This window comes from Carcharhinus amblyrhynchos, chromosome 26 (assembly GCF_965287045.1).
Source record: "Carcharhinus amblyrhynchos chromosome 26, sCarAmb.v2.hapA, whole genome shotgun sequence".
Taxonomy (NCBI): domain Eukaryota; kingdom Metazoa; phylum Chordata; class Chondrichthyes; order Carcharhiniformes; family Carcharhinidae; genus Carcharhinus; species Carcharhinus amblyrhynchos.
Genome location: NC_137349.1, coordinates 24,137,627 through 24,281,805, shown reverse-complemented (window position 1 = coordinate 24,281,805; position 144,179 = coordinate 24,137,627). Strand labels below are relative to the sequence as shown.

General features: G+C 42.2%; 3 protein-coding genes across 3 annotated transcripts; all 3 read right to left on the bottom strand.

The window, feature by feature from the left end:
• Positions 1–26,312: 26,312 nt before the first annotated feature.
• Positions 26,313–27,548, bottom strand: LOC145358854 (uncharacterized). Its single transcript, XM_080213191.1, has one exon. The coding sequence runs from the start codon at positions 27,546–27,548 to the stop codon at positions 26,313–26,315; it is 1,236 nt and encodes a 411-aa protein (XP_080069317.1).
• An 8,257-nt stretch (positions 27,549–35,805) lies between these two features.
• LOC145358480 (uncharacterized) lies at positions 35,806–36,620 on the bottom strand. Its single transcript, XM_080212570.1, has one exon. It carries the CDS (start codon positions 36,534–36,536, stop codon positions 35,826–35,828), a length of 711 nt encoding a protein of 236 aa, XP_080068696.1. The 5' UTR covers positions 36,537–36,620; the 3' UTR covers positions 35,806–35,825.
• A 34,836-nt stretch (positions 36,621–71,456) lies between these two features.
• Positions 71,457–134,110, bottom strand: LOC145358911 (mucin-16-like). The gene is made up of 52 exons (XM_080213288.1): positions 134,086–134,110; positions 133,779–133,939; positions 133,624–133,691; positions 131,245–131,411; positions 129,832–129,858; positions 127,956–128,120; positions 127,519–127,686; positions 126,507–126,667; positions 126,352–126,419; positions 123,660–123,826; positions 121,724–121,750; positions 119,836–120,000; positions 119,399–119,566; positions 116,628–116,788; positions 116,472–116,539; positions 116,044–116,213; positions 114,746–114,772; positions 113,132–113,292; positions 112,926–112,993; positions 111,056–111,225; positions 109,656–109,813; positions 108,607–108,674; positions 106,855–107,015; positions 105,723–105,749; positions 103,167–103,318; positions 103,014–103,081; positions 101,343–101,512; positions 101,146–101,172; positions 100,208–100,359; positions 100,057–100,124; positions 98,049–98,218; positions 97,867–97,893; positions 96,195–96,346; positions 96,038–96,105; positions 91,604–91,773; positions 91,401–91,427; positions 90,030–90,184; positions 89,876–89,943; positions 87,744–87,913; positions 85,211–85,237; positions 82,184–82,326; positions 81,749–81,816; positions 81,477–81,646; positions 81,299–81,325; positions 79,830–79,990; positions 79,663–79,730; positions 78,696–78,865; positions 77,314–77,486; positions 76,848–76,915; positions 74,918–75,078; positions 73,859–73,971; positions 71,457–72,132 (listed from the first exon to the last, which is right to left on the bottom strand). Exons 1-52 carry the CDS (start codon positions 134,108–134,110, stop codon positions 72,040–72,042), a joined length of 5,862 nt encoding a protein of 1,953 aa, XP_080069414.1. The 3' UTR covers positions 71,457–72,039.
• Between the last annotated feature and the right edge of the window lie 10,069 nt (positions 134,111–144,179).

The following is a 144,179-nucleotide window of genomic DNA, read 5'->3' as shown; positions in this document are numbered from 1 at the left end:
TCAGTAAAGTATGGTCATAAATGTGTGGGAATTTAACTTACATTTGGCTGGAAAAATCAGATGGGCAAAGACAGCTAAATGAAGAGTTCAAAGAATATTTTGAGGATACTTTATTAGAACAGCACAATCTGGAGCCAACCAGAAAGCAGGCAATACTTGACCTGGTATTGTGCAATGCAATTAAATTAATTGATAACCTGATAGTGAAGGTACCTCTCAGTAGCAGTGAACCATACAGTCCATTTTGGGAGAGAAAAGGATGGTTCCTAGACTGGAATTTTAAATTTAAATAAGGATGAATGAGATGGCATGAAAACAAAGCTAGGTAAAGTGAACTGGCATATCTATGGTTAACCACAAAAAGATAAAGAAAATATCAAACGTAAAGAAAATGCATATAATTGCACAAAGCTTGGTGATAGGTCAGAAGATTGGGCAGAATATAATGAACGGCAAAATATGACAAAAAGGTAGGCTAAAACAGAATAAAAGAGAAATATAGCTAGAAATATAAAGACATATAGTAAGAGTTTCTATTGATATCTATGTATTTAGATAATTATTTTATAAATATTTATATAAGGAAAGAGTTAACAGGGTGAGCATTGGCCCTATAGGAACAAAGTTATCTCAAAAGTTATTGTAGAAAATGAAAGCTCTTGTAGGGAGTAGCATATTGATGTAGTTAAAAGATTGATAGGCTAACAGGAATCTGATCGACAAAACAAAGTAGGCATTAACTAATCTTTTTTCTGGTTAGCAAGATGTAAGAAGTGGTGTGCTATAGGGATCAGTGTTGGGCATCAACCTTTTACAATTTATATTAATGATTTTGATGAAGGGACCAAAGGTATGATTACTAAATTTGCTAATGACACAAAGGGGTGGCACGGTGGCATTGTGGTTAGCACTGCTGCTTCACGGTGCCAAGGTCCCGGGTTTGATTCCTGGCTTGAGTCACTGTGTGGAGTTTGCACGTTCTCTTCGTGTCTGAGTGGGTTTCCTCTGGGTGCTCCTTTCACAGCCTGAAAGACATACTGGTTATGTGCATTGGCTCGAACAGCCACCGGAGAGTGGCGATTGGGGGAAATTCACAGTAACTTCTTAGCGGTGTTAATGTAAGCCTTTCGTTGATTAATAAACAAATAAGACAGTAGGAAACTAAGTTGTGAAGATGACATAAGGAGGCTAAAAAGATGGCTAAGTGAGTGGCAAAATGTGAAATGGTCCATTTTGGACAGCACGGTAGCACAGTGGTTAACACCGCTGCTTCACAGCTCCAGGGTGCTGTGTTCACTTCTTGGCTTGGGTCACTGTCTGTGTGGAGTTTGCACATTCTCCTCATGCCTGCATGGGTTTCCTCCGGGTACTCCAGTTTCCTCCCACAGTCCAAAGACGTGTGGGTTAGGTTGTTTGGCCATGCTAAGAAATTGCCCCTTGGTATCCAGGGTAGAGGGATTAGTGGGTATAATATGTGGGGATATGGGGGTAGGGCCTAGGTGAGATTGTATTTGATGCAGACTCAATGAGTCGAAGGGCCTCTTTTTGCACTGTAGGGTTCTATGATTCAATGATTTTGAAAGAAAGAATAAAAAAGAAGCATGTTATTTAAATGGTGATGAATGCAGACCTCTGAGATGCAGAGGGATCTGCAAGTGGTTAATATGCAAGCACAGCAAGTAATTAGGATAACTAATAGACTGATATAGCTTATTGCAAGGGGAATTGAATACAGAAGTAGGGAGGTTATGTTTCAATTGTACAGGGCACTGGTGAGACCACATCTGGAGTATTGTGAGCAGTCTTGATCTCCTCATTTAAGGAAGAATGTAAATGTGTTCAAAGCAGTTCAGGTAAGGTTTATGAGATTAATACCAGGAATTGGCAGGTTGCCTTATATGGAAAGATCCACTGGTGTTTGGAAGATTGCAAAGCAACTTGGTTGAAACCTTTCAGACCCGGGGGGGGGCCGTGAGATGGTGGAAGCGAAGAGGATGATTCCTCTTGCAGGAGAACCTAGGACTAGGGGTTACTGTTTAAAAGCAAGTGATCGCTCCGTCTCTCAGGGTTGTCAGTCTTGGAACTCTCTTCCTCAAAAGGTACTAGAAACAAAATTTTTGAATATGGTTAAGGCAGAGTTAGATAAATTATTGGTAAGCAAAGGGGGTTAAAGGTTATTGGGGCTAAGCAGGAATGTGGGATTGAAGTTACAAGCAGATCAACCATGATCTTACTGGATGGCAGAGCAGGCTCAAGGAGCTAAATGGCCTGCTCCTGATCCTAGTGCCTTTGTTTGGCTTTTCGCAGCATGCTTTACCTTGTTTTCATTTCTTTATTATAGCCGGCTACAATTGCTAACATGTGTTTTTTAACTACTGCCTGCATGTTTCTGACTGCACAATCTTCATGGAACGCACTTTCACACATGAAATTGTTGGTAGTTTCCATGCAGGTATTGTCACTGTACTTGTTTTCATACAACAAGGCAGCACACAAGAGAAGCAAATAGTTTGTGTATTGGAATAAGTCACGGCCACAACCACTCGCTATCTGAGTAACCCATTCTCCACCCTTTTCTTTAAATATAAACAGATGACAACGACACCCACATAACTTGAAATTAATCAATGATTGGTGCTCTGAAGTTCATTAATTTACCTGAACATTGGTGATGAAGGGGCAAACCCCAAAAGCTCGTGGGTTTACTATCAAATAAACTGGTTGGACCTTAACCTGGTGTTGTGAGACTTTTTACTGTGTTTACTCGGTCCAATGCCGGCATCTCCATATGCTGAAATTGTAGCCAACGCTGATGAGAAATTCTTTTACAATGACTACTTCCACCAACTACAGCCCCCAAAGCAATATTTTGTTTCTTAAGGTGCTCTCTGCATTAATTGTCATACTTGGTGAAAGATTAATTTTTGTGTCTAGATGGGAGTCAGTGGGTTCTGAGACAGGGGTAGAGTGTAAAATAGCATAGATGGGATTCCCTCCAGGATCCCACCTGTCCAGACCTGAAGACAGTTTTATGGTGGGGAAGACAGGCTCTTGGATGGGAAGCCTGCGCATGCCCCAATTAAGGCCGAAAAGTAGCCTTTCAATAGTGGTTAAAGGCCTTTTCTTGCCCAGGCTCAATATTTAAGCTAGCAGGTACACAACGGCTGATGGTGGGAAACTGAAAAGTTCTTAACCTTGACTTCGGACAGGAAAGGGTGATGCGCCTCAATTGGAAGACCCTTCAGACTGGGAGAGTCTTCCTCTCAGGAATCGCAGAAAACCATCCTCCTTACCAAGCCACCCCAACCACCGGCCCACAACCCCCCCCACCCACAAAACTGAGATCGCCATCCTCACATCTCCCATGGACAGTCCCTTCCCTCCCCGGGACTCTGACATTATTCAGAACAGTAATTCTCAGACTTAGGGTAGAATTATCCATTTATGGGACTAAGTGCGTGGGTGGGCAGCTCCTGCACTTGGAATGTCATTAATTTTACACCCTCCAAATCTCCTGGTGGGCCAGCAGCCAATTTGTCTGCCCAACACCAGCTGGCAGGTTCTAAGGTCCTTGGCACCATATTTAAATACTAGTTTAGCACCACCATATCACTCTCTTCAAACTAACTGCCTTCCCCGTAACGGCCTCGGCTAATCTAATTGGCCAACAGCTCTGAGACCAGACATCCATCCAAACAGGGGTGAAAACCCCACCTGCTGCCAATCAACATGCAGTTAAGTGTGAAATGGCAGCAAGCCTGTCAGAGTTGGCAGGGATACGTTCCCTACTGGCTCTCAGGATGATGGACACTGAATTGCTGCCATCCTGAAAATGCCAGCTCAGGTTTCTGCTGATCTGTTGCTGACATTTCATGGCAATCACTGGGGATCTTGGTGATCAAGTCTGCTAGTCAACTCCGCCCCTTACCTGAAATCTGAAAATAAAGGAAAACCGATTCTAGATCCATAGAATCATAGAATCCCAATGGTGCAGAAGAGGCCATTTGGCCCATTAAGTCTGCAGCAAGTCTCTGACAGTATATCTTATCCAGGCCTTCTCCCCCACTCTATCCCCATAACCCTATGCATTTACATGACTATTCCATCTAACCTACACATCTTGGGATAGTAAGGGGCAATTTAAGCATAGCCAACCCACCTAATCTGCACATCTTTGGAGCATGGGAAGAAACCGCAGCATCTAGAGGACATGGGGAGAATGTGCAAACTCCACACAGTCACCTAAGGCTGGAATTGAACCCGGGTCCCTGGTGCTATGAGGTAGCAGTGCTAACCATTGTGCCATATGCTGCTCTATCCATGATGGCATAATTTTTTTTCTCTTTTTCATAATTGATTTTAATAGGGTCAATAGCCTGTTTCTGACATATTAAATTACATCTTCAGTATAGCTTGTTTGGTAGTCAGTCAACAATTCATTTGCTGTAGACGCACAGTGCAGCAAACTCCATTTTATGAGCTTGAACAATTGGGTCCAGTCACAAATAATCTAGTTTGCTCCTTTAGCTCTGTGTAAGGTCAACACATTATGAAACTGGCTGTAAGGAAGTCATTACAGTAGTTATTCTGGAAACTGGAAAATGCAAGTAATATGCAAAGTGAAGCAAACATTTATTTCCTGTTTTGTTCACAGAACTTTCCTAAAGAATGTAGAGTCATCAGTGATATCTTGAAGTATACATTGCCTTGGTGCTGAATTCGTTTAGTATTGACCTTTTACTACGAAGACCTCAATTTCCACCAAATTGAGTAGGATGGAAATCTTCTCTCAATAGGAAATGAATTCAGGTAGCTACAATGCAGATTTTTTTCCTGGATCATAGGAGGTTGAGGGGTGATCTTATAGAGTTCTATAAAATAATGAGGGGCATCAGCTAGATAGTCAACATCATCTCCCAAAGGTTGGGGAGTCTAAAACTAGAGGGCATAGGTTTAAGGTGAGAGGGGAAAGATACAAAAGGATCCAGAGGGGCAATTTTTTCACACAGGGTGGTGAGTGTCTGGAACAAGCTGCCAGTGGTAGTAGTAGAGGCGGGTACAATTTTGTCTTTTAAAAAACATTTAGACAGTTACATGAGTAAAATTGGTGTAGAGGGATATGGGTCAAATGCAGGCAATTGGGGCTAGCTTAGAGGTTTAATAAAAGGGTGGCATGGACAAGTTGGGCCAAAGGGCCTGTTTGCATGCTGTAAACCTCTATGGCTCTATATTTTTCTCTTCCTCTTCTTGGGATGCCTTGCATTATTCAGCCAAGAGTGAGTCTACTGACTTTTATTAAAAGTTTTCTGCATCGAATCTTAAGCTGCTTTGTGAATAGAGGCTTGGCTCCCCCACCATAATGTATCTGAGACAGGACCTCATTGTCTGAGGCATCATATTCCTAGGCTGTGCAACTTGACGTATTTTTGTCATTACGTTATGAATTTTAAACAATTAGAGAAGTTTTTTTTAAGTTATTTGGAAGTGTTTGGTTAGAGTTGAGAATGCTGACTGCGGAAATGACATGGTTTGTATCTGTGCAATAATCAAAAAAAATACTTGGAGGTGTAGACCGTTGCTGAACTGTCTCTATGCGGTAATGTTGCTACAGTTTTATGACTGCTTTTCATCCGAACCTTGCACTTTAAAAATGCATGTAACACTTCAGATGGGGAATGTAACACTACACACTTTAAGTGTTATTTTCATGTTTAGACAGCGTAGAGAATTCACCCACCACTCTATTTTGATTGGTTTAAATGGCCATTAATCACACCTAGCTGATTTGCTCAAAAATTTGAGCAAATCAGAAGATAATAAGGGTCTGCTAAGGGTCAAGGATCCTGCGAGTAATATTCAAATGATTCCTTTTTTCTTCCAGCTCCAGCAGCCTGCAAACAACACTGCCCCTAAAAGTAACGTTCAAACATGTTCAAGTAGCTATCAGCCATTATTTTCCTTTCTTGCTTGGGTCAATATTTATTAAAATCTGGGAATTCCTGGAGATCTGGGCTGAGACAGAACTTCTGCTGCCCTAATGGATGTGCTCTTGATCCTATCCCATAATCAGAGATCAGAGAATTGATTGTTATGGAAAGATACTTATACATTCATCAACTGAATTGCCACAGTGCAGAAGAGGCCATTCAGTCCACTAAGTCTGTACCGACTCTCCAAAAGAGCATCTCACCCAGGCTGTCCTCTCCACCCTATCCCCGTAACTCCATGCATTTACTGTGACCCAATCCACTTAACTACACATCTTTTGGATTTTAAGGAGCAATTTACCATGGCCAATTCACCTAACCTACACACCTCTGAGCACACTAAAGGGCAATTGAGCATGGCCAATTCACCTAACCTACACACCTCTGAGCACACTCAGGCGAATTGGCCATGCTAAATTGCCCCTAACTGCACAATTTTGGAATGTGGGAGGAAACCCACAACAGGCACAGGGAGAATGTGCAAACTCCACATAGACAGAATTGAACCCGGGTCCCTGACGCAGTGAGACAGCAGTGCTAACCACTGTGCTACTGAGCTGCCCAACTCTGAAGCATTTTTGGGTATTTACCGTTTTAAAGGTGTTTCATAAGTAGAAGGTGTTATCCAATCTCTAAATGGGATCTCCCCTCATTTACATAATAATAAATTGCACATAAATGCAAAAGTTCCTATAGCACTATTTTGAAGAGAAGTAGGGGAGTCATCCTCAATGTCTCAGCCAATGTTCACTCTTCAAATAACATTACAAGAACAGATGATCACATTTGCTGTTTGTGGAACATTACTGGATGCAAATTAGCCATCATGTTTCCTACACTGCAACGGTGATCACACTTCAAAAGTACTTCATTGGCTGTAAAGCGATTTTGGAAATTCTGTGGTTGTGAAAGGTGCTACACAAATTCAAACATACAGGTTCACAGCCTTTGTAATCATTATTTGAGTGTGTTGATCTGTAAATGTGGCTAAGTACTAAAGGAAGCTTCAATGTGACAGTGCAAAGATACTGAATGCTGTATGATGCACAATATTGTTCAAATCTTACCAGGACCCTCAAATGAGTAAGCGCTCCAACAATAGAATCATAGAATCCCCACAGTGCAGAAAGAGGCCATCAGGCCCATCAAGCCTGCACCGACAACAATCTCGCCCAGGCCCTACCCCCTCACATACTTACCCTGCTAATCCCCCTGACACTAAAGGCCTGATTTTACCATTTTCTTTCTAAGTGCTGAATCTGGGCGCAATTTAGATCTGACTTGGAAAACTACACTCAGCCACCCTCCCCCTTCACCCCCCCCTCCCCCACTCCCATACACACTTAGCCTGAAAAATAAATCGCAGGTCTGAATCACGCTGTGGGCAGGGCTTAGCATGCCCAAAATGATTGGCGTTCTGAACTGCACATGCGCAGTCAGAAAAAAAAATTGAAAATTGCGATCCTGTCACATTGCTCCCACAGAGGGGAGATCTCATTGAGACATATAAGATGATGAATGGGATGGATAGGATAGAGATGGAGAGGCTGTTCCCGCTCAGAAAGGATAGCAGGACTAGAGGGCACAGCCTCAAGATAAAGGGGGGGGCAGTTTAGAACGGAGTTGAGGAGGAACTTCTTCACTCAAAGGGTGGCGAATCTCTGGAATTCTCTGCCCGTTGAAGTGGTGGAGGCTGCCTCGCTAAATATATTTAAGACGCGGGTTGATAGGTTTTTGATAGGCAAGGGGATTAAGGGTTATGGGGAGAGGGCGGGAAGGTGGAACCGAGACACGACAGATCAGCCATGATCTTACTGAATGGCGGGGCAGGCTTGAAGGGCTAGTTGGCCTACTCCCTGCTCCTATTTCTTATGTTCTTATAAAAAGCGGATAAAATGGCCCAGGGGTGATGGTCCCCACAGACATCACCCCCACCCCCACAACATTTACATTCCCACTTATCCCCTGCTATCCAGACCAATCATGACTTTCTGCCCCCTTTCCCCCACCCACCACCGATTTGCCCACAAAGCGGCAGTGGACTCCCACTGCCCCTGCCCCACTCTTCCCCACAGTGATCTACTGGCCTCCCTCTGCCTCCCTTTCCCCCCCCCCCCCCCCCGAGATCCATCTGGCCTCCCTCCATCTCCCCTGAGATCCATCCACCTGCCCCCCCCCCCACCCCACTAGAGATCCATCTGGCCTGACCACCATCAGATGACAATCTGGCCTCCCTCTGCCCTCCACCCCTCCCCCAACAGAGATACATCTGACCCACCTCCTCCTCCCCCCCACCACCAGAAAATGATTGGGCCTCCCTTCTCCCGTGCCCCCCTCACCAGAGAATGATCTGACCCACCTCCCCCTCCATCACCGATCTGTGTCAGAGAGCCTTTGGAAGCTCTGGACTTATTTCTCCAGAATCTGGAGCACCCGAAACAGACCTTTGCCGAGCATATCTGTTTCACACCAAAACTGGACCCACGAACGCGATGGTAAAGGGGGAAATGCTGGTAAAGTTTGGTGGGCAGCCCATTAATTCAATTTAAATGCATGAAAATGCATTCCCGGGCCTTGGTAAAGTAGCCATTTGTACAGACACAGGTGCGGATTGCGTTAATGGCCCCACGCCCGACTTCACACGTTTTTGCGCCTGAAAATACGTACGGTGCAATGGTAAAATCGGGCCCTAATGGTCAATTTAGCATGGCCAATTAACCACATTTTTGAACTGAGGAGACCGGAACACCTAGAGGAAACCCACTCAGATATAGGGAAAATGTGCAAACACCACACAGACAGTGACCCGAGGCCAGAATTGGACCTGTGTCTCTGGTGCTTTGAGACAGCAGTGCTAATCTGTGTCACTGTGCTGTCCCTGGATGTTCAGGAAACCTGGTTACAATGAATGATTCATTGCAGCCAGAGAACAGGTGCAGGGAACTTTCCTTGCTCAGAATTTGATCATTATTACTTTTTTTGGATGCATATACAGTCAGAAATGCTGTTTATTTAGATCGAACAGCATTTCAGGTTCCATTTTGCCAGACCACACATATACAATTTGTGTTGCAGTGATTTTGAGTTAGCTAATTTGGATTAAGAGTGGGCTGTACACAGTTCTCATTAAAATACTTAAGTTGAAGAAATGGTGTTCGACGTAAAATCTTATTATGTTTGACTGAGGCATTGCCCACATTTCACCTCACTCATTTAAAATGAGAAGTCGGCAGGTTTAAGTAGCAATGCTGCCTCATCTGAGTGTGCAGTATGACCCTCAGCATCAATTTGGTGCATTCAACATCCTAAGCTTCCTGTGTTCCAGGGATTCCCATTATGCTGCTGTAACACAAGAATGCTCTCCCAATCATTCCAGAATCTTGTAACAATTTTCTCAGGCCAGAATCTTACCATTGTTCACACCGGCGGGATTTTCCCACCCCATCACAGTGAACAAAGATTTGATTGGCCACCAAATTCTCCGACTTTGCTGCACTGGGAGCATGGCATGAATAACAGATAAAATGTTTTGAGCCATTCTATACCAAGTGATGATTCTCCCCTCCAGTTCTCTCAGCTGCTGCAACTTCCAATCTTCCCAAATCTAAGGAGCACCATCATAAGATAGGAGAACAAATAGTTCTGTAGGATCACTTCCCCCAATCAGTGAAGCCAATAATCCTTCTAAATAAATTGAAATGACTCAGTGTATTCACCATGGGTTTGTTAACAAACATGACAGATGATTTGTATTCATCAAGAATCTCACACGGCAATGCCATAAAGGCACAGTAATTAGCACTGCTGCCTCACAGCGCTAGGAACCTGAGTTTGTTTCCCAGCTTGGGTGACTGTCTGAGTGGAGTCTGCACATTCTCCCTGTGTCTGCGTGGGTTTCCTCCCACAGTCCAAAGGCATGCTGATTAGGTGCATTGGCCATGCTAAATTCTCCCTCAGTGTACCCATACAGGTGCCAGTATGTGTCAAGTAGGGGATTTTCAGGGTAACTTCATTGCAGGGTTAATGTAAGCCTACTTGTGACACTAATAAAGAAATAAATAAAACTAAAATTTATTTATTAGTGTCACAAGTAGGCATACATTAACACTGCAATGAAGTTACTAACTGCCACACTCAGGTGCCTGTTCAGGTACACTGAGGGAGAATTTAGCATGGCCAATGCACCGAACCAGCACGTCTTTTGGACTGCGGAAGAAAATCAGGGCAGCTGAAGGAATCGGAATGGGAAGAACATGCAGACTCCACACGGAAAGTCACCCAAGCTGGGAATTGAACCTGGGTCCCTAGCGCCTTGAGGCAGCAGTGCTAACGACTGTGCCACCGTGCTGCCCAAATATGACATGACCGGTGTTAGCACAGCAATAAATATTGGGCAAGACAGCAGGGAATACTATGCTCTTCTTCAAATAGAGCCATTGCAATTTTTATTCGCCGATATACAGGTGGCATGTTGGGAGCAGTGATTCCCAACTTTTAATATGTCAAGTTGCACCTCTGTACTAGAAGAAAAACATCTCTGAATTGTCCTCTAGCAAAAGACTATTTTGGGGTGATTTTCAGCCAGTTTTTGCCATCAGAGAGAATGGTGACGCGGGTGGAAAATTCACAGAGAATCAGGAAACATGGGATTCCATATTTTGCCGCCCATGTGTCGATGCCAAAAACCTGGTTTCCACCATAATAATGCTGAACTTCGGTTCCAGCTTCAATAATAATAGCTTTGGTTCCAGCTATCACAGAACCTGGGCCACTGACTTGGAGAAATGTAAACAATACAACATAAATGTAAACTGTATAACACTGATTTCCTTAAAAACAAAATTCACAAATATTTTGGCCAGTTCATACAAGATTGAATATTATAAAATAGTCAGCAACATGAACGTTGACTGTTTCTCTCCACTGTTGCTGCCTGATTATCTGAGCTTTTCCAGCATTTCTTCTTATGTCAGATTTCCAGTATTTTGCATTTGTATTAATATGTTGAGCGGTGTTACCTGAGCTAAATAAATGAAGTATGAGGGGAAAAAAAAATGGTAACATAATTCAAAAAGAAAGAGGGAAAAACTGAAGTGCCGGACAGGAGTCTCAGTATCATACTAATCTCATATATCTCGGCATTAGCTAAACATATCTATGGATTCATGTTTTTGGCATGGTTTCAATGTTGTGATTTTTCAGAACAGCATATGCCATTTTCTAACTCCTCTATCTGTCTTGGTTTTGCCAGGGTTTTTAGTTTAACTGCATGATTTTTTTAAAAAATCACTTGTAATTCTTTCCATGGCACGCTTGGGAGGTCTGCATGGCACACCAATGTGCCGCAGCACATCGGTCGGGAACCCCTGAAGTGGAGCACAGCCTTTCATCTGAAAGGTGCCACTACCATCAATGTAGCACCCCCTCAGTACTGCGCTCTAGTATTGTTCTAGATCATGGGTGGGATTTTCTGGCCGTTCTCGACCCAAGACCAGAAAACCCTGCCTGAGGTCAATGGACCTTTCCATGTTCTGCCCCGCCAGCTAAATGGCAGGCAAGACTGGAAAATTCCAGTCCATGTCTTGGAAGTAGGTTTAAACTTACAATCTTCTGACTTAGAGATGGGGACACTACCAGGAAGCCAGGTAATAAATGAGTGCCAAATTCAATCCAAAATTCTCACCAGCACTCACACAATCTTGTCAGTTATTATGACCTCAATAATATGTTCCATACTCATTGGGATGCAACACTGAATCCTCCAACTTACAAAGAGCAAAACCATGGGGACCCCATTGATAAATAGAAAATAGAAAGAAGAAGCTTTGTAATAACCTTTAAAAAAATCAGATAGAAATGTTTTCATTGTAAACATTGTTGCAACACCTGTATTAAAAATCAATTAACAATGTAAGCTTACATTAACACTGCAATGAAGTTACCGTGAAGATCCCCTCATCACCACACCCCAGCGCCTGTTCGGATACACTGAGGGAGAATCTAGCATAGCAAACACACCTAACCATTAATTATTTCGGACTATGGGAGGAAAATGGAGAATCCAGAGGAAACCCATACAGAAACAGGGAGAATTTGCAGACTCCGCCAAAACACTGACCCAAGTCAGGAATCGAACCTGGGTCCCTGGTGCTCTGAGGCAGTTGTGCCGCCATGCCGCCAGTTCTTGAGAAAGGAAGCTAAAAGGAGATGGGGCCTGGTTGGATCAAGCATGCAAGTGCTCTTGATAGCGCACTTTGTGATCCAGGAGGGGCAAGATGTGTCTCCCAGAGCCTCAGTCAGCTTTCTATTGATCACTGCCACAGTCTGCTGTGCCTGTCTCCCACCCCTCATCCAGCCCCGTGATCTTTCACAGTTACCAGGGACTGTTCCCAGCTGCAAACGTCTACCGTTCCCTTTCCCAACCGGCATCTGGCCAGTGCTAGCTGGTATGGGATAGGAAAGAGAATTTAAAATTTGTAATGCAGCTCCTGTCATTATTTTTGACAGGGCCTCTGTGCGCTCAGGAATCCCAGGTGCCCCCTGCAACCTCATTCCCTTCCTTGCTAACACACAAGTATCGAGGTCAACGTTGCAGAATTTATTTCCGTGATTATTCACTACAACATTTTTCTCAGAAGTAAACATTTGTTATTTAAAGCTCTTCCTTTTTAGTTAAGATCTGCAGAAGTGAGACTTTACACTTTGTTTTTCAGCAAGCCTTCAGCTGTCACCATACACAATTACGGTCAATTTCTTGTTAACCCTGAGGGTATTCATACATTTGATTCTCATCGGAATTTGCATATATCTTAACAAAACACGCTGTTTGTGGGGTGACACATTTTGCAAAGCTTTGGTTAAAACATTTGGTTGCATCGTAACACACAAGCTTATGAATGTAAAGCACACGATCCGTATTGTTATTGCAGGGACAAGAATTTCTATCCGTATTTGATTCGAGTTTAAAAGGTAGAGAAAGTTTCTTGGGAATAGGAAGTTGTGACTGAATGCACCGGTGCTGTTTCAGATCCCAGTGATTTGACTGGGCATATACCGTGCCTACACTCTACTATTGCAGAATTGCCCAGTCATTGTAGGAAGTTGTAATTCTTCTATTGGCCTGCTGCCTCCACTTGCTGTAGCCCCACTGGATAGATTTGCCCTATGAGTAGTTATCGCCTCATAATACTTCTGTAGGTTTTGTTTTGGCATTTTTAATTTTGTTGGATCCTATTGCCATCATTAATTAGCTAAGCTTTCTGGTGTAGGAAGAAAAAAAATCATGTGACTACCCTAGTCTTGTCCTGTACTTTCCATCAACATTATGTGGAGTGAATCTAAGTAGCTGAAGACATTAACAAAGGAGTGGAGGCTGAGATGGCTCATCCATCTGGCACTTAGTTGAATACGATTGCAAATACTTCAGCCTTATTTTTTGCATTGACATGCTAGGCTCTGCATTAATGATAAGGATTTATCCTCCTCCTTTTAATTGCTTAATTATCCACCATTACTCATGCAAAGAGCCAGAAGGTTTACATCTCATCTCTTGGTCATGTGATTACTTTGCTCTGTCTCGTATGTTGCTCCTGCTACTGTTGGGGAGCTTGTAGTTCTGCCTTGTAGTTTCACCAGGTTGGCATCTCATTTCCATGTATGCCACCATACTCTTCTACACTCTTCACTGAACCATGGTTGAGGCCTTGGTTTGATGGTAATGGGAGAGTGAGAGATATACCAGACCAAGGGGCGGCACAATGACATAGTGGTTAGCTCTGCTGCTTCATAGTGCCACGGACCCGGGTTCAATTCCAGCCGCGGGTGACAGTCTGTGTGGAGTTTGCACATTCTTGCTGTGTCTGCATGGGTTTCATCTGGGCGCTCCAGTTCCCTCCCATACTCCAAAGATGTGTGGGTTATGTTGATTAGCCATGTTAAATTGACACTAGTGTCAGGGGGACTGTCAGGGTAAATATGTGGGTTTACTGGGATAGGGCCAGGATGGGATTGTTGTCATTGTAGTCTTGATGGGTTGAATGACCTTCTGCTACACTGTTCTATGAGGTCACAGATCAAGGCAGAATGCAATCTTTGTGCTGCTGATGGTCACCATGCCTCATGAATACAGTTTTGAGCCATTAAACCTGTTCTAAATCTATTCTGTTTAGCATAGTAGAATAGTGCCCCATAATATGTCTAAGGGAATCCCCACTGTGAGTACAGACTTTGAGTGGGATTTTATAGCCTGGCTCGGGCAAGATGTAAAATCCCACCTGAGGCCAATGGTGGTAGGTTTACGGCCCTTGTCTCTATAAGGCCTCTGCAGTGGTTACTTTACTAATACTGCCATGGACGTATAAATCTATGACAGTTAGTTTGAAGTCAAGCAGGAATTTTCACTCATATTTCTTTCCTTGCCACCTATCACCCAGAATGACAACTATATCCTTCAGGAACGAGCCAGCTTGGTGTAGCCTAACCACCTTGGTGTTGGACGTTGAGGTTTTCCCACACAGACTGCATCCTGCATTGTTGCTTCCCATTGGTTCTTCATCAACTGGCGTTCAACTTGATAGAGTCCAGATTCTACTCTGCTCATGGGACAGGATGTCCCCATGGATAATGATGGAAAGGCTAAAATGCAGGGGTGGAATTTTCCCAAAAATAGACAAAGTGGCACAGTGAGCAGGAAGAGCAGAGAAGAAGCTCCAAAGGTAGCTTTCCCTGTCGTGTCATTTTGCTCATAGCCAAAAAAAATGAAGGGGCAGGTCCCACAATACCCTGCCGCCAACCTCGGTTTCAAAAGACCAAGGCACCCTTTTTTATTTTTTAGTGTGCTCTCATACAAGAAATTAATAATAGGGCCCCCTCCGCCCCCAGATGCACTCCTGAACACCACCCCCATTCAACCACCATCTTCTCAACCCCCAGCGGAACACCCACTCATGCAAACCACTGCCACCCACCCCCCACCCCACCACAGAACTCCATCGGCAGGCAGTGCCAGGGAGCAGTGCCTGGGCATGATTCTCTCCTCACTGAGTCAACAATTTATACTGTGTGAGAAGAGAATGCATGGAGAATGCAACAGTTGATGGTGACTGTCAGATAACTGCCAAGCATTGTATGATATTTAAACTAGGCAGCTTGACCCTGATTGCTCATAGCATTGCCCTGGTGCATGAATCAATGAATGGCTGTCACTTATTTTGTTTGTTGTTTCCCCCTTATATTGGTATCCTGATGAGTGCAAGCTTTGACTCGTCTCCTTTTCCAACAATATACATATTATTTGTAACATTTTACGTTGATCAGTTTACAACTATTTTGAATATAATTTATTTGAATCCTCATCCTCAAAAGAAATGTATGACAAAGTGGTCGGGAATAGTTTTATACATTCATTTGTACAGTAATGGTTCACTTGTATGCTACTTTTCAGTCAACGGTTGACAGATTTAGGTTTGTGGTGATAGAACAATAAATGTACAGTAGAATCAGTATGTGGCTAACTTAAAAATAAATGAGCCAAACAAACTGTCTTGTCCGTCTCTGATGTAGTTTCGTTTGAGCTTAATACCCCAGACAGCAGCAACACATGAGCCCTATGATCGGATGATGATTCTTCAACCTCAGCCCACACAGCAAGGGAGAGGTGACAAGCAGAGACAAATGGAGCACAGGTCAGCTCACAAACATACATGAATATATTTCTATTGCCTGCTCTTACAAAACAAAGCTAACAATATTAAACATAGGAAACTAAGGTTCCATAAAGATCAGGTATTTCATATTTTAGTGTCTGCAAGATATGGTCAGTGGTCTACCACCACAGCAAGAAGAGGAGCCTTCACCTTAGCACCTCATTCAGTGTCATTTTAAGCACCACACCCACACATAGAGATAGTGTCAATGATAATGTGGTGGAGGAATCACTTGGTGTACTACAAAGCGCTGCTAATGAAGGCACAGAAGAGGTCTTGCCTAGCAATGAATAGTAAGGCAAAGGTTTCATGCCCCTCCTTAGCTATTTTTGCCTGCAAGATTAACTGTTTACGGAGCTTCCAGCCGGGGGAATACGTAGAACACCTCAATAGTTTTGAGAGTGTGTTTGGGTATGCATCCATTATTGTTCAGGCAATGTACAGTCATTAATCTGAACTGTAGTTTACAGAGGAATAATAATGATGGCAATTACAAGAAACAGTGCTGTAATGTTGGATGTGGGAAGAGTGAACATAGTAAGACAGGCATCAAGGAGAGATTTCAAAAAATGAGTCAGGTGCACAGATCTGAGTTGTCATCCTGGGTGAGGGATGAATGAAAAGGAAAAGAAATTAAGTGATACTTGTATATCAAAATAACAGTGGGTTCATGCGTCAGGAGTTAGTGCAAGCCCTGAGATTTGCTTTGGAATTATCCTGGCACTGTAACCTTTGACAGTCTCAATCTGACGAGTAACTGATCCTCTGTGAGATGACATGTTGTAATTGCAGTGTCAGATCACACTTCTACGTAGATTCTCAGTAACTATGGTGCAAGTCCCATGTGCTCTGCATTCTTCTTGCTCTGTCGCTCCATTATCACAAACGTAATTTGAGAATCACTGCGCAATTAACTTGTTGGATGTCTTAATTCTGCACAGAGCCAAACAAACAAGTCCTATTCTGCAACACGTGAACTAGGGATTTTTCTGCTTTTGTGGAAATCTATGTAACATTAATGGGTCAGGATTTGGGCCACTCCTCTCATCACACTATTAACTTGAGAAAGGAATTTAAAAGGTTACTCGCACTTGAATCATTTTTGTGGCCTCCCAACCGACTTTGATGAACTTTCCTTGGGGGAAGAAGGAAAACTAGAAACATACAAAATTTATGACAGAGAAGGAAGCTATTCAGCCCATCATGTTTGTGCTATCCTAATTACACTTTTCAGCCTTTCGTCCAAAGCTCTGAAGTGTTCATTGTTATTCCTGGGAGAAGCTGCAATAGAAGGCAAAGAGAGCATTATTACCATATACTTGGTTACATTCTCTTAGAGGTTGATTTAAGTTTAGAGATATTTGCACCTTCTACATGCCGTGCAGGAATAACAGATTAGCTTTCCTGTAACACCACAGTCTGCATTCTCTCCTTTTGTTCTTCCCTATGCACTCTATGAATGGTATGTTTTGTCTGTATAGCGCACAAGAAACAATACTTTTCACTGCATCCCAAAACATGTGACAATAATAAATCAAATTAAATCAAATCATAATTACCATGTTATTTGAACAGATCCATTCATATCTTCAGCAAGAATCCTGGGCAACGGGACAAGTTGTCAGAACTGAATAAAATTCTCCTCTACCTGGTCCTCTCCTATCAGATTTATTACATGAAATCTGTAATCAAATTGAAAATCTTCTTAGTTTTTTGTGTTCAGCAATATTAAGAATGACGTAGGAGCATAATTTTCCCGCTCTGCTAAGTATAATGAGCTCCCTAATCCTTTTATGAAATATATTTTTACAGCATCGTTGCACATACATCTTAGAGGAAATATTCTATATGCCTTCTGTGCAGTGCGATTTGCATTTGTCAAAATGCAGCAAGCAGTTGTGCCCCTCCCTTAACTACCCTTCAACTTTTAGGTTTTCTGTCTGGTAAACTTGTGTTGACTTCAAGAATATCAAAGTTTCCTGGCTACCTTGCTTTGTGTTCATAGTGAGAAATTAAAGAATGTCTACAATGTTTTAAGCATGGAAACCTGTGGTGTCTGAGGAAAAGCAAAGCGCAGAATAAAATTCCAATAACACAAAGTGAGGGATCTTCCTGTCCTGTCCGCCACAGGAATCATAGTGGGTATGGAGGGGTTGGACCACGCATAGGTCCGTTGACCTCGGGTGGGATTTTCTGGTTTTGGGGTGAGCATGGCTGGAAGTTCCTGCCCAAAAACTCCACTAAATGAACACAAGAGCAAAAAAAAATCCAGATCTGCACATTATTTAGTTGTGAGAAATTTGTTTGGGAGCTCTTATTTCAATTTTATCATAAAATTGGATTTCTTTTGAATACATCAGAAAGGAAAAACCTGAATACTCTACTCCATGACATCAGGATGTCTGCCAATGCCCAAGAAGTTCACGTAAAGTAGTGACTTTTTGAATGCCTGCTTACTGTATAGGACAGAAACCTATCCAAATAATTACTTTGAAGAGCAATCGCTGTTATTTTGTGGGTAAAACATGATATTCAATTTGCATGCAGTAAGGTTCCACAAATAGCAATGAGATGACAAGATCAGATAAATTGTTTTTGGTGGTTTTGGTTGAGGCATTAATAATGCTCAGAATATCTTTTCCTCTCGTCTTCGAACAGTAGCATAGGATCTTTACCATCTATCTGAAAGGCCTCAATTTAATATCCCATCCGCAAAACATAGGTTGCGAATTAAAATTTATAATGTTTTTTATGCCAGTTACAAAGTTACAAACCCAATGCTCAGAATAAACCAGATAAACCCAAATTCAGATTCAAAATCTGATTGAATCCAATTCAAGATCCCCGTGAGAGAAACAAACAAGATCCAAGCTGACAAGGTGAGGCATTGCACCCCATCTTGGACGTGTTCTGATGCTTGATCTTAGCCAAAAGTTCCATGATGGTGCTGTACTCCCTCATTCTAAACGAAACATCAGCTTTGATTATATTGTGTGATTTAGGCCAGGATTTTCCACTCCCACTTATGATGAGTATGTTCGGAAAATATTGCAGAAAGACCTAAGACATGTTTCCCAGGGGTGTCAGTGTAAGGTGCGATTGACTATTTGGAGTATTGTGAACAGTTTTGGGACCCATACTTAAGGAAGGATGTGCTGGCATCAGAGGGGATCAGAGGAGGTTCACAAGAATGCTCCCAGGAATGAAAGGTATGAAGAGTTTGGGTCTGTGCTCGATGGAGTTTAGAAGGATGAGGCGGGATCTAACTGAAACTTAGAGTACTGAGAGGTCTAGATAAAGTGGACGTGGAGAGGAAGTTTCCAATAGAACTCGAGGGTACAACCTCAGAATGAAGAGACACTCCTTTAAAACTGAAATGAGGAGAGATTTCTTCAGCCAAAAGTTGGTGAATCTGGAACTCATTGCCACAAAAGGTTGTGGAAGCCAGGTTATTGAGTGCCTTTGAGACAGAGATAGATAGATTCTTGATAAATAAAGGGATCAAGGATTATGGGGAGAAGGCGGGAGAATGGGGTGAGAATCATATCAGCCATGATTGAATGACGGAGTATACTTGTTGGGCCGAATGGCCTAATTCTTCTCCTATATCTAATAGTCTTATGGTCCACTCACAATCAGAACTGTCATGAAACTCAGAATGCTGAGAGAGGTAAATTTGCAGGGCTGCAAAGTGTCTAGAAATTGGCAATGGATGTACATTAATATTTAGCAGATTTTGAGGGCAATTCTCCCAGGAGACATCAGCAGAAATTGGCGTGGAACTGATTACACGATGGAAATCTCCATTTATATTTCATTAGCTGGCCCAGGATTGAAGACTCTTGGGCCCACTAGCTTCACCACCCTCGCCAGGAGTGTTTCACTCCAGCAGGATTTATCTCTGATTCCCTGGGGAACAGGTGGCCTGACCCTGCTGGAGGGAAAGGAAGCAATTGAGACCCCAACCCAGGAGGTTGAGGGTATGGGGAAGGGCCCTTGGACAGTGCTAGCCTGGAATTGCCAGTCTGTACCCCTGGCCCTGTCCAAGGGGCAAACTCACACTGCCTAAAGGGCACCTTGGCACTGCCCACTTGGCATTGGGCAGTGCCAAGGGGACAGAGCCAGTGGGAGCACAGCCTATTAGAGTAGGATATATTAGAGTCAATCAGTTGCAGGGGGTGGAACCTATTGCCACTCCACACTTGCGATGACTGGGAGAGGAAGGGAAGAGGTGATTGGGGCTGGCTGTCTGGGTTCTGGGACAGGGGGGTGGTGAGGGTGGTCAGGGCAGCAGGTAGGTTTGGGGGTTTGGGGTGTTGGGGTGGGAGGGTCGGGACCGGCAGGGAGGGGTCAGGACTGGCCGGGGAGGGGGGGGTGGGGACAGGATCGGGAGATCGGGGCTGGCCATGTGGGGGTTTAGGGAGATGGGAGCTGGCTGGCAGAATGGGGACATGGGAGTTCGTCCAGGGATACCCAGGAGGCCAGTGATGAATGATGGGGGCGTTGGAAGGCCAACAAACGGGGGTTGCAGGGCTGGCTAGCAATTGGAGACCGGCAATGCAGGGCCACAGCACATGCACCAATCTCAGCTCTGATAGATCGGCTCATGCCCAATGGTTTACTCAGCACTATGCTGCCAGCCTCTCCAGCGGGGTTAGGCCAGGCCCTGAGTTTCACAGTAAATCATGCTAGAGCATACTGTGATGCACAATGTCAGAGATTCATTCTGAAAATCACACTGAGAAAACCAGTGTGATTTACTCCCACTCTCCTGTACATTGGGGACTTAGAATTTTTTGGGAGAATCCCGGCCCTTGTCTCTATAAGTTAACAACTATTGACGTGTACCTTAGACCTAACAGTTACGTAACATCATTGAATATGTAATGGTAAACGATCTCCAAGCATTGTACATGACCTCCGGAAAGATATGTTTCAATGGAACTAGTGTAAAAGTCACACTATAAGAAATCGGTAACGGCCCTTTCTGAGAGTTCACGTCTCTTGTTGCAGTTATATTAAAGTCTGCAATAATTCTACATTCAGTCAGGGTCTCATTGTGAGTCCCTGTTTCTGTTCATTTCTAAATTATAGCGCCTAATAGATTTTCCCATAGCAAGCCACCCTCACCTGAGGGTGCCCTAAAAGTGCTGTTCAACATGAAGGAGTATTAATTCATCATCTGAGGGGGAGAGTTAGGTGATAATTAACAGGAGGTTGTTTCCTTGCCCATGTTTGACTTGAGACTTCATGCTGGAGTCAATGTTGAGGAGTCTCAGGGGAACTCCCTTCCAACTATATACCGCTGCCCCACGGCCTCCACTGGATCTGACCTACACCTGTGAAAGGACACACACAGGGATGAGGATGGACGAGCTTAGGACATTAGCTAAGGTATGATTCGGTGCGTATGATTGTGCCAGGGTGTTGCTTAACTATTGTCAAACAAAAACCACTATTGGGCAGAATCTTGTTGGAGGCATTAGTGGTTTCATTTGCTGGCTAGAGAGCTGTGAGAGGCCAGCACTGTCTCCTTTCAGGAAGGCCCACTGGATGACAAGGCAAGCAGCAGCCTTTCCCTGGAATCAAGAGCTCGGAAGTCAGGAAGCCTTGCTTCCGAGAGCTGCCGACCAAACAGAGGCCGGCAGTCTTGTGCACAGCAAAACCACTGGATAGGCCGGAGCTGCTGCTGGAAGAGCAGGTGCTGAGGTCCCAGGATCGAGCAACAACCCAGACCGTGGCTAAGTAACATGCGAATGGAGGAAGGGGCATAAGTTCATAGGATGTGGGTCGCAGGGAGATGGGTGTAGTGGGATGGCAGTAAGATCAAGGGATTGACTGTCAGCTGTCTCCTCTCTCCTGATGTTGAATCCCTCAATCAGGCACTGGGTGCCTTTGATTGAAGATGTCAATCCCCCTGGAGATGACAAGAAACCTGCACATGTCTACCTGTGACGCAAACTGCATGGGGACAGGCCCAGTCACCATCATCAGCAGCTGGTTCTGATCCTTATTGTGGTCAATAATTGCCCAGAACTTAATTCTGTTGAAGGTTTTAAGTTTTGTTTATTAGTGTCACAAGTAGGCTTACATCAACACTGCAATGAAGTTACTGTGAAAATCCCCTATTCACCACACTCTGGTGCCTGTTTGCGTACACTGAGAGAATGTAGCATGGACATGCACCTAATCAGTGCTTCTTTGGACTGTGGGAGGAAACCAGAGCACCTGGAGGAAACCCACGCTGACACAAGGAAAATGTGCAGACTCCGCACAGACAGTGACCCAAGCCGGGAATCAAATCCGAGTCCCTGGTGCTGTGAGGCAGCAGTGTTAGCCACTGTGCCAACGATGGCAGGCTCTAGTATCTAGCTACATGCCCTTCCCGCCTCTAAGCTCGCCCATCAGCGAAAGTAGAAGATTCTCTTGACTTCACACTCACAGCTCAGACACTGACACTGCTTGTATTTCAGAGGATACATTAAAAGATGGGTTCTTCTCACGCTGAGACACCAAGCCCAATGTGCTTTGGCCAGGGCACGGGGCAAGGACAGCACATGCACCAGCTCAAGGGGGCAAGACTTCCCTCAATCAGTTGCAGACATTCCAATATGGACTTTGATGGGGGAAGACTACAAAAGACTGATGGGCATGCACAGCATTGGGAAGCCTGAATTCAATACCAAGTAAGAAGTCTCACAACACCAGGTTAAAGTCCAACAAGTTTATTTGATAGTAAACCCACAAGCTTTTGGGGTTTGCCCCTTCTTCAGGTAGTGGAGACTTCTAGTCTCAAACAAAGCATATAAAGGCACACACAGTTTGCAGAACATTGATTAGAATGCAAGTCTTTACAGCTAATCAATTCTTAAAGGTGCAGACAATGTGAGTGGAGGTAGCATTAAGCATAGGTTAAAGAGATGTGTCCGGACAGGACAGTAAATGAGATGTTACAAGCCCAGGCAAGTCATGGGGATTACAAATAGTGTGACATGAACCCAAGATCCCGGTTGAGGCCATCCTCATGTGTGCGGAACTTGGCTATCAGTTTCTGCTCAGTGACTCTGCGCTGTCGTATGTCGTGAAGGCCGCCTTGGAGAACGTTTACCCGAAGATCAGAGGCTGAATGCCCGTGACCACTGAAGTGCTTGCCAAAAGGAAGAAAACAGTCTTGCCTGGTGATTGTCGAGCAGTGTTCATTCATCCGTTGTCGTAGCGTCTGCATGGCCTCCTCAATGTACCATACCTCGGGACATCCCGAAAGCTTGTGGGTTTACTATCCAATAAACTTTTGGACTTCAACCTGGTGTTGTGAGACTTCTTACATAGTTTGGCACTGGGCTTTTTGTGTACAAATACTTTGGAATTTGATTCAATGTTTAATGGTTACATCCTTGGAAACTATCACTTAAAATAAGCTCGGTGAAATTTTGGAAAATTTGATCATTTCTGCTCCAAGAAAATATTTTCAGGAGTTGCTACAATCCCTTGACATTTTCACAGCCAGTGATTCATTTGCTCGCTGCTCGATGGTACAACTTTGCCATCTACTGCTTAAAATGAGAATATTCTTTGCCAGACCTTTTTCTGGTTCATGATATTTTGCAGGCTAAACCCAGATGAAGGGTGGTAGTACTTGGGACAGGACACTTTTCCATTCTCAGCATGTAGCGTCAGCATCAAGTACTTTCCAGTCAGCTATAGTATGGGTCAGATGATGCTTTTTTTGATCTTTTCATTACCAATTCCTCGAATTATGAGCACCTTTAATGGGGCAAATGTGACAAGTTTAAGACAAGGAGGGAGATTTTCATCCCAACACTCCATGGATTTAAATCTTTACCATTGAGTCAAAGGGCAAATGTGAATGTGAAATTATCCATAAAATTCAATCTATATTTTCTATTTGAAATGTAAATAATTTACCTTACAACTTAAACACTGCTGTCAGTAAACATTTTCCTTCTTAAATGTACCTGATATTTGACTTTTTTGCAGTTAGCCATTACTTGTCCACATTTGCACTCTTACGGTTCCTACATTGTCTGCTCTGGAACATTAAAACCCTGCTACATGCTGTGAGGTCAGGAATTCACCACTTTGTTGTTCCTTTGTTCATTCCTCTCCTCACTCCTTTCTCTGCCTCAGCACTTGCTGAAAACCATTCACATCTCCAACGTTTTCCAGTTAGCACTGCTGACTCACAGTGTCAGGGACCTGGATTCAGTTTCAGCCTTGGGTGAATGTCTGTGTGAAGTCTGCCCGTTGTCTGTATGGGTTTCTTCTGGGTGCTCTGGTTCCTCCCATTACCCAAAGATGTGTAGGTTAGGTGGATTGGCCATGGTAAATGCATGCGATTATGGAGGAATAGGATGGAGGGGAGGGCCTGGGCGGTATGCTCTTTTGGAGAGTCAGTATGGACTCGATGGGTTGAATGGCCTCCTTCTGCACAGTATGGGTTCTATGGTTCTATTCTATGATCAAAGATTGACTTTGTGTCTCACTTCAAAGATCTGTGGCATATTTCCAGCATTGATATTTTAAATTTATTTTACATGACATATGCCTCACTGGTGGGTCAGCATTTATTGCTTATCCCTAACTGCCCTGTTTCATTTGACAATCAAACACATTGCTGTGGGTCTGGAGTCACATGTAGACCAGACCAGGTAAGGCAGCAGACTTCCTTCCCTAAAGGACATTAATGGACCAGGTGGGTTTTTACAAGAATGGTTTCATGGTCATCATTAGACTTTTAATTCTAGATTTTTATTGAATTCAAATTTCACCATCTACTTTGGTGGGATTTGAACCTATGTGCTCAGATCTAGTGCTGGGTCTCTGGGTGACGAGTCCAGTGACAATACCACTGTGCCAGTGCCTCTCTGTGAGGAATACCATTAAATGCATTCCTCTTAACAGCTTGTTAGTTAGGCACCAAACTATGAATTTATGAGCTTATGTCCTTATGCCATGCCAGAATTATTCTCCTAGCCTCAGAGTGTTCTCATCAGCAATTTAGTAGACATTCTGTTATGTATGGTGGAATGACATGCGCAGCAAATTTGAAGAATGCCAACCAAAATCATGCTTTAGACATTAAACTCCATTGAAATGTACATAGCGTCTTCATTAGTCCTTCATGTAGGTCATCAGATATGGATCTGACACAAAGACAAATGTCCAGGATGAGGTTGATGCTGTAATGAGGAAGCTTAGTGACTTGTCAGTGTAGCATGGAACAGTCCTTACATTCATTTCCTATTGCTACAAATTAAACCCTCGAATTTGGTTCTGAAACTTGATCATGTGCAGAAGGGAAAATAATGCAATTCATTTGGGGGAGTTCCTCATCATGGAATAAACACTCATTATAGAAAATGACCTTAACTAGATTTTTTTTTGTTTTGCTCTGTGACGATACAGTGCCTTTAAGAAATGTATTTTAATCATGCTCCTTTGCAAGAATTTGTTGGCACCATAATGTCTGTGACCGGTGTCCTTTATGTTGCTGAGGCAGTATAATTAATATCATGGATCTTTTAATCTGGACTAATGCAGTGTTCTGTGGTTTAATGGTTCTTTGGGGATTGTTGAATGGAGCTTGATTTGGAAATGATTGACAGGTCAGGTGATATGCCTGGGGACAGTTTTTTTGGAGTAAAAAATCCAGTTTTTAGTTTCATTTCTTAGTTGCTGCGAGAAGAAGGCAGTGGCTCTGTCTCTCTCCCTCCCTTCAGAGACTTGCTGAAAGTTCCAGAACTGGAAAGTCTCAGAGGTTTAATCCAACATTCAATGGACCAATTCACAAGTGTAAAAAAGCTGAAAATCCAGCACCATGTGAATACACTTATTTTTGTGCTTAGTAAACAGTGCATATCCGTGGCATGGTGTTTAACTTTGAACAACATAAATAGATAGACTCTCACCATCTTTTATAGATGCACCATAGACAGCATTCTTCCTGATTGTATCACAGCTTGGTTTGGCTCCTGTTCTGTCCAAGGCCTCAAGAAACTATAAAGGGTCGAGAATGAAGCCCAGTCCATCACTCAAACCAGCCTCCCACCCATTGACACTGTCTACACTTCTGCTGCCTCAGCAAAGCAGCCAGCATAATTAAGGGCCCCATGCACCCTGGACGTACTTTCTTCCACTTCTTACATCAGGAAAAAGATAGAAAAGTCTGAGAACACATACAAACTGACTCAAGAACAGTTTCTTTCCTGCTGCCATCAGACTTTTGAATGGACATACTGCGCAATAAGTTGATCTTTCTCTATACCCTAGCTATGACTGTAACACTACATTCTGCACGCCTTTCCTTCTCTATGAACAGCATGCTTTGTCTGTATAGTGCGCAAGAAACAATACTTTTCACTATATACCAATTTATGTGACAATAATAAATCAAATCAAATCTCCCCAATTTAGTTTTCTCCTAAAAAAATTCAGGTCCAAGTTTAGGTAAGCATGTTTTCTTACACAGCACTGATAACAGTTGTAATACTATTTATTGCCTTTATTGACATTTTGTATCTAGCACTGCAGCTTCGTATCATTTCATGAATTAACCACCTCTTTCTCAAATCTCACTGCATACCAACAAAGCACACCAATCTCAGTAGCACCGACGGTGCACAATGTATGGGCCTCGTTCTTTATAATCTTCGTGGCGAACCCATAGAGACTGGAAGGCATGTAGCGAAGCCAGTATGGAGCCACCAATCCAGACAGCAAACTTCCTCTCCGGGACAGCGTGGATATTGGTTTTGGTGTCTTTGGGAACCAAAGCGAAAAGCTCCCTGCAAAACCGAGAATAAAACCCCTCAAACATTGTGGACCCTCCGCTTAGCAGGACATTGTCATACATGAGTTGCTGGACCTGGGGCTGGGCTTTGTTCAAACTGTTCATGGTCATTGTGTGAATGCCTTCTTGGTTGGACCCCATGACTGATGGCTTAAAGAGGGCTTCTGGGCATTTCATCCTTTCCTTCCCAATGGTGATAACATGACCATCAGGGAGCTCATAGTCCACCAGCTGTTCTTGATCAGTCAAGGTAATTTCCTTGTCCTGGTCAACAGCCACATAGCAGCATTTCTGCTTGATGTCTTCCACTATGTACCTTCCCTTCTCATGGAAGGCGTTCCCTGCCTCACTTAGTAATTTTATCAGGTAGGTGGTAAGGTCGTGCCCTCCCAGGTCTGTTCGACTGATGGCATCGGGCATGTTGTAGCCCTCATGAACCGGGACAGCATGGGTCACCCCATCACCAGAATCCACCACCAACCCAGTGGTCTTGCCATAAGAGTAGACAGCCAGCACTGACTGATAGGAAACATGCATGGCTGGGACATTGAATCGCTCAAACAACAGTTCAGTGATCTTCTCCCTGTTGGTGGTGGGGCTGAGAGGGGGGTCTGAGATCAGGATGGCATGTTCCTCCGGGGACACTTTCAGATCCTCGTAGAAGACATGCCGCAGGAGGTCCTCGGCTGCCGTCCAGTCCACAATGATCCCGTGACGGGTCGGTTGAACCAGTTTGAGGTCTGGCTCGGTGGAGACCATTCTGCCCACCGCGATGTTGTGGCGTTTGCTCTTGCCCCGCGGGTAGCCCACCACCGAGCTCACCAGCGACTGGGGAACGGGGTCACCGGCGTAGCCCACTTTACAACTCCCCGAGCCAAAGTCTACCACCAGCGCCCCGGTCTTCATAACCGCGATCCTGGGCTGGGACTCCGTCTCCGGCTTCTCTTTGGGCTTGGTGTCCTTGATGCTTCCGGATAGTGAGGGCGGCCTTGAGATCTTCGCCTTGTCCACATTGCGGGACGGTGGCCGCTGGATTTTCTGCAACATTTTACGTTTCCCAAGTTTTTGGAACAGTTACTCTTGTTTGAAAGGCGGGCTCTCAATTTAGGAAAGCACTAGGTGACAAAGTTGTTAAACCCCCTCACTACCGCCCCCTACATGCTGGTACACATCACAGTCAACACTTTACTTCATCAATTGTGACGAGGCTGAAATGCAACTTGCAGCTCAAAGGCAGGCAAGTACTCGCAAAACTTGCTTTTCAAATCTGGTCATCAAATAATCCACTGGATTGGCTGCCCTTCTTAAATGAATTTAAAGCCTCACTCCCTTTCATGTGTTGAGAAGCAAAGTTTTTAAAAAAAGATGTGCCTACGACCTTGAAAATTATTTGTGCATGCAGATAATACCTTTCGTCTCCTGTTGAAGACTTGTGCACTGTAATTTTAACCCAACGTATTTTTTTTCTCTGCGAGTTACTTTCTGTAATTCTTGCAAAATATCTCATCTCTTGAAATTACAGAAGTGCTGTTCATTTTATAATATTCTTGAATTGCATTGTTTACTGAATCATAGAATCCCCACAATGCAGAAGGTGGCCATTTGGTCCATTGAACCTGCACTTACGTTAATGCTCTTGAATTGTGGTTATTTTTAGAATCATAGAATCCCCACATTGCAGAAGGCTAATCCACCTGAAACTAAGGGGCAAATTAGCATGGCTGATCAACCTAACCTCCACATCTTTGGACTGTGGGAGGAGCACCTGGAGGAAACCCACACAGACACAGTGAAAATGTGTAAATCCACACAGTCATCCTGTACAAAACTCTGGTGTGGTGCAGTGCAGCTGCACTTGGAGTACTGCGTACAATTCTGGTCACCACATTATAGGAAGGATGTGGAAGTATTGGAAAGGGTGCGGAGGAGATTTACCAGGATGTTGCCTGGTATGATGGGAAGGTCTTATGAGGAAAGGCTGAGGGACTTGAGGCTGTTTTCATCGGACAGAAGGAGGTTAAGAGGTGGCTTAACAGAGGCATATAAGATGATCAGAGGATTAGATAGAGTGGAAAATGAGAGCATTTTCCTCGAATGGCTAGTACGAGGGGACATAGCTTTAAATTGAGGGGTAATAGATATAGGATAAATGTCAGAGGTAGATTCTTTACTCAGAGAGTAGTAAGGGTGTGGAATGCCCTGCCTGCAACAGTAGTGGACTCGCCAACATTCATGGCACATAAATGGTCATTGGATGATATTGGAATAGTGTAGCTTAGATGGGCTTTAGATTGGTTTCACAGGTTGGCGCAACATTGAGGGCTGAAGGGCCTGTACTGTGCCATAATGTTCTATGTTCACCCAAGATGGAATTGAACTTGGGTTCCTAGCGCTATGAGGCAGCAGTGCTAACCACTGTGCCACTGCGCTGCTCTTTATTTTTACTCTAGATTGCCAAGGGATCCTCAAAGTGCAATAATAATATAATTGTTTGGCAGTGGGTTAGTGCCCCTGCCTCCAAGCCAAAGCATCGGGTTCGAGTTTTACCCCGTGACTTGATGGCCAAGGAAGGTACATTTATAATGAAGCCAAACAGCCTGCATGTCAACCTGCAAAAATCTTTCCACCGAATGCCAATAGCAGTCAATAAGAGAGAGAGAGAGAGACTCCTGGTCAGCCATGCTTGATGCAACCTGGCGACAGACTTCTGGTGTCAGCGCTTGACTTGTTTCAGGAAAACGTCGGTAAGGGTCAGTTGGCATAGTGGCACAGTGGTTAGCATTGCTGCCTAACAGCGCCAAGGACTCAGGTTCGATTCGGCTTTGGGTAACTGTCTGGAGTTTGCACATTCTCTCCATGTCTGCTCTGATTTCCTCCCACAGTCCAAAGATATGCAGATTAGGTGGATTGGCCATGCTAAATTGCCTTTAAGTGTCCCAAGATGTGTAGGTTAGGGGGATTGTCAGAATAAATGCACAGGATGATGGGGATAGGGCAGCAGAGAGGGTCTGGGTAAGATAGTCTGTCAGAAAGTTGGTGCAGATTTGGTGGGCTGAATGGCTCCCTTCTGCACTGCAGTGTTTCTGTGATTCTATGGGAGCCGTGAAAGTCTACATTGCTTCTATGCCGGGCTAACTGGCCAGAGCAGCTTTCATGGTTTTTCATCACCCCGATCCAGAGCAGGATAAAAAGACCTGAATTGTTTGAAGTATTATATATTTACACAAGAGCCTCAATTATTTCCCAGCATTGGTTACAGTGAATTTGGCATGACTCTCAGCCAACTGCTCAGTGTTCATCCATCATGACCGCAATGACTGTCACCAATTTTTACAGATGCACCATAGAAAGCCTTCTTTCCGGATGTATCACAGCTTGGTATGGCTCCTGTTCTGACTGAGACTACAAAAGGATATGAACGTAGCCCAGTCCATCACGCAAACCAGCCTCCCATCCATTGACATTGTCTACACTTGCCGCTACCTTGGGAAAGTAGCCAGTATACTTAAGGACATCATGCATCCAGGAAATACTCTCTTCCACCTTCTTCCTTCAGGAACAAGATACAAGAGTCTGAAAACATGCACCAACCAACTCAAGAACAGCTTCTTCCCTGCTGCCACCAGACTTTTGAATGGACCTACCATATATTAAGTTGATCTTTCTCAACACCTATCTGTAACTGCAACACTATATCCTGCACCCTATCCTTTCCTTCTCCCCTATATGCTCTATGAACAGTATGTTTTGTCTGTTTTGGACGCAAGAAACAATACTTTTCACTGTATCCCAATACATGGGACAATAATAAATCAAATCAATTTTGCGCTTTCCTGATATCCCCAAGATGTTTATTATAACTCATATCTGTTGCATCCCATAAGGAAAGCTCAAGTTTGTCATGCTGCTAGCAGAATAAATGTGCATTGCTTATGAAGCTACGTAACCACATTTTGAAAAGTTGACTGTCGGGATATCAATGTAAAGGTATGAATGTCTAAGATGATTTAACAAAGTGAAAGAGAAAAGGAAAAGTAAAGAAGAATAATTGACGACAGACCAAAATTTAAAGAATCAGCACTGAATTCAAACATTTTTCTTTACGATCACCTGCTTGGATCAAAAATCTGTGCAACAAACTTGATCACAATGATGAAGCAACGTGATCACTACATTCAGATTGTTCAACATGCAAAGTGTTTTCTGCAGCAATATGAGCAAGTTTCATGTTGGCCAACCCTTAACTGGCCAGCCAGAATTAAATCATATTCTCCCAGTGCACATGGGTGGAAGTGGACATCACGGCCACTTCCACTTCTGGCAATTGGTCGGGTTCGCTGACCAAAAAGTTATGGTCTATAAGATTGGCCTTATCGGAATCCCATAAATAGAGTCCAAGCTATTTGCTCACTATGCAAGCTTGATGCTGTGATAGGGATGCGTCAAAGTTATGCATCCCAACAATTGGGGGATTGTATCAAACAGTACATTCCTTCAGCTGTTCACAGAAGACAAACTGTTGACTGTAACAGAACAGTTCATGCTTGCAAAATTTGAAATATAGGCCAGAATTTTACCGCCATGCCCGCCTGGGAATCGGGGCAGGTGAGGCTCTCAGAACAGAAATTTCCTCAGGCAGGATTTTTTTACGAACCTTGCCCGAGCGAAGTCATAAAAGATCGGCCATGGTGTTCAACATATGTGATTCCGCGATTGGCTATTACCTGCTAAACAACCCTGATTGTGCTGAGAATTACATTGAAAACCAATCGTACATAGTCAGCCTGGCAGTGTGATTTACTTACACATATTTGGTTATGTGAGGTATGTTAAAAAATTAGACCTACTTTCTGACCCTTCTCTCTGACGCCTTGCTGTCACCAACCAACAGTAGAATTGTGAATCATCCGTACCCTAAGGCACTATATAACAGGGGCATTACCTATTTATTTTTGTGTTGCAACTCCCTTGAGATAAAGATCAAGAATCCATTCATTACCTTTGTTCTGATTTAGTTTTGTACCTGCTGCCAACCTTTAGTGATTTGTATACATAGAGAGCTAAATTGCTTTGCTCTTTTGCGGTTCCTGATCTCTCATTCAGAAAAGATTTTGACTTTTCTTCACATTGGCTTTCCCATACTGAACTTCCTCTGCTATAGTTTTATCCCACTCACCTAATCTCTGTCCCTTTGTAACTTCCTGTTCTCATCTACACAACTTAGTATTTAAAAGGGGTAATGGAAAGCTGAAATCCCAATACAAATTCCTAGAAAACATCCTGAATTTTCAGTTGACAAGAGGGGGATATTTGGGTGTGGATGCACGTTGAAAGTCAAAAAGCGTTACTGGATTCTTTGGCTCCTTGAACATGATATCATTTTCAAAGGAAGTAGAGGAAGCCAGAAACCTGCACAGTTCCAGTTAAGGGGTTGTTGAGCTCCTTGCTGAGTTTATCAAAAGATCCTTGAGCAACAGTTTGGAATTTTCATTCTGGTGGGATTAGGCAATTGGAGTGTCTGGGCTACACTGGCACCTGCAATTGCAACCATATGCGAGGGTTGCTGATGCTTCAGTGACACAATTGCTTGCATGATCTGACAGTTAAGAATTATGAGCTGCTCAGCTTGTACACAGGTATGTACAGAGTTAGAGATCTGTCACCAGGGTGCCAATGCCACTCCTGACCTATCACGTCATAGTATATAATTTTACACTGGACCCAAGTCCCTCTGGTCACTCTTCAGTTGCTGGTCTCAATCACCACTTATGTCCAGATCCTCCCTGTGTCTCTGGATGCATTTCTTCCAAAACACACTGGGCTGAAACCATCTCTTCTGTGTGCGACTGCATCGGTTAGAGCCTCAAGGGAAGCATCTGAGATCCTCGATGCCATCTGTGGTCCCTGCCTGTACTAATCTTCAAGATCCTTGCCGCTACATCACAACCATTCACCTTTTCAAAGGGCCCTTGGTATCTATGCTTTGCCTCCAGGTCACTTTTTGTGCCGCCAATCAGATGCTGAACTCTCCTCTGGTCCAATTAGGTCCTTTGCATATGAAAATTGCTAATGCTGAAGAAGTTAGGACCCGGAAATGATCTGGGCATTGATTTCTTGACACCAAATTGTAAATCTACTCCCATATGTGACAAACTGGCAATCCAAAACAGCTTTCTTGCTGTCTAATTCACAGTTCTGATCACCGTTTAATGAAAGGATATTATTAAACTAGAAAGAGTGCAGAAAAAAAATTCATCGGACCAGGATTTGATGGTTTGAGTTGTGAGGAGAGGCTGGATAGACTGGGGTTGTTTTCCCTGGAGCACAGGAGGCTGAGGGATGATCTTACAGAGGTCTATAAAATAATGAGGGGCATAGATCAGCTATACAGTCAATATCTTTTCCCAAAGGTAGGGGAGTCTAAAACCAGAGGGCACAGGTTTAAAGTGAGAAGGGAGAGATAGAAAAGGGTCCGGAGGGACAGTTTTTTCACACAGAGGGTGGTGAGTGTCTGGAACAAGCAGCCAGAGGCAGTAGTAGAGGCGGGTACAATTTTGTCTTTTAGAAAGCATTTAGACAGTTACACAGGTAAGATGGGTGTTGAGGGACGTGGGCCAAATGCGGGCATTTGGAATTAGCTTAGGAGTTTAAAAAAAGGGCAGAATAGACAAGTTGGGCCGAAAGACCTGTTTCTATGCTGTAAACTTCTATAACTCTATTCCCAAACAATTACTAACCTTTGTCACAAGATTATCTCCAATTTCCATACTTTCGTTTTAGCTAAGCATTCTTTATATCAAAAAAATTAATTATGTCTTTAACTGGCGCAAAAGCCTGAATTGATTTTTTTTTTAAATTACTAAAATCACATCACAGTGATTGTGGTGGGGCAATGCATTTCTTATCCCATTAGCAAAGCGTCCGATCAACTGAGTATAAAATTGTGCAGAGACAAACCATTTGAACATAAGCACCAGGAAAATGGGATCTTGGTTGGGTAAGTAATTCCCAGCAATGACCTAATCAAGTTACAATTGGAATGCACCAGCCCAGACCTTATTTGGATCATTCCCACAAGTGAATACAGAGGAAAGTCTGCTTTCAGTCTGCTCGTTCTCAGCCAATTTGTGATACATGTTTACGTGTTCAGGCCACTCTGTCAAAGATGATAGATTACAGTAACTTCTGAATAATTACCTCTGGAATCCCCAAGGATCTTGCATGATCCCATTTCACGTTTACATGCTGCTCCTTGGTGATATAATTCCAAGAACATGTCAAATTCCATATATATGTGGATAATATCAATCTCTGCCTCTCCACCGCGCCTCTTCACACCTCCACTGCACTAGTTTTTTTTACAATGAATGTACCCAGTTTTGGAATTATAGAAATATGCTTCAATTTAATCTTGGGAAGAATGAAACCATTGATTTTGATTCCCCCTTTCACAAACTCAGTTCTTTGGCCACCAATTCTATTCCTTTATCACAAATCGGCTGAGAATGAGCAGACTGTTTGAAAGCAGACTTTTTTTAAATTCATCCTTAGGACATGGGCATCGTTGGCTGGCCAGCATTTATTGCCCATCCCTAATCGCCCTTGGGCTGAGTGGTTTGCTATCAGAGGACAGCTGAAAGTCAATCACATTGCTGTGGCTCTGAAGTCACATGTAGACCAGACAAGATAAGGGCAACAGATTTCCTTCTTTAAAGGACATTAGTGAACCAGATAGGTTTTTCTGACAATCGACAATGGTTTCATGGTCATCAGTGGATTCTTAATTCCAGATATTTTTTATTGAATTTAAATTCCTCCGTCTGTTGTGATAGGATTTGAATCCCAGATCATTAGTTGAGTTTCTGGATTAATAGGCTAGTGATAATGCAACTGGGCCAGTGCTTCCCCAGGACTACTTTGATCCTGAGATTAGTTTCCAGTTCCATAACCTCTCCACTGTCAAAACTGACTATTTTCAGCTCTTTAATCTCACCTCTCTTCATCACTGCCTCAGTTTATCTGCCACTGAAACCCTCATCCTTTATTACCACCAGACTTGATCATACCATTGCTCTACTGCCTAGCCTTGTATCCTTAACCTTCCTTAATCTAAAACTCATCTAAACTGTTGCAGGTGCGTCACATTCATCATCCCAGTGCTTGCTGATGTCCTTTGACTCCAGGTTCAGCGATACTTTTAATTTTAAATTCCCATCTTGGTGTTCAAATCCCTCCAGGTCCTCATCCCTCCTCATTTTATGAAACCTCTTTCAACCCTACAACCTTCTACAAACTCTGTGTTCTTCCAATTCTGACCTCTCATGCATCTCTGATTTACTATGGCACCCCTCCCCCCCATTAGTTAACTAGAAAAAAAACTTTGAATTCTCTTGCTAAAACACTGCAACTCTCCTGCTGCCTCCTCCTTTAAAACACCCCATAAAATCTGTCTTTGATCACATTTTTGGTCACCTGTCCTGCCACAATCTTAAAGTTGCTCAGCGTCAGATTCTGCTTGATAATATTTCTAGAATTATAGAATCTCTACAGTGCAGAAGAAAGCTATTTAGCCTAGCAAGCCTACACGAACAATAATCTCACCCAAGTCCTATGCCCATAACCCCACATATTCATTCATCCTACTGATCTCCTTGGCACTAAAGGGCAATTTATCATGGCAATTCAATCTAACCTGCACATCTTTGGAGTGTGGGAGGAAACTGGAGCCCCCAGAAGAAATCCATGCAGACACAGGGGGAATGTGCAAACTCCATTCAGAAAATCACCGAAGGCTAGAATTGAACCCAGGTCCCTAGCTCAGTGAGGCAGCAGTGCTAACTATTGTGCCACTGTGCCACCCAACTCTGGAGCATTTTGGGATGTTTAACCATTTTAAAGGTGTTGCTCCAATCTCAAAATGGGATCTCCCCTCATTCACATAATAATACACTGTGCAGAATGTACAATGCTAATCACTGTGCCACCATGCCACCCATATAATATTGGAGCATCCCAAATTCAACAATAAAATTTAAAAAAAACGCCCTGCCTTTTTACATATGTGGATTTCCTTGGTGATTTAATTCCTTCAACGTAATTTCTAATATTCTAAATGTTACAGTAATCTGGGAACTGACCATACCTTGTGAAAGATGATATTTGAAACGGTCATTAATTGCCATGAACATTTGATGGGCTAAGTAAAAAGCCAACAATAACTGATAGATATACTAACCCTTTATTATTATCTTAACATAAAATGACGTAACAAAATTAAAATCTTTAATAATGTCTGAAACTACAATAGGACAAAAGAAGGAGACCTCAGTAACACCGATGATGTACAATTAGTGGGCCGTATTCTGTATAATCCTCTTTCCGAATCCACAGAGACTGGAAGGCGCGTAGCGAGGCCAGTATGGAGCCACCAATCCAGACTGCAAACTTCCTCTCCGGGACGGCGTGGATTTTGGTTTTAATGTCATTAGGAGCGAAGGGGAAAATCTCTTTACAAAAGCGAATATTGAAGCCGTCGAACAAAGTGGAGCCCCCACTCAGCAGGATATTTTCGTACATGAGTTGCCTGAACTGCGGCTGGACCCTTTTTAAACTGTTGCTGGCCATGATGTGGATGCCTTCTTGGTTGGACTCCATGACTGATGGGTTGAAGAGGGCCTCTGGGCATTTGAACCTTTCTGTCCCAATGGTGATGATGTGGCCATCAGGCAGCTCGTAATCCACCAGGTGGGTGTCCTCGTTGGCATAGTCAGTGGTCACATAGCAGCATTTCTGCTTGATGTCTTCCACTACGTACATGCCCTTCTCATAGAAGATGTTCCCCGCCTCGCTTAGTAACTTCATCAGGTAGGTGGTGAGGTCGTGCCCTCCCAGGTCTATTCGACTGATGGCATCGGGCATGTTGTAGCCCTCATGAACCGGGACAGAATGGGTCACCCCATCACCAGAATCCACCACCAACCCACTGGTCTTGCCATAAGAGTAGACAGCCAGAACTGACTGGTAGGAAACATGCATGGCTGGGACACTGAATTGCTCAAACAGGAACTCTGCGATCTTCTCCCTGTTGGTGGTGGGGCTGAGAGGGGGGTCTGAAATCAGGATGGCATGTTCCTCCGGGGACACCTTCAGATCCTCGTAGAAGACATGCCGCAGGAGGTCCTCGGCTGCCGTCCAGTCCACAATGATCCCGTGGCGGGTCGGCTGAACCAGTTTAAGGTCTGGCTCGGTGGTGACCATTCTGCCCACCGCGATGCTGCAGCGTCTGCTCTTGCCCCGCGGGTAGCCCAGGATTGAGCCCGTCACCGAGTCCGGCCTCGGCTGCCCGGCGAATCCCGCTTTGCAAAGCCCCGATCCCATGTCGATGACCAGAGCTCCGGTCCTCAGGATAAAGCAATTAGGATTCGCCTCCGATTCCACCTCCGCCGCTGGATTCTCCTCCTTATCCTGCCCTGTGCCTGGGGAAGCATTGGATCCTTTCTCCTTCTCCGCGCTGGGAGGCTTAAACATTTCCCCTTGACCCAATTTATTTTTCGTCCCACCAAGAGAATGAAGCGATTGAATGGTTCGGAGCCTCTATCAGGAAAGTGGCACATCACAAAGTCAAACTCTCTGCATTGTGACGTTGGTGAATGCGCGTCTGTTTGGAAATTTTGAGCAACTTTACCCCCCACAAAAACATATGTGGTGGGTTCTTTTATAGAAATAACCAACACAAGCATCAAATCCTGGTTCCTAGAAAGATACATTGTTGGGGCAGGATGGTGACAAAGTCTGTCCCAATCACCAATGGAACTGACTCTTTGGGTGAAGAAATTTCTTCTCACCTCAGTTCTAAAAGGTTTTCCCCTTATCCTCAAGCTACCACCCCTATTTCTGGACTCCTCCGCCATCGAGAAAATTCTACCCTGCCTAACAACGGTATAAGATTTTTTTTGTGAAGCTTTAGTCCATCTTTAATAATGTATCATTCTCAATGTAACATCTCAGCGGTGTCACTAAAATCAATGAAATAATGCATGCCCAAGGAATAGCTTGGGGATGGCTGCTGCTGTATTCACTAGGTGGCACCACCGACACACACATCACAAGAGTCAGAAACTGAAAATGCTGGAAAATTTCAGCAGGTCTGACAGCATCTGTGGAGAGAGAATAGATGTGGAGATGCTGGCGTTGGACTGGGGTAAACACAATAAGAAGTCTGACAACACCAGGTTTAAGTCCAACCAATTTATTTGATGGTAAACTCACAAGCTTTTGGGCCTGAAAGCTTGTGAGTTTACCATCAAATAAATTGGTTGGACTTAAACCTGGTGTTGTCAGGCTTCTTACTGAGAGAGAATGGAGCCAACCTTTTGAGTCTGGATGACCCTTCGTCAGAGCATCACCACAAGAGTGGTGACATTCTCATACAACCTTATGATGACAAATTGTGAATGCAGTGTTGCATACACCACCACCGATAATAAATGAAACATCACTGTTAAATCTCCATTCCTTAAATTATAACAGATGTCTTTTGTAACTGAAAGGTGTTTTGCTTGTATAAATTACTGAATTCTATGAAACAATGAGCAAACATAAAAAGTGATGGGAGGATTCCTTTAACTTTAGGAACTGAAGATTTGATCACAAATTGAATATATGTTACACATGAGCTTAGCTGCCCCTTAATATCTACTTCTGTGTAACGTTAAATTAACCTAATTGAAACGCTGACAGGGAGGAAGTATTGTTTGTGCTTCTTTTACACTTCTATTTTTTGATATTTCTACTCTTTCCTATCTTTCAAGGTGGTTTGATAAGAGTAATTAAGGAGAAACTGTTTCTATTGCAGTGATTCCTTGGGAACCTGCTCCTGGGCCTGGCTAAATTTGCCATAAACAGGTCCAAGCGGTGGGTGACTGAGGGGTTCATCTGATCCGACTGTCTGTCCCTATACCGTGGGTATCCCTGGAGAGGGAGCATGAGGGAGAGGCTTTCCGTGCCCACCAGACACCACAGGGATTGGGGTGCATCCTCGACCCTGTAATCATGTTTTAGTTTGATGTTTTAAATTTCTTTTCTACTTTGTCTTTTGTTTTGGGTGCTTCCCTCTTTTTGGGGACCGTCCCTTCTGATTTATCCTTCAGTTGATTTGATTTAGTTTAATTATTTTACCAAAAAGATTGACTTCTGGGTCAGTCAATGGGTTTAAATTTAAGATAACTGGCAAAATGAACAGTGAAAGATAAGTTTTTTTAACAATAAGTTATGATATGAAATGCATTACTTGAAAGCCTGGTAGAAACAGATTAAACTGGAACTTTCAGAAGGTATTTGGACATGTGTTCAAAGGCAAAATTTATATGGGAAAATGTGGGGGTGAACTGATTGGATAGTTCTTTCAATGAGTCAATAGGAATTACTAGCCTCTTCTGTGTTGTGTGATTCTACTCCATATGGGGAGTTTGGCATTCTTTTTCTTGTTAAACATTCTGCCTGATTGCTTTTTAAATGGGTTCCCTTTTGCATAGCTTCATGGTTTGTAACCACTGTGCCCCTTAAATCTTTCAGCCTGCGTTGTCAGATGGCGTCATTTATAATTACTAATGAAGGGTAGAGGCAACTTACTTTGTATGAAATGGAATTTCTGGCACTCCTTCGTTCTCTCCTCCTAGCAACAGAAAATATTAGCAATGCCTAGCAAACGAGAACTCGTAAGTTCAGCACAGGTGAAGAAAGACAGAATGATTTAATCAACCACATGCGTAATAATGAGGAAAAACAGCTCTGTTGTGTGTTAGATCATCTTGACTATTCCAGTAAAAAGGCTCCTAAATAACCCAAAGAGGATGGTGGGAGACATTTTCTTGACACCTATTCAGCTTATTTACTTAACTCAAGAGCTGTGCTGTGCTAAAATGCATTTTTTTATATTGGAAATAGAATTTTTAATATAAAAAAATTCTGTATGACTTTTAAATGATTTCTATTGTTTTCTATTGCTAATCAAAATATTTCTCATTTCCAGCAATATGATAGACATGGTGTTATATTACATTTAATCCTTTACCCCAGGGTGAAGAAATCATAAATTCTATCGTCATGATTTTCCTAAACTCTCTCATTTATGAATTTCCCCCTCAGGTGGAATAGTTGCCAATGGCATGCACTATTTAAAACAGATGAACTAGGAATTTAGAAATCTATTAGTCTAACCTTTGCTGTGAGGAAGCTACCAGCATCTATCAAGAGAGAAAGTGACTGAGTACATAGATCAACAGTAAGTGATCGGAAAGAGCTAGCATGCATTTGTGACAGAAACAGAAAATGCAGCAGCTCTGGCAGCATCTGATGAGGGAGAAACAGAAGGCAGGAGTCCTTGCTCCCCCCCCCCCCACCCCCATTCCCCCTTCCAGCCCCCACCACAGAGTGTTTTGTGGCAATGGCCCACCATCAGCCAATAGTGGCATCTTCTGATCCCACCACAGTCGACACGCTTTCCCATCAGAGTCATAGAGTTATAGAGGTTCACAGCATGGAAACAGGCCCTTTGGCCCAACTTGTCCATGCCGCCCTTTTTTTTGAAACCCCTAAGCTAATCCCAATTGCCCACATTTGGCCCATATCCCTCTATACCCATCTTACCCAGTTAACTGTCCAAATGCTTTTTAAAAGACAAAATTTTACCTGCCTCTACTACTGTCTCTGGCAGCTTGTTCCAGATACTCACCACCCTCTGTGTGAAAAAATTGCCCCTCTGGACACTTTTATATCTCTCCCCTCTCACCTTAAACCTATGCCCTCTAGTTATAGACTCCCCTGCCTTTGGAAAAAAAGATATTGACTATCTAGTTGATCTGTGCCCTTCATTATTTTATAGACCACTATAAGATCACCCCTCAGCAACCTAAGCTCCAGAGAAAAGGTTCCAGTCTAACCAGCCTATCCTTATAACCGAAACCATCAAGTCCGGGTGGCATTCTAGTAAATCTTTTCTGCACTCTTTCTAGTTTAATAATATCCTTTCTATAATAAAGTGACCAGAACTGTTCACAGTATTCCAAGTGTGGCCTTACCAGTGTCTTGTACAACTTCAACAAGACACCCTATCTTTCACACCCTCCATTGCTATGGATCCCATGGCGGTTGCTCGCTTTCGACAGGACTGGAGAATTCCACCGGTGGGAGCAGCCAGAAAATCCCACCTGGAGTTAGTGTGTGAAATTTTTCTGTCCCGCCTGTTGCGGGAACCATAACAGGGGTTGAGGCCAAATGCATGACCCAGTTTTCAGTTCATAATGTTTTTTAAAAAAGGGAAGAGCAAAATAGCAAACTGATTTTCAAGAGACCAACTATACCATCAATTACCCAACAGTTACCTCAGCAGAGAATCTCCCACATCCAGCAAACTCGTCCCTAGTGGAAAGATGGCACATATAACCACAACTCATCAAAGACTGAAACGCCCATAAGGAAAGTCGGTGCAGTGCACTTCCAGTGTCTTGTGTCCATTAAATGAAGGAAATCACTTCAGATACGTACAATCTTTGTACCTTCATTTCCACCTATTATAACAACATTAATGCTCACAAAAATTGTAATTTTCCAGAGTACTGAATACAGCTGTCTTGTGCTTTTGCAGCGAAACATTCAGTTACATTTTGGGACCCCCAAAAAAAGTTTTTAAAGAGACTAAAATATACATGAAGAATTAATGACGAATGTGATGCAAACTTGGCTTTTCAAAAAATTAAAAACCTTGTAAATTGTTGGGAAAAAAGTTTGAATGAAAGAGGTGCTGATGTCCACAGTTTGAATTCCCTGAGAAAGAATGAGTAAGAGATGTAGACAGAATGATTAATATTGATTTTTAACAGAACAAAGATGCATGAAAATTGGGCAGCATAGTGGTACAGTGGTTGGCATTGCTGCCTCACAGCGCCCGGGACCTGGCTTGATTCCCGGCTTGGATTACTGTCTGCACGGAGCCTGCACATTCTCACTGTGACTGCTTGGGTTTCCTCCCACAGCTGAAAAAACATGCTGGTTATGTGCATTGGCTGTGCCAAATTTTCCCTCAGTGTACCCAAATGGGCACCAGAGTGTGGTGACTAGGTGATTTTCACAGTAACATCACTGCAGTGTTAATGTAAGCCTACTCATGACACTAATAAATAAACTTTAAACTTTACTGACTTCAAATTGTGCATTTATGGGCATCGATCTTCTATTAAGAGAAACAGCCTTCAAGTTGTAAGGCACCAGATAAAAGATTAAAACTTTGTTACTTGACTTACAGTCAGAACACATGGTTGAAACCCAAAAGAGATCATTTTGGCTGCACCTAATTGGGAAAAAAACAGCAACTCCTTACTTTCAACAAAGTGAAAAATGTGAATGCTAGTGGTAGTCGGTTGTTTGCACTGCTGGTGAGTCTCACTACAAGTACCCAACCCAGAAAGTTCACAAGAAGTTCAACAAAACGATGTGAAACTTAATTGTGACAGAAAATCTCAGTTGTGTGAGGACAGTAAATTGTTTTCATTATGTTAAAACCTATTCAAAATGAGCACACCCATAAACCTTTTGAGCTGAAAGGGTCAGGCACTTGTAAAAGCATTAAGAACAGCATACAGTTTTAATCATTTTGACAGTTAGAGGATTCACCCTATCATAGCAATCCCTACGGTGCAGAAGGAGGCCATTCAGCCCATTGAGTCTGCACCGACAACAATCCCACCCAGGCTCTGTCCCCGTAACACCACATATTTACCCAGCTACTTGCTCTAACCTAAGCATCCCAAGACACTAAGAGGTAATTTAGCATGGCTAATCTACTTAACCCACACATCTTTGGATAGCGGAAGGAAACCAAAGCACCCGAAGGAAACCCACGCAAATGCAGGGAAAATGTGCAAACTCCATTGTAAAAAGTCTGACAACACCAGGTTTTAGTCCAACCTATTTATTTGATAATATACTCACTAGCTTTCGGGGTTACCCCCTTCGTCAGGTGAAAGGAGAGTTCTGGCCTCAGACAGAGCATATAAAGCACAGACAGTTTAGAGATTACTGATTAAAATGCGAATCCTTACACCTAACCTGCTGTTCAAGACCTGAAGTGGCTGATAATGTGAGTGGAAGGAGCACTGATCACAGTTTAAAGAGATGTGTATTGTCTCCAGACAGTACAGTAAGTGAGGTTTTGCAAACCCAGGCAAGTCATGGGGGTTACAGATAGTGCGACATGAACCCAAGATCCCTGTTGAGACCGTCCTCATGTGTGCGGAACTTGGCTATCAGTCTCTGCTCAGCGACTCTGCGCTGTCGTGTGTCGTGAAGGCCGCCTTGGAGAATGCTTACCCGAAGGTCAGAGGCTGAATGCCCGTGACCACTGAAGTGTTCGCCAACAGGAAGGGAACAGTCTTGCCTGGTGACTGTCGAGCGATGTTCATTCATCCGTTGTCGTAGCGTCTGCATGGTCTCCCCAATGTACCATGCTTCGGGACATCCTTTCTTGCAACGTATCAGGTAGACAATGTTGGCCGAGTTGCAAGAGTATTTACCATGTACCTGGTGGATGGTATTCTCACGTGTGATGATGGTATCCATGTCGATGATCCGGCATGTCTTGCAGAGGTTGCTGTGACAGGGTTGTGTGGTATTGTGGTCACTGTTCTCCTGAAGGCTGGGTAGTTTGCTGCGAACAATGGTCTGTTTGAGGTTGTGTGGTTGTCTGAAAGCAAGAAGTGGGGGTGTGGGGATAGCCCTGGCGAGATGTTCGTCTTCATCAATGATATGTTGAAGACTCCGGAGAAGATGTCGTAGCTTCTCCGCTCCGGGGAAGTACTGGACGACGAAGGGTACTCTGTCCACTGTGTCCTGTGTTTGCCTTCTGAGGAGATTGGTGCGGTTTTTCGCTGTGGTGCATCGGAACTGCCGATCTATGAGTCGAGCACCATATCCTGTTCTTATGAGGGCATCTTTCAGGGTCTGGAGGTGTCTGTCACGATCCTCCTCATCTGAGCAAATCCTGTGTATACGGAGGGCTTGTTTTTGAGAAGGTGACCAAAGAGGTGGATGGGGGCAAGGCAGTTGACGTGGTATACATGGATTTTTAGTAAGGCGTTCGATAAGGTTCACCATGGTAGGCTTCTGCAGAAAATGCAGATGTATGGGATTGTGGGTAATCTAGGAAGTTGGATCAGGAATTGGCTATCAGATAGGAGACAGAGGGTGGTGGTGGATGGTAAATATTCATCATGGAGTACAGTTACGAGTGGTGTGCCTCAGGGATCTGTTTTGGGGCCACTGTTGTTTGTAATTTTTATTAATGATCTGGATGAGGGTATAGTTGGGTGGATTAGTAAATTTGCTGATGACACCAAAGTTGGAGGTGTGGTAGATTGTGAGGAAGGGTGTCATAGTCTGCAGGGAGACTTAGATAGGTTGCAGAGCTGGGCCGAGAGGTGGCGGATGGAATTTAATGCGGAGAAGTGTGAGGTAATTCACTTTGGTAGGAGCAACAGATGTGTCGAGTATAGGGCTAACGGGAGGACTTTGAATAGTGTGGATGAACAGAGGGATCTAGGTGTGTGTGTACATAGATCCCTGAAAGTTGGGAATCAAGTAGATAAGGTTGTCAAGAAGGCGTACGGTGTCTTGGCGTTTATTGGTAGGGGGATTGAATTTAGGAGTCGCAGTGTAATGTTGCAACTGTACACTACTCTAGTGCGGCCGCACTTGGAGTACTGTGTGCAGTTCTGGTCCCCGCATTACAAGAGGGATGTGGAGGCGTTGGAGAGGGTGCAGAGGAGGTTTACTAGGATGTTGCCTGGTATGGTGGGGAGGTCCTATGAGGAGAGACTGAGGGATTTAGGGTTGTTTTCGTTGGAAAGAAGGCGGCTAAGAGGGGATCTTATTGAAACATATAAGATGATTAGAGGTTTAGATAGGGTGGATAGTGATAGCCTTTTTCCTCGGATGGAGAAAGCTAGCACGAGGGGGCATGGCTTTAAATTAAGGGGGGGCAGCTACAGGACGGATGTCAGGGGTAGGTTCTTTACCCAGCGGGTGGTGAGGGATTGGAATGCCCTGCCTGCTGCAGTTGTAAATGCGTCTAGTTTGGGGGCGTTTAAGAGATCTCTGGATAGGTTTATGGACGAAAAGGGATTGGTATAGGCTAGTGGGTCATTGTTTTTGTAACTGGTCGGCGCAACATCGTGGGCCGAAGGGCCTGTTCTGCGCTGTAATGTTCTATGTTCTATGTTCTATGTTCTATAGGGAATGGCTTCTTTAACATGTTTAGGGTGGAAACTGGAGAAGTGGAGCATTGTGAGATTGTCTGTGGGCTTGCGGTACAGTGAGGTGCTGAGGTGACCGTCCTTAATGGAGATGCGTGTGTCCAAGAATGCAACTGATTCTGGGGAATAGTCCATGGTGAGTCTGATGGTGGGGTGGAATTTGTTGATATCATCATATAGTTGTTTCAGTGATTGTTCACCATGAGGCCAAAGGAAGAAAATGTCATCGATGTATCTAGTGTATAGCATCGGTTGAAGATTCTGTGCAGTGAGCCACACAACCTCAAACAGACCATTGTTCGCAGCAAACTACCCAGCCTTCAGGAGAACAGTGACCACAATACCACACAACCCTGTCACAGCAACCTCTGCAAGACATGCCGGATCATCGACATGGATACCATCATCACACGTGAGAATACCATCCACCAGGTACATGGTAAATACTCTTGCAACTCGGCCAACATTGTCTACCTGATACGTTGCAAGAAAGGATGTCCCGAAGCATGGTACATTGGGGAGACCATGCAGACGCTACGACAACGGATGAATGAACATCGCTCGACAGTCACCAGGCAAGACTGTTCCCTTCCTGTTGGCGAACACTTCAGTGGTCACGGGCATTCAGCCTCTGACCTTCGGGTAAGCATTCTCCAAGGCGGCCTTCACGACACACGACAGCGCAGAGTCGCTGAGCAGAGACTGATAGCCAAGTTCCGCACACATGAGGACGGTCTCAACAGGGATCTTGGGTTCATGTCGCACTATCTGTAACCCCCATGACTTGCCTGGGTTTGCAAAACCTCACTTACTGTACTGTCTGGAGACAATACACATCTCTTTAAACTGTGATCAGTGCTCCTTCCACTCACATTATCAGCCACTTCAGGTCTTGAACAGCAGGTTAGGTGTAAGGATTCGCATTTTAATCAGTAATCTCTAAACTGTCTGTGCTTTATATGCTCTGTCTGAGGCCAGAACTCTCCTTTCACCTGACGAAGGGGGTAACCCCGAAAGCTAGTGAGTATATTATCAAATAAATAGGTTGGACTAAAACCTGGTGTTGTCAGACTTTTTACTGTGTTTACGCCAGTCCAACGCCGGCATACCCACATCAAAACTCCATTGTGACAGTGATCCGAGCCGGGGATCGAACAGAGATCCTTGGAGCTGTGGGGCAGCAGTGCTAACCACTGTGCCGCCATACCACCCCTATGTATGCATGATAATTGTATTCTGCTCCGTTCTCACCTTTTTATTGGGGATTCAATGGCCATGACCATGTAGGGGAGGGGATAAGGGAACATGTTTTTTGGAAATAGAAGCAATTGAGTTGAGTTCAATGAGGTATATTGTGAATATGAAATTTCGGGATGAGTCACATGAGGCTATTCTCGTGCCATGAGAAGAGATTCCCAAACTGCTCAATAGAATATCTCCTCTTTGTTCGCTGAATAATTTACTGCTGACATTGGTGCAGAGCTGCACAATCTTGAACACTGTCTTCAGAGTGACAGATTTATATTTGGAAAGTAAAAGATGAAAATGTTTGGCTGTAAAACCCTTGGATCTGGTAATTTTTCTCGACCGTTGTGCTGTTTGAAGCTTCCAAGCAGCACAGCCACAATGGGCTGAAGAACCTTGATTTATGATGTAAACCTCTATGACTTTATGGGCGAGATTTTCCAGCCATTCATGCTGCAGTGAACGGAGGTTTGGCTGAACACCAAATTCTCTGTCCTTGCTGGCAGCAGGGTGTGAATGGTAAGATTGTACCCATGACTGAGAATCTAATGGATAGAATGAATAATGATAGACCCCACCTTTCTTTTTATATATTGTTGGGGAAAATAGGATAAGGTTTGAAAACAGGTGCAGGAATTGCAACAGGTGAGTGACTCGTGCCTGCTCTTTCTGAGACAGAAAGGTGATGCGTTGATTTGGTATGGAACATTGAATGGTTTGTTTGATAAAGTTGATTTGAAACGCTGGCTTTGTTTGTGGCAGTTTTTAATTCAGTGTGATGGTGAAGGACATTGAGGGGAAATAAGAGCCACGATTCTCCCAAAAGCACTGAATTGGTGGCAGAACTGTTCCAGGTCCCGACTGTTTTGTTAGTTCAACCTCTCACTTGAATCTCTGCATCCTGTGCACTGCAGATGTCCCAGTCGTGAATCTCATTAAAAACCCTGGGCTGGTGGGGGTGGGGGGGGGGTGGGGGGAGGGGGGGCAGGGCCTATTCACGCTGGAGTCTGACAGTTCCGCAACTCTGCACATGCGCTATAGTCCCGGCCTGTCAGACTCCCCATTTGCTGGCCAGCCCAATCACAGGCCAACCCAGGAGCCCCACAGTGCTGCTCCTCCAGCTCCCCCCACAGCCCGATCGCAGCCCCCACAACAATTCCAGGGCCAGCCTTGACCCTTCCTGCCTCAGAGCACCCCAATGTCCAGCCTACACCATCCCACCCCCACCTCCCCCCCCCCCCCCCCCCCCAGCAGTGGCAATACCCCTAGTTCCTTCACCCCAGCAGAGCACTCCCCCCAACCCTCCCCCCCCTCCCCCCAGGGCAAGACCCTGGCAGGCACACCGCAGACCATCCCTCCAGCTCACCCCAATGGCTGCCCCCCTTCCATCCCAGACTGATTGCCATGCAGAGTGGCAGCGGGACTCCCCACTCCTACTGACTGCCCCTAGGCTCCATCCCTTGGCACTACCCAATGCCTAGTGGGCAGTGCCAATGCGTTGCCTGGGCGTGGACACATTAGAACATAAGAACATAAGAAATAGGAGCAGGAGTAGGCCATCTAGCCCTTCGAGCCTGTCCCGCCATTCAATAAGATCATGGCTGATCTGAAGTGGATCAGTTCCACTTTCCCACTCTCTCCCCATAACCCTTAATTCCCTTGCCTGTCAAAAACCTATCTACCCATGACTTAAATATATTTAGCGAGGTAGCCTCCACCACTTCAACAGGCAAAGAATTCCAGAGATTCACCATCCTTTGAGTGAAGAAGTTCCTCCTCAACTCCGATCTAAATTGCTCCCTCCTTATCTTGAGGCTGTGCCCTCTAGTTCTGCTATCCTTTCTAGGCGGGAAGAATCTCTCTACCTCTACCCTATCCATCCCCTTCATTATCTTATACGTCGCTATAAGATCCCCCTTCATCCTTCTAAACTCCAACGAGTACAGACCCAGTCTATTTAGTGTCTCTTCATAGTCCAACCCCCCTCATCTCCAGTATCAGCCTAGTGACACTTTGCCCCTTACGCAGTGATGGGGGCATGGGCTGGCACTGCCTAGGGTGCCCATGCCCAGGGGGCACCACCACCACCACCACCCGATCTCCTGGGGGGTCCCCAATTGCCCTCCCATTCATTCCGGCAGAGTCTCCCACTAATTCCCCGAATGTGGGGAGCTACTCTAAACCCTGCTGGAATGAAGTACTCCCAGTGGGGTGGGAGATTCAATCGGGACCGGCAAGATCCTGATAATTACATTCAAACTACATTTTAAAAAGATTCAAATTACTTACCTGCCTTCCCGCCAGGTTCCAGTGTGGTCTGACCGGCGACTGTTTGACAGCTCTGGGAGATGCACATGCTTTCCTGGCACATGCGCAAATCCCAGAACAAGGCTGGCAATGCGCGTCTCCCACCCCGACCCGCCAGAAAGGTTGCGGGTCATAATGGGAGAACTGTAGCCAAGGTGTGAGACTTTTTTAGTTGACCACAGGGTAAGATTGATTTTACACAGAGTCAAATGAACCAACATGGTGCAGAATAAAGATGTCATGGGGGATGCCAGGGTATCGGGCATTTACTTGTACATTGTGCTTACCATGGTTGTAGGGAGTGAAACCCTTTGCAATTGTGATACATTTTATTAATGCATTCAAGGGATATTGGTTTCTCTGAATCGGCCAACATTTCTTGCCCATTCCAAATCACCCTTCAGAAAGTGATGGTGAGCAGTCTTCTTGAATCACTGCAGTCCATGTGATGTAGGTACATCTCTGCGTTACCTGCAAAGCAATTTTTTAACTTTTGAAATGCTTTCACTTTATGGTCAAGAGCATTGAGGGGAAATAAGGTGTGGGACTTTTTTTGTTGACCGCAGAATCAGATTGTTTTTACACTAACAGAGTCAATAAACAAACAAAGAACAAAGGAAATTGTATATGCCGTGCTGGGACTCGAACCTGGGACCCCCGAAACATTAGGAACAGGCTCTTCGGCCCTTCAAGCTTGTATCAACCAAGCTGCCTGTTTGAATTAAAAACCCCTACCCTTCCGGGGACCATATCCCTCTATTCCCATCTGACTCATGGATATGTCAAGATGCCCCTTAAAAAGTCACTATCGTATCTACTTCCACTACTTCCCCCTGGCAGCGAGTTGCAGGCACCTACCATCCTTGCCTCACACATCTCCTTTAAACCTTGAGCTTCGCATCTTAAACCCATGCCTCCTAGAAATTGACTCAAATTGAGTGAAGGATTGACAGTTGACCCAGTCTTGTGCAGAATAAAGATAGAACATAGAACATTACTGCGCAGTACAGGCGCTTCGGCCCTTGATATTGTGCTGACCAGTGGAACCAATTTAATGACCCTCTAACCTAAACTATTCCAATGTTATCCATGTGCCTATCCACTGACCATTTGAACGGCCTTGTCATGAGTGTTGCCAGGATATTGGATATTGCACATTGTGCTGATCATGGTCACATTTAAACTTCGTATTTAAGGAGTGGAAGTCTTTGCAATTGCGATACATTTTGTTAATGCATTCAAGAGATGTGGGTTTCTCTAGCTTGGCCAGCATTTCCTGCCCATTCCAAATCACCCTTGAGAAGGTGATGGTGAGCCTACTTCTTGAACCACTGCAGTCCACATTTTTGTGTTACCTGCAAAGACAAGGGAGAGAGGCATTGGCCTAGTGGTATCATCGCTAGACTATTCATCCAGAAACTCAGCTAATGTTCTGGGGACTTGGGTTTGAATCCCACCATGGCATATGGTGGAATTTGAATTCAATTAAAAAATATCTGGAATTAAGTACCCACTGATGACCATTATTGGTTGTCAGGAAAAAACCATCTGGTTCACTAATGTCCTTTTGGGAAGGAAATCTGCCATCCTTACCTGGTCTGGTCTACATGTGACTCCAGAGTAACATGGTTGACTCTCAGCTGTCTCCCATGGGACGGGCAATAAATGCTGGCCAGCCAACGACATCCATGTTCCACAAATGAATTTAAAAAAAGCAACATTTTAACCTCAAACAAGCTGAGATTAAGAGTATCCATGAATAGGCTCATTTAACAATATTTAGCATTACATTCTTATTAAAATAACAATGCAACATTAATCAAATAATGACACATGAAAGCTTTTCAAAATCTTTTGATAGATTGTTACTAAGGTAAAGATTTACAACTGTCAATTAGACTCATTATTATGCTGCTGATTCACAATCATTAAGTTGTCTTTTATACTGATTGATTGCTTGATATTTCGCTGCTGAAAATGGAAAGGTAACATTCCAGTCAAGGGAGCTGTTTGGGAGTAGGTTTGATGCATTGTGTGTAAGTGTATTCTGGAATTTATTTCTTGTAGTTTGGAGATTGAATTTTGCAATTCTGTATTAATTAGTATCATGGTAACTGAGAATATAGAAATAAATGGAGGGAAATATCAGTCAATATCTGTCTTTTTACCAATGAATTTTGTTTTCATTCCTTTCCATTGCTCAAATTGAAAATATAAATAGTATATACCTGTAGTATGCACAGGCTAAAGGCAAATCTGTAAATCTATTCTTTAGCTGCAACGGGGTTGAAAGGGAGGCACTCCCATGCTTTGGGATTTATGGATTTGAGTCCTACACATTGGGGAACATACGCTCTTTTGTAGCAGTGGAAAATGATCAGGGGGATTGAGATAAGGGTCCTAGATTCTGACAGTACTGTTTTAGTTCTTTTTTGAAGTTTATTCATTAGCACCACAAGTAGGTTTACATTAACACTGCAATGGAGTTCCTGTGAAAATCCCTTAGTTGCCACACTCCGGCACCTGTTCAGGTACACTGAGACAGAATTTAGCATGGCCAATGCATCTAACCAGCACATCTTTCAGACTGTAGGAGGAAACCCATGCGGACACAGGGAGAATGTGCAAACACCGCACACACAGTGACGCAAGCTGGGAATCAAATCCAGGTCCCTAGGCACTGTGAAGCAGCAATGCTAACCACGGTACCACCATGCTACCGATTATTGATGTGAGGTTGTTGAACCTCAGCATCATGGAGGGGATGGGAGGAAGAGGGAAGGGGGTGGATGGTCCATTGATATAGCATCAGTGTTGAGGGAAAACCTTGGATTTGACAACAGAGATTGATTGCGAGGATTAGCTCAATGCTGGATCCCTGGTGTGCATCAGCAAGGAGGGGAAGTCTCGAGGAGAGCTTGTGCCTGACAACAGTCAAACTCCCTGGCCGAGATTTTATGCTCCCATTCGTGGTGCGTGGGTTTGGTTGCACGAGCAGAAAAAGTCATGAGCAGGCTTCAGACACATTTCCCAATGACGTAAATGCAGGACGCAATCGTTCCCACATGCTTCTGCCTCGTTCAATATTAGCATATCAGGATCGGGCCCACATATCAAATAAAACTCCCATAGTATCCTTACAGTGCAGAAGGAGGCTGTTCAGTCCAACGTATCTGCACAGACTAGGTCAAAACTTTGCTGAGTGGTTCAACCCCCTGTCTGGGAGCACTGGTTTGTGATGTTGTAAGGATTCTCTGAGATCAATGAAATTAGTGTTCTCTGAGTGGTTCCAGGGCATCTTTACTTTGAATCTACCTCTCACACTCTTTCTCTTTCTCTTGGAATCTCTGGGCCCAAGTCAATAGCCCCAGAATCAATAAAAGTTCTTAGATAGCTACTCCATCCACCTAATTATGTTAGCATGAAGATTGAGCTAATTGCAGGCAAGGGCCTCATTAAACTGGTGAGCTGTGGGCGTCAAATGATTGTACTGTTGCAGTTTGCCAGTTCAGGGAGATATAACTGTTCTTCATGCCAGACTGAGTTCTCTAGCAATTCGGGCTCAGATTGGTGGAGGTTGCAGGGGGCGACATAGGTAGCAGCACTTCAAATGGGCAGGAGTCCTTGGGGTGCCCAAGAAATCATCAGTTGACCTTCTCCAATCTGAAATTCCAGCAAGATTAATGCTTTCAATTGGTGCCCTAATAGGAAACCTCATTTTAGCTTTAGGAATACAAAGACAAGACATAGAAATGTCGAACACTCATTTAAGTAGATTAACTCCTTGGTCTCAGTCTTTAAGGTAAAACATTCCATAGTGCAGAAGGATGCCATTCACCATCGACAACAATGCCACCCAGACCCTATCCCTGTAACCTCCACATATTTACCTCGCTAATCCCTCTGATTCTAAATGGCAATTTAGCATGATCAGTGAACCCAATCCGCACATCTTTGGAGTGTGGGAAGAAACTAGAGCACCCGGAGGAAACCCACACAGACATGGAGAGAATGTGCAATCTCCACATAGTCATCTGAGGCCAGAACTGAAACTAGTCCCTGGTGGTGTGAGGTAGCAGTGCTAACCAATGTGCCACTGTGCTGCCCACCTCTCAGTGAGGGCTATCAAAGTCGGGAGATAAATGTGAGGATTTTTTGCATCTATCCTTCTCTGGAAAATAATATATTTTGTGCAGACTATAACAAGTGTTAAAATTTAGACTTGACCTGAGAATTTATAAGGGCGTTTTACATCAGCATCTGACAGCTGCAGATCAGCAGGGAGTGTGGGCACTTTACATGTTAGGACAGGTACTTGTGATTACACTTGTTTTGGTTCTCACACCTAAGACTGAACTTTTAATTTGAGTTAAAGGGCAGGACTCTGTTGGGAATGAAAAACAAATATGTAGAATGTTACAACATCCTTTTGAAAAAATAACATTTTAATCCCTTATTGAAAATGTTGTCTATGGATGAAATAAATAATTGAGCAAACTTTGCTGAAAGAAAAATAACTTACACAATAGTGAGAGAGCGGCTCTGGATGAATTGTTTATTGCTGTAAGTTGCTAGCTAATTTATACTACTCTGCCATGACTTTCCCAAAAACAGTATCTCACACACGTGGGAGCCAGTGGATAGGTCAGTAGTATGGGTCCTGCTCTGACCATGGCCACAAGAAACTTCAAAGGGTTATGAACATAGTCCAGTCCATTACGCAAGCCAGCCTCCCGCATATTGACTTTGTCTATACTTCCTGCTATCTCGGAAAAGCAGCCATCATAATCTGGCTGTGGACATACCCCTTCCACCTTCTTCGTTTGGGAAAAAGATACACAAGTCTGAGGTCACGTACCAACGACTCAAGAACAGTTTCTTCTCTGCTGCCATCAGACTTTTGAATGGACCTACCATATATTAACTTGATCTTTCTCTACATCCTAGCTATGACTGTGGCACTACATTCTGCACCCTCTCCTTTCCTCTATGTGAATGGTATGCTTTGTCTGTACAGCGTGCAAGAAACGATACTTTTCACTGTATGTCAATACAGGGGACAAAAATAAATCAAATAATAATCAAATAAAATAATAAATCAAATAATATTTGTATTGTCACAGGAATAGTAACCCAGAGACCCAGGATAATTCTCAGGGGGCAGGGGACCTGGTTTGAAACTGACCATGGCAGATGGTGAAACTCGAATTCAATAAAAATTTGGAATTAAAATTTTAATGATGTAATTAATGTAAACTGTCAATTGATGTAAATGCCCATCTGGTCCACTCATGCTATTTAGGGAAGGAAATGTGCCATCCTTACTTGGTCTGATCTGTATGCGACTCCAGATCCACAGCAATGTGGTTGACTCTTAAATACCCTCTGAAACAGCCCAATAGTCCACTCTGTTGGAAGGCAATTAGGGATGGGCAATAAATATGGGCCCAGCCTGCACTGCCCACATCCCATGAGTGAATCATGGAAAAATTAATCATGACTTTGCACATTAATTGTCTACTAAACTCACTACAGAATTTTATATCCAGTAATTACTCACCTAAGTACTCTTTAAATGTGAAAATTGTTAATAACTGCCAATCAACTATCTTCCCGAAAAGTAAACAATTATATTTGGTGCCTTTTTCCGTTGGGTTTTGAACTAATTCAGGAGATTGAAAACAGTCAATTTTTAATTTCCTTTTACTTTATTTTTTCTCTCTCTTAATTCATCTTTTCTCTTTCTGGTTTGCTATTGAATCAACCTACTCTAATTAACTCCTCTCTTGGTCTTTTTTTTTAATTTCTCAATTCTTATTTCATTTAAGGACATACACTATTTGTCCTGATGTGACTGTCTATGTGGTGTTTGGAGATTTTCCCCTTGTCTGCATGGCTTTCCTCAGTGTACTTCAATTTTCTCCCACAGTCCAAAAATATGCAGGTTAGGTGGATTGGCCATGCTAAATTGCACCTTGAATCCCAAGATGTGTAGGTAAGATGGATTAGCCATGGTAAATGTCTGGGGTTAAAGGGATAGGATGGCGGAGAGGGCCTGGATAAGACACTGGGTCAGAGAGTCGGTGCAGACCTGATGGGCCAAATGGCCTCCTGCACTGTAGGGATTCTATGATCTATGATCTTTGATCTCTGCCACAGGACTTTGATGTAGAGATGCCTGTGTTGGACTGGCATAAGCACAGTAAGCAGTCTCACAACACCAGGTTAAAGTCCAACAGGTTTATTTGGCACTAGTTTTTGGAGTCTGAGGACTTGTGTTCACAAACAGGTCATATACTGACACATGTATACGTGTATATGTACATGTATATATCGACATATTCCCCTCAATCTGGTTTCCAATGTGGGTGCCATAAGCATAGACATGGGTCAAGGGTGGAAGAGGAAAAACGCAATGTTAATATGGCGGCGCGGGCTCGTTGGGCCAAAGGGCCTGTTTCCCGTGCTGTGTTGTTCTTTGTTCTTTGATGTGGGATTCACTGGCAAGGCCAGAATTTGTTGCTCATACCTGATAGCCTTTGAGAAGATGGTAATGAGCTGCCTCCTTGAAATACTGCAGTCCATGTGCTTAAGTACACCCACAGTAATGTTAGGAAGGAATTTCTAGATTTTTGACTCAGCAACTGTGATGGATTAAAGCAATTTAGTTCCAATTGAGGATGGTGTGTAGCTTGGAGGGGAACTCACAGGGGTGGTGTTACTCCCATGTATCTGATGCCTTTGCCCTTGTTGATTGTAAAGGTTTGAAAAGTGGCTCTAACAGGATCTTTCATGAATTGCTGCAGTGCATCCTGTAGATGGCACACACTGTTGCCATTGTGCACCAGTGTTGGATTGGGTGAAACTTCAGGTTAATGAATGGGATCAACCGGACCACTTTGATCTGGATAATCTAAAGCTTCTTGAATAATGTTGGAGCTGTACTTATCTGGGCAAGTGGAGGATATTCCACCACACCCCTGACTTGTGTCTTGGAGATGGACTACAGATTTGGGGAATCACAAAATGGGTTTCCGCTATAGAATTCCCAGCCTACATCCTGGTCTTGTAGCCATAGTACGCACATAACTTGTCCAGTTCAGTTTTGGTAATGTGAAGGAAAATTGGGTGAGATAGGAGCTTTGGAATTTCAACAAGGGGAAGTATCTTTGGGGTGGCTTTCCACCACTCTGAGGAAGTTACGAGCCTTTTGTATTTTTGTTTTAACTAAATTGGTGACCAGAACAAAGCACACTACAGCACAGGAACAGATCCTTTGGCCCACCAAGTCTGTGCTGACACACAAATGCCTCTCTAATCTAATATTTTCTTGCCTCTACATGGTCCATATCCCTCTTTTACCTGCTGATTCATACATCATGCAGACGCCTCTTGGCCATTGTTATGGAATCTGCTTCCACCATCTCCTCTGGCAGTGCATTCCAGGCATTCACCTTCTGCTGTATGAAAAACCTGCCCCTTGCATCTCATTTAAACTTTCCGCCTCCCACTCTCAACCTGTCCCCCCAAGTAATTGATCCTTTGGCCCTGGGAAAAAGACGCTGTCTATCTGTTCTATCCAAGCCTGTCATAATCTTGTAAACCTCTATCAGACTTCCCCCACCCGTCATCCTCCGATGCTCCAGTGAAAACAATCCAAGTTTAATCAACCTTTCTTCATAGTCCATATCCTCCAAACCAGGTAACATCCTGGCAAATCTCTTCAGCATCTTTTCCACTGCATCAACCTCCTTTCAGTAGGGTGGCAACCAGAATTGTGCACAATTCTCCAAGTGCGGCCTAACCAAAGTCTTACACAGCTACAGCATGATTTTCCAGTTCCTATACTCAACACTCTGACCAATGAAGGCCATATACCTTCTTGACCATCTTGCCCACCTAAGTTGCCCCATCAGACAACTGAGGATCTAGACACCTAGATCCCTCTGTGTGTTAATATTGCTAAGGGCTCTACCATTTACTGTATCCTTTCCTTCTGCAGTACGCTTTCCAAATCGCTTCACCTTACATTGTCGGGGTTAAATTCCATTTGCCATCTTTTGGCCCAGGTCTCCAGCCAATTTTTATCCTGCTGATCTTCTGACAATCCTCTTCATTGTTTGTACTCCCCCAATTTTTGTATCATCTGCAAATTTACTAACCAGACCACCTACATTTTCCTCCAAATCATTTATATATTGACAAAATTGTTAAGATGTTGAATCAATTGGTTACAGTAACAATATCAGGATGACTTGAGATGGGTGATATGTAACAACACATTGGTATCCAGAATTAATCAGTCCTTCAGTCTAGTTTATTCAGACTTATATGTCAAACAATACTCAGGTGACCAATGTATATTCCGTACCATACAAAAGCAGGACATTCAACCGAACTGGTCCTTATTGATGTTTAAATCTACTTGAATCTCCTTCCATCTTTCATAAACTCGATCTACCATCATAATCAAGTATCCCCTTTTCCCTTAAATGCTTCTCTCGCTTCCTTTTAAATTTGTCTATACTGTTTGTTTAACCACTCCTTATGGTATCGAGTTCCACATTCTTACTACTGTTTGGCTAAAAAGGTTTCTTCTAAATTCTCTATTGGATTTCTTTTGTGACTGTCTTATGTTGATGGTCTCTCGCATGCTTCTTCCAGGAGAGGAAATATTCTCCCTGTTTCTGCTGTAGAAAATCTTTCAGAAGTTTAAATATCTCTATTATGTAATCCCACAACCTTCTCTTTTCAGGAGCACAGAGACCCAACTCGTCAATCCGTCCCTGATATGTTAACCAAGCATTTCTGGTATCATCCTGGAAAATCTCTACACTTTCTTTAGTGCCTTTATATCCATTCTTCTGTATGGCAACCCGAATTGCACACAGTTTTTCAAGTGTGACCTAACAATCATTCAATACAGACTTGGCAAAACTTCCTTACTTTTCAGTTCTATCTCGCAAGGAATAAAGCCTGGTTCTTGGTTTGCTTTTTCCATTGCCTTGATAAGCAATGGCACAACTTTTACTGATTAGTATATTTGCATTCCAAGATTTCTTTGGTTCTGTATCCCACCTGGACTTGCACGTTCCAAATTATAAGCGATCTCCCTATTCTCACCAAAATGTCCTGTCTCACATTTATTTGTTGAACTTTTGGTTTGATTTGATTCAATTTATTATTCTCACATGTATTGGGATACAATGAAAAGTATTGTTTCTTGTGAGCTACACAGACAAAATAGACCATTCATAGTGGACATAGGGGAGAAGGAAAGGTGAGGGTGCAGAATGTAGTGTTGAAGTTACCAATAGGGTGAGGAGAAAGATCAGTTTAATATGTAATTCAAAAGCCTTGAGTCAGCTGTATTGTGTTTTCAGACTATTGTATATTTTTCCCAAAGGAGGAAGTTGGAGGAGAGTATGCCTAGGGTGCGTGAGATCCTTGATTATGTTGGCTGCCTTCCCAAGGTAGCAGGAGATGTTGATGGATTCAATGGATGGTAGTCTGGTTTGTGTGATGGACTAAGCTATGTTCACAACTCTTTGTAATTTCTTCCGGTCTTGATCAGAGCAGGAGCCATACCAATCTGTGATGTATCCGTAAAGGATGCGTTCTATGGTGCATCTGTAAAAATTGGTAAGAGTTATAGTGGACATGTCGAATTTCATTACGAACTTGCCAATTATTTGTCCATATGGCTGCCTTCAGAGGACTATTGCTAATGAGCAAGACTCAATATGGACAAATTGAGCATTGAATGGAATAGTCTGACTATTAATGCAGAAAAAATGCTTTTGTTACATAACTGAAATGGGACGTTATAGTGTGACGATATTACAAATGATCTATGTAAAATGCTTTGCTTATGCAAGAAATGAAGAATGTTTGCAAGTCTATGTGATGTTTTATACAGACGACAATACTAAGTTCAGCACTCACCAATCTTAGCGATGTGTTTGTTTTTAGCAACTGTCAGGAACATTGTAAGTGTTGAAGAGTTGAACTGTGAAGGGTGTTTACACCTCCTCTTCTAAACTGGCTCTATTATTTTTATGATATGCAAATTGCCCTTAGACATGCCTGCCTTTGTTGGATGATTGTAAAATATTTTACTGGAAAAACCTGTTCGCAATTTTCACAACTATTGAGAGAGTAGCAGAAATTGCCTTTCTCTTTAAAGTGAAGTAAAGAAATGTAAAGATTTGCTCAAGCTTTCTTATGCACCTTGAGGATATTTCACAATAGGCTGCATGTGGTACAGTGGCTTGCACTGCTGCCTCACAGCGCCAAGGACCTGGGTTCAATTTCCAGCTTGGGTCACTGTCAGTGTGGAGTTCTCATGTTCTCCACATATCTGCATGGGTTTTCTCCGGGTGCTCCAGTTTCCACCCACAATCCAAAGATATGCAGGCTAAGTGGATTGGCCTTACTAAATTGGCCCTTAGTGTCAGGGGAGACTAGCTAGGGTAAATGCATGCAGTTATGGGAATAGGGCTTAGGTGGGATTATGGTCAGTGCAGACTGAATGGGCCGAATTGCCTCCTTCTGCACTGTAGGATTCTATGATTTTGCGCATAGACTACTGAGTGCCATTAATTAAACATTTTGCAGTTGGGCCAAGAAGGTTGATTATCTTGATTTGAATGCTATTCTTCAATGGGAGTAATATTGTTCAATATCAACTTGTCAGATTTTATACACTGCAATAATAATTTAAGTGCTGTAACTCCAGATAGCTTAGTGTATTGTGGGCCAGACAAGCAGTACAGACTGGGCTGGAGGCACAAAGCAAGGAATAAAGCGTGCCGGCATCCTACTGGTTAGTAAGATTCCATGTTCAATCCTCAGCATGTGCTGATCGCTCTCTATTCAAAATGTATATTGCCCTCACTATCCTAGCTGTGGAAGTCATCTAGGATTCCTCCGGTGCTCCAGTTTCCTCACACATTCCAAAGATGTGCGGGTTAGGTTGATGGACCACGGTAAGTTGCTCCTTAGTGTCAGAGGCACTGGCAGGGTAATTGCATGAGGCTAAGGGGACTGGGCCTGTGTGGGATTGTTGTTGATGCAGACTTGATTGGTTGAATGGTCTCCTTCTTCACTACAGGGATTCTCTGGGTGGGATTTCAGGTAGAAAATCCCACCTGAGGTCAACGGACCTGCTCTGATTTCTGTGGCGGGTGGAATGGGAAAATTTGCCCCTTTGATTCCTGCAGCCCATGCAGAAAGTGCTTTGGGAGGACAGGATTGGGATTAGTTTTGGCAATTTTTTATTTATCAATCAACCAGCTGACATTCACAGACAGAAGGGATGGAATGCCTATGGTCTTCCAGAAATCAGTCAGTAAAATGTTATAATGTTCCAGAAATTACTGGGAAGAGATTTCTAGCAGCACAATTTGAAAATTGAGTGATCGAAATGGAATAATGACATAGGGTTAATGAGTCTAGTGTTGATTAGAAATAAGGGTTAGAAAGGATGCATGTTGCAGATTTGTTTTGTTTTTCTGTATATTCATAGTATTTTTAGTGATTCCTTGCCAGCAACCTTGCAGCTGAAGTGGGACATTTTAAGAGTATGCTTGCATGACATAATCAGAGATGAAACTATCAGCCATTTGCAGGGGAAACTAGGCAGTGTAACATAAAATCCCTACAATGCAAAAGGACCATTTGGCTCATTGACTGCACACCCACTCTCTGAAAGAGCATCTCCTCCAGGCCCATCCCATCCTATTTTTATGTCATTTATCCCCCTTACCTACTCATCTTGGAATGTTAAGGGGCAATTTAGCATGGCCAATCCATCTGACCTGCACATCTTTGGACTATGGGGGGAAACTCACGCAGACACAGAGAAAGCATGCAAACTCCACACAGACAGTCACCGAAGGCTAGAATTGAGCACAGGTCCCTGGCACTGTGAGGCAGCAGTGCTAACCGCTGTGCCAGCATGCTGCCCCAACTGTGTCACTGTGTTGCCCCAAACAACTCAGCCGGTAACTCTAAAGTCAATCCTGTGAACAACACACAAAGTAAAACTGGCGATGAGGAAGCTGGACAACGCTTGCAGCCACTTGAAGAAAACAGAGTAGAATAAATAATAAATATCATCACCACACAAAAACTGGCGATGAGGGTGTTGAACAATGGTTGCAGTGACCCAGAGGAACAAAAAAAAGTGAAAATTTGAAGACAATAACTTTGCAGAAAATAACTCAGGAGTCATGAATAGCAGTTACTCTACAACAACTAATGCAGAGCAGAGAGTGTTGTAAAATATCAAGAAAATAGGCTGAGCTCAGGTTTGTGCCTTGTTTTGCGAGAAAGGAAGCAAGGTAGTGCTAAAAATTAATGACAATATCCTGCACATGCAAGCCCTTCCATGAAGAAAAATGATAGGATATTTTGTGCTATGGAACTATTTGGCAAAAATACAGAGTGAAGGTGCTCGAATGTAGATTATTTTGACTATTTTGTTCGAGTTAACAGGATTACAGCAGATATAAAATATTCCTTGAGCATAATGGGTGGCGGGGGTTGCGAGGGGAGGGGAACATTTAACCTCCTAGGAATCTGGTCCAGTTGCAACAGGCAGGCATAAAAATATACAAAGAAATGGTGGAGCTTTTGTAGGGCCACCATTCAATGAGAGCTCTAGTCATTGCAGAAATATTAGGTTTCATAAGGACAACCAAGAAGAAGGGGAATCAATTACACAGTTTGTGTCAACACTGAAAAGATTGGCTGAACACTGCAAATTTGGAATGAGGGTTATCATTCCATCATAATTAGGAAAACATACATTGAATCAATTACACAAAGGCCATCGTGGCATGTGAGAATGGGTGACCTTCCAATCCCCTGCATTTCTATCCATTTACCATTTTTTATCTTTGACCTAATCTACCAATACCTCTTGATAATGTTATGCTTCCATCTACGTTGCCTTCAATGCCACCTGTCTTTGTGTTATTAGCATGTTTGGATATGCGGTTTTCTGTTTCGTCATCTGTGTTATAAAAATAAATTCGGTAAATAGCTGAGGTGCCATTTCAGATGCTTGTGGGACAGTACTAGCCACATCCTGCCAAATAGCATACCTGCCTATTATCCCTATTCTTGAACTTTTACGTGTGACTTGTAAATGTTGATGTTGAGAGAGACTTGGGTATACACTAAACATTACCCCAGCTACACCAGCTGCGTGGTGACTTTGAGCTGAGTAAGTTGACGCAGCTTTTCACCTGATTGCCAAGCGACCTAGAATCTCTGCAGCCAGTTATTTAGAGGTAGGTGTGGCCCTGTTTGTCAATGTGAGTGTAGGACATCGACAGTTGGGACCAGTTAGCATTTGATAAAATCTGACTTCCTTGGCATCCATCCATTAGTTATCTTTTGCCTTTGAAAACATAAAGGAAGGAAGATTCCAATATAGAAACGTCATATCAAGAACATAACAAAAAAAAAGATGGTGCTGGGGAAATGGCATTGGGTCACCCAATCAACTAATTAGAGACAGAAAAGATATAAGAAAAGAGTCAAAATTAGCTTAAAAACTGTTTATTTCTATAAACTGTAGATTGACAAACATGGATGCCAATTTGATTTGGACAAGGTGATACCAGAGCCATTCTAAATGCTAAGAATTTGGTTCGGTCTTTGTCGCTTAATGTGAACATTCTTCACTGCAAGATATTGGGCATTTCTGGTGACTTTACACAACACAAGTAATACATTGAACATGGAACTGAATGGCCAATTATCAAGAGTAATAGAGTGCTGTCCTTTTCCCCATTCATCACATCAACTTTATGCCCATTAATCAGACACAACCAAGGCAATAAATCTGCCTTCCGGTATCACTGGTTTGTAGGAGGAAATCTACAGAAAGCAAATGCCTCGTGACATGGAAGCTTATAGCTGCTGCCAATTACATATCTATGGGAAAGGTGATGTGATTCAATTGTTACATCACCAGAAAAACTGAACCTTCAGAGATGATGCAAAATATATCCATAAGATGTTAAAGTCCATCCAATATAACGCTTTCAGGTTGTCATCTTTAACAGTATATGAATACACAATTATAATCAAAATATATGATTTGTGTTCTTTTCAGCATGGTTTCTGTTCAGCCTGTGTATGGTTTGATTCATTTATACAAAGACTTCATTTTAAGCTAGTTCTGCCTATGCAATTACATTTAAATGCTAAGCTTAAAAAGAACTTGACTACATTTTAAAACTCAGAAGGCATGCTGGGTTATCTGGAACATTAACTGCATTTTTTGAAAGTACAATGCAAGCAAAAACAACCTTTTTATAAGCCAAACGGTTTTTCACCAACAACATTTGCGAGGCCACGTGATAAAGATTGGTATATTATGTGTGAACTATGTGTTCAGCGAGCAGTCTGTTTTTGAGTTCTGTTTTGATCAGTACAAAACTGGAAGAAGAAGCCAGTCTTTCTTTCTCTCTCTTGCTAGTTATTTTTTCCTCTTTCTGTTCACTCTTATAATGACTTAATTTTAAGTTCTGTTCAATAAAAGAAATTCATTGTACTAGTGCCATCCATGTCTATTCAAAGGAATGAATAGACCCTACAGCTTCCATTTATTGCTTGTCACATTATGCAGCTGTAGAGTCTGACTCTAGTCAGTGTTCAAAAACTAATGCTTCAGAAAGTTTCAATTGACACAGTTGGAATTTACAACATTGTTAGTTCCTCTCAGGCCAATATAAGAAGTTTCAGGAATCATACTCCATCATGCCTGCCACAAAGTTCAATTATGATAGTCATCATCCATGTAAAAGCTCAATCTGAGAGTGGGTGTGGATATTTATTTTTACATATCAGCTATTAATTGTTCTTGTGATGAATGTGACAAATTTTCACAGGTTTATTGAGCAGAATTCCATACATGTTCACCCATCCCACCACCCAGGGGGAATCACACCAACATTCCTGTCCACTACCGCACTCAGTCTCCAGTAGGGAAGATTCCACATTCTTTCTCTCTATTTATTTCATTGATTCTCCTTTATATCTTGAAACTTCATTCATGTATCTCCTTAGCATTTTAAATTCCAGAGAACATGATCACAGTTTTGTGATCTCTCCAGTAATTTTAAGCTTGGAGTACAGGTGTCACCCTGCTTAATGTATTCTGTACTCTCTCCGAAGCCAGTATTTCCTTCCTAAGGTGTGGTGCCTAGAACTGCTTAACGTAGACTAGGTGTAGTCTAACCAGGCATTGTATAGGTATAGCATGATTCTACCCACTGGTATTTTCGTATAGATATGATGGTCCGTGTTTCATTTGCTTTTTTGAGTATTTCCTGGGCTTGCTCATGACCTTTAACTGATCTATGTACCTGGGGACCCAAAGCCTCTTTGAAGGCCCATTGATTCTGCCTCCTCACCATTCAGAAGTACACTGGCTGGGAGTTTCTGACCCTGGAACAGTGGAGGTAGTGAGCCAGACAAACGTCCAATAAATTTTGTGCAACAGAATATTCCGAATGCGTGTGGAGCTGGAAAATCCTATGCACAGTTTCTCTCCATGTTAAATCCAAAGTTGGGAGTGACCTTCTATTCCCCTAACTTTCTATCCATTTTTATCTTTGACCTTATCTATCATTACCTCTTGGTAATATTATGCTTCCATTTACACTGTTTTCAAAGCCACCTGTCTTTGTGCTGTTAACATGATTGAATATGTGGCTTTTTTTTGCCATCTGGGTTATTAATAAATTAACTAAATAGCTGAGGGTCCATTTCAGATGCTTGTGGGACAGCACTAGCCACATCTTGCCAAATAGTGTACCTGCCTTATATCCCCATTCTTGGCCTTTTACGTGTAATTTGTAAATGTTGATGTTGAGAGAGACTTGGGTGTGCACCAAACATTACCCCAGCTACACCAGCTGCATGGTGACTTTCAGCTGTATAAGCCACTGGGAGCAGCTGACACAACTTTTCATCTGATTGCCAAGTAACCGAGAATTTCTCATTCAGTTATTTAGAAGTAGGTGTGGCCTTGTTTGTCAACGTGAGTGTAGGACATTGACAGCTGTGAACAGTTAGGGTTTGATGAAACCCAATTTAGAGCAAAAGAACTAGGAGCAGGAGTAGGTCAAGATTGGTGGCATAGTGGACAGTGAAGAAAGTTATTTCCGATTGCAATGGGATCTTGATCAATTGGGCCAGAGGGCTAATGAATGGCAGATGGAGTTTAATTTAGGCAAATGCAAGGCGATGCATTTTGGTAGACTGAACCTTGGCAGGACTTACTCAGTTAATGGTAGGGCATTGGGGTGAGTTACAGAACAAAGAGATCTAGGGGTACATGTTCATAGCTCCTTGAAAGTGGAGTCACAGGTGGACAGAATAGTGAAGAAGGCATTCGGCATGCTTGGTTTCATCGGTCAGAAATTGAATACAGGAGTTGGGACATCTTGCTGAAGTTGCACAAGTCATTGTTAAGGCCACACTTGGAATACTGTGTGCAGTTCTGTTCACCGTATTATAGAAAGGATATTATTAAACTAGAAAGAGCGCAGAAAAGATTTACTAGGATGCTACTGGGACTTGATGGGTTGAGTTATAAGGAGAGGCTGGATAGACTGAGTCTTTTTTCTCTGGCGCATAGGAGGCTGAGGGGTGACTTCATAGAGGTCTTTAAAATAATGAGTGACATAGATAAGGTAGATAATCAATATCTTTTCTCAAAGGTAGGGGAGTCTAAAACTAGAGGGCATAAGTTTAAGGTGACAGGGGAAAGATAAAAAGCATCCAGAGGGTCAATTTTTTCATGATGTGGGTATGCCGGCGTTGGACTGGCGTAAACACAGTAAAAAGTCTGACAACACCAGGTTTTAGTCCAACCTATTTATTTGATAATATACTCACTAGCTTTCGGGTTAGTCCCTTCGTCAGGTGAATGGAGAGTTCTGGCCTCAGACAGAGCATATAAACTGTCCGTGCTTTATATGCTCTGTCTGAGGCCAGAACTCTCCATTCACCTGACGAAGGGACTAACCCGAAAGCTAGTGAGTATATTATCAAATAAATAGGTTGGACTAAAACCTGGTGTTGTCAGACTTTTTACTCAATTTTTTCACACAGAGGATGGTGAGTGTCTGGAACAAGCTGCCAGAAGCAGTAGTAGAGGCGGGTACAATTTTGTCTTTTAAAAAACATTTAGATAGTTACATGGATAAGATGGGTATAGAGGGATATGGGCCAAATGCATGCAAAATTGGGATTAGTTTAGGAGTTTAAAAAAATGGCAGCACGGACAAGTTGGGCCGAAGGGCCTGTTTCCATGCTGTAAACCTCTATGACTTTATGACCCTATCTGGCCCCTTGAGCCTGCTCTACCATTCAATAAGATCATGGCTGATTTTTTTGTGGACTCAGCTCCACTTACCTGCCAGCTCACCATCATCCTTAATTCCTTTTTTTGCTGAAAAATTTATCTATCCTTGCCTTAACAACATTCAATGAGGTCGCCTCAACTGCTTCACCGGGCAGGGACTTCCACAGATTCACAATCCTTTGTGTGAAAAAGTTCCTCCTCAACTCAGTCCTAAATCTGCTCCCTCTTATTTTGAGGCTATGCCCCCTAGTTCTAGTTTCACCCTTCAGAACAACTTCCCTGCTTCTATTTTATCTATTCCCTTCATAATCTTATATGTTTCTCCACTCATTCTTCTGAATTCTAATGAATATAGCCCCTGTCTACTCAGTCTGCCCTCATAAGCCAACCCTCTCAACTCTGGAGTCAACCTAGTGAATCTCCTCTGCACTCCCTCCAATGCCAATATATCTTTTCTCAAGTAAGGAGACCAAAACTGTATACAGTACGCCAGATGTGACCTCACCAGCACCTTATACAGCTGCAACATAATCTCACTGTTTTTAAACTCCATCCCTCTAGCAATGAAGGATAAAATTCCATTTGCCTTCTTAATTACCTGCTGCTCCTGCAAACCAACTCCTTGTGATTCTTGAACAAGGATACCCAGGTCCCTCTGCACAGTAGCATGCTGCAATTTTTTACTATTTAAATAATAGTCCAGCAGGCTTCCTTAGCATCCATCCATTAGTCATCTTCTTCTTTTGAAAACATAAGGGAAGGACGATTCCAGTACAGAAACTTTATAAGATGAATATAAAGAGGTGATAGAGGGGAAACGGCATAAAGTCATCCAATCAGCTGATTAGAAACAGAAAAGAGAAAAGAACAGAGTTCAAAATTAGCTTAAGTGCTGTGTACTTCGGAAAACTGTAGACCTGATGAACCTGAATGCTGATTTGATTTGGACAAAAAGATTCCAAAGCCATTGTATATCATGAGAGCTAGCTTTGATATCTGTAATGATGGACATGGGGGAGCTTTGATGGATCGTCCCTTGGGCTTTGTGGAGTAAGATCTCCATTCTTGAGCGAGTGGAGGTTCACTCAATGGGAAGTGAGCAGCGGGAGTTTTAAACTCTTGCTCTAACCTGGAACATTGTTGTAGGTCCCCCAGTACAGATTTGCTCATTGTAAACTGTGAGTGTGGCTCTTCCTTTGCCTTTTCATGACATCACATTAGCCTTGGCTGAGATTCTACAGAATTAAAACTACAGGTGGAATCTTACCAAAAAAAGTTGACTTTGAGAGAGACTTGGGTATGTATCTAACATTACCCTAACTAGTCAGCTGCATGGTAGCTTCAACTGCATAATTCATTGGTAGCAACTGACACAGCTTTTCCCTTGATTGCCTCGTGACCTAGAATCTTTGCAGCCTGTTATTAGAAGTAGGTGTGGCCTGTTTGTCAATGTGAGTGTCGGGTCAGGTCTACATGGGGAGGGGATGTGTGGGGGTTGGCTGACACTGAGAACTACCACCTTGCCCTTGTTGTCAATTCCACTGTACCCTCTCCATGCAACCATTACTCTGTGAAACACTCCCCATATTACTTAACTGGGACTCAAGTGCCTGTCCTTCCGACAACAGCCGTATTCTTCCAATGATGCAGAGCACAAGAGCTTCTGGCCTCTGATTGCCAGAAGCTCGAGGTAAGCAAGATTCTGCCCAAGGGCAGGACCCCATGCTGGCCTTGCTGCTGCCAGATAGGCATATGGCTTGGCTGCCTTTTCCAAAAGAGGCAAATGTAGGTCACTCATTTGCTCTCCAGTCAGCAGGCAAGACTCCTGACACCTCAAAAAATATTCCACTTCAAGTTCCGTTCCTGAGAAATCTGGCTCAAGTTTTCAGGCAATGTCCTAAACCCCCCAAGCAGCAGGAATACAGGGTCATAGGAGGGTGAGGGGAGAGATGGTGGGTCTGTCTGGAGAAAGTGGCAGAGTGTATGGGGGGGTGGGGAATGAGGGGGGAGGGATGGATGTATAGCAAATGGGGAAGTACCTGAGGATGGGAGCTTTGGGTGTATGTTAGAATATCGAGAGAGCTTTGCGTCAGCAGCATAGAAGACTAACTACACGATCTGTTGTCAGCCATGACCATTCACCCAGGACGATGTACAGTTCTAGTTACAAGTTGGCTGCCCGACACCAGCTTTGCCCCTTAGGGGCATCCAGCTCCCTCCTTCCCTTCATCTTTGCCTCTGACTGAAGGTGGTGTTGATGGTGGCATCCTTCAAGTGATGTAATTCAGGGTCCTTGTGGGTAGGAGGGAACAGTCACAATCAGAGGGGGACGTTTGATATGGTAAGGTGGAAGGTTCAAGATGGGAGTTTGGTAGGTGAATGTCCAATTGGGTGAACCAAGGGGGGGTTTGGGGGGGGGAGGTGTTGGGGGGGGTGTTGCGGGGGGTGGTCAGATGATGTGGGTGGGGACAGTGTCAGAATGGACATGGGAATTGTAACGGGTGTCAGCACTGAAGGAAGGGAAGTCTGTGGAGTTGGATTGTTATCGGCTTCAGGAGGACCAGAGAGGTACATTCCTCCCATTCATACATGAATGTATATTGAGTGCCCTTTGACCACGTAAGGTGGGAATTTCAAAGGGAACAGATCGAGAGAATAGAGGATGATATTGGATGCTTTCTACGGTGATGTGTGAAAGTTGAAGGATGACAGGGGGAAGGCAGAAGGTGATGGAGTGTGTCTGAAAAAGTATACACCTTTTTTTTCAAGGCTTTTTTGACAACACAGTTGCACTGAATATATGAATCATCGAAGTGGGAAGAGAGTCTTTTCAAGCGGGCAGAGTTCCAGGTGAGCACAAGTGGCCGGCTAAAAGGAAAGCATAATAATTATGAGGGAAATGAATGTCAAAAATGCTCCCTTGTGTGCTCCTCTCCATGGTGAAGCTCGCGTTGCACCAAGTTAGTTCCTACTCATGGGTCTCACAACATCGAGATCCCAGCAAAGTGTGGAGTTGCCTTTTATTCTGTGTCATTTTGCCATCAGCTGCAAGGGTGAAGGGAGGGGGTGGTGGGGGGGCAGATAAATACCTCCAATGGTACAGCTGGTGTAGGGCTAGCAGCTCTCAAATCCAAACATCTATCATCATTGGTGAATGGTCATTGCTGACAAGTGATCATACGGTTAGTCTTCTATGTTGCTGAAACAATGGTCTCTCGATAGTTGTGAGGCTGGCAGAGGCAAGTGGAAAAATATCTGTGTGAGGCTTCTTCACATGGCTCTCATCATTCTGATCAATGTCTCCACATGCATTCAGTTATGAACAAGAGGAACACCAATCTCTGGTCCTCCCGAATGTCCTTCTGTTGGAAGGGATGGAATAAAGTTGCCCTGTTAAGGCAGAGGTCCAGTGAAGGGCTTAGCACTTACCTGCTGGCTTTGAGATGGAGGGAAACTTGTAAAGGATATGCTCACTTAATATGTCATTCAATCTGTTCACAGATCGATTGAGACATCAGTGGTGTAGGCTGCAGGAAACCCTGCCTTTGTAATGGAGATGGACAGCTTGTCATTGGCTGGCACAGGGCTATGAGGAGCAAGAGGCAGCAGAACCTCTGTAAGACCATAAGATATAGGGGCAAAATTAGGCCATTCAGCCCATCAAGTCTGATCCACCATTCGATCATGGCTGATAGTTTTCTCAACCCTATTGTCTTGCCTATTCCCTGTAACCTTTGATCCCCTTACCAATCAAGAACCTATTTACCTTTGTCTTAAATGACCTGGCTTCCGCTGGCTTCTGTGGCAATGAATTTCACAGATTCACTACCCTCTGGTTGAAGAAATCTGGCAGCTTCTTCAGTATGAGCTGTGGTGGCAAGGACTGTAGAGTAATGCAGAGCTCCTGGCCTGATGACCTGCTTCCTTTAAATATGAAGCAATGAGTTAACAGTGGGGTGGGTGACACTGCCACAAAATCTGCCAAGCTCCTTGCAGATTTATTGAGCTGAAAAGCAGAAGACCAAAGTTGTTCTCCCATCCTGCCACCCAGCAGGAATCACATTCCCTATCCACTTCCAACTAAGTCTCCAGAACTGAAGATTCCACACTCTTTCTATCTGTCTTATCTATTCCCCTTCATATCATTCATATCTGCCCACCGCATTTTAGATTGCAGGAAATATGATCAGTTTTGTGATCTCTCCAGTATTTTAAACATTGGAGTATAGGTCTCATCCTGCCTAATGTATTCTGCACTCCATCCATGACCAATATTTTCTTCCTAAGATGTGATGCCTAGAACTGCTTATTGTAGTCTAGTCAACAAGGCATTGTATAGTTTCGCATTACTTCTACCAACAGGTATTTCTGTAATCTAGATATAAAGGTTGGTATTTCATTTGACATTTTGAGTGTTTTCTATGCTTGTTCGTGACCTTTTACTGCTCACCCAGGTACAACCTTTCGCTACTTCATCAGATACTGTCTACTTCTGTACACTGATGTGAACCTCACCTAAGTTGCAACTGCTGACTCATGGTACAAGTTAAGAATTTAAACATTTCTAAACATTTTACATTATGATGGAAAACTAGGCTCAGAAATTTGATCATATGGCATCTGTTTTTTGGATGTTGAACAGCTTACTATGACTAAAGTACAACAAACAGGAAGCACATGGTTAGAAGTTACCCCCACCGCCCCCCCATATCACATTGGTAAGACAGGTGCACTGGTGGTATTAATATATGGGAGTTAATTTGGCTCCTCTTCAAAATAGACATCACCAGAATGGGGATTGCAGTTGCAATTATGTTTTGCTTTTTGCATATGTGTTACTGGGTTCTTTGCTAGTTCTTATTTATGGGGTTTGTTACCATTAGTCTCCTTTATTGGGCTGGATCTTGCTGGAGCAGAGCATCCTGTGGTATTCCATTTGGATTATCTTGGGGCAGGATTGCTATCTTTATTATTAATATCTCATTAATTTAACTTTCAAGAGCTTCAAGTTTTTAGGTATCCAGATCACCAACATGGTCCCCGCATACCGACACTGTAGTTAAGAAAGCCCACTAATGCCTCTTTCTCAGAAGACTAAGAAAATTTGGCATGTCAACTACGACTCTCTCCAATGTTTAGAGATTTACCATAGAAAGCATTCTTTCTGTTTGTATCACAGTTTGGTATGGCTCCTGCTCTGCCCAAGACTGCAAGAAACTACAAAAGGTCATGAATGTAGCCCAATCCATCACGCAAACCAGCCTCCCATCCATTGACTCTGTTTACACTTCCCGCTGCCTCGGCAAAGTAGCCAGCATAATTAAGGACCCCACGCACATCAGGTATTCTTTCTTCCTTCAGGAAAAAGACACAAAAGACTAAGGTCATGTTCCAACCAAGTCAAGAACAGCTTCTTCCCTGCTGCTGTCAGACTTTTGAATGGACTTACCTTGCATTAAATTGATCTTTCTCTATACCCTATCTATGACTGTAACACTACATTCTGCACTCTCTCCTTTTCTTCTTTATGAACAGTATGTTTTGTTTGCGTAGTACGCAAGAAAATGCCTTTCACTGTATGTTAATACATGTGACAATAATAAATCAAATCAAAAATTCTTAATTGAAGGAAATATGTAACTTTAATGTAGATTATAACATTCAGCATATGACACTATTAATTAAAAAGTGAACAATTGTTTCATCAAGTTGATTTTTCTCGGATTACATTACATTAAATGATTTACAAAAATAGACAGCTTTACAAGTGTTCAAAACCCAGAAAAATAATCATTTTATAAATACTTTGACCTATTTTTTCTGTTGTCAAAATTATTTTAAATAGCTCACTGTTATTATACAATCAAAACATTCAAGCACAATGGTAATGATATTATCAAAGTTTGTATCCTTGAAATTTGTGTAATGGGAACAGAACTAAATGTAACAGTTAAGATGAAGAAGAAGAGAGTTGATTAGTAACAATAAGTTACGGCAACTGATTCATAAAGGACACATCCATAACACAAACAAATTCAATCATTTGCCATTTTTGATTTTTTTTGGTTTAATATCTAAACATTCTGTCAGCATTATAAAATCGATCTATTCTTTGAGTGCTTTCTTCAAGTATAATTTCTTCAAGTATGTGGAGAGTTCCAGCATATAATTGATTTTAGATACATTCCATTTAGTTACATAACTGTCCTTTGCTATTTCTATTTTAATCACTTTGTAATTTGCATGATAGCTATTTGTTACCAAGGTTATTTTTTATTGTCAATATCTCTTATCAGTAGAATTTTTGATGCAGAAAGTAGAAGCCAGAAGGCTGTTGCATCACATCATAGGATGCATGGAGCTTTCTTTTCAAACATAATGCAATCTGGAAGATTAAAATATTGTTGGTTAGTAAAAATACCAGAAACATAATTTTCTTAAGTAGCTCTATGAATAAAACTTGAAATCTTGTGCCTATCTGCATAACCCAATACAATTATCTCATCTTTAACTGAATATGACGTGGAGATGCCAGCATTGGACTGGGGTGGGCACAGTAAGAAGTTTCATAACATCAGGTTAAAGCCCAACAGGTTTTCTTGGTTTCCAGGTTATGGCTTCTGCTGATGTATGAGGCGGTTGAGGAGTTTGAGAGTGGTGTGACAGCGGAGTTTCTCAGTGCAGTCTGTGTTGAAGATTAACTTAAGTGGGTTTGTGATCTGTAGTCCTTTCAGGATCTTGTCTGCTTTCTTGCATCATTGTAGAAACTTGATGTCTGTGTCGAAATGGAGGTCCTCTCCACTTTGATCCAAACTGTTGGACTTTAACCTGGTGTTGTGAGACTTCTTACTGTGTTCAACTGGGTATGGTGAAGCTCTTCTCCATTCAAGTTTGCTTTGGTTGAGGAAGGTTACCACAAGGCAGTGGCAAGCTTATGCTAAATATGCACCAGGGTTCTGCCAGAATGGAAAATCGTTCCTGCCCATGCTCCCTTCCAGAAAATTGTTGATCATGAGGATAATTCTTACAATTTTCGCATTATGTGGGGAAGGATAAAAGGAAAACAAGATCCTGAAGCACAGGGAGGAAGTTTATGGTCCCAATGGTTTGCAATAATCTCCAATCTGGTGTACTGTATTTCAAGTTATGATCTTTATTTTTGCATTCCCACTCTGACCCATGAACTTTTGGCCCCTATTCTGTTCCAACTTAGTTCAGGATTTTCTGGCTGCGCTCACCCCAAAACTGGAAAATCCCGCCCAAAGTCAATGGACCTTCCCACAGCCCATCCCTCGCCTGCTGATTCCCATGGCGGGCGGAACAGGAAAATTTGCCCAGTATCTCATTTCTCTCCTGGGCAATTTGCAGTTAATTTTTGGTCTGCCTGGGCAGGCCAGAGGCACAGTGGTTAGTCTTTCAGCGCCAGGGATCTCGGTTCAATCCTGACCTTGGGTCACTATCTGTGTGGAGTTTGTACATTCTCCCTATGCCTGCATAAGTTTCCTCCGGGTGCTCCTGTTTCCTCCCACACACTCCAAACATGCGCAGGTTAGGTTGATTGTCCATGCAAAATTGCCCCTTAGTGTCAAGAGATAAATATGGGGGTAGGGCCTGGGTGGGATTGTTGTCAGTGCGGGCTTGATGGGCTGAATGGCCTCCTTCTACACTGTAGGGATTCTATGAATATTGACTTATGTCACTTCCGACCTCCTCTGATCTTAAGGTTTTTTACAGTGGACAGTGCTGGAATCCCCCTTATTTGCTTGTCTTTCTTCCCAGTTCTGAACAAAGGATCCCCCTAGAATACTGACTGTATTTTCTGGAGATGCTGACCGACCTGCTCCATGTTATGAACTCCTCTTTTTTTCATTTTAAGAGCAGGTTTTCTTGAAAGGCCCTACTTTGTCTTAAAAGGAAGTGACAGAATTTAAATAATAATGATAATCATGTGCTGTTAAATCTTGGAGACAAATGATTTTTATGACTGAGTTGACCAGTGATCTTATATGGCATGTCCTCATACTGTTCATGTTCATTCAATTCACCAGTACATTCAAGATATTCCTATCTTGGAGCACCATGCGCAATATTGAAAAGCCCAATGTACTTACCAGTAATCCCAAGAAGAAGAGCAGCATTAGAATGAGAAGTACACCTAGGATGATGAGTATGATTCCCCAATATGGGATTTCTGTTTTGTTAGCAGCAACGGGTTCTTTAGCTTCTGCATATAATAAAAAACGCAGGATACAGGATAATAGTGAAATATAGTCGATTAAAATCTTCTCGTGGTGATGGTGTATAATAATTTACCAAGGTGTGAAGTGTCCTGTCAATTTGAACAATGATACATGGGACCAAAGAATGTACCCTTGCAGACAGGCAGAGGCTGTGGCACCCAGCGTGAATCCTGTGACACGGCCGTGCTGATGTCTCCCAGCCCGCTGCGCTACTAGAGCAGCGCAGCGGGCTGAAACAATCACCTCCGGTATGGGTGGCACGGTAGCACTGCTGCTTCCCAGCTCCAGGTTCGATTCCCAGCTTGGATCACCGTCTGTGTGGAGTTTGCACATTCTCCTCGTGTATGCGTGGGTTTCCTCCAGCTGCTCTGGTTTCCTCCCACGGTCCAAAGATGTGCGGGTTAGATTGATTGGCCGTGCTAAAATTGCCCCTTAGTGTCCTGAGATGCATAGGTTAGAGGGATTAGTGGGTAAAATGTGTAGGGATATGTGGGTAGGTCCTGGGTGGGATTGTGGTCAGTGCAGACTCAATGGGCTGAACGGCCTCTTTCTGCACTGTAGGATTATATGGTTCTGTTTCTGGGTTGCATGGGGTCCTTGCTTATGTCTACAGTGAATGCACAGTCACTGCCTTTTTTATAATCTGTGTAACTCATTAATGATTGGAGTATCTCCCTTTACCCACCCTCTGTGACCCTTCAGTGGCTCCGTACAGCTGGGAGACAAAGCAGCTCCTGCACCATTATCCTACTTGGAGTGTAAAAAATTCAGATCTTCCTTTAATATCCCTATTTAACCATTCACGATCCACCCCAAATATAGATCACTTCTGTCCACTTTTTGCACAATACTGAAGGAGATTTGACTCACACTAATTACTAATTCAAATGAAATACTGATAAATAAAGGGAATTAGAGTTGATACTTTACCCACTGTCAAACTGTCACCGCGCAGCTGATAGAAATTTTCCAGCCAGTTTGTTCCATTCGTTCCAGCATCAAATTCTGTCCTGACCTTTTCTGCTGTCACTGGTTCATTTGCAACATTAGGATTGAAGTAGCACTTGCAGGTACATTTGACTGATCCACGGCTAACGGGGACATTCAAAGATAAAGAAAAGTTGATCCCTCTCCTTTCACATATGGGCATAACATAAATGGATATGTAACTTCATAATACGCAGAGGATGCCGCAATGTAATATTTAAGATTCAATGATTTGGTATACAGCACAAATGCCTAAACATCAAGTTTGAATCAAAATATCATTTATTTTCAAGGCTATTTAAAATAGTTGTACAAGCGCAGCAAATAGGGCAGCACGGTGGCACAGTGGTTAGCACTGCTGCCTCACAGCGCCAGGGACCCAGGTTCAACTCTGGCCTTGGGTGACTGTCTGGGTGGAGTCTGCACATTCTCCCCTTGTCTGCATGGGTTTCCTCCGGGTGCTCCAGCTTCCTCCCAAACTCCAAGGGTGTGACGATTAGGTGGAATGGCCAGGCCTCGCTAGACCCAAAACCAGAAAGTCCCACCCAAGGTCAAGAACCTTTCCATGGTCCATCCCTCACCAGCTCCAATTCCCGTGGCAGCAGGATGGTAAAATTCGTCCCTTAGTGTCAGTGGAGTGTGCAGGGTAAATACTTGGGGTTACGGGGATAGTTCCTGGTTGAGATTGTTATCAGTGGAGGCTCAATGGGCCAAATGGCCTCATTCTGCACCACAGGGACTCTATGATTCTATACACAGAGGATTTTGCGATGTACTATTTAAAGTTCAATGATTTGGTATGCAGCACAAATGCCTACACATCAAGTTTGAATCAAAGTATCATTTCTTTTCAAGACTATTTAAAGTAGTTGTACAAGTGCAGCAAATAGAGCGGCACGGTGGCACAGTGGTTAGCACTGCTGCCTCACAGTGCCAGGGACCCGGGTTCAATTCCAGACTTGGGTGACTGTCTGTATGGAGTCTGCACACTCTCCCCTTGTCTGCATGGGTTTCCTCCACGTGTTCTAGCTTTCTCCCACAGTCCAAAGATGTGCAGGTTAGGTGGATTGGCCATGCTAAATTGCCCCTTAGTGTTGGGGGACAAGCTAGGGTAAATGCATGGGGATAGGGCCTGGGTGGGATTGTGATCGGAGCAGACTTGATGGGCCGAAGGGGCTCCTTAGGATTCTATGATTCTATGATATAGCAATAGTTAAACTAATTTTCACTGTATCATTATGCAATGTAGCCTGAAGGAGTTCAGCATTCCGTACTACACTATCCATGTTTCAGAACGCACGCTGTAACAATGGCTGGGATTCTCCGGCCTCCCAGCATGTGTTTCTTGGTGGTGGAAGGTGGCATGCCATTTGCTGGTGATGGGATTTCCCTGGTTGGCTGCTGTCAGTGAGATTTCCAGGAAACCAGGGAGCGGGGGTGTGCTGCCAGTGGTCCAAGAGAATCCTGCCACCGGTGAAGAGGCTGAAAATCCTGCCTGGTTCATATCTGTGTCTGCCCACATTCACAGAGTGTAGTGAATCAGAAAACAGCGTTAAACCCCAAAGCTGGAATCACACCCCTTTCCAGTGCTGCACAGGCTTGATACAGGATCATTTGAATAAAGCATGCAGCCTCAGCCCAACTGCTGGCCAGATTGAGTGCCTGGCTGGCAGATGGAACCTGAAACTCGTGGCAGGATGATGTAGCCAGGACCACCGATGGGGTGGACCACTCTGGGTCACGATCAGGTCAGTGGAGTGAGTGGAGGGGAGGGAATAGAAAGATTAGGATTGCAATTGACACTGGGCAGCCAAAGCCTTATTTCCTTTGCTTAATTTCAGTGGTATCTAACATGTATAATAAATCCTTTTACCTCAGTCTTGTTACTTTGGCAATGCGGTAACTGTTCTTTAAAGAGCTCTTCTTGAATAACCCTGTGAGCTGAAAAACAGAGGCTATAGTAAGTACAGAGATGCTGACAGTAAGAAGTCTCACAACATCAGGTTAAAGTCCAGCAGGTTTATTTGGAATCACGAGCTTTCGAAGCGCTGCTTTTTCACCAGGTGAGACCATCAGTGTTCCGAAAGCTCATGATTCCAGATAGACCTGTTGTACTTTAACCAGGTGTTGAGAGACTTCTTGCTGTGCCCACCCCAATCCAATGCTGGCACCTCCACATCATAGAAATGTAGAAACTGAGATTCATGAAGGAGATTTTAATTTTAAAAGAAATCACATGTCAAGAATTAAATAACACTCCAGTGAGAAAAAATTATTTGAAAGCAACTCATGCACGGCAAGTTAGAATTTCAAACAGTGGCTGTAAAATAATCCCTTACCATTCTGCTAACATTGGCACTAATACTTTGATATTCTGTGGAAGCTGGATCATTTAATGCTTCAGTAAAATTTCTGTTTATTATTGTGAAGTTAAGTTCAAAGGCCAAGTCTCCTTCTTTGACTTCAGGTAAAGGTACAGCTGGTGTTGTTGTTGGTTCCAATTCTTGATAACCTGAAATTCGGATGATAAATGTAAATGTGCCTCCCACAGTTTCAGCAAGAATGTCACTTCACACTGAAGATCTGAAATGCACTTGTTTCAAGATTACAAAAGAAAATCAGTTAAAATTCATTTTATGTTTCTAAAAGTTAGAAATAGATGCCAGGATTTTTTGCCCATTGCAAATGCGGGTGCAAATGGCAACACGGGCACAGAACCCCATGAAAGGTCAACAGTGAAATTCTTGCCAGCAAGATCTCATTGCGCAATCATCCCCAACTCCCGCCACTGACATGGCAAAGTTCCCACCCAGGAAGATCGAACATTACTTAAATACATTATCATCCCATTAGGGGGTGTCCCCTCTAGTGTTGTACCCCAACATTGGAGTAACGTACCCCCATCACATCACAGGTCTGGAGCAAGGCGAACCAGGCAAAGGCGAACCGCACTGGGGGTGCACAGATAAGTACAGCCCCCAAGGGGGAAGAAGAACATGCTCCAGCAGTTGCAAAGGGCAGTGCCACATGGGAGGGTGCTCCTCTGGGGTGGTTCACGTGGGGAGTTTTCTGTGTCTGTGGGGGTGTCTTTCCCTTTTTAAACGGCAATCGCTGATCTACATCTGCTCCGATCCAGCAATGTTCATTTTGAAAATTATCATTCTTGCTTTCAATTCCCTACATGGCCTCATGCCGGTTATTTAAGGCTCTTCTTTGCCAATGTCACCAGATGGGATGCACCTCCAGGATTTCTAAGTGCTGGACAATATGATGAGAAAAGCCGGCTGCGCAGCAAGTGAGCTACACAGTGTTTATGTCACCTGGTGCAGCACTCAAAAGAGAAGACGGAAAATTTCACAGTCTCATATTCTGGGAGCAATTTACATTGAATAGTTTTTATTTCCGTTCTTAAAATCTGCATCTTGATTATTCATAAAAACTTTCGAGATCCGCAGGAGTAAGGGCTTTCTTTTCACATGTTAAGAACTTTGGTGTTTGCATGGTTCATAAGCACATTTGGTTCAGCTAATTTTAAATTAAAGCTGTGAATATATATATTGGGTTTCTCCACTGGGGCCCCACTGCAATGAAGAGAGCTGAGGGCTGAGCACCAAATTCTCCATCCTCGCTTGCAGTGACGGTGGGGCGTAGTTGGATGGACAAATCCCCCACAGTATCGTTGCTGCCCAAGTTTTATTATTTAATTTGAATCAGTACATACCATCTACAAAAAGACTGTTACTGCTCAGTGAATAGCTTCCTAGAGCAGTGGCCTTTTCAGTGTTGTCTCTGAACTCATTATAAGCAGTGACTTTATCAACTTCTTCCACAGTGGGATTAGTTTGAAACGAACAGAATGTTTCGACGTCAGTACTGCCTTGCTTTCCAGGTCTGTGGAAGAAAACGGAATGAAGAATGTGTGAAATTCACTGATTTATTTTCAAACCTCAATGAGTTGTTGATCCAACCAATTGCAGTTCTGTACCATTCTTTACAAAGGGTGCAGGGGGAATAAATCAGAAAATTCTTGGCAGGTCAGTGATAGTCAAATTATTGGGAACCATTCTGAGAGACAGTACGTGCCCCAAGATTGGAAATTCCCAGTTGAGGTCAATAGACCTTTAAATGGTCTGCCAAATTTTCTGCCTTGCCCGCTACGATTCCCACTATGGGCGGAATGGAAAAATTCCACCCAGGATAAATCGTCACTTCGAAAGATATGAATTGACCAGGGGTGATCAGTGTGGTTTTGTTAACTTCTACTTTCAATTGCGGGTTGAAGTAACCCACTTCCAACAGATCATTTTTAAACTAGTAATCTAAAAGTTTATCTATTTATTAGTCACAAATAGGCTTAATTTAACATGGCAATGAAGTGACTGTGAAAATCCCCTAGTCGCCACACTCCAGTGCTTGTTCAGGTACACTGAGGGAGAATTTAGCATGGCCAATGCATCTAACCAGCAGACTGTGAGAGGAAACCGGAGCACGCAGACACGGGGAGAACGTGCAGGCATCCAGTCACCCAAGCCAGGTATCAAACCTGGGTCCCTGGCTCTGTGAGGCAGCAATGCTAACCACTGAGCCACTGCGTGTGTGTGTCTATGTGTGTTGGTGTGTCTGTATGTGTGTGTATGCAGGCTTCTGTAGCAATATTTTAATGAGCTGTCAATGGATATTAGTCTTACCTGAAAGATACGGATTTACAGTTTAAGAATGTTTTCTCTATCTTGCTCCTCCTGTACAACTCGTTGAGCTTTGAAAAAAAGTCCACAGTAAATGTTTTAGAGAGAGGAACATACCATCAATCCTGATTACTAGCAATCAATAATGTAAAATTCCAGTATAGACTTACCAAATTAATAATATGGCTTGACGTAGATTTATATGGCGTGGAACTGAAGTTTTGAAAATCTTTTGTGAATATCAGATTACTTATAGTGAAAGTGACATTCAAGTCAATGAGTCTTGTCCCCTCATTTGGAATCTGTGTCATTATCGCAATCGGCTTTTCAGCTATAAGGAATAAATAATTAAATAGGGAATGGAGCAGGTATGAAATTATACAATAAAACACTTCCCAACCTCATGCAATACAGTTTAAATTGATTGTCATGCCCCTAAAATCTGATCTTACCCATGTATTTGGGCTTATACCCGCTGGCGTTTAGAAGGCTGAGAGGGGATTTGATCGAGGTATATAAAATTTTAAAAGGGATTGATAAAGTAAATGTAAACCAAATGTTTCCTCTTATGGGACGATCTGGAATAAGATGTCACAGGTATAGGTTGAGAGGCAGTAGATTTAACACTGAGATAAGGAGGAACTACTCACACAGGGAGGGGGTGCGGGGGTGAACTTGTGGAACTCGCTGCCCAATAACATGTTGGAGTCTGAATCATTGAATAGTTTCAAGAAGGAGGTAGATTTTTTAAAAATAAAGAAAGGGATAAGGGGATATGGGGAAACAAGTGGGGAGGTGAATTTGAGACCAGGGAAAGATCAGGCATGACCTGATTGAATGGTGAAACAGGCTGAAAGGGCTGAATTTGCCTACTTCTGCTTCTAATTCCTATGTTCCTGTATGTAACTTCTCAATCTCTTGGTTTAGAAATTAGATGGGATTGAAATCAGGGACACAGAGTATAAGATGCTTTTGCTGCTATTGACTCATGGAGCATGTAATGTTTATTCTACCTGAGCATTTTAATCACAATGCACTTTGTTAGTATTGGGGAAATGGGTGGGGATGTGCTGGGATATGTGATTTGAGAGTGTAGGAGAGCACATATTGAACATTTAGAATGACACTGAAATGCAGCTAGAATGTTTTTCCCACAAGCAAATTCTTCTTCCTCTCTTCCACTGTAAGTAATGAGAATGTGGAACACCCCTTTCTGGTGGAGGAATAGGAGGCGAGCCTTCCTGACAATGCACCATCCCTTGATCAGCAGATCCAGCTGAGACAATAGCATAAGATACATGCCCCATATAGGCTAGGTTAGAAGAGTTGGCTGTACACAGTGGTACTTTGGGTACAATTGGGCAGGAGCTAAGTCTAGGACAGTCAGTTTGTCCATTAATTATGCTACAGAAGACTCAAATACAAGCAACATCCTGATGGCATTTGAGGATAATTGTTAAACAATGAGATATTTCATCAACAATCCAATCATCCTGAACTATTGGATTTTAGAACATTCATAATCAATTGGATGTATTTCATTATAAATAAATAGTGATTCATAAAGAATTTACAGCATTGGTGCTCGCTATTACATAAATAAATATCCATGAAATCTATCAGTGGAATCCATACTCACTTGGTGAAGAATTTGATTCATGATAAGCTGAAAAATCAAAGACATACGTGTTTCATGAAACAAGTCAAGTGGAAAGTCATGATTAAATATAAAATAACATTAATGAGTACAGTTGAAATTTATTTGATTCAATCAAAATTGCAGCAAAGGAATGGTATCTTCTTTAAGTGCAACATACCATTGACGTAGAGACTGTCACTGTCCAGTGAATAGGATCCCAAAGTGGAGATGGTCTTTGTCTTGTCTTTGAATGCATGGTACACAGTCACTTTATTAACCACCTGAGGATTAGAATCAATTCCAAAAGAGCAGACTGTGTACACACTGATACTGCTGAGTTTTGCTGCGCTGTTAAAACAAAAAGGAAATGGATTGTGCTCATCAACTGAACGATAATTTGAAAATTGTCTTAATTAACAACTGACCATATTTAATGTTAACTCCCCTTACCTGAAAGTGAGAACTTCGCAGCTTGAGAACGTTCTTTTGATATTGGTCGTAGCAAACAGCTTGTTCAACTGAAGGAAAGGAACAGCTATGTTAAGTAATCATAGAATCCCAACTGTGCAGAAGGAGGCCATTCGGCCCATTAAGCATGCACCAACAACAATCCCAGCCAGGTCCTATCCCCGTAAACCCATGTATTTACTCTGCTAATCTCCTTGACCCTAAGGGGCAATTTACCAGGGCCAATCTACCTAACTCAAACATTTTTGGACTGTGGGAGGAAACCAGAGCACCCGGAGGAAACCCACAAACAGTGACCTGAGACTGGAATTGAACCGGGGGTCCCTAGCACTGTGAGGCAGCGTTGCTAACCACTGTATCACGCTAATTATTTAGACTAAATATGTGTTTATAATAATTCATATGTGGTCAACTGACCTGGTAAGCAATAATTTTTGATGCAGATTTGTGTAGTGCAGAAGTGGAATCTTGTAGATTTGTTGTCAGGGCCAGGTTCGTTATAATGAAGGTCACATTGAATTCAAAAGGCTTTACTTGCACGTTTGGAGTTGATGGTATCGCTGTCAAGAAACATTAAAATATTAATGTGAGGTACAATAATTGTCAACATTCCTTTAACTGCATTATTTGGAGTAAGTCGAGTGAAGCCACAATTACATACATTCACATCAACAACATCAACTTGCACTTGTATAGCAGCTTTCACATAGAAAACATCCCCAAGTACTTCAAAAACAAAATTTGACTCTGAGCCACATAAGGAGATACTAGTCCAGGAAATCACAAGTGTGTACAGATAGGGAGGTTTCAGGGAGCATCTTAAAGACGGAGGGAAAGTAGAGAAGTGGAGAGGTACAGATTTAGAGAATGAGCTCCAAAGCTGATGGCCTAGACAACTCAAAGCAAGGTTGCCAATAGCAGTACAATTAAAATCAGGGATGTGTCAAATGCCAGAATTGGAGGAACATAGAGACCTCAGGGTGTTATAGGGCTGAATGTAGCTACAAAGGTAGGCAGGGGGAAGGAAATGGAGGGATTTGAGCATGAGTACTTTAAAATTGAGGCATTGCCAGAACCAGAGCCTGTGTATGTCAGCAAGATGAAGGACAATAGATGAATAGGACTCATGGTAAGTTGGAAAACTAATTAGGAGATCACTGGGATAGATGAGTTTGAATAGGTAAGTCTAAAGTTAACGGAGGCATGGATGAGTGTTTCAACAGCAGAAGAATGGAGGGTGGGGGAATTCGGTGATGTTGTGCAGATGGACGTAGATTGTTTTGGTAATGGAATGGATATGTGATTGGAATCTCATCCCGGCATCAAATCCAATGCCAAGGTGGTGAAAAGTCAGTTTCAGCTTTAGACAATTGCCAGGAAGATGGATTGGTGTCGGTGATTGTTTATGATGATGACTGAAGACAATTGCTTTGGTGTTCCCAATATTTAACTGGAGAATCGCATCTAGTACTAGATGTTAGACAAGCAGTGTGACAAATCAGATCAAGTAGAGGGACCAGAAAAGGTGGTGGTAGGGTGAAGTTGGATGTCATTATCTTACACGCACAATTGATTACATCAGTTTCTGATGAAGCTTCTGATTTCCCCATTTACATCTCCTTTAGACTCACCTCTTGTTTCCACACTTATTTTATTATCATTTCTTTTTGCCATGCCCAAACATCTTTATTATTAAATCTCTTCTGCCTTCCAATCCATCACATACCTTTTCCCCTGCTCTTTTCCCCTCCCACGTTTCCTTTCCTCTGTATTTTATAAAACTCATTACATTCTACATTTACCATTTCTGACGAAAGATCATTGACTTGAAACATTGGGCCAAATTCCTTCTCTGGATGTACGGCTGAACATGAGTATCAGGACTTCTTCAAAGTCCTGACGTGCTGATCTCCACAGGAATTGTCCAGGAAGTTTGAACTTCCAATGGTCAGTTCCCTGCTCCTTGGGTCACTCCATGTGTCACCCACTTTAAGCTCGTGTTGGAGACTTTGGACTGTTCTGTGGCACTTACCTGTATAGTTAACCACATAGTTATACACATAAGAACCTAGTCTAACATTTTGGTGACTACACAACTGACTGGACTATCTATCCCGACCCCTCTGGCCGACTAACCCCCACTCAGCACAATTACCCTCCCAATCTGACCTGATTGCACCAGCCCAACTATCGTCCTCGACCTGACAACTCACTCATCCACCTACGCCCTTGCCACACCTCATCCCCGTTCTGACTTTGCCCACCTGTCCACTAACTCAGCACAGCTACCTCAACCTCTTATCAATCTACCCACTTACCCATTCATTCATTCACCCATTCATTTGCTTTTCCATTCACTAACATTCAAATTGGACCTTTCAATTTACCGTAAAGAAAATATTGCTGTAAAATGGTGGGGGAGTGGTGGTGGGGGGGTGGGTGGGGAAAGGTGTCTTGCCTTCCAACTCTGCTCCACTCTAACAGAGTTTCTTGACAGATATTGTGCTGTGTGTTTAGGGTCAGAAGACTGCAGTAGAAATGCGCAACAGCACCAAGTCTGGGGCACTTTCAAGTGTAGCAGCAATTGATCATTGCCAATGCTCAAAAGATCTGGCTCAATAATTTCATTTCTCCCATCAGTAAGGCATCAGGCTAAGGTTTATTTGTTGATAAGAGCCACATTGCCATCACAATGATTTGGGCAAGCCAAGTGATAAGAAGTATAACCAGGAGGGGAGACTTCATTGAGGGGGTAGATGTTATCACCCACGGTCAAGTGTCGGTCAAGGCCGTGATATTGATGTAATCACCCATTCTAAGTTCATAGATGCTCTGGGCCATGTTGGTATATGAAAAGAGTTTCTGGAGAGAAATGTGGAGAGTGCTGGTGGTAGCTACTCCATCAACAGATCCACAGTGGGATAGGCTGAGTGTGTTGGAAGGAGGTTGATAAGATTATCCTCTAACGGGCAGAGTAAATGGGAAGGTCAGTGAGACAGTAAGGTGTGGTAGTTGGGTTGCTGCTCAGAAGGAGGTGGTAACCTGAAGAGAATGCAAAGAATTACAGTGGAAAGCAGAATGAAGGAGCCAAGCCCAGGGAATCAACTGATGAGTATGGGATTCAGTGCCAGAATTAGATCATCTTGAGCCTGCTTAAAAAAAACTGCATGTTCATAGGATAGTATTGCATCATCTTTTCTTGTATCACATCAGGTGTACATAGCAAATCCTGTCCAGCTGCCTTGGGTCAGATTGTATGCACTCAGAGAACCAGTGGACTTTTGGGCTCACTGAGCCCCCTGTGATAATTTAGTGCAAGTGCTTTGAACAAAAGTGTTAACATCATTAGGAAACGAAATATAGTGGATCATGCAACATCTGAAATCTTGTGTTGACTCATGTGTTCAAAACTTTTAGAAGAAAACCAAATAGAATAACACTTACTGGATACGGGAGCTGTTTCGTGATAACCTGGAAAGAAACAAACTGAGCTTAAATGAAGTAAATAAGGCAGAATGGAATTATCTAATCATGGAATAAAATTCATCAGTGTGTATGAATTGTCCTTAATAACATCAAAGAGATATATTTAAATAGACAAAGTACAGGGTGGTGGTGGCATTGTGGCACAGAGTAGAGGAGTGGCATGGTGGCACACTGGTTAGCGCTGCTGCCTCACAGCGTCAGGGAGCCAGGTTCGATTCCCGGCTTGGGTCACTGTCTGTGTGGAGTTTGCACGTTCTCCTCGTGTCTGCGTGGGTTTCCTCCGGATGCTCCGGTTTCCTCCCACAATCTGAAAGACATGTTAGTTCGGTGCATTTACCTGAACAGACGCCAGAACGTGGTGACTTAGGGGAATTTTGCAGTAATTTCATTGCAGTGTTAATGTAAGCCTTACTTGTGACACTAATGAATAAACGTTAAAATCTAATGGAGGTGTCTAATTTTTTTGTGTCTTTTCTTATCCTCTAATTCACAATAAATTTGACTTTTTAAATTTTCATTATGCAGAAAAACTCACCTTCCCAAATTTTTGACCAAGATTAGGGAAACATTCTGTAACTTGCTCAGATCAATGAATGTGAAACCTATTTGACAAAGTGTTTGAATTATGGGACCATATAATGGGCCTCTAACCTTATGCTTCAAAACTGGCATTGTATTGTATTAAAATGCCTTGACAGTTTAAAGTGTAGAATAAATTTATCAGGCCTATTATAAGGAAATTAATTAACAAGACTTTTTAGCGACACAAAATCCTTTGGGATTAAAGGGAACTGGCAACATGCACTAAGAATCATCAAAGGGACGGAAGGTAGGGAACAGTGGTGAACATATTTCAGATCAGAGGAAAGTACAATACACCATTCTGCAGGTCACAGTATTAGCTCAGCCTTGAGGGATAGGGCGGTCACCAAGGGAAACCCAAATAGCAAATCCTGTTTGTGTTTAAATGCTGCCTCACAAGAGGTGGTCCCTTGTTGTCATCAGTCTGTACCTGACCGAGAGATCTGGGGGGGTGGCCATTGAGAGTCAACCCCTGCCCTCTTGTGACCCCTATCCCAGCTTCATTCGCCTGCGACTTGGGGGTCTCTTGTTGACCCTGGGCCTCACTTTGGAGGCATTGGCAGAAAGTGCTATCAGTTACACAGCTGCTGCTCGCAACGGATAGCTTCTGACTGGCTACCAGATGTGGAGATACCGGCGTTGGACAGGGGTAAACACAGTAAGAATTCTGACAACACCAGGTTTAAGTCCAACTGATTTATTTGATAGTAAACTCACAAGTTGAACTCTCCATTCACCTGATGAAGAGACAAACCCCGAAAGCTTGTGAGTTGGACTTAAACCTGGTGTTGTCAGACTTCTTACTGTGGCTACCAGATCTCAGGCGGAGGGGGGTTAGTGGGTGGGGATTGGGAAGGTCAAGTCATTGCTTCTCAAGGCATCCCCAAATGAGACAGCAACGGGTTCCCATCTGCTTCTCCATCACCCCTATTACCTGAACTAAATACCACTCATTACACTAGCAAATGGGGGTCTGACATCTCTTTCAGGTGGCCTTTGGAGAAGTGGATTGTGCGAGTGCTGTGCAAACTGCTACACAGTTTCTTCCGACACTAAGCAGTCAAATCAATTGCCCTTAAAGGGACCTCTAAGGATATGCAAGATTGAACCCTTCCAATTTATGAAGCTGGAAGCTTCACATTCTACATACCGGTTGTTGCCAGATACAGTCATTGCCATTTCTTCCAGCACCAGCCCCCACACCCTCCGACCCATCCCCTAAAAGCTGCTCACAATCTTCAGCCAACCAATCCTGTTGTCCTTTGGGACTGACAGTAATAAATACATGCAGCTTTGTTGTCATCTGCCAGCAGCCTGATTGGGTGTGTACTGCATGCACTGTCCTGGTATTGCATCCCAGTTTGACACAATCTAATTTCTAGACCATTGTTTCTCCTATACCTCACTGAAGAACTCATAATATGGATATTTGTCTGTTGTATTCATAAGGAAGCTGTCATTGAGAAAACAAGCTGTGTTTTTCTAAATAATATTGGCTGTGTAAGGCATCAGTTTAAAGACTTTCACTTAACCATTATGATCTTTTCGTTGGTTCATTGTGTAATAATCAATCATAAAGTCTGTGCCAATTTGAAAATTGTGCACTTAACAATCTTTCATCTTGTTACCAGGAGGTCACAAATGATGCCCTCTTTGTTGCTGTGGGCGGCCAGCAATGTTTCTGGTATGCTGTCACTTTAAATTATTCTGTTTGCACATATATTAGTAAGCACGGAACAAGCAGCTGTAATCTCACGGCACAGTGGGGACTTTGGTTAAAATAAGAAGCCTTGCAACATTTTTGACTTTTGCTGACAGTTGCACTCCTTAAAGCTAATTGCTGAGATTTGAAAGCAAAGCTGCAAAGATTACATGCAAAAATAACAAAATACATATTAATGTCAAATACCATTTACAAAGAGGCTGTTACTGTCCAGTAAATATGTTCCCAAGGTTGAAATGCCCTTTGTGTTGTGTTGAAACTGGTGATACACAGTGACCTTATTAACCTCCTCAGCAGATGAATCATTTCGGAATATACAGATTGCGTTGACTTTGGTGTTGCCAACATTTGTCGGGCTGTAAAATAAACAGATTTTTAATTAAATAAATTAGAAAACATTATGTTGCTATCTTCTTCGAAAACATAAACTCTTGGGCATGGAAAGCCTCACTAAATGTTTTCCAGCTAATGTTCTGGGGACCCACAAGATAAGGCCATAAGATAGAGGAGCAGAATTAGGACATTTGGTCCATTGAATCTGCTCCGTTTTTCCATCATGCTTGGTAAGTTTCACAAATCCATTCTTCCACCTTTTTTCTGTAATCCTTGATGTCTTTACCAATCAAAAACCGATCTATCTCTCCTTTAAATGCACTCAATGACCTGGCCTACACAACATCCTGTGGCAATGAATTCCAAAGATTCACCATGACCCAGGTTCGAATCCTGCCACGGCAGATGGTGAATTTGAATTTGATTAAAACAATCTCGAATTAAGAATCAACTGATGATCATGAAACCATTGTTGATTGTCAGAAAAACCTAATGTTCATTTATGTTCTTTAGGGAAGGAAATCTGTCTTATGGTCTGCATGTGACTCCAGAACTCAGCTGCACTGTAAAATGGCCTAGCAAGCCACTCAGTTTCAAGGGCAACTAGGGATGGGTGATAACTTCTGGCCCAGCCAGTGATGCCCATGTCCCATAAATGAAGAAAGAAAAAGCTAATATGAATGCCAGCTGAGAGCTCTTATCAAATGATACCTCCCAGTTCAATGCCGAGAGTGTTAAACTAATTAATCCCTGAACATGTGCATGGGAATTGTGGTACATGATTAATTGCGTTGCAGGTTAAAGTTATACTAGCTGCTATTTGAAATAATTGCTGCGTGCAATGTCCATGTAACTCACTGGCTGCACACATCAGCAAGGGGCTAGCCACTACTTAAATGTGGCTACACCTCTGGAGGGGCAAGTGCATCTATCTGCTGGAAGTAGTTATGGGAGTGATTGAGTACCAAATACATGGGATTGACATCTTCATTTGCCTTCCCTGCAGGCTGCCAGTATTCAAGATGCAGTTTGCTCACTTGTTGCGTGGGTATCTCAGATCCTACTGTGGAGAATTAGGAAACTGCATTGCCACTGAACAAATAGGCACTGGCAGCCCAAATTTGGTCTCAAATTCCCTTGCAATCAGTCCTGGGTCAACTACAGCATGGTTAGATACAGAGAAAAATTTTCTTTATTTTGTCCCACAAACATCCCTCAAATCCAACCTCAGAAGGCCATCAGAAAGATACAAGAATAATTTTACCCATTTTTGAATACAGGACATGATTAAAGAAAGCACAAATACTGTGGAAAAATCATAGAATCCCAACAGTACAGAAGGAGGCCATTCGGCCCATTGAGCTTGCACTGACAACGATTCCACCCAGGAACTTATACCCGTAACCCCATGTAATTACCCTACTAGTCCCCCTGACACTAATCAGTTAATCTAACCCACATATCTTTCAACTGTGGGAAGAAACCAGAGCACCCAGAGGAAACCCACGCAGGCATGGAGAGAATGTGCAAACTCCACACAGGCAGCGACCCAAGGCTGGAATTGAATTGGTGCTGTGAGGCAGTGGTGCTAATGACTGTGGAAAACCTTTTATCCTCAGTAGAAACAGTAAAGGGGTCAGTTATTTATGACAGGAAACTGGGATCTACACAGTGTTGTAAATCTCACAATGCAAAGTGGTTGATTGAATTTTGCAGAATATTTTGTTGAGTCCGAAAGATGTGCTGGTTAGGCTGCATTGGCCATGCTAAATTCTCCCTCAGTGTACCCGAACAGGTGCCGGAGTGTGGCGACTAGGAGATTTTCACAGTAACTTCATTGCTGTGTTAACATAAGCCTACTTGTGACATTAATAAACAAACTTTAAACCAGAATTTTTTTTAACCATTTCAGCATTTGTGTAATGTTCAGTACTTTACTAAATTTTTGGGTCATGTTAAAAATGTTTAATGTCAGCATTCATTACCTGAAAGCTTGAACCGTGCAGATTGAGAATGTTCTCTTGATGTTACTGCTGGTGAACAGGTTGTTCAGCTGAAAGAAAGAAACATAGTTTTAGTGATAAAAAATAATGTAATTCATTGTATTAGACATTTGGAGTAATTAAGCTGAAAACTAACCTGATAGGCAATGATCTTTGATGCAGATTTATGCAGTGCAGAATTGGCAGATAGTAAATTTGCCGTGGGGGCCAGGTTTGTAATAATGAAGACCATGTTAAACTCAAAGGGCTTGGTTTGTGACTTTGGAGTTGTCCTTCCAACTGGTGATATCGCTATCAGGAAACATCAGAAAAGAATTAAAATTGGAAATAAAACTGTGTCATTTGCATTAAAGACAGTGGGACAAAATAAATAAACAATCGCAGAATATTGCAAGCTGGAGTTAGGATTTTATTTTTCAGATTTAGTAATACCATTCGTACCTGGGTTCAATTCCTGGCTTGGGTCACTGTGTGGAATTTGCATATTCTCCCCATGTCTGCGTGGGTTTCCTCCCACAATCCGAAAGACGTGCTGGTTAGGTGGATTGGCCATGTTAAATTGCCCCTTAGTGTCAGAGGAACTAGCTCGGGTAAATGTGCGGGATTGTAGAGATAGGGCCTGGGTGCAGATTTGATGGGCCGAATGGCCTCCTTCTGCACTGTCGGGTATCATTCAAAGGATTATGCAGCAATATTTGCTATCACGTATGCAGTTGGACAGAAACTGTCATTCCTGGTGACCCTACAACAGTTTTCATAGCTGTGAAGAAAATTGTGCTCATCTTGTCGACGCACTTACTGGCTTTACGTCTTCTGCTTCTCTTAGATTTGGACATTGCGTCTCATGCTAAACACAGACTGCTGCTCCTGTTCTAGTTGTTCACAGCTTTAGTATCAGTCAGTTTATATAACTCAAAAGGTGACAAAATGTTATTGCATATACTGCATCGCTGGTTAGAACTTCAAACATTCTCTAAATGCGTGCTTTATAGGAGCAGGAAAAGGTAATAGCGTAAACAGGAAATGTTGAATCCTAAATTTTTTTTCAATATGTATTTTAAATTCATTTTATGGGATATGGGCATCACTGGCTGGGCAAGCATTTATTGCCCATCCTGAATTGCCCTCCATTTCAGAGGACTTTTGAGAGTCAACCACGTTGCTATGGGTTTGGAGTCACATGTAAGCCAGACCAGGTAAGAATGACAGATTTCCTTCCCTAAAGGACATGAATGAACCAGAAGGGTTTTTATGACAATCTGTAATGGTTTCATGATCATCATTGGACTTTTAATTCCAGATTTTTACCAAACTCAAATTTCACAGTGAAATTTGTCGTGCATTCTCAGAGCACTACATTGTCTGTCTGGATTCTAGTCTAGTGACAATAACTTCGCCACTGCCTCCCTTAAATATCAATAGAGTTTAAGCAAGAATTTCCACTTTGTGTGGCCGAATGTAATAAAAGGAAATGTTACAGAGATACAGAAATAGAAAGTATACTCACTGGATGAAGGAGTGGATTCATGGTAACCTGAGAAATAAAAATCATGTATTTTATGTGAAACAAGTCTGTTGGATAGTTATCATGATATCATGAAATAAAATTCATGGATTTGTTTTGATATTCTTCAATTTCAAAAGGTCAATGCATTGTGTTAATAGAATGGAATGTAACAAGATAAACTATTCCCTTTAAATGTTAAATACCATTCACGTAGAGGCTGTTATTGTCCAGTGAATATGTTCCTAAGGTGGAGATGCTCTTTGTCTTGTCTCTGAACACACGGTACACAGTCACTTTATTAACTTCCTGAGGATTAGAATCATTGCCGAAAGTGCAGATTGCATCAACACTGGTGCCCTCAACATTTGCCGAGCTGTGAAATAAACACACGTACAAAAAAAGTGAGTCAGAAAACATAATCAGTAAACAGATAAGAGCCGGAAACTTTCATGGGTGTGTGAGCAAATGTTTAAAAGCACTGGGACTGTATCTCCTTAATCTGGTGTGTCCAAAATATACATCAACTGTGTGTTAAAGAGAAAATGTTTTAAAGTAAATGTGATTTAATTGTGCTGATTGATTATTGTGTACTTTGAAATTCCAATCATTATTATTTGTTTAAAATAGTGTATTAATTTCCCACAGTGTTGGGTTTGTTGGTGTTTGCAAGACACTACAGTTTTTGCTCATGTTCCCAGAACCATATCTATTTAGTTGATCAAATTAAAGACTGTTTATGGGCGCATTGTTCTTCTTTTACAAGACTAAGGTTATTCAATGTCACTAAACCATGGCTTATGCTATATTTTACCACAGGGCTGGGCAAAATGCAGGCCCCAAAGCTACCTTAGCCAGAATAGGGATCAAATCACACATTTTTTGGTTTATGATTCTGGACCATATGCTAACCATCTAGCCAATTGAGTTAACCAGCTAAGGAGGCCGATAGATGAAACAAGAACTCTGCTAGAACCCAATCCCAGGGCACACTGCAGCATTGACCTCAATGGGGTTCAATGTGGATGATTTTTTTTGATTGAAGCAATGATGCCTTCACCGGCATGGTTGCTGCTCAGGAGAACATTAACATTCAGTGTTAGAGTGTAACCAGTGACAACTTTGTATTGGATGTAATGTGACCAATGGCAGCAAGATGTAATAGTCAGCTGACTAGCTGACTCACGACAAAGAAGAACCTGTGTAGAATTGTGAGAAGCTTGGATTGGCCCAAGTTTGGAATAATGATGTTTCTTCATTAAACCTTTTCTTTGATTTATAGGTTGGAGTAAGTTTTGTTCTATTTTTATTGTCTGCATTTGAAGAGTTACTTCTGATGAAACATTCAGCACTATTCATCCTCTAATATTGTCATTCAAACATTCCTGATTCATGCATGTGTGGAAAGTCTCCGAGGCATGCTGGGAACAATGGTTCCTGGCCTCCACTCTGAAATCAGGTAAGAAGAGTTGTCTTGATACTGTTAATACTTTGAAGTCTTGTTCCTTTTATGCAAGCATTTAAATCTCATAACACAAACCATTTAGCCTACTGCGCCAATGGTCACCCAGCACAAACAAATAAATAATACTATAGCTGGGATTTCCACTCCCTTTTGCGTTGAGTGGGTTTGGTGGCGAGAACGGAAAATATTGTGAGAAGTCCTTTGTTGTGTTTCTCATTGATTTAAGTGTAGAAGCTAATCGCCCTTCCGCCCTGTCAGGTTTTTCACCGTTCAATGTTGGGAGCTTCATTATAATGCAGTGGTATCTCATTATCTTGCACAGAGCCTGATTATCTCACTGCCATTCTTCTTCTTGCTTATAGACAGGAGAAAAGAAGAAGCCAGGAATGGTGGCATGTGGCTCACCAAAGGCAAGAGAGGAACAATCAAGAGGAATTGTTAACAATCCTTGTTCCTCTCGCAGACAGTGAATCCTAGAGAGCACACCACTAGACCCAGGGTCTACAGGCAATGCTTGACCTACTGCAGATATCTAAGAGGCAGTGTCACCAAAGACTATGCACGTTCATTGGAACTGGCTGGTCACATCTGCCAGTTGCTGCAGGACTTGATGCCTCAGGGACCTGGAGGGCATCCATTCCAATGTCACTGAAAGTGACAGCAGTGCTGAATTTCTATGGCAATGGATCCTTCCAGGGCTTCAGCAGTGACCTCTGCAGGATTTCACAAGCCTTTCTACACAAGTGCATCCAGAGCTTCTTGGACACAATCTTTGTGAGAGCACACAAAGTTGTCCAATTCCACTAGGATCAGGCTAGCTAGGAAGCAAGAGCAATGAATTTGTGCAGATCTGTTTTGCCTCAGGCGCAGGGTGAAGTTGACTGTATTCACATGTCACTCAGAGCTCCAGGGCAGCAATCCATCAACTATGTGAACCACAAGAATTTCCACTCGCTGACAGCAGGTTGGCCACATCAAACGCATCCTGTGGGTGTGTGTCAATTCCCAGGGAGTGTGCACGAATCCTACATTCTCAGCCTCTCTCAAATCCCTGACATCACTCAGGGGCCTTAGAGGCTGTAGGGTTGGCTCCTCAGGGACAAGGGCTACCCACTGAGGACATGGCTGATGACACCTATGCGGAGGTCACAGAGTGCAGCAGGGAGAAGATATAATGAGACTCATGCTGATCAAGCAGATCATAGGGATGCTAAAGATGAGGTTCTGGAACCTGGCCTGGTCTGCCGGAGCCTTGCAATACAATCCACAGACGGTGTCACACATTGTTGTTGCCTGCTATGCCCTGCACAACCTGGCACTGCAACAGGGAGCGGGGCAGCCTAAGGAGATGATGGAGGAAGGCAACATCTTCTCCAGTGAGGAGGACATTGAAGGGGATGAGGCCGAAGAGATCCTTGAGGGCCAGGATGTCAGGAATGAGGCAGATATGCTTGAAATGTCCTCATTGCTGCAGGATTCATGGAGAGTGATGAGGACACCCTGTTATCCTCACAAGATTTCTGTGAACATTGGACTCTTGTCTGACTGATGGTGGCACACATAAATTTTCTGATAAGGCTCTTGACATGAAGATACAATGAATACCCATAGTCCCAACATTCCAGGCGGATGATGGCGACTTGCAGAGGGGTCAGTCCATAGATCCTCGCTGAGCATATGTGAATATCTGACTCCTGTCCGGCTGATGGCAGCTCACTCGCTGTCAATGACCAGAATCATATCATGGCAGTACAGCGGGGAAAGTGTAACCTCTCCTGATTCTATAGCATTTTTTTCCTGAGTTTGTCTTTGCAGCTCCAGTAACTGAGGTATTACTGAATCCAGAGGCTTCTTATTTGACAGGAACACATCAGATTCCTGGCCTTCGCAATCCTGAGTGCCAGCACTCTGGGATATCCCTGCCCTTGGGCTGGTCTGGATCAGACAGTGTGATGTATTCACCAGTTTGTGACCCTGGGGTTGCTCTAAAACTAGGTCCCACCAAGGCTTGCGTCTCTGCATTGGTGGAGGGTGTGAGTGAGCACTGAGGATACCAGGCATTTCTGGCTGGTGAGGCAGGCCATGAGGAGATGACCCCCCCAGTGGAAATGAAGATGTGTGTGGGAGAGTGAGTGGTGGTGTCCCTTTAACTGGCATTGAATGAGAGCCCATCAGATCTGTGACTTGAGAGCGATGAGAAGAGTGACTTACTCTGGCAGAACGGAGGAGATTGTTTATCCCCTTTTGGAACCGGATGGTTGTCCTCTTCTGAAGAGTGTTCGCTCTAATCACTGCTGCCACTGCCACCCATGCTGGATTAGTGATCTTGCTGGCAAGCGTTTTGCTCAGAACCTGGGCGTATCAGACCAGGGTGAGCCTCCATTTTATCAAGCAGTCGCCCCTGGGAGATATCGGAGAACCAGGGTGCAGAATGTTTCCTGGATCTGGCAGCCCAGTGACCTCTGAAGGGTGGGAGCCTTTAAATGTGGCACCCAGATCTTTGAAATGCTGAGGTGATAGTGGGACAGGTGAATCAGTGGCCGCCTGCCAACTATTAGGCATGGAACCAATGCCTACCAAGTCCTCCACAATGTGGCAAAATATGCTGCCATTGCAATCGGCAGATTCAACACTGCTTTCCACGCCAAGTGTTGGACTTTGCTGATATCGGAGACGATTATGCCCTCGTAGTTTGGGCATTGGAACAACAATTGGAATTCTCATTTTCCTGGAAAATGTTATCATTATAACATATTTATGCAGTATTAAATAATTCCCAAAATAATAGTTCCAGTTCTCCTCCCACACCTAGTGGTGTACTAAGACAAATTATTGTCTATTTTCATAGCTAGTTATTGTTGGAACAGGTCACTAGTCTGTTGCCAAAGATTTACAGATTTTGGGGGCGTCACTCCGCATCAAGCATGGCTCACCAGGAAACTCTCCTGCTCTTAATGCCTGCCATTGGTATGTGTTGGAAGGATTTTGCAGGTTGATTCTGAACCTGTTTGGCCGCATTATGACCACAACCACATTATGATTGTTCATGCAATCCTGGGGTGGGACTCAAACCTGGAACTGCTGTTTTCAGAGGCAAGGACATCACTCACTCCATCACAAGCACAAAAGTAATTTGAAACGAATACCACTGACGTCTACTGTTAACATGCCTTACCTGAAAGAGCGAACTCTACAGTTTTGGAATGTTTTTTTGATCGTGCTGCTAGTAAATAGCCTGTTCAACTGCAGGAAAATAACAATCACACTTTTAGAGACAAATGTAGTATAATTAGTCAAAATGCATATTTCTAATAAGTAACTTGTTGACTGACCTGATAAGCAGTAATTTTTGATGCAGATTTGTAGAGAGCAGAATTAGAGGACTGCAGGTTTGCTGTCGGGGCTAGGTTGGTGATAATGAAAGTCACGTTAAACTCAAAGGGTTTTGTTTGCAGCTTTGGCGTTGTCGCAGGTGGCGGTATCGCTATTCAGAGAGACAAAAATGCATTAAAATTGAGAATCAAACATCTCTGCGATTGCATCATCTGTATTAAGGACACTGTGACAAAATAAATCAAAAATGTAGAAACTATCACTAAATAGTTCCAGCTGAAGTTGGGGGCTTTTTCGGGTTTGGTGAAGCCATTCATTCAAAGGACTTAAGAACGTAAGAAATAGGAGCAGGAGCATCCTATTTCTTAGATGACCCCTCGAGCCTGCCCCGCCATTCAATAAGATCATGGCTGATCTGAAAGCGGTTCAGTTCCACTTACCACCTCCTCCCCCATAACCCTTAATTCCCTTATTGATCAGCAATCTATCTACCTGTGACTTAAACATATTCAACGAGGTAGCCTCCACTGCTTCAATGGGCAGAGAATCCCAGAGATTCACTACCCTCTGAGAGAAGAAGTTCCTCCTCAACTCTGTTCTAAACTGACTCCCCCTTATTTTGAGGCTGCACCCTCTAGTTCTTGTTTCCTTCCTAAGTGGAAAGAATCTCTCTGCTTCTACCCTATCTAGCCCCTTCATTATCTTATATGTCTCTATAAGATCACCCCTCAGCCTTCTAAACTCCAAGGAGTACAGGCCCAATCTACTGAATCTCTCCTCATAAACTAACCCCCTCATCTCCGGTATCAACCTGGTGCACCTTCTTACACAGCAGTATTCACCAACGTGCAGTTGGACAAAACTGATCATGCTTGGTGATCCTGCAACAGTTTTCTTATTGATATAAAAATTGTCCTGACCTTGTTGAAGCTCTTACTGACTTGGAGTCTTATGCTTTTTAAAGTCTGGGCATTGTGTCTGTTTCCATAAACAGCCTGCTGCTCCTATTCCAGTTACTTCCAGCTCCGTATCAGTCCATCTGTATGACTCGTATAAAGACTCAATTCCTACCTAAGCTCAATGGACCTTTGGCTCACTAAGTTTTCTGTCTAGCCAGCTACGATTCCCATGGTGGACAAGATGGGAAAATATCGGCCTCACAGCGCATATAGAATCCATGGATGAAACTTCAAAAATGTTCAATTCCAAGAGTAGAATTAAAATTAGGAAAAACTAGTAGCTCTGGACAGGAAATGCCCTAAATGGATGGCATGGTGGCACAGTGGTTAACACTGCTGCCTCACAGCACCAGGGACCCAGGTTCGATTCCTGGCTTGGGTGACTGTGTGTTTGTGTGGAGTTTGCACATTCTCCCTCTGTCAGTGTGGGTTTCCTCCGGGTGCTCCGGTTTCCTCCAAAGAAGTGCAGGTTAGGTGGATTGGCCATGGTAAATTGACCCATAATGTCAGGGGGATGAGCAGGGTAAATACATGGGGTTAGGGCCAAGGTGGATTGTGGTTGGTGCAGATCTGATGGGCTGAATGGCCTCCTTCTGCTCGGTAGGGATTGTGTGATATGTTTGACAATACATCTTCAAGAAAGAGTTTCCTTAGCTTTACTACTGTAATAAAAGGAAATGTTAAAGATTCAAAATTTTCAAATTGTACTCACTGATTGAAGGGATAGATTCATGGTAACCTGAAAAATCAAAGATGTGTTTTGAGATTAGGTGGAAAGTTATCATTAAACTGTGAAATATTTGGTTTAATCGTCATCAATTGTTATCAGATTAGTGCAGTGTGTTGATAGAATGGAATGTAACAAGATAAGCATCTCCTCTAAATACTAAATACCATTCACGTAGAGGCTGTTATTGTCCAGTGAATATATTCCCAGGGTGGAAATGCTCTTTGTCTTGTCTCTGAACACATGGTACACAGTCACTTTATTAACTTCCTGAGGATCAGAATCATTGCTGAAAGTGCAGACTGCATCAACACTGGTGCCCTCAGCATTTGCCGGACTGTGAAATAAACACGTACAAAAAAAGTGAGTCCCAAGAAAACAAAATTTGAAACTCTTAGAAAAGCCCTAAACTTTCATGGGTGTGTGAGCAAATGTTTGAAAGCACTGGGGTAGAGTCTCCTTAATCTGGTGTGTCCAAATGTACATCAGCTGTGCACTAAAGCGATTGTGTTTAATGTAAATGGGATTTAATAGTACTAATTGACTACCCTGTACATTGAGGTTCCTTTATCCAGGGATATTTTTATTTGTTTAAAATGTTGCATGAATTGCCTGTGGTATTTGTATTCACAATGGCACCAACACAGTTTTGGCCTATTTCTAAAATTGTCCCTATTCACTTATGGAGCTGAACGCCATTTATGGGTACAAATTGTTCTTCTTTTTCAAGTAGCATCCTTGATTATTCAGGGGCACTTAACCATGGCTTTCTATGGGGTAGGGTACAGAGGCAGGCCCCATATCTATCTCAGCAGTAATGGGGAATTGAATTCCATACTTATAGGGAGGGATTTTTTGGCTGCGCTGGCCCCAAAACTGGAAAATCCCGCCTGAGGTCAATGAACCTTTGCATGGTTCCACCCCCCACCCCGTCTGCTATGTTTCCCATGGTGGGCGGGTGGAATTAGAAAATCAATTCGGAACCACACACCAACCATTTGGCCAACTGGGTTAATAAGCTATGGAGGCAGAAGCATGTTAACTGCCTGGACCCACAACACCAGGGTACACAGCAGCACTGACCTCACTAAGGTGCAACGTAAATGGTATTTTCTTCAACGTGAGTTGTGTCTTTACCACGAAGAAGACTGTTGCTCAGGAGAAACAGCAACATTCGGTGCTATCAATCATCTAATATTGGCACTTAACCACCTATAAAGTTCAAATGCTTTGAACAATAGAAAAGCAAGTTTCTCAAGGAGGATACAATGTTATGTGACTCCTGTCAAACCTTACGTTACATTAGCTTGTGGAAATCATAGAAATCAAAAGTGGCATGGTGCTTAGCACTGCTGCCTCACAGCTCTAGGGGCGCCAGTTCAATTCCAGCCTTGGGTGACTGCCCGTGTGGAGTTTGTACATTCTCCCTGTGTCTGCATGGATTTTCTTCCGGTTTCCTCCCACAGTCCAAAGATGTGCGGATTAGGTGGATTGGCCATGCTAAATTGCCCCTTAATTTCCCAAGATGTGTAGGTTGGATGGATTAGCCATAGAAATATATGGTGTTATGGGGATAGGGTGGGGGAAAAGGGCTTTGGCAATATTCTGTCTGAGAGTAAGTGCAGACTCAATGGGTCAAGTGAGCTCTTCTGCACTGTAGGGATTCTATGTTTATTCCTGAGATTGATTACAATATAGTCAAAATTGCAACTCCTCCATGTGTCTGACTCTGCACAAGAATCTATAACCTATTGGTGTTTTGGGTCTTTGCAGAGGACAATCTGTCTCTTTAAGCAGTCAGTTAAATTCCACAACCCAAAGTGTTTGGTGTGCTATAGAAAAACATTGATGTTAGAAGCAATTACAGAAATCTAACAAAAACACATAATTATTGAGACAACAATTGGAGTTCTGCAGAACAACTGGATTGTTTTACATATTATAGCATTTATGGAATACTAACTAATTTACGAAACATTAAAGAAACCTTGAAACAAATACTGCTGAAGTTTAATGTCATGATGTGGGTATGCCGGCGTTGGACTGGCATAAACACAGTAAAAAGTCTGACAACACCAGGTTTTAGTCCAACCTATTTATATTTCAAATAAATAGGTTGGACTAAAACCTGGTGTTGTCAGACTTTTTACGAAGTTTAATGTCAACATTCCTTACCTGAAAGAGCGAACTCTACAGTTTTGGAATGTTCTTTTGATCTTGCTGCTAGTAAAAACTCCGTTCAACTGAAGAAAAGTAACAATCACACTGTTAGAGCCAAATATGGTGTAATTTTAAAAATGTATTAATAAGTAAGTTGTTGACTGACCTGATAGGCAATGATTGCTGATGCGGATTTGTGCAGTACAGAATTTGGGGACTGCAAGTTTGCTGTTGGGGCCAGGTTGGTAATTATAAAAGTTACATTAAACTCAAAGGGTTTTGTTTGCAGCTTTGGAGTTGTCACAGGTGACGCTATCGCTATTCAGAGAGAAAAAATGCATTAAAATTTGAGAATTAAACACCACTGCGACTGCATCATTTGCATTAATGACAGTGAGACAAAGTAAATGAAAAATATGGAATGATTTCAGAATAGTTGAAGCTGGAGTTAAGTTTCTTTTTCAGATTTGGTGATGCCATTCATTCAAAGGACTATGTAGTAATATCTGCTGTCACGTATGCAATTGGGCAAAAGCTTATAAAACCCGATGATCTTGCAACCGTTTTCTCATCTATATAAAAAATTTGTCCTGGTTTTGTTGAAGCTCTTACTAACTTGGATTCTCCTGCTTTTTTAAATTAGGGCTATGTGTAAATACAGACTGGTATTCTAAGTACGGACTACTGCTCCTTTTCTAGTTGCTCACAGCAACAGTCCATTTATTGGACTCACATAAGGAGACAGAAACCAGAATTCTCTGACCTCACCTGAGGTTGGGATTATCCAGTTCTGCTGCTGTGAATGGTGACTTGACTAAGTGCCAAATTATCGCTTGGCAGCAGTAGCGGGGTATACAAGACCACAGACTTCTGGCTAGGATGTCACATTACATACAGGATCTTTGGTTGAAACTTCAAAGATTTTCAATTCCAAGGGTGGAAATAAATTCTTTATTGAAATAAAAAAGAAACGTAGCCTTAAATGGGAAACATCCTAAATATGTTTGACAATGCATAAACCAGGCTAAGGTAAGAATTCCCTTAATTTTATCCATTGTGATAAAAGGAAATGTTAAAGAAATACAAATATCAAATTATACTCACTGGTTGAAGGGATAGATTCGTGGTAACCTGAAAAATGAAAGATGTGTTTTGTATCAATGAGGTCGGGTGGAAAGTTATTAAACTGTGAGATAAAATTCACAAATTTGGTTTAATCATTGTCAATGTTATCAGATTAATGCACTGTGTTGATAGAATAAAAGTGACAAGATAAGCAATCTCCTTTAAATGCTAAATACCATTCACGTAGAGGCTGTTATTGTCCAGTGAATATATTCCCAAGGTGGAGATGCTCTTTGTGTTGTCTCTGAACACATGGTACACAGTCACTTTATTAACTTCCTGAGGATTAGAATCATTGCTGAAAGTGCAGACAGCATCAACACTGGTGCCCTCAACAGTTGCCGGGCTGTGAAATAAACACACGTACAGAAAAGTGAGTCAGAAAACATATCTGAAACTCTGGTAAGAGCCCTACAGCAGAATCTTACAGCCGTTCACACTGGTGGGATTTTCTGGTCTCCTTGCAGTGAACGAGATTTAGCTGAGCATGAATGGCTGGTGAGATTGCATGGGTGCATGAGCAAATGTTTCAAAGTACTGGGACTGAAGATGTGCAATATGGGTGACATGGTGGCACAGTGTTTAGCATTGCTGCCTCACAGTGCCCAGAGGCCCAGGTTCGATTCCCGCTTGGGTTGCTGTCTGTGTGGAGTCTGCACCTTCTCCATGTGTCTCCATGGATTTCCTCCTGGTGTTCCGGTTTTCTCCCACAGTCCGAAAGACACGCTGTTAGATGCATTGGCCATGTTAAATTCTTCCCCAGTGTACCCGAACAGGCACTGGAGTGTGGCGAAGGGGGGATTTTCACAGTAACTTCATTGCAATGTTGACATAAGCCTACTTGTGGCACTAATAAATAAACTAAACTGAACAATGTGCCATATCTAAAATGTACAGCAGTTGTGTGTTAACATTGTAAGGTTTAAAATTAATGGAATTTAATCATATTAATTCTCTCTTGTATACATTGAAATTTCTCAATCCAGAGTATTTTTAATTAGTTAAAATGGTATATTAATTTTCAATTGTGTCAATTTGTTGATATTTACAGAACAGCCACACAGTTTTTCCCATGTTTCCAGAACCATATTTATTCTATTCATAAAGATGAAGACTATATGGGTGCAAAATTGTTCCTAGTCATAGTCTGCGACTTTCTGTCTACGTCATGCCAGTGGCAGAATGAGTTGGAATAGAGCTGGAAAATTATGGGTGGACTGGCTTAGAATGGTCTGTATCAGCGTGAAACCTCACACACCATTCTCGGACATAATTTGGTCCCCACCCAATAAGGGCAAGATCAGATAATGTGAGAATGTAATTGTGCAGCCTGGAATTTTCCAGCCATTCATCACGCCCCCACCACCAACCCCCCCTCCCCCACCCCCTTTAAATGAGAAAAGAGAATTTGGCGCTCAGCCAAATCTTCACTCTCTGCAGTGGGACTAGAGATTTCCAACTGCATGCAAGGTCAGAGAACGTAGCCTGCTGAGTCCATTCAAGACCGGATTTTCCCTGTTCCCGGGATTTTCCGACCCTCTGGCATAGCAGGAGCCTGGTCTGAATCACTAATGGTCTCCACAAATGGAGACCAGGCACGATGCCCCCCCCCGCCCCAGGACAGGGGGATCGGAAGCCATAGAAACCTCCAGTGGTTGGGTACGTGTCTGGGAATTACCCATTTGGCAGTGCCAGCCTGGTAGTGCCAACTCTGGCCTGATCATAGAGACAACGATCAAGATTACTAGAACATTTTACCATTTTACATTTACGTAATGTTAACTAATTTACTAAACATTCAAGTGACCTTGAAACAAATACTGAGGTTGAACATCAACATTCCTTACCTGAAAGTGCGAACCCTACAGTTTTGGAATGTTCTCTTGATATTGCTGTTAGTAAATAGATGGTTCAACTGAAGAAAAATAACAATCACACTTTTAGAGACAAATGCCATAAACTAATTAAAACACATATTGATAATTAAGTTGTTGACTGACCTGATAAGCAATGATATTTGATGCGGATTTGTGCAGTGCAGAATTAGGGGACTGCAAGTTTGCTGCTGGGGCCAGGTTGGTAATAATGAAAGTCACATTAAATTCATAAGGCTTTGTTTGCAGTTTTGGAGTTGTCACAGGTGGTGGTATCGCTATTCAGAGAGACAAAAATGCATTAAAATTGAGAATCAAAGATCTCTGTAATTGCATCATTTGTATTAAAAACAGCAGGACAAACTATATCTAAGATATGGAACCATCGCAGTTTGAACTAACAACATTGAGCTCAACTTTACAAGGCTTAGTGAGACCATTCTTTCAAAGGACTATCCAACATCCTTGTTCTATCACATGCACAATTAGATGCAAACTTTTCCTCCACTGAACATGCAGCTGTTTCTTATTTCTGCAAGAAATAGTCCTGATTGTTGAGTGTCTTATTGACTTGGAGTCTTCTGCTTGTTTTGATCTTGGGTTGCAGGTCTAAATGCGAGTACAGGACTAGTCCCTGCTCTTGTTCGCAGCTTAAGTATCGATCAGTTAGTTCACCTTTTAGGATGGTAATTAAAGTGTTAGATAAGAGTCTGCAAATGGATGTTATTTATATGGACTTCCAGAAGGATACCAAGAAGGTTTCACACAGGAGACTGTTAGCAAAAATAGGACAGCATTTAATTGGAGGTGACCCATTGAAATGGATAGATAATTAGTGAGGAGGTAGGAGACAGATAATAGGTTTGTGCTCATTTTGACAAGATGTAACCTGTAGTGTCCCTGAGGGCATCGACTGGTGCCTCAGCTTTTCACAAACTGGTGACTTGGGCAAGTGAGTTAAAACCTGTATATCCAAGTTTGTTGATGACATTAGGAGGCATTTTCCTTTCATTTGTCTTTTTCTCTTCTCCGGTTCCCATTTATCTACTTTAATATTGGTATAGGACCATCTATAGCTTCCAATCACTCATCAACTACACACAATTGTTCAATGACAGTGAATCAGTGCCTAAGGTGGACTCTTGTCCACTGCACCCCCACTACCCCACTCACAGCCCATTGCAAATTAACTGATGAGTTTGCACCTTGACACAGAATTGGCAGCACGGTAGCACAGTGGTTAGTACTGCTGTTTCACAGCTCCAGGGACCCGGGTTCAATTTCAGCCTCAGGTCACTGTCTGTGGAAAAACCTACAAGTTATCCCCATGTCTGCTCTGGTTTCCTCCCACAGTCCAAAGATGTGCAGGTTAGGTCGATTGGCCATGTTAAATTTCCCCTTAGTGTCCCAAGATGTGCAGGTTAGGGAGATTAATGGAGGTAAATACTTGGGGTTTCGGGGTTAGGGCAGGGGAAAGAGTTTGAGTAAGATAATCTGTAACAGAGTCGGTGCAGGCTTGATGGGCCAAATAGCCTCTTCTGCACTGTAGGATTCAATGATACACGCTCACACAGCTACAAGGGGAGGCTCTATCGACCCTATGTGAAAAGCTGGCACCCCAGCCTACTGCTAAGTACCCATCTCCAAGCGGTTAAACTGTTTCCTGTCACATTGAGAAACAGGAGGCCAGCTGTAAAATCCCAGGAGGTGTTCTTAATTTTTGGTTAATAAGGCCAGTAATGAGCCTGGCTGCCTGGTCATCTCATAGCGGTGAGTATATTTTGCTGACCTCCAGAACTGTGTTGGCCAAAACAGCCGATGACGGGTATTGATTTGGGAAACCAGTTTGCCAACCAGCAGTATAATCCTGGGGCCTGAAATCCATTTCCATTCCCCCACCACAACAAGATTTGGAAATTCAGTCCTGAATCCCTTTTAAAACCTTCAAAATGTTTCTCAACAGAAATTAAAATGATGCATCGTTTGTAACTGGGAAACATTAACCCCACCCCCCAATAACCTGGGGAAATTAATGTGGAGTCTATTTTTCTACTCTACACTGTAATAAAATAAAATATGTGGAGATGCCAGTGTTGGACTGGGGTGAACAAGATGAGAGATCACAGGGCAGAACGGTGGCATAGTGGTTAGCACTGCTACCTCACAGTGCCATGGAACCGAGTTCAATTCCTAGCTTGAGTCACTGTCTGTGTGGAGTTTGCACTTTCACATTCTCTCCCCCCACCATGTCTCCATGGGTTTCCTCTGGGTGCTCTGATTTCCTCCCACACTCCAAAGATGTGTGGGTTAGGTGGATTGGCCATGCTAAATTGCTCCTTAGTGTCAGGGGGGTGAGCTTGGTTAAATGCATGGGGTTATTGGGGTAGGGCCTGGGTGGGATTGTGTTCGGTGCCAACTCGATGGGCTGAATGGCCTCCGTCTGCATTGTAGGAGTCTATGATTCTATGACATGACACCAGGTTATAGTCCAACAGGTCTATTTGAAATCACAAGCTTACAGAGTGCTGCTCCTTCATCAGGTGAACTTCACCTGATGAAGGAACAACACTGCGAAAGTTTGTGATTTCAAATAAACCTGTTGGACTATAACCTGGTGTCATGTGACTATTCAGCTTGTAATAAAAGAAAATTATAAGGAAAGAAAGTGGAAACAATACTCACTTGGTGAAAGGGCTGATTCATGGTAACCTGAAAAATCAATAGCATATGTTTTGTATGTGATGAGCCCAGTGGAAACCCATCATTAAAGAGTGAAATTCAGAGCTTTAGTTCTTTCATTTCAAGGTGGATATTGTGAGAGACTAAGACCTCACCTTATATACTTCTATAAAAAATATATAGACATTCTTATAGCTCTTAAACTTTAAAACTGAACAAGAGCCTCAAAATGTCTGAACCAATGTCTATGATCCCTGAACTAAAGAAGTCCTATCTGCAGTTTCAGGAAACCTTGCACCTCATTATCTCTGAGGAGTCGCTCACGACCAAGTGTGGACTGCACAGCCTGACTTCAAAAAGACCATCAGCATTTGATAACCAAGGCTAGCCAGAAGGGGACTGATGATCTGCTCAGTCAAAAGGCCCAATAACCTCTCTTTCAATTTGTAATGGATGAGATATTTAGCAACTTTTGAAACCTAGCTACATTCTAAACAATTGATACACATCCTTTGTTGGACATTGGGTAGAGAAGTGAGGGTGGTATCACTCTCTGGCTTGTTGAATAAGTTAATATTGCCTTGCTGAGCCGAAGAACTCGGTCTGCTATTTGTCAATTTACCAGTGGCCTCACAGGTAAGGAGCTCTGCCCATATGGAATACCTGGTTCCATCTACACTGCTTCTGCTGGAAATTCTCCATCACCCCCATCTCTGAGTATGTCCACCTCATCTTGTGAAGTCAGCACCAGTAAAAACATGAATTATACAGCATTGTTTTTTTCAGTCTGCTGAACTCCATGAGGGATGCCTCATTGGTCTTTAATTCAGGACTCTGGAATCTGTTTTGAGTGCATGCAAATAAACTAACCCTTTGAGTTCATCCTGTCTTAAATTTGCTGTGGGGTTTTTAACAGAAAATGAAATCAAACATAAATGAGGGGGAGAAAATATGCTACTGCCCATAAAGCAGGAAAGAAATCAAAACTCTTTTCTATTTAGGGCTGGGTGATGAGAGAGGAATTCAGTGCTGCTTAAATGAACCCTCATCTTGCCCATAAGTAAGTTATTAACTCATTCACACTGTTGAAATAAAATCTGACTGCTCAAAGTATCTAATTCAAAATGCTAAATACCATTTACATAGAGGCTGTCATTATCCAGTAAATATATTCCTAAAGTGGTGATGTTCTCCGTGTTGTCTCTGAACACATGGTACACAGTGACTTTATCAGCTGCAGAATCATTAGTGAAAGTACAGACTGCATACACACTGGTGTCATCACCGTTAGCTGGGCTGTAAAAACAAAAGACATACAGAAAGTGAATCAGATGGCATGACACCTTTAGGAGAGTGTAGGAGGGTGAGGACAGACTGGGAGGATCAATTAAAATGACAGGCAACCTGCCTGGCAGGGTCACACTTTCAGGGTGAACAGAGGTGTTCTGCAAAGCAGTCACACAATTTGCATTTGGTCTCTTTATTGTGGAGGATTGTGAACCACAAATATAGTATACTAAAATTGAAAGTACATGTTATTGTTGTGTATGCGCAACCTGAAGTGGTCTCCGTGACTAATCATGCAATTGACTGATTTTTGATGGAAGAAGGCATTTGATTCACTGAAATTGCAATGATCCCCTTCCCCAGTAAATAAATCCAAGTTGAATCAATCATTGTTTTCAAAAGACTGCATCTGCTCTCCATTGCATAGTAGAATTGTAGAATCTCTACAGTGCAGAAGGAGGCCATTTAGTCCATTGAGCCAGCACTGACAACAATCCCACCTAAGTTCTATCCGATCTAAGTGACCCCATGGATTTACCCTGCTAGCTCCCCTGACATTAAGTATCATGCCTGCTCTCCATCACTGAGTACCAGTGTATAACAAATGTCAAAGAGATTAGAGAAGAAAAGATGAAAGGAAATTAGCTGTATGTCTACAATTTCAAAAGCCATTCTGATGTAATAATAATGGTGACTGAAACACACTACTATAAAACAAATAAGAAATAAGAGTGACACGATGGAACCTGGGTTAGATTCTGGCCTCAGGTGACTGTGTGGAATTTGCATGTTCTCTCTGTGTCTGCGTGGGTTTCCTCCAGGTGTGCCAGTTTCCTCCCACACTCCAAAAATGAGCAGATTAGGTAGATTGGCCATGCTAAACTGCCCCCTTGTGTTCAAAGATGTGTAGGTTGGGGGATTAGTGAGGTAAATAGGTTGGGTTACGGGAATAGGGCCTGGCTAAGATGCTGTCAGAGAGTCAGTGTATATTTGATGGACTGAAGGGCCTCTTTTTGCCCTGCAGGGGTTCTATGGATTCTATGAAATAAAAGCATTGGCCAATATTCAATGATATGCAAACCATTCATTCAGCGTTTCTCTATGATTGGCACATTGTAAAGCTTTAGCAATTTTAAACCTCTTTATATGGTTCAACAAATGACTAATTACTTAGCCTTCTACGATGCTGATTTATATTTATAATTGATATTCATAAGCAGTTTGATATTTTTATTTCTTTATTCATTCATGAAATGTGGGCATCACTGGCAACTCCAGTATGTAATATCCATCTCTAATTGCTCAAGAGAAGCTGGTGGTCAGCTGCCTTCTTGAACCACTGCAGTTCATGTGGAGCAGGTACATCTATGGTAGAGAGGGAGTTCCAGGATTTTGACTGGTTACAGTGAAGGAACATGAAGTATATTTCCAAGTCAGAATAATGCGCGACTTGGACTGGGACTTGCAAGTAACTGGTGATGTTCCCAGATGCCTATCAGCCTTATATTTCTAGATAGTGGATCTTGAGGTTTGGAACGTGTTGTTCAAGGAGCCTTAGTGACTTGCTGCAGTGCATCTTGCAACAGTGTAATATCCTCACCTGAAGGAAACAACCTTGCAGCTTGAAAATTTGGCACTAATTTTGCTCTTGTCGTACAGGGCAGTGAGCTGCAATAAATTCACAAACACAGTGTTTGAGAAAGGTGATCACAATGATTGCTAAAATCATTTTATTAATAATTTTCTTTAGAAACATAGAAAAGCTACCGCACAAACAGGCCCTTCGGCCCACAAGTTGCGCCGAACATGTCCCTTCCTACTAGGCATACCTATAACCCTCTATCTTACTAAGTTCCATGTACTTATCCAAAAGTCTCTGAAAAGACCCTATCAAGTCCACCTCTACCACCACTGCTGGCAACCGATTCCATGCACCCATCACCCTCTGACTGAAAAACTTATCCCTGATATCTCCTCTGTACCTACTCCCCAACATCCTAAACCTGTGTCCTCTTGTGGCAACCATTTCAGCCCTGGGAAAAATCCTCTGAGAATCCACTCGATCAATACCTCTCACCTTATACACCTCTATCAGGTCCCCTCTCATCCTTCGTCTCTCTAAGGATAAAAGACCGAGCTCTCTCAACCTATCCTCATAAGGCATACCACCAAATCCAGGCAACATCCTTGTAAATCTCCTCTGCACCCTTTCTAAGGCTTCCACATCCTTTCTGTAATGAGGCAACCAGAACTGAGCACAATACTCCAAGTGGAGTCTGACCAGGGTCTTCAGCTGCAGCGTTATTTCCTGGCTCCTAAACTCAATTCCTCGTTTGATGAATGCCAGTACACCATACGCCTTCTTAACCACAGCCGCTACCTGCAAATCTGCTTTGAGAGTCCTATGAACCCGGACCCCAAGATCCTTCTGATCTTCCAAACTGCCAAGAGTCTTATCCTTAATATTAGAATCTATCATACTATTTGACCTGCCAAAATGAATCATCACACACTTATCTGGGTTGAAGTCCATCTGCCACTTCTTCGCCCAGTCTTGCATCCTATCAATGTCTCTTTAATCATTATCACAGCACTATCTTTTCTGGAAAGGAATCATTTTTTGTATGATAGTATAAACAATATGGTTACCTGGTGAGAAATAATTTTTGATGCAGATTTGTACAGCAAAGAACTGGAATCTAGTAGGCTTTGTGTGAACTCTAAGTCAGTGATAACAAAGGTTACATTGAATTCAATGGACTTCACTCCCGGACTTGAAGCTTGTGTTGTCACAGATGGTGGTTTTGCTAATGGGAGACAAAAAGAAAATGTCAGACTGAGAATACAGCAACTGTATTAACACCATGTGATGTGAGCCAAAATATACAGGGCAGCATAGTGGCGCAGTGGTTAGCGGTGATATAGGGCTGGATTTTTTAGGGCATCAGACACCCACAGCAAACTAATGCTGGAAACAATCTAATGGCCAGTAACTCTGTAGTCCATTCAGTGCCAGCTGTGAGCAATATCACTTATGGAACTAAAGGCAAACCCATCACAAACTAAGTGACCATAGGTAAGTCCAGAGGTAGGAGTCTTGGCAATGCGAGGCAGGGGCAGAGGGGGACAGATTCAAGAGACCAGACAAGAGGGTTAAAAGAGAAGGGGGAGGAAGCAATGACATTAGTTTGGGGGTGCAGAAGACGTCCAGAAGATGGTTCACACCCTTGTCTGACATGAGCCTACGCAGTTAATATTGCTGAGACATCCTGCATGGCATGGGTCTCTTCCTGTTTTGTTGTAAAGTACCAGTGAGAACAGGACGAGGACATGATGTGTCGATTCATTGGCCACTAAAGGTATTCAATAGGACCAAAGGAGGAAATCTCCCAATGTGTCGCCTACCCTTCCCTAAGGAAAGGCTACGCTATGGGAAGGCTACACACCCCATGCCTTCACATCTGCTGCTGGGAGAGTGTAAAATTCAACCATGGAATGTCAGATTGTGGTTGCAGGTCTGGTTGTCAGCAGCATCTGCTGTTCCTATTCTAGTTACATACACATTTAGCGTTGGCATATTAAAATTCCTCATCTCAAGAATTCGGGTTGCAAGAGGAAGCAAACAACATTTAGTTGAACCATTACTGGTTCACAGTTTCAGATGTGCAACAAGCAATTAAAGAAGAAAAGGACTGGCGCACGTGCCCCAAGACCGGAAATTCCCACCCGAGCTTTAAATGATCCACGAAATTTCCTGTCTCACCCGCTACAATTCCCGCATCGGGCAAAACAGGAGATTTTCGGTCATTGTATTTCTGATAATGTGTTTTTTTTTGATAATATATGAAGAGGTATCAGTAAAGAATTTGCTTTAAAGAAATACTCACTGGGTAAAGGAGTCTGTTTATTGTAACCTGAAAAATTAGTAACATGTTTTGGGTGAAATGCATCAATTGAAAAGTTATCAATAAAGACTGGAATTAATGCAGGATTTTAAAAAAAGTAACAAGTTCAATCATTTAAATAGATACATTTTTAATGCACAATACCATTTACGTAGAGGCTGTTGCTGTCCAGTGAATACATTCCTAAGGTGGAGATGTTCTTTGTGTTGTCTCTAAATGCATGGTACACAGTAACTTTGTTAACCTCCTGAGGATCAGAATCATTTCTGAATGTGCAAATTGCAAACACACGGGTGTTAGCAATATCTGCCAGTCTGTTAAAACAAAATGTGTTAAGGGAGTTAACTAAATGACATGTTGTTCTGAACTTTTTATTGTGATTGACATCATTCTGCATTTCTTTAATTGAAGTTGCAAATATCAGCTGGGTTTTTGCACCCATGGCATAGGGGGGTGCAAAATCCTGTGAGAGGCCAGTGAGATACTTGCCGGTGAGATCTCGCAGTGTGATCATCCCCACTCTCCACCATTGACAAAACGAGGTTCACACACAGGTAGGTCAGGAATCTCCTTTCAATACATTTTCATCCCATTAGCATGCTTCCCCATTTCCCCCCACATTGCCATTTCCTCCCTTGCCGATGTGATGTCGTGTCAGCGAGGAGTACAACAGCAAAGTGAACCAGGTGACTGGAACTTGCTGGGCAGTTACAGGTATCTTTGGGGGGGGGGGGGGGGGGCAGAGAAACACATGGTCATGTAGTGCTCCCTTGCAGTGCCCTTTGCCAATGCCCACTGGCAGTGCTTTTTGGCATTGCACTCTGGCATTGCCTTCCTAGTCAGAAATAGTGAGAGGGTGCTGCGGCCAGTGTCATAGGGGTTCCTCTGGGGACCTCCACAGATGCGGTGTCCTGATATGCATTTGGAGGTGGGGGAGGGGTCCCATGTATTTGGGAAGGTGTGTGGGTCCTTGTGTACATGGAGGCAGAGTTCCCTGTGTGCGTTTGAGAGTATATTCATTTGTTTTATCAGACATTTCTATCTCTAGAAAACTTACATTTGATTTGATTTGATTTATTATTGTCACATTATTAGCATACAGTGAAAAGTATTGTTTTTTTAAATGCTATACATACAAAACATACTGTAAATTAGAGAAGGAAAGGAGAGAGTGCAGAATTAAGTGTTACAGTCATAACTAAGTTGTAGAGAAAAATCAACTTAATGCAAGGTAAATCTGTTCAAAAGTCTGACAGCAGCAGGGAAGAAGCTGTTCTTGAGTTGGTTGGTACGTGACTTTTATATCTTTGTCCCGAAGGAAGGGGATGGAAGAGAGAATGTTCTGGGTGCGAGGGGTCCTTAATTATGCTAGCTGGTACATTGACAGCTATTTCAGAGCCTGCCTTACCGGCATGAGAACATGGGCCATATGTCTAGAATTATTTTCTAACAACTGTGCATAATATGATGAGAAAAGCTGACTGTGCAGCCACTGAGCTGCACACTGCTTTGCCTCCTTGGTCCAGAACTAAGAAAAAAATAGGAAATTCCACTTATCCTGCATTCCAGAGTTTTAAATGAATACCAATCTATCACTGTTCTCAAAAGATCAGTTCAAAACAGGTCCTTGCCCTCCAGCACTATTTGTCAGGGTGAAATGAATATCAGAACAATGTAACACTAATGGTGAAGGAATTAGTTCCGCGGCTAAAACTTTAATTGCTATTCTAGTTAGCTAATGATGTGTGACTGAAACATACCAATGTAAAATAATTACAAACAGTATCAGGGAACGCACAATACATATAACATACAATACAACATGCAACAATACATATAACATACAGTCATTGAATGTTTCTCTACGTGCCATACATTGCGAGGCATTTACCAATTTTAAACATTTTCACATGGTTCGTAGAACTATTATCAACTTACCCTTCCATAATGCCTATTTATATTTACAAATTAATCATAATGCATATTTTCAACATAAAACAATGAAACAACTCACTTGAAGGAAGTGGTTCTACAACCTGAAAATCTTGCATTAACTTTGCTCTTGTTGTACAGGTCGGTGAGCTGCAATAAATTCACAATCATAGTGAGGGAGAAATCCTCAATGATTCGCAGAATAATTCAATCAGTCATTTTCTCCAATTAGCAATTACAAAAATGCACATTTGACTTATTGCATGCTAGCATAATTGTATTGGTTACCTGGTGAGAAATAATAGTTGAGGCAGAAATGTACAGCAAAGAACTGGGATCTTGTAGACTTTGAGTAAATGTCAAGTCAGTGATAACAAAGGTCACATTGAATTCAATGGGCTTCACACCCAGGCCTGGAGTTTGTGTTGTGGTCACAGTTGGTGGTATCGCTATTAGCAGACATAAGGAACATATTAGACTGAGAATAGACCAAGATGTGTCATTTGCAAGAGAACCAAAATACACACAAATCTACAAAAATCCTAATATCGGTTTTCCAGACCAGTGTTAGAAGTTGTGGAAATGCTGACAGTTATGCTTTCCCATTAGAAAACCCAATGTTTTCTACCACATCATCTGAGTAGGTACAGAACATGCAATGTCACTATATTGTTTCTCTGGTGATGAATTAAGTCCTCCTTACTCCTATGAGAGGAACGGTAATATGGAATCTTCTATACGGCTGGCAAGTTTGGTTTCAAATACAATGTGCTGCTTCTACTCTAGTTACACATACTGTTAACATCAATGTCTTAACGTTCGTCACATCAAAGAGAGGACACGACAGCCTAGACATGATATTTAGTTCAACTTCCACATTTTGTAAAACCCATATTTCAAAAAATTATTACACAGGAAATGCAAGGATGCACTAAATCTAAATGGGAACATTACATCTTCAATGATGTAGTATTATTTGACAATATATTGAAAGTGTCAGTAAAGAATTTGCTCTTTAATGTTTAATTCTGAAACCTGGGCCTGAATCGTTGGGTGCAAGTACCCAGTGGGCTCAGAAGTGGGCACGAAAAGCACTTTTAGGTTCAGTCAGCCCTAGAACGTGATTTCACACTGGACATAATTGTCTGATCCTATTTGCTTCATTTCTTTTCAAGTAATTCTCTGCTTTTATCTTACCCACAGCACTTCATGTATTATATAAAAGAAGGGCTCGTAAAGTGAACCATAATACTGGGAGACCTGGCCACGAAAAATAATGTGACTGTTCTGATTCATCTGGCCACAAAGAATAATATGATTGTTCTGATTCATCTGATAATGACAGTGTGCTGGTATCCCCACTGACATGATCAAAGTAAGTGTCCACTCCACCTGGACAGTAGCTCAAATAGCCTTGCACTGCCAGATTACCACCTAAGTCCTGGGGAGAAGCTGATTCTGACCTGGGAAAAGCAAAGGAATGGCTGAATGCGAAGGACAGCAGGTACCAGGTTTTCCGACATTGCACCAGAGGACTTGGTGATGGAGGAGAGATGTTTTGTACCCACAAGAGCCAGGAGGTCCTCCTGATACACAGTCAGAAGACAAGGGAATAGATAGCAATGGAGGTTATCACTAAAAGTCAGTCTTGTTCTCCCAATGGGATCATAGCTAGCACGAGAGTGCAGGTTGACTTTGCGTACTTGTTCTTTGCGTACTTGGAATCCTAAATCATATTGCAGAAGATGATGCTTACAATTTCACTGTGCCTTATGCACAGAGGAAACCTTTCCAATACGATTCTTGTCTCAAGTCTGGCTATTGAAACATTACGTGCGAACTGATTCTATGGTACGTTTGTAGTGATATTAAACAGCAATATTAACTAGTTTTCATACTTACTGGTAGACACAGATGATTCATGGTAGCCTGAAAGAACAAATATATTTGGAAATGATAAGTAAGCTACTTAAAAAAACTTCCCCTGAAAATTGCAATTAATTACGTGTTTGATATAAATTAAACCAAGAAACGTGCTAGTTTGCATAAAATGCTTCACATTTTGTATGAAATTACATGTTTGAAAATGCGAATGTCGGTGTTAAATGAATGTTACCTCCTTGATTTGGCAATGAATAGGCAAGAGTAAGTTTAATTTTCAGTTTATTTATTAGTCACAAGTAGGCAAGGAAGTTACTGTGAAAATCCCTCAGTCACCACACTCTGGCGCCTGTTCGGGTACACTGAGGGAGAATTTAACCATAGGACCATGGAACCCTACAGTGCAGAAAGAGGCCCTTCAGCCCATCAAGTCTGCACCGACCACAATTCCACCCAGGCCCTACTCCCATATCCCTACATATTATGGTCCGCTAATCCCACTAACCTAAGCATCTTAGGACACTAAGGGGTAACTTTAGCATGGCCAATCAACCTAACCCACACATCTTTGGACTGTGGGAGAAAACCGGAGCATCCGGAGGAAACCCACACAGACACGAGGAGAACATGCAAACTCCACACAGACAGTAACCCGAGCCGGGAATCGAACGCAGGTCCCTGGAGCTTTGAAGCAGCAGTGCTAACCACTGTGCTACTATGCCGCCCATTTAGCATGGCCAATGCACCTAACCAGCATGTCTTTTAGACTGTGGGAGGAAACCTGGAGGAAACTCATGCAGACATGGGGAGAATGTGCAGACTCCGCACAGACAGTGACCCAAATGGGGAACCAAACCTCAGTATCTGGCACTGTGAGGCAGCGGTGCTAAGCACTGTGCCAACATGCTAGAAAAACAACAGCAAGATGGAATCAACAGATCAGAAGTGAGTGAGAATGAGTGAGATGGAGCACACGAAGTGTGATGAAGCCATCAGATCAAGAAATTTTACAATTGTTTCCTTTGATGGGATTGTCAGGTCCCACTGACAGCGACCCCCGCGCCCCCCCCCAACCCCCGCCACCATTGCAGGTTCCCCCGCGGCGGAGTAGGTGTGGGTGTGGAGCATGGAGAAGACAATCAGTAGGCCAGGCTATGGTGTCAAATCATTATGAAGGATAGGGCATCAATCTTAGGAGAGGATGAAGAGCAGCTGTTGAGACAGTGCCTCATAAATTAAGAATTCATTGATTACATTGCAATAAAATTGAATAGATATTTGTTCTATGATACTATGATTTAATTAAAATGAGCATTTACCATTGACAAAGAGGCTGTCGTTGTCCAGTGAATATGTTCCCAAGGTGGTGATGCCCTGTGTGTTGTCTTGGAATTCATGGTAAAGTTGAACTTTATTGACTTGCTGGACATTAGCATTCTGTTTGAAAATGCAGATTACCTCAACTGTACTGTCTCCATTGCTTGCAGGTCTGCCACATAGATAGAAAAGGTTGTGACCTTATTTTATTAAAGATTTATATATAACATTGACTAATGACTAATGAAGGTTGGGTATGTGAAGCTTGCAACAACACAGAAATTACCACATCACACTATGACATTGAGCAATTCATTTTCAAACGCTATTTTAATAATATAACTATTTTATGTAATAAATCCAGGTCACTTCAACATATGTTGTGGATGCAGTTTGACCTGGAACTTTCAGAGTAATTGTTATTTTTTACCTGAATGATACGCTCTTACAATCCGAGAATGTTGCATTAACATTGCTGTTTGCATACAAATTATTGAGCTGTAAAAAATTAAATTGTTGCATTTTAGTATGATCATGCAATGAAATAGAGTATTTTCTTCTCAACTGACACAGATGGCAGACTTGCCTTGTCACGAATGTTCCTCGATTCAGTTGTGTACAACGGTGAATTGAGATTTTGTAGGTCTGGTGTGAATGGCAGGTTGAGGGCGGTGAAGGTTACATTAAATTCTTTTGACTGTGTTCCTTGATTTGGATTATCTGTCACAGGCACGATGGTGGGTTCCACTATGAAACAACAAGATGCAATGCAAAGTGAGGTCAAAAAATTTAATTCTATCCAAGGCAGGATTATAACCTCTTGGTAGAAGTTTTGCAATGAGTGACAAAGGAACAACTTTCAAAGTTCGCTTCCTGTGTAGTTTCCCACAGACCTTCAGTGAACTTCTCAGCAGACATTTCTACTCATCCTCCGTCAGTCTGAATATGGACCCCTCTATAGAGGATCCCAAGTGTCTATGAGCAGGAAATCAGATTGAAGATTCCTCATAGAAGCCAAATCAGAATATAATAAACAGGAAACATACACTATATTTAAATCATCATACAGAAAGTGAAGTAGAGATTTGATCATACACGAGGTTAAGAAAAATAAACACAAAAGAACAAAGCGCAAAGTTGCATAAAATTACTTTGATTTAATTGTTCCTTTAAATCTACAGCATTAATTTTCTTCTGAGGGAATGCGTTTCCACACTTTTAAAATGATCTTTCCAAGGCGATAGAGGTTCATGACAAATAATTTTGTATGGTACTTCTTACAGATAAATGATTAAATTTTTCTTTGGTCTTTTGCGATGATAATATTACATTAGTGTCTCAAATCTGCCTGGCCAAAAAAAGAGAATTGTGCAAAAACTGGACATGTTTAGAAGTTACCCTGTATCAGTTTTAATTGAGTAAAAGAAGAAATAACAACTTACCTGTGTTGTGAATTTGAGTTTGTAAAGATATAAGAATGTTCATAAAGATATAAAAGAATTATAAAAAATGCTAGAGGGAAAGAAATCAGTGCGTTATCCCTTTAAAAGCTGTTCTTGAGTTCTGTGCTAAAACGCAGAGTACACACAGACTCCAGGTTGCAATATTTATTTCAAAAAGACCAAACATCAAGGTTGATTTGGTAGCAGGCTTTTGCATTCTGCCAGCCTATCAGTTTAAAAAGGACAATCAACTATTAAGACCTATTAGATTTGAATTTGATAGCATTGACAACATCAAACCAATCCGGGGATAAGAAAATTGCATGGTCATCGTAGGTATAAAGGCCAAAACAACAGCCTTTTCTGGGAGAACATCTCCAGAGCCAGGACAGTCATTCAAAAGGCTAGCATTCATCTCTAGAGCACCCTCCATCCTGCCAGTTTAAATATCACTTAAGAGAATTATCCAGCTACCGAACAGAAGGATACCAAGTCAGAAAGACATTAAAGACAGTGGACAACTACAGAAGAACTCCCAAATCTTCTGAATTCCATCAAGCCTGGTTATATATAACCAATTAGCTAGGCCTTATGACACAGAGAGTGACTAAAATTCAATTATTACTGTTTTGGTATTGAATGTTCCTTGTATTATTTGAACAGCAGTTTAGTCAACCTGTACCTTACTTAATATGTTACTCATTTAGTTAAGGTTCCTGATTACTTAAATAAAGTGCCTTGTTAATTATTCACTTAAAGCAAACGTTAAGTCTTTATGTTAATAAACCTCTAAATGTTAATTAAGAACAGTTAATATCTTCCCAAATAATTGTAACAGCAAGGCAAAAGGAATTAATCTCTGTGTCATAAGGCCTAGCTAATTGATCATAGAATCCTATAGCGCAGAAGGAGGCCATTCAGCCCATTGAGTCAGCACTGACTACAATTCTAAATAGACTTTATTCCCATGACTCCATGCATTCATCCTAGCTAGTCCCTTGTCATTAAGGGGCAATTTAGCATGGTCATTACAGCTAACCTGCACGTCCTTGGCCTTTGGGAGGAAACCCACGCAGACACAGGGAATGTGCAAACTCCACACAGACAATGACCTGAGTCTGGAATTGAACCCGGGTCCCTAGCGCTGTGAGGCAGCACTGCTAACCAGTGTGCCACTGTGCCACAGCTGGGGCAGCATAGTGGCAGCACAGTTGCACAGTGGTTGGCACTGCTGTCTCACAGTGCCAGGGACCCAGGTTCCTCAGGGAACTGTCTGTGTGGAGTTTGCAGTTTCTCTCCACGTCTGCATGGGTTTCCTCCAGGGACTCCAGTTTCCTCCCATACTCTAAAGATGTGCGGGGTAGGTTGACTGACCATACTAATTGACCCTAATGTCAGGGGAATTACCAGGGTAAATGTGTGGGGTTATGGGAATGGGCCCTGGGTGATTGTGGTTAGTACAGACTCGATGGACTGAATAGCCTTCTTCTGCACTGTAGGGAGTCTATGATTGATGAGATATTGATTTGGATTGATGTGACACCTCACTAGCTACCTGCTTCGCCATGCTTGCGCCTGTCTATTCCTGCACTTCGAATGACCCTTGACTTCATCAGACCCAGTTTGACCTAAATCGCCCATGGTTCAAACTGCCCGTAGCAAGATCTGAAATTTGACACGACCTCAGTCCTGAGGTTGCCAGCTTTGAGACATTGTAGCAGAACTAACGAGCTTAACTTGATACTATACTGGTAAATTCTATGTTTGCAAAGACCGTATCACCTCATTATTCCATTCTGTGCAATGGTAGTCAACATTAACCCTCATCTGTTGTCACCTTTTCAGTGATTGTAAAATCCCAGTAGAGTTTAAGAAGTGGGAATGATGCCCCTGATAGGAAGAATTGTGTACTGACCGGCTATTGAAGTGTTTGATGTTGAGGTTGTTGTTACTTTCTTTGTTGATGCCTCAGTCGAGATCACTGTAGTTGTTGATGCTGTTGTTCTTGTTGAAGCAACAGCTGATGTTGAGGTTGGTGTTGCAGTGAATGGCTGTGTCTTTGCAGTATAAGTCTCTGTTGCTGCTGTTATTAAAGTAGGTTTGAGACTTCATGAGGTATACAAAATAGATGGAACATCCAAACATTTATTGCCAAAGTCACCATCTTAGATATAATGTAACATAGCCACGTTGCAAATATTATTCACCAAATGTCTTTTGGATAATTTTCTACCTGTGTAATTGTTACCTAATTCATACTACAGTGCTTTGTTACATGATGTATTTCTGAAATTGTCGCGGATTTAAAATGAATCAGAACAGCACAATTCACAAGAGAGCATTCATACTCACCACTTGTTGAAGAGATTGAGGTTGCGCGTGTTGTTGCTTCAGTTGTAGATGCTTTACTGGAGCTCACTGTTGCAATTAGTGCTGTTGTACTTGTTGAAACGGGAGCTGTTGTTGAAGTCAGTGTTGACACGGAGATCTGTGTGTTGGCTGTCAATGTTTCTGCTGCTGTGATTAAAATGGATGTACATTGTTATTGAGTGAAATAATAAGCTGTGTGAGCTTAAGAGCACTAGAGCTCATTAGCTGAAGCATTGGGCTCCAAAATGGCAGAGTCGTGGTCAAATCAGTGTTGCATGCTAATGAACATCCTTGTCTGCTTACTCTTCATGCTTTTGGTGCCCATTCGCTATACACATACTGACACATGCACCTTGATGACATGCAGTAACATTTACTGTCAACGCTGTTTTGCTTTAATCCACGCTCAAAATCTGGATATTCAAACCAAGTGTGCAGAGCAGGAGCATCCAATTCAGCTGAACTGATCTATGCAGTTTTTCTACTTCAAACAAATTCCTTCTCATAGCTTACTTCTTTCTGCTTGACTCTGATATCCCTCTATTCCCTTCTTCTTCAATGCCTGAAATCCCATTCTCTGATATTTTATAGAGATTTTAAAACAGATTCATTTTGAATGGTTTAACCTTTCAGCTGAAAATAAGTTTCCATTGTCGATGTTTAATATTCAGTCACCAAAATCCTACATTATCATCCACTGACAAATCTTTTTCTAATCTGGGGAATATGATCAAAATTACAATTGTGTGTGATATTTATTTTTCTACACAAATCATTTCATAATTAATCCAGGAATATATTTCATTTCATAACATAGCATTTTTAACAAGGTGGAATTGACAGGAACTGATGAGATGTAGAATTGTTTTGGCATTAATGGACATTTTGTCCATTAAGAATGTATAATTGTTTTGTTATAATTGAAGTAAATATAGAGGCAGTTGAGTTAAAAATTTACATGCACAGTGTAATCTCTAGTGTTACTGATGGGATGATTTTTCCAGCTCCTGACTTCACCTTTGATTCCCATGTTACTCATCCACCAGAACTTCCAGCAATCGGAATTTCAATTTCTGAATTTTAAATGTTTTAACTATCTGATTCCAGCCAATTATGTTTTAGCATCCAGTTTATTCCAATAAAAAGGAAATGTTTGCATTTGTACAGCACCTTTAATAACTATCAGACTTCCTGAAGCACTTTGAACTATTTGAAGTCTGACCATTCTTGTAACTAAGGAAAAGCACATGGAGCAATGTGAACATGAGCAGATCACTGGGGTTTTGTGGTGGCGATTGAAGGACAATCTCCCACTCTTTCTTTTTTTCAAAACAGTGTGTGGAATCTTTCACATCCAATGGAAGGGCTGCAACTCCAACAGTGCAGCACTCTACTGGAGTGTCAGTGTAGATTGTTACGCTTGAGTTCTGCAATGAAACTCAAACCCACATGCTTCTAAGGCAGGGATGTGCGTGTCACCAACTGACCCACTGCTCACACAACAGTGAAGGTTTGAGGCGTGTGTTAATTTGAGCAGCATCCCAAATGAATTGCTAAAGAATGTGCTGACAGTTTCACTATCAGACAGAGGATACCTTTCACCTACATTTCTTTACTCAGGTCTGATTGCTGTAAGATTACACAAGAAACCAACTCACTGCTCATTTTGGATAGGTATTAAACCACAATATAAAATGAACAGAGGTAGTTATCATGCACTGAACAAGAGTGACTCGGACTCAAAATGTTAACTTTATTTCTCTCTCCAGAGATGCTGCCAGACCTGTTGAAATTTTTCAGCAATTTCTGTTTCTGTTTCAAATTTCCAACATCTGTGGCATTTTGTTTTAATTTTAGTTATCATACTTACTGGTTAAGGCAGTTGATTCATGGTAACCTAAAAAAAAAGCAAATATATTTGGAAAGTTGAATGAAGCTGGTTAAAATACTTCCTTTTAAAATTGGATTTAATCACATGAGTTTCATATAAATTAAACCTGTGTCTGAAACATATGATGACTTGGATAAGACACTTCCCACCTTGTAAGAGATTAAACTTTTCAACATGCTAAAATGGATGTTGCAATAATTTGTGTGTTATTTATTTTGGGTTACAAACAAGTAAGCAGGAATCCACTGAGAAATAATTTGGAGTCAAATAATCAGTAGTGAGGGAGAGTGATTTGACTGAAGGGCAGTAAGCTGTTTGGGGAAAGCCAAGCTGCAGAGAACCAGCAGACCAGGGTATAAAAAAAAAATCATTTGAATGATTTGGGCATTGATGGTTAGGCCAGCATTTATGCCTTGTCTCTAATTGCCCTTGATGGTGAGTTGCATTCTTGAACCATGTGATGTAGGTGCACTCACAGTGCTGTTAGGGAGGGTGTGCCTGGATTTTAACCCCCAACACTGAAGGAACTTGATATATTTACAAGCCAAGAGGGGAAGTCCTAGGTGGCTGTTCCCATGTCTCTGTTGCCATTATCTTAATGTCTGGTGTTGCCTGAAGGTTTGGAAGATGCTGTCTAAGGAGCCTCTATGAATTCCTGCAGCCCATATTATTGAAAGTACAAACAGCTGTCACTCTTTGACAGTGAGCGAGGAATTGAATATTTGCAGAAGGGTTAACAGTCAAGTGGCTGCTTTGTCCTGGATGATGTGAAGCTTCTTGAATGTTGTTAAAGCAGCAGCCATCCAGGCAAGGCTAGTGTATTTCTTCACACTCCTGACTTGAGCCTTGCAGATTGTGGGAAGGCAGGAGGTGAGTTACATATTGCATTATTCCTATGACTGTGATCTGCTCTGATAACCACTGTATTTATATGGCTAATGCAGTACAGTTTCTGAATCCCCAGGAATCTGATAGTGCAGATTTCAGTTTTGTTAATGGCAATTGAATGACAAATGGCAAAGGTTTGATTCTCCCTTTTTACAGATAATCATTGGCTGGAATTTGTGTGATGTGAACCTTGGCCTTGGTCTTGGAGGGAGTGCAGAGGAGGTTCACTAGGCTGATACCGGAGATGAGAAGGTTGGCCTATGAAGAGAGACTAGACTGGGCCTGTACTCGTTGGAGTTTAGAAGGATGGGGGGGAATCTTATAGAGATGTGTAAGGTAATGAAGGGGATGGATAGGGTAGAGGTAGAGAGATTCTTCCCGCTTAGAAAGGATAGCAGAACTAGAGAGCACAGCCTCAAGATAAGTTTGGGGGGGGGGGGGTGCAGTTTAGATCAGAGATGAGGAGGAACTTCTTCACTCAAAGGGTGGTGAATCTCTGGAATTCTCTGCCTGTTGAAGTGGTGGAGGCTACCTCACTAAATATATTTAAGTCATGGGTAGATAGGTTTCTGATAGACAGGGGAATTAAGGGTTATGGGGAGAAAGCAGGAAAGTGGAACTGATCCACTTCAGATCAGCCATGATCTTATTGAATGGCGGGGCAGGCTCGAAGGGCTAGATGGCCTACTTGTGCTCCTACTTCTTATGTTCTTATGAACATTACTGCCCATTTGTTAGCCCATGCCTGGCTATTGTCCAGGTTTAGCTACATTTAGACATGGACTAGCCAGTATCTGAGGAGTTGCAAATGTGCTGAACAATGTGGAATCATCAGCGAACATCTCCATATCTGACCTTCAGATGGAAGACAGGTTCAAGGTTGAGACTTGGCCAAGTGATTAGTGTGTAGGGGGCACTGTTTGTGAGGAAAATTTTGATGATATAGGCCGTATCCTACTGCTGTGAGATAAAGTTTCAACTGAGTACAGTAAAAATAAATAACTATTTACTTAAAATGAGCAGGTACCATTGACGTAGAGTTTGTTGCTGTCCAATGAATACGTTCCTAAGGTGGTGATGCCCTGTGTGTTGTCTCGGAATTCATGGTAGAGTAGAACTTTATCAATTGGCTGGGCAGCATTCCTTTTGAAAGTGCAGATTGCCTCAACTGTACTGTTCCCATCACTTGCAGGTCTGCCATATATAAATAACAGGCGGTTAGTTAGTTTCAAAATATTAAGCATAACACTGAATCATTGAATTGTCTGATGTAGGAAGTACTTGGTAGGAAGAATGGTAGGAAGGACTATTACTTACGTGGCGAAAAACTGCAGCAGGCGACGGTGCAGAGGGACCTCGGGGTCCTTGTGCATGAGTCGCAAAAACCCAGCTTGCAGGTGCAGCAGGTGGTCAGGAAGGCGAATGGGATGCTGGCCTTCATAGCGAGGGGGATTGAATATAAAAGTAGGGAGGTCTTGCTGCAGCTGTATAGGGCATTGGTGAGGCCGCAGCTGGAGTACTGTGTGCAGTTTTGGGCGCCGCACCTGCGCAAGGATATTTTGGCCCTGGAGGGAGTGCAGAGGAGGTTTACTAGGCTGATACCGGAGTTGAGGGGATTGAGCTATGAGGAGAGGCTGAATAAACTAGGCTTGTACTCGTTAGAGTTTAGAAGAATGAGGGGAGATCTCATTGAGACGTATAAGATGATGAATGGGATGGATAGGATAGAGGTGGAGAGACTCTTCCCGCTCAAAAAAGACAGTAGGACTAGGGGGCACAGCCTCAAGATAAAGGGGAGGCGGTTTAGAACGGAGTTGAGGAGGAACTTCTTCACTCAAAGGGTGGTGAATCTCTGGAATTCTCTGCCCGTTGAAGTGGTGGAGGCTGCCTCGCTAAATATTTTTAAGAAGCGGGTTGATGGGTTTTTGATAAGAGAAGGGATTAAGGGTTATGGGGAGAGGGCGGGAAAGTGGAACTGAGCCACGACAGATCAGCCATGATCTTATTGAATGGCGGGGCAGGCTCGAAGGGCTAGATGGCCTACTCCTGCTCCTATTTCTTATGTTCTTATGTTCTTATGTTCTTATGTTTGCAGACAGCAGTGAAATGAGAGCCCCTGATTTCTGTATAAAGCTGTATAGATTTCTGGATCCATGCTTCGAATTTTGGTACATTACATGGTATTTGGAAAGACAGTGAGGAGTATTGCACGGTTCTGGATAGTTTGGTGGCTGTGCACATTGAGAAGGCTGAGCTTATTCAATGGCAGGTAATTTGCTCCAAGACTCAATCCCGGTTTAGTGGAGGAGCTGCATTTGGGACGTGACTCAAGTCAATGGATAATTGCTGAAACCTTTCTGTAGATTCAGCTTACTTGTCTACCTCTCAGTCACAGTGGATAAAGCATTGGGAGTAGATTTGGCCTCCATCACTTTCCAATCATTTACAGTGCATCCCTCAACAACATTATTTCAATCAAAATCCTGTATACCCGTTATTTAATGTCTTAAGTGCCAAGAGCATGCCATTGTGATTGATACAAGGCAATTTTATCTGGAGGTGCTGGGCCTGCGTGCCCAGTTTAAAGTCGAGGGTGTCCGCATCTCCATCTGGCTAGTACAGGAAAGCCAATTTTACAGTCAGCCACCTAGTATTTTGTGGTGGAACCAGAGCCAAAGTTGAACCTGAAGCCTCCCTTTGATAGCTGTTGGTTAATCAGATGGCAGCAGCCCTCCATTCCTAGCAATGCCACAAGAAGTAGTCATCGCCATTGGGACAACAGGCAGCTCCCCCTTTAAGAGGAGCCTTGGAGCCAGATGTGCAGATACATATCTCATGGTGGTTGTATGGGTTGGTCCCAGTGAGTGAGAAAGGATGGCTTTTGTGGTTGGTTAGGGGGAGTATTGGGGGAAGCATACAGTGCTAGAGGGGAGTTACTTGCTCCATTGTTTACAGGGTGCTCTGGCAACCCTGCCTTTGGTAAAATAAGAGCTCTTGCGAGAACAGCCCCTTATGAGCCAATTACTTGGCAAATAAAGGGCCTCAATTAGTTTACAAGCAAGCAGGTGCATTAAAATCGGTCTGCCACTGCCATATGTCCCCCAATATTTTGCCCCTCACTGCTAGCCCACTCCCAGGGAGGGTGTGGAGAATTCCAATCCTAATTTCTGTTCCTTTATTGTTGTCTTGAACAAGATACCAATCGGCAAGTCTGTTGATAAGTATATTGGCTTCGATCAATCAAACTCTGTGTTTGTGCCTGCCGTAATATTTCAGGAGAATTGCTATCACCTAAAAGAGGACGTTGCATCATGTGTATCCACAGGTATGTTTTTAAATTAAAGTTAAAGTCACTTCTTAGAATCCAAGATGTAGGAAGCAAATCAGAGTTCCACATTTACGGTAATTTGAGTAGCTTTCAGTTTGTGAGGCAGGTTGTAACATTGAGAAATTCATTTTCTAACCCTATTTTGATTATACAAAGAACAAAGTGCAATGGAAATTACAGCATGGGAACAGGCCCTTTGGCCCTCCAAGCCTGCACTGACCATGCTGCCTGACTAAATTAAAACCCTTTACCCTTCCCTCTATTCACATCCTTTTCATGTATTGGTCAAAATGCCCGTTAAAAGTCATGGTTATTTTACATAATAAATCCAGGTCACTTTCAACATATGCAGTTTGACTTGGAACTTTCAGAGTAATTGTTAATTTCTTACCTGAATGATACAGACTGACAACTCAGGAATGCCACTCTAACGTTGCTGCTGGCATACAGATTATTGAGCTGTAGAAAATAAATTGTTGCATTTTAGTATGATCATGCGATGGAATAGAATATTTCCTTCTCAACTGACACAGATAGCAGACTTGCCTTGTCACCAATGTTCCTCGATTCAGTCGTGTACAACGCTGAAGTGAGATTTTGTAGATTTGGTGTGAATGGCAGGTTGAGCACGGTGAAGGTTACATTAAATTCTTTTGGCTTTGTTCCTTGATTTGGATTGACTGTTACAGGCACGATGGTGGGTTCCACTATAAAATAACAAGACACAATGCAGAGAGAGGTCAAAAAATTTATATCTAGTCAAGGAAGGATTGTAATCTTTTGATCTAAGTTTTGCTAGGAGTGGCGAAGGAGCAACTTTGAAAGCTCACTTCCAGCATTGTTTCCCACAGACCTTTAGTGAACTTCTCATCAGACATTTCTACTCATCCTCTGTCAGTCTGGAATCTACAGAGGATCTCAGGTGTCTATGATTAGGGAATCAGATTGAAAAATCCCCAAAAAAGCCAAATCAGGATGTAATAAACAGGAAATATACACTGCTTGTCATAAATTTAAATTCAGAGGTTCTCAGTTTGAGACATTGTATTTGTACTAAGTAACCCAAGTGCCATGAATGGCACGGTGACACAATGGTTAGCATTGTTGCCTTCCAACACCAGGGACCCAGGTTTGATTCCTGCTTGAGTCACTATTTGTGCAGAATTTGTACGTTCTCTGTGTACTTGAATGGGCTTCTGCTGGTTTCATCCCACATTCTGAAAGACATGCTGGTTAGCTGCATTGGCCATGCTAAATTCTCCCTCAGAATACCTGAACAGGTGCTGGAATGTGGTGACTAGGGGATTTTCATAGAAACTTCATTCCAGTGTGAATGTAGGCCTAATTCAGACAGTAATAAATAAAAAGTTTACACTATAACTCTGTTTTGGCTCAACTGGGAAAGATTGCACAATACCAGACGTCATTTGAACATTCTACTCTGTGCAATGGTAGTCAGCATTAACCCTTATTTGTTGTTACTTTTTAGTGATTCTAGAATCCCAGTAGAATTAAAGGAATGGGAATGGTACCCCGATAGAAAGAATTGTGTACTGACCGGCTATTGAAGTGTTTGATGTTGAGGTTGTTGTTAGTTCCATTGTTGATGCTTCAGTCAAGATCACTGTAGTTGTTGATGCTGTTGTTCTTGTTGAAGCAACAGCTGATGTTGAGGTTGGTGTTGCAGTGAATGGCTGTGTCTTTGCAGTATAAGTCTCTGTTGTTGCTGTTATTAAAGTAGGTTTGAGACTTCATGAGGTATACAAAATAGATGGAACATCCAAACATTTATTGCCAAAGTCACCATCTTAGATATAATGTAACATAACTATGTTGCAAATATTATTCACCAAATGTCTTTTGGATAATATTCTACCTGTGTAATTGTTACCTAATTCATACTACAGTGCTTTGTTACATGATGTATTTCTGAAATTGTCACGGATTTAAAATGAATGAGAACAGCACAATTCACAAGAAGGCATTCATATTCACCACTTGTTGAAGAGATTGAGGTTGCGTGTGTTGTTGCTTCAGTTGTAGATGCTTTACTGGAGCTCACTGTTGCAATTAGTGCTGTTGTACTTGTTGAAACGGGAGCTGTAGTTGAAGTCAGTGTTGCCACGGAGGTCTGTGTGTTGGCTGTCAATGTTTCTGCTGCTGTGTTTGAAATGGATGTACATTGTTATTGAGTGAAATAATAAGCTGTGTGAGTTTAAGAGCACTAGAGCACATTGGCTGAAGCATTGTGCTCCAAAATGGCAGAGTCATGGTCAAATCAGTGTTGCATGCTAATGAATGTTGTTATCTGCTTACTCTTCATGCTTCTGGTGCTCATTCACTATACTCACACTGACACATGCACCTTGATGACATTCAGTAACATTTACTGTCAACACTGTTTTGCACTGATTGCTCAAAATTTGGATATTTCAAACCAAATGTATGGAGCAGCAGCATCCAATTCAGCCTAACTGGTCTATGCAGTTTTTATACTCCAAACAAATTTCTCCTCATTGCTTACTTCTTTCTGCTTGACTCTGATATTCCTCTATTCCCTTTTTCTTCAATACCTGCAATCTCTGATATTTTAGTAGAGGTTTTAAAACAGATTAATTTTGAATGGTTTAACCTTTCTGTTAAAAAGTTTTCATTGTCAATGTTTAACATTTAGTCACGAAAATCCTACATTATCATCCACTGACAAATCTTTTTATAATCTGGGGAATATGATCAAAATTACAGTTGTGTATGATATTTTTCTACACAAATCATTTCGTATTTAATCCAGGAATATATTTCATTTTATTACGTAGCATTTTTAACAAGGTGGAATTGGTAGGAACTGATGAGATGTAGAACTTTTTTGGCATTAATGGACATTTTGTCCATTAAGAATGTATAATTGTTCTGTTATAATTGAAGTAAATATAGAGACAGTTGAGTTAAAAATTTACATGCTCAGTGTAATCTCTGGAGTTACTGATGGAATGATTTATCCAGCTCCAGACTTCACCTTCGATTCCCATGTTACTCATCCACCAGAACTTCAAGCAATCGGAATTTCAATTCCTAAATTTTAAACGTTTTAACAATCTGATCCCAGCCATTTATGTTTTAGCATCCAGCTTATTCCAATAAAAAGGAAGAAAAAAGGAATTTTTTGCATTCGTACAGCACCTTTAATAACTATCAGACTTCCCAAAGCACTTTGAACTAGTTGAAGTCTGACCATTCTTGTAACTGAGGAAAAGCACATGGAGCAATGTGAACATGAGCAGATCACTGGAGTTTTGTGGTGGCGATTGAAGGACAATCTCCCACTCTTTTTCAAAACAGTGTGTGGAATCTTTCACGTCCAATGGAGGGGCTGCAACTCCAACAGTGCAGCACTCCACTGGAGTGTCAATGTAGATTGTTACGTTTAAGTCCTACAATGAAACTTGAACCTGCATGCTTCCGAGGCAGAGATGTTCATGCCACCAACTGACCCACTGCTCAAACAACAGTGAAGGTTTGAGGTGGTGTGTTAATTCGAGCAGCATCCTAAACAAATTGCTGAAGAGTGTGCTTACAGTTTCACTATCAGACAGAGGATACCTTTCCACTTCTTTACTCAGGTCTGGTGGTTGTTAAGGTTACCCAAGAAACTGACTCACTGCTACATTTGTAAGGGTATTAAACCACAATAATAAATGAACAGAGGTAGTTATCATACACTGAACTAGAGTCACTTGGACTCAAAACATTAACTTTATTTCTCTCTCCAGAGACGCTGTCAGACCTGTTGAAACCTTTCAGCAATGTCTATTTTTGTTTCAGACTTCCAGCATCTGTAGTATTCTGCTTTAATTTTAGTTATCATACTTACTGGTTAAGGCAGCTGATTCATGGTAACCTAAAAAAAAGCAAATATATTTGGACTGTTAAATGAAGCTGGTTAAAATACTTTTAAAATTGGATTTAATCACGAGTTTCATATGAATTAAACCCAGGTCTGAAACATATGATGACTTGGATAAGACACTTCACACCTTGTAAGAGATTAAACTTTTGAACATGCTAAAATGGATGTTGCAATAATTTGTGTGTCTGTTATTTATTTTGGGTTACAAACGAATAAGAAGAAATCAACTGAGAAATAATTTGGAGTCAACTAATCAGTAATGAGTGAGAGTGATTTGACTGACCGTGGCAGCCGACCGTGTGGAGAAAGCAGAGTGGCAGAGAACCAGTAGACCAGGATATAAAAAAATCATTTGAATGATTTGGGCGTTGATGGATAGGCCAGCATTAATGTCTTGTCTCTAGTTGCCCATGATGGTGAGCTGTGTTCTTAAACTGAAGCAGTCCATGTGATGTAGGTGCACCCACAGTGCTGTTAGGGAAGGTGTGCCATAACACTGAAGGAATGTGATATATTTATAAGTCAGGAGGGGAAGTTGTAGGTGGCTGTTCCCACATCTCTGTTGCCCTTAATATTTGATACTGGTTGAAGGTTTGGAAGGTGCTGTCTAAGGAGCCTATGTGAGTTCCTGCAGCCCCTATTGTAGTTAATACAAACAGCTGTCACTCTTCGACAGTGAGGGAGGAATTGAATGTTTGTGGAATGGTTAACAGTTAAGTGGCTGCTTTGTCCTGGATGATGTGAAGCTTCTTGAATACTGTTAAAGTAGCAGCCATCCAGGCAAGGCTAGTGTATTTCTTCACACTCCTGACTTGAGCCTTGCAGATTGTGGACAGGCTTTGGGAAGGCAGAAGGTGAGTTACATGTTGCATTATTCCTATGCCAATGATCTGCTCTGATAGCCACAGCATTTATACCGCTAATGCAGTTCCATTTCTGGACAATGGTAACCTCCCCCATGATGTTGATAGTGAGGATTTCAGTTAATACCAATTGAATGACAAGCAGCAAAGGTTTGATTTTCCCTTTTTACAGATAATCATTAGCTGGAATTTGTGTGACACAAACGTTACTGCCCATTTGTTAGCCCATGCCTGGCTATTGTCCAGATTTAGCTACATTTAGACAAGGACTAGCCAGTATCTGAGGAATTGCAAATGTGCTGAACATTGTGGAATCATCAGCGACCATCCCCATATCTGACCTTTAGATGGAAGGCAGGTTCAGGGTTCAGACTGAGCCAAGTGACTAGTACGTAGGGGGCATTGTTTGTGAGGAAGGTTTTGATGATACAGCTGTAGGATACAGCCTATGAGATGAAGTTTTAATTGGTTACAGTAAAGGTACATAGCTACTTAATTAAAACGACGTAGGTACCATTGACGTAGAGTTTGTTGCTGTCCAGTGAATACGTTCCTAAGGTGGTGATGCCCTGCGTGTTGTCTCGGAATTCATGGTAGAGTAGAACTTTATCAACTGGCTGGGCAGCGTTCCTTTTGAAAGTGCAGATTGCCTCAACTGTACTGTTGCCATCAATTGCAGGCCTGCCATATATAAATAACAGGCGGTTAATTAGTTTCAAAACGTTAAGCCTAACACTGAATCATTGAATTGTCTGATGCTTGCAGTGAAACGAGAGCCTCTGACATAATAGAAAACCTCACTGAGAGATCTCACAATCTCAGTGGCAAAAACTGACACATTTCTCAATGTGCAGTTGTTGGTACCATTAGACAATGGAGGCTGCTAGTGCCAATGTCCTCAAGATGTCCAAAGAGCCTCTAACATTAAAGAATTCCCACAGACAGCCAACCAGGAAATGAAAAACTCAGTTACAACTCATCATAATCAAGCTTAATGTTTATGGGAGATAATTTTAGCAATGTAAGAGCAGAAGGGGGTGTTCTCAATTGTTGCTGGCACTGGGTGTACTGGGAGTGGGGATGTGGGATCACAGGGTTCTTCAATGCACAGAGCAGACTGATTTAACCCTGTTCTGGGGCAGCAACTTGCTCATTTCCCCATTAATCAACGATTGCATTAAATTTTGAAGTCGTGTTCAGGTTCACAGAGGGGGAAATGGTGAAAGCTGACTTACTGTCATCATAAACCCTGAAAATTACAGACCACTAGCTTTCAACATTAGAAAGTGATGTTTCTGTTTAAATTATTTGCCGTACAGATTCCTGCATCCATCAAAATAATTATAATGCCTCAAATGTTGGTACATTGCATGGTATTTGGAAAGACAGTGAGGAATATTGCACAATTCTGTATGTTATGAGAAGACTAAGCTTATTCAATGGCAGGTGATTTGCTCCAGAGCTCAATGCCAGTTTAGTGGAGGAGCTGCATTTGGAATGTGACCCAAGTCAATGGATAATTGCTGAAGCCTTCCTGTAGATTCAGCTTACTTGTCCACCTCTCTGTCACAATAGATAAAGCATTGGGAGAAGATGTGACCCCCATTACTTTCCAATCATTTACAAGTGCATCCCTCAACAGCATTAGTTGAGTCAAAATCCTGTGTACCCGCTACTTTAACATCTTAAGCACAAACAGCAAACTATTATGATTGATACGAGGCAATTTTATCAGGAGGCGGTGGGCCTGCCTGCCCAGTTTAAAAATCAGTGTTGTCCCATCTCCATCTGGCCAGCTCAGCAAAGCCAATTTTACAGTCAGCCACCTAGCATTTTGTCTCAGGTGGAACCATAGCCACTGTTGAACCTGAAGCCTCCCTTTGACAGCTGTTGGCTAATAAGATGGCAGCGGTCCTCCATTCCCAGCAATGTCACAAGAAGTAATCATTGCCATTAGGACCACAGACAGCTACCCTTCAAGAGGAGCCTTAGAGCCAGATGTGCAGCTACATATTTTACTTTGGCTATCCAGGCTAGACCCAGTGAGTGGGGAAGGGGCGGATTTGAAGATTGCTTAGGGGGAGTATTGGGGGGAGCACATAGTGCTAGAGGGGAGTTACTTGTGGGAGGGAAATGGTGATGGCAGCTCCATTGTTTACAGGGTGCCCTGGGCAACCCTGCCTTTGGTAAAATATGAGCAGTGGTGAGAACAGCCCCTTATGAGCCAATTACTTGGCAAATTAAGGGCCTCAATTAGTTTACAAGCAAGCGGGTGCACTAATACTCGGTCTGCTACTGCCATATGTCTCCCAATATTTTGTCTCTCACTGCTAGCCCACTCCAAGGGAGGGTGCAGAGAATTTCAATCCTAATTTCTGTTCCTTTATTGTTGTCTTGAACAAGATACCAATCAGCAAGTCTGTTAATAAGTGTATTGGCTTCGATCTATCAAACTCTGTGTTTGTGCCTGCTGTAATATTTCAGGAGAATTGCAATTACCTAAAAGAGGATATTGCAACACATGTATCCACAAGTACGTTTTTTAATTACTAAGTTAAAGTCACTTCTTAGAATCCAAGAGGTAGGAAGCAAATCAGAGTTCCACATTTACAGTAATTTGAGTAGCTTTCAGTTTGTGAGGCAGGTTGTAACATTGAGAAATTCATTTTCTAACCCTATTTTGATTATACAAAGAACAAAGTGCAATGGAAATTACAGCACGGGAACAGGCCCTTTGGCCCTCCAAGCCTGCACTGACCATGCTGTCTGATTGAACTAAAACCCCCTACACTTCCCTCTATTCACATCCTTTTCATGTATTTGTCAAGATGCCCGTTAAAAGTCATGGTTATTTTACATAATAAATCTTTCAGAGTAATTGTTAATTTCTTACCTGAATGATACAGACTGACAACTCAGGAATGCCACTCTAACGTTGCTGCTGGCATACAGATTATTGAGCTGTAGAAAATAAATTGTTGCATTTTAGTATGATCATGCAATGGAATAGAATATTTCCTTCTCAACTGACACAGATAGCAGACTTGCCTTGTCACCAATGTTCCTCGATTCAGTCGTGTACAACGCTGAAGTGAGATTTTGTAGATTTGGTGTGAATGGCAGGTTGAGCACGGTGAAGGTTACATTAAATTCTTTTGGCTTTGTTCCTTGATTTGGATTGACTGTTACAGGCACGATGGTAGGTTCCACTATAAAATAACAAGACGCAATGCAAAGAGAAGTCAAAAAATTTATATCTATTCAAGGAAAGATTATAATCTTTCGTTCAAAGTTTTGCTAGGAGTGGCAAAGGAACAACTTTGAAAGCTCACTTCCAGCATTGTTTCCCACAGACCTTTAGTGAACTTCTCAGCAGACATTTCTACCCATCCTCTGTCATTCTAACTATGGAGCCCTCTATAGAGGATCTCAAGTGTCTATGTGCAGGAAATCAGATTGAAAAATCCTCAAAAAATCAGGATATAATAAACAAGAAATATACACTGCTTGTCATAAATTTAAATTCCAATGTTGGATTTTTGAGACATTGTATTTGTACTAAGTAACCTAAGTGCCATGGATGGCACAGTGACACAATGGTTAGCACTGCTGCCTTCCAACACCAGCAACCCAGGTTTGATTCCCAGCTTTGGTTATTGTTTGTGCGGAGTCTGCATGTTCTCCCCATATTTGAATGGGCTTCCTCTGGTTTCATCCCATATTCTGAAAGACATGCTGGCTGGTGCATTGGCCATGCATAATTCTCTCAGTGTATCTGAACAGGTGCTGGAATGTGGCGACTAGGGGATTTTCATAGTAACTTCATTGCAGTGTGCATGTCGGCCTAATTGAGACAATAATAAATAAAAACTAAATAAAAAGTTCACACTATAACTGTATTGGCTCCATTGGCAAAGACTGCACAATACCAGATGTCATTTGAACATTATTCTTTTCTGTGCATTGGTAGTCAGCGGTAACTCTTATCTGTTGCTTTTTTGTGATTCTAAAATCCCAGTGGAATTAAAGGAATGGGAATGGTGCCCCTGATAAGAAGAATGGTGTACTGACCAGCTATTGAAGTGTTTGATGTTGAAGTTGTTGTTACTTCCATTGTTGATGCTTCAGTCAAGATCACTGTGGTTGTTGATGCTGTTATTCTTGTTGAGCCAATAGCTGATGTAGAGGTTGGTGTTGCAGTGAATGGCTGTGTCTTTGCAGTTAAAGTTTCTGTTGCTGCTGTTATTAAAGTAGGAGTTAGTCTTAATGAGTTACCCAAAATACATAAAAGAGCATTCTGATATTTGTGAAAATGGTGCCAAGTCATAAAATGTGTTTGGAAAGCTAGAGCAGACTTAATGGGCCAAATGTCCTCCTTCTGCATGGTAAGACTTGCATAATTGTGCTATTCAATGAAAAGTCACCTCCTCATATAAAATCATATATATGCAACTTAGTCACTAACATAACATCGTCATGTTGCAAAGCATTATTCGCCAAATATCTTTTGGACATCATACCCCCTGTGTAATTGTAGCCAACAACATATTTTAACCTGCTGTTACATTATTTATTTCTGAAATTGCAGTTGATTTAAAATGATTTGGAATTGTGCACTTTACAAGAGAGCATTCACACTCACCACTTGTTGAAGGGATTGAGGTTGCTCGTGTGGTTGCTTCAGTTGTGGATGCTTCACTGGAGCTCACTGTTGCAATTGGTGCTGTTGTACTTGTTGAAGTGGGAGCTGTTATTGAAATCAATGTTGACACGGAGGTTTGTGTGTTGGCTGTCGATGTTTGTGCTGCTGTGATTAAAATGGATGTATATTGTTATTGAACGAAATAACAAGCTGTGTGAGCTCAAGAGCACTAGAGCGCATCGGCTGCAGCACTGAAGCTCTACATGTCAGTTGAATAGGCTATGCTAAAATTGCCCTTTTATGTTCAAAGATGTGTAGGCTAGGTGGATTAGCCATGATATATCTATGGGGTTATGTGGATAGAACAGAGGGAAGGGGAGGCCATGAGTGGGATGCCCTTTCAGAGAGTTGGTGCAGATTCGATGGGCTGAATTACCTTTTTCTGCTCAGTTGGAATCCTATGGAATGGCAGCACTGCAATCATAATGATGTTGAACGCTGATGGACGTTACTATCTGTTCTGCATGCTTCTGGTGGTCATTCACTACACAAACACTGACACAGGCACCTTGATGACATTTGGTAACATGTACCACTGACACCATTTTGCATCATTAGGGGCAAAAATTAGAATCATAGAATCCCTACAGTGCAGAAGGAGGTTATTCGGGCCATCAAGCCTGCACTGACAACAACCCAACCAAGTCTTATCCCCGTAACCCCACATATTTCCCCCAGTAATTCCCCTCACACTAAGGCACAATGGCCAATCCACCTAACCTGCATATCTTTAGGGTGTGGGAGGAAAATGGAGCACTGGAAGAAACCTAACGAAACATAGGGAGAATGCACAAACTCCACACAGACAATCACCAAGGTCAGAATCTGGATCCTTGATGCTCTGAGGCAGCAGTGCTAACAACTGTGCCACCATACCACAAAATTAAAAAATTAGCACTCAAAATGTGGGTATGTCTGAGCTCGGTTTCTTAACCAGAATGTCAGGGCAGGAAGGCGCTTGTATTTGCTGATTTTGATTGACTGTTGCAGGTACACTGGGGGTGCCATTATAAAATGCAAAGAAAATTGAGGTCAAATAATATAAATGCATCCCAGTACAGATTGTAACTTATTGGCTCAGATGTAGCTGAGCATCGTGAAAGTATAGTTTTCACTGTTCATCTTGTGAGACATTGCTTTGAGTGGTCTTATCAGTAGAGATTTCTATTCTCCCACCATCGGTTTGCATTTGTCACCTTCTGCTGTTTTTAAAGTTTACTTATTAGTGTTACAAGTAAGCTTACATTAACACTGCAATGAAGTTACTGTGAAAATCTCCTTTTATCTTTCTTCATATTTGTGATGTAATTTTTCTCAAAGCACATGCATAATGAATGATAGTGAGCAGGATAAAATGGCCTGGAGTTGTGACAGCATTAGACCACCAATGTTCTTTTACATACCATTAATCCTGTGCCGAGACAAATGCAGAACTGATGCTGAGTTATTTTGTTAAATTTCAATTCTGAGCTTTTGTAGTTGGAGTCGGGGGAAGTAAAAGATTTACTATTTTGTTGTTAGCCAGGCATGTTAAGAAAACTGGAATGAGCATATCCAAACTCCTTGGGGCTTGCTTTAGATACATTGAATTAGTTGTTTCTATACTTAGTTCGAGATGTTAAAACTGAAAAGAGAGCACTCTTATACTCACTACTTGTTGAAGGGATGGATGTTGCGGTTGATGCTTCTGCAGTTATCACTGCTTCTGTTGAGCTCAGTGTAGTTGTTGATGCAATTGTACTTGTTGAGGGAGGAACTGATGCAGTAGTTTGTGCTGCACTAGATGTCTGTATGTTCGCAGTTGACTGTTCTGTTGCTGCAGTTATTAAAATAAATGACAGGCTTAAAGGGTTATACAAAATGTCTGAAACAACACTCTAACTTTATCGCTGATGATCCAGCTTCTTCATCTGATATACAGTGTAACTATCTAATGTAATCATAGAAGTCCTACACTGCTGAAAAAGAGGCCATTTGGCCCATCGAGTCTGCAGCAACCACAATCCCACCCAGGCCCTACCTCCATATCCCTACATACTTACCCGCTAATCCCTCTAACCTACATATCTCAGGACACTAAAAGGCAATTTTAGCATGGACAATCAAGCTAACCCGTGCATCTTTGGACTTGCAACCTCGCAAAGCAGGTATCAAAGCATGGCATTTGCACATTATTCTACTCTGAATACACGTAGCCAACATTCTGCCATATTATTTTGTTAAATTTCAAAATGTATATTTATAAATGCACTCGGTGGATGAGTTCAGAATGCTACAACTGAGTAGGGAGCATTCATACTCACCACTTGTTGAAGGGATTGATGTTGTTATTGTTGTTGATTCAGGTGTGGGTGATTCAGTGGAGCTTGCTGTAGATGTTGGTGCGATTGTACTTGGTGAGGTAGGTGCTGATGGTGATGTTTGTGCTGTGGTGGAAGTCGGTGCATTTGCTGTCGATTCTGATACACCTGTGATTAAATAAAGTGTTTATTATTATTGATGGAAATTAAAAGGATTGACCAATATATTAATGATTTTACTTCATACTTGTGTTGTAATATTTAACAAAACTACTGTATAGTGAACAATAGTCAGCAGGATAAAATGGCCTGATTTTGAGACAACATTAGAACACCAGTGTTGTTTTATATATCATTAATCATGTGCATATAGGTACACACAGCAAACATCATGCTGAATTATTTAAGTAAATTTCAATTCAGAGTGATTGTAGATGCAGTCAGTGGAAGAGTTCAGAATGCCACAACTATGTAGAGAGTGCTCACATACTGCCACCATGCCGCAGAGAAGTAACAGTTTTAATATTTTAATGTAAGCCAGACGTGTGAAGAAAACTCTAATGAGGAAATTTCATCTGTACATTACTCTACTTGAGGTTTCATTTGCTACATTCAATTAGTTATTTCTATACTTGGAGTTAGTGGAATGTATGGAGATGCATGGAGAAATTCGTAAGAGAGCACCCATATACTCATTGCTTGTTGAAGGGAGGGATATAGCAACTTCCAGTAGTTTTTCATAACTTACAATGGAATAGCTGCAAAGAATGCTTTCATACACTCACCACTTGTTGATGGGGGTGGTGTAGTGCCTGTTGCTTCAGTTGTTGATCCTTCAGTGGAGCTCACTCGAGTTGTTTGCACTATTGTACTTGTTGAGACAGAAGCTGATGCTGAGCTTTGTGTTGCTGTGAATGTCTCAGTAGTTGCAGCTGACGATTCTTCTGCTATTATTGAAATAGGTGATAGGCTTAGGAAGTTACAAGCAGCATGGAAAAATACACGCAATGTCTCACGTAAAAATCAACTTTACTCACATAACGTGGAATTTAATAACGGAACTTGGCATGTTAAAACAACTCTAATGAGCAAATGTCATCTGCTCATTACTCTACTCAGGGCTTGCTTTTAATTCATTCAATACCTAGAATTAATGGAATGCATCGAGATGTTAAAATTGATAACAGAGCACCCATGTACTCACTACTTGTTGAAGGGTGGGTTGTTGTGATTGATGCTTCTGCAGTTGTCGATGCTTCTGTTGAGCTCAGTGTTGTTCTTGAGGGAGGAGCTGATGTTGTGGTTTGTGCTGTACTGGGTGTCTCAGTGCTTGCAGTCGACTTTGTGGATGCTGCTGTTATTAAAATAGGTGACAGGTTTAAAGAGCTGTACAAAATGACAGAAACGACATGCTCACATTATAGCTGATAATCCAGCTTCTTCATCTGATGTACCGTGTGACTATCTGATGTAATCTTGCAAACAGTTATCAAAGCATGACATTTGCACATTATTCTACTCTGAATATTTGTATCCAACATTATGCTGTATTATTTTGTTAATTTTGATTAAGTTGTTCTAATTGCAGTCAGTGCTAGAGTTCAGAATGCTACAATTAGGTAATGCGCACTCATACATTGCCACCATGCTGCAATGAAACCTTTAATATTGTAATGCAAACCAGGTAAGTTAAGGAAACTCGAATGAGCAAATCTCATCTGCACATTATTCTTCCTGGGGCTTAATTTTGTTACATTAAATTAGTGGTATCGCCACTTGGAGTTAGCAGAATGAATAAAGATGTTAAACTTGATAAGACAGCATTCATATACTCACTACTTGTTGAAGGGATGGATGTTGTGATTGATGCTTCTGCAGTTGTTGATGCTTCTGCTGAGCTCAATGCAGTTGTTGATGCAATTGTACTTGTTGAGGCGGGAGCTGATGGAATGGTTTGGGCTGTAGTGGATGTCTCAATGTTTGCAGTCGATTGTTCTGTTGCTGCAGTTATTAAAATAGGGGACACATTTAAAGAGTTATACAAAATGACTGAAACAACATAATACCAAACATTATAGCTGATAACATACACTGTATATCAGACAAAGACTGTAACTATCCAATGTAATCTTGCAAAGCAAGTAACAAAATATGGCATTTACACATTATTCTTCTCTGAATATATATTTTTTAAAATTTTATTAAGTTGTTCTAATTGTACTCAATGCAAGAATTCAGGATGCTATAACTGAATAGAGAATACTCATACTCACTACTTGTTGAAGGGATTGATGATGTTATTGTTGTTGCTTCAGGTGTGGGTGATTCAGTGGAGCTTGCTGTAGATGTTGGTGCTATTGTACTTGGTGAGGTAGGTGCTGATGGTGATGTTGGTGCTGCGGTGGGAGTCGGTGTATTTGCTGTCGATTCTGATGCTGCTATGATTAAAGTGATTATTGTTCTTCAGGTGATTGAAAAAGCTAGGCCAATATATTAATGATTTTATTTCATATTTGTGTTGTAATTTTTACTCAAAGCACATATATCATGAATGAAAGTGAGCAGGATGGAATGACCTGGAATTATGACAGTATTAGAGCACCAATTCTCTTTTACATATTATTAATCCTGTACGTACACATAGCAAACATAATGATGAATTATTTTATTAAATTCAAATAAAAGATTTTGTAACTGCAGTCGGTGGAAGTAAAAGCTTTACTATTTTATTGTAAACCAGGCATATTAAGAAAACCGGAATGAGCAAATCTCATCTCCTTGGGGCTTACTTTAGGTACATCGAACTTGTTGTTTCTATACTTGGTGCGAGGAAAGCATAGAGATGTTAAAACTGTTAAGAGAGCACTCATATACTCACTACTTGTTGAAGGGAGGGATGTGGTGATTGTTGATTCTGCAGTTGTCAGTGCTTCTGTTGAGCTCAGTGTAGTTGTTGATGCAATTGTACTTGTTGAGGGAGGAGCTGATGTAGTGGTTTGGGCTGCACTGGATGTCTCAATGTTTGCAGTCAACTGTTCTGTTGCTTCAGTTATTAAAAAAGGTCACAGGCTTAAAGAGGGATACAAAATGACTGAAGCAACATGCTAACATTATAGCTAATAATCCAGACTCTCCGTCTGATATACAGTGTAACTATCTAATGTAATCTTGCAAAGTGGGTATCAAAGCATAACATTTGCACATTATTCTATTCTGAATACATGCAACCAACATTATGCTGTCTTCTTTTGTTAACTTTCAGTAAGTTTGTCTAATTGCAGTCGATGGAAGAATTCAGAATGCTACATTCTGAATAGAGAGCGCTCATACTCACCGCTTGTTGAAGGGATTGATGTTATTGTTGTTGCTTCAGGTGTGGATGATTCAGTGGAGCTTGCTGTAGATGTTGGTGCTATTGTACTTGGTGAAGTAGGTGCTGATGGCAATGTTGGGGCTGCGGTGGAAGTCAGTGAATTTACTGTCGATTCTGATGCTGCTGTGATTAAATAAAGTGTTTATTGTGATTGAGGTAAATGAAAAGAATGGACCAATATATTAAAGATTTTATTTCATTTGTGTGGTGAAATTTGTGTCAAAACTCATGGATAAGGAATGAGAACGAGCAGGATAAAATGGCCTGGACTTGTGACAGCCTTAGACCACAAATGCTCTTTCACATATCATTAATCCTGTGTGTACACACAGCCAACATAATGCTGAATTAGTTTATTAAATTCAATTATGAGTTTCTGTAGTTGCAGTTGCTGGAAGAGTTCAGAACGCTACAACTCATTATTGCACAGTCATACATTGCTACTGTACCACAATGAAGGAAACGGTAATGTAAGGCAGCCATGTTAAGAAAGGTCTAATGAGCAAATCTCATCTGCACATTACCGTACTTGTGTCTTATTTCTGATACATTGAATTAATTGTTTCTATACTTGGACTTAGTGGAATGCGCAGAGATGTGAAAATTTATAAGAGAGCGCTCGTATATTCACTACTTGTTGAAGGGAGGGATGTTGTGATTGATGCTTCCGCAGTTGATGCTTCTGTCAAGCTCAGTGTAGTTATTGATGCCTTTGTACTTGTTGAGGGAGGAGCTGATGTCGTAGTTTGCGCTATACTGGATGTCTGTGTGTTTGCAGTTAACTGTTCTGTTGCTGCAATTATTAAAATAGTGATAGGCTTAAGTAGGGATACCTGTGTCTGAAACCACTTCCAAATATTCTTGCTTAAAAGGTTTCTTCAGCTAATGTATAGTGTAAATAACTAATAGCGTCTCGCAAAGCAGAAATGAAAGAAAAGGATGCTATTGTTGTATTATTATATCCTTTCAATGTTTCTGACTTCCTGTAGATTTTTAGGACTGAAGTTGATATGTCTACCACTATTGTTAAAACAGGCAATGTCTTAATTCTGTGATATAGGGATCATTAATACCATATTGTCATTTTTCACCAGCAGTTGTGAATTATATATTGTTAATACTCATCAATCGTGGGTTTTCTTTGAGTAATTTAACATGGTCTTTTGCTACTGAGTTGAGAAAGGACCATGAGATTGTTCCATGTTTAATTGTGACCAACAACATACCACTGTAGTATTTTCACATGTCCTCAGTTTGTTTCTACAATCAGTAGTTTTTCAGGATTGGGAATGGAATAGGTGCAAAAAATTCTTTGATATACTCACCAATTGTTGACAGGGATGGTGTAATGCCTGTTGTTTCTTCAGTTCTTGATGCTTCAGTGGAGCTCACTCTAGTTGTTTGTGCTACTGGACTTGTTGGAACAGAAGCTGATGTTGAGATTTGTGCTGCTGTGGATGTCTCAGTAGTTGCAGCTGAAGATCCCTCTCCTGTATTAAAATAGGTGATAGTCTTAGAAAGTTATAAACAGCATGGAAAAACACACACGCAATGTCTCGCATAAAAATAAATTTTAGTCAACGTGGAACGTGGAATTTAGTAATACAATTTGGCATGTTAAAACGACTCTAATGAGAAAATCGCATCTACACGTTACACAACTTGGGCCTTGCTTTTAACACATTCAATTAATTGTTTATATACCTGGAGGTAACAGGAATGTATAAAGATGTTAAAACTGACAAGAGATCACTCATATACTCACTACTTGTTGAAAGGATGGATGTTGTGATTGATGCTTCTGCAGTTGTTGATGCTTCTCTTGAGCTCTGTGTAGTTGTTGAAGCAATTGTACTTGTTGGCAGAATAGCTGATGTAGTGGTTTGTGCTGCACTGGACATCTCAATGTTTGCAGTCGACTGTCCTGTTGCTGTAGTTACTAAAATAGATGACAGGCTTAAAAAGTTATATAAAATGCCTGGATAACTTTCAAAGATTATAAGACATTCCTCGTCTTATTATACATTGCAACTAACTCAGCATCTTGCAAGGCAGGTATCAAAAAACAGGATATGACTGTCATATTATCAGATCATTAAGGTGCTTCTAATTTCCAGTTGATTGTCAGAATTGGGAATGGAATAGCTGCAAAGAATGCTTTGAAATACTCACTGCTTGTTGATGGGGGTGGTGTCGTGCCTGTTGCTTCAGTGGAGCTCACTGTAGATGTTTGCGTTATTGTACTTGTTGAGACAGAAGCTGATATTGAGCTTTGTGCTGCTGTGGATGTCTCAGTAGTTGCAGCTGAAGATTCTTCTGCTGTTATTTAAATAAGTGATAGTCTTAGGAATTACAAACAGGTCTCACATAAAAATCAACTTTACTCCCATAACATGGAATTTAGGAACGTAACTTGGCATATTAAAACAACTACAATGAGTAAATCTCATCTGCGCATTACACTACTTGGGGCTTCCTTTTAATACATTCAATTAATTTTTTTGATATCTGGAGTTAACAGAATGTGTAAACCTGATAGGAGAGCACTCGTATACTCACTACTTGTTGAAGGGAGGGATGTTGTGATTGATGCTTCTGCAGTTGATGCTTCTGTTGAGCTCAGTGTAGTTGTCGATGTAATTGTAATTGTATTTATTGAGGGAGGAGCTGATATAGTGGTTTGTGTTGAACTGGATGTCTCAATGTTTGCAGTCGGCTGTTCTATTGCTGTAGTTATTAAAAAAGGTAACACGCTTAAAGATTCAAGAAACATGCCTGAAACAATATGCTCACATTATAGCTAATAATCCAGGCTCTTTGCCTGATATACAGTGTAACCATCTAATGTAATCTTGCAAAGAAGATATTAAAGCATGGCATTTGCTCATTATTCTACTCTGAATATATGTAGCCAAAATTATGGTATATTATTTTGTTAAATTTCATTAAGTTTTTCCAATTGCACTCAGTGCAAGAGTTCGGAATTCTCCAACTGAGTCGGGAGCGCTCAGACTCACCACTTGTTGAAGGGATTGATGTTGTTATTGTTGTTGCTTCTGGTGTGGGTGATTCAG

Excerpts from the sequence above, each read along its gene's own strand:
- LOC145358911 (XM_080213288.1), bottom strand. The coding sequence starts at position 134,110 with ATGTCTGCTGAGAAGTTCACTAAAG. Across the intron at positions 131,412-133,623 it reads TGTCAGTCTGTATCATTCAG|GCCTGCAATTGATGGCAACA; the intron begins GTAAGAAATTAA and ends TATATATGGCAG. Across the intron at positions 103,319-105,722 it reads TGAATCAGCCCTTTCACCAA|CGATACCACCACCTGTGACA; the intron begins GTGAGTATTGTT and ends CTCTCTGAATAG.
- LOC145358480 (XM_080212570.1), bottom strand. The coding sequence starts at position 36,536 with ATGCATGTTTCCTACCAGTCAGTTCTGGCTGTCTACTCTTATGGCAAG.
- LOC145358854 (XM_080213191.1), bottom strand. The coding sequence starts at position 27,548 with ATGTTGCAGAAAATCCAGCGGCCACCGTCCCGCAATGTGGACAAGGCG.